We start from the raw sequence: 144,179 nt of genomic DNA on the forward strand, positions 1-144,179 counted from the left end.
GAAATCTAGTTACAGAAATCTAGTTGGATGAGGGGGCAAAATTTACGTTTCATAACCTAAAATGGGGGTAATTAGGCTATGTTGTTTTCCAGTTTTGTTTTTCAATGGAATGCTAAAAATTGAAATCCTTTATGAAAATACCAACAAAATTGGTAGATTTGCAGTTTTCAAAATAATTTAGCTAGGATGAAAGTGAATATATCACCTGATGTCTTTTTTATGCTCCTTATAATTCAATAATTGCCTCTTGGGGAAATTACATTTTAAGCCCTTAATAGAGCCCAAGTTTTAAACCCGTTTTAATCTATTCTATACTAGTAAGCCATTCTGCTTATTTTAGTATTTAAGTGGTTTTTTTAGTCATATATGATTTCTAAATAAGTAATTTTTCAGCTCCATTGCAACTGAGTCCTTCTGTAACTAAACTCTGTGTAACTCAACCACCGTGCAGCTCAACCCTCACGCAACTAAACCCTCGTGCTACTGAACACCTGTTCAATTCAGCCCTATTCGATTGAACCCTTTATGCAACTGAGCTCTCATTTATCTGAACCCTTTGCCCTGAACCCCGTGATTAATTTTTTGAAAGTTTTTTTTTTATATACCATTTCAGTGCAAAACTATTCCCCCCTCTGTAAACAACAATTTATCCTCTAGTCTTATATATTCAAAAATTAGTGAAATGTTTCATGTTCAGGGCCCTAACAAACTTGAAGGTCATGGTTGCAGCAATAGCTGCACTCTAGTACAGAGAAAACCACGGCCAATTGTAGCCAAAACCTTAAAAACACGTTAAAAAACACTGTCTCGAAAAAATTTGCCATTAACAGTGATTCAGGAATGATAGCTATTATTTAGATTCATCTTAGTAGTAAAAGTTTAATGCGGAATCAAACTTGTGGGACTTTTAAAAAAAAGCTGGAAATGCTGATGGGTCTCCCTTTTTCCGTTTTATATCTCCAGTACTAATTGCGCACTAGAACAGCGTAAAAAGCTGCTTAAGACCATTTCAAAGCTAATATTCACATTACGCGCTTTTATAATTTCGTCATGATAACACCATCATAAAATGCCTTATGGTACCAAGAATTGCGATTTTGGTGTCATTTCTGGAGTGTAAAGGCTTGAAACCATAAAAGGTCTACCAGTGAAATTTCCATGATCAAAAAACCCTTCATTTGCTGTTTAAGATCCCTCTTTTGAATGCTCTCCTTCCCAGTCACCTTTGCAAATGAAAAAAAAAAGAGTTTTGAAAAAACTACCGAGTGAAAAAAAATTTATTCAAATACAAAGCTGATTCGTTAATGATAGATTCTATTTGTTTTCACATCAACACTAAAATTAATTACGAGACAAATTCTTGGGAATTCCAAAAAAAGTGCTTGATACCCAGACATGTCTTCTCTTTCTTTCCTTTTTTTTCTCCAGCACTAGCAGGTAACTGAAACATTGTAGAGTCGCTGAAATGGGTAACTATCCGAGGTTTTCAGAATTAGTGTTTCCATTCCCCCACCCAATAAAGGTGTGCATTAAGTGGTCACTGGTTTTGATGTTGCGTGGAATACTTTGCCAGGAAAATCCAAATAAAAAAGATGATTGATTTACTATTCAAACATGCTTCTAAGCATAATAATCCCTATTGTCGCGACCTTCTTTTAGAAGCTTTTTCCTGCAGTAGAAATTTTTGAGTAGAACCAAAGTAAAACTTTTTTTTCCCCAATACCCAATACCAATTCTTTTCTTACTATTGCGTATTACTAGACTAAGGACTACATCGTATTAAGATTTAGGCCTGGCCAGAGCTTTGGGTTGGGTTGAGTCAAACAGGAGTTGATTTAAATAGGAATTGAGCTATATGAGGGTTGAGTTGAACGGGAATTGAGTGAAACTAGGGTTCAGTCGAACAAGGGCTCAGTTAAATGGGTTTGAGTTGCACGGGAGTTGAGTTAAACCGGGGTTCAGTTTTTCACAAGGGTTCAGTTAAATGAGGCTCAGTTAAACGAGGGTTTAGTTAAATGGGGTCGAGTTACATGGGGGTTGAGTTGCATGGGCGTTCAGTTACGCAAGGGTTCGGTTACACGCACACCAATGTTTTATCTCTTGGTTTTGTCTTTGTCTTTTCTTCTATGTGATGAACATATAGCCCCTTTTGATCCTTTTGCCTTAGGTTGTAGCCCCCTTAGCCCTGCTGTAAGGATGTCTTCATCCTGAGTTTTAGTCTGGTACTTATATTTAGGGTAGCGGTTCTTCACCTTTGTATGCCAATCGAATCTTCTATAAAATATTCCGATGCTTTTTAGGGTGATACAATTCTAATTACCTATAGAGTGAATTCACTTTCATCTATTGGGGGTCTTAATTACCATAAACTTGCCCTAAGCTTAACTGACTTGGTCTATACATGCTAATAAAAATAGGCTTATCATTCTAATGTTTTAAACTATGACTTAACTTTTCTAAAATAAAGTTCGAAAGCAAAATATTTTGTGCAAGAAAGTCTGCTGCAAAACTCCAGGTAGCTATTGATATTGGGGTAATTGTTAATATAGAAATGGAATGTTTTGGTGTTTCTTTAGTTTACTGCAGTGTATGATTTCAATGTTGTTGGCTAAAAAAAGACATTTAAAGGTTCAGATCCCTCTTCCTCTCCAAATTCGAGAATTAGATATAAAAGTATATTAATTTGTCTTGAAATAATTAAGTGTATCCTATATATTAAAGATTTTACAAAGTTGCTGATACTATAGTCGTTTTGAAACAAATATTAAAGCCCCAGTAATGTTAGTTGGGATTAGGGTACAGTTGCCCCCCACCTAGACCTTAAAAAACCGTTTCTTCGTTTTTATACAAATATACCTTTGTTTTATATTTTCATTGAAAAATACCTTTTTGATATTTTCTCTGAAAAACATAAAAAAATCAATCAAATTGACCCCTCACATAGATTTTGAAAAATAAATTCTCCCCTACATTTTTGTGAATTGACGCTTCTGCTTTTTACATTTTTGTTTTGTTTTTAGAGTCAATTCGCTTGATTGACTATTAATTGCGTACATTTATGATTGTATTTCCCAGGAATTCATTCGGACAAATGACGACGCATTTTTGCCGTGAATCACTAGATAATTTCTTTGAAAGGAATTCATTCGGACAAATGACGACGCATTTTTGCCGTGAATCACTAGATAATTTCTTTGAAACCAATGGGACCGAGTTTGTGCTTGCGTGTATAACGAGTTGTGCGCATTTTTATACCGCATGATTAAAAAAAGGTTAAAGATGCGGCACCAGATTTTACAGTCTCTATTGGCGGTGCTGATCTCCGTTTTTTGGCCCTTTACTCAGTAATTTTAAGGGTGGGGGGTCTGAGGGTTAGCCGTCCTGTGCTATGACACAATCTTCTTGTTAGCTTTACCTGGATTTCTTCAGGTGTCCATTTGGAGCTTGGTTAATAATGGCTAGAGTTGCACCTCTGACCTTTGTTCCAAACCAAATAACCGGTGAGACCAGGACTTGAACTCGCATAATGAAGGGCATAAGATTACAAGTCTAGCACGCTAACCACTCAATTAGAACGGCTAGAACCACGTGATGAATGGATTAAACGAAAAAATAGCAGTGAATTTTCTTGTCGAAATAACTCTGCTCTTTATTTTATGAGCTTTATCAATCTGGCTTTTAAGCGGTTTAGCTAGTACCACCCCCCCCACACACACACACACAAAATGGGAAGATATTGTTTGCAAAATGAAATCCTTTCTGTTGATCATACTATAAGAACCTTTATTGTATTAATTAAAAAAAAAACTTTCCGAAAAATAAGTTCAAGAAAAGTAAAGGACATTTTAAACTTAAGCTCAGCAGATAAAAATACTTATGAAGATTTAAACTCAAAACGACCAGAAATTACTATTAAGGAATAAATGAAACCCAAAACGAACAGAAATTAAATAAACAATCAAAGGAAAAAACAAACAACAAATAATAACATAAATGAATAAATAGACTTTGAAGTGAATATTGATTAGATTAAACATCAAAATAAAGCTTGAACTGAAAAAAAAATATTTTACTATTGAAGTATACATGAAAGTCAAAAAGAACAGAAATTAAATAAACAATCAATGCAAACAGACATACAATAGATATTAATTTAAATGAATAAATAAATCTTAAAGCGAGTGAAACTTACATTGAATATGCAAATCAAGAGTAGAAAGGGGTCAGGAGGTCCCACGTCCACACCATATTTGGGCATAGAGTCCCTAGGGAGAACACCTGTGCTATCAGTCCCAATCCCACACCAAATATAGGCATAGAGTCCCCAGGGAGAACACGTTTCCGAGAAATGTCTCCGGGCAAAGTTTATTAATGTCTTTGATGTATTTCCAAGGAGAATTGTCCTCGGATGAAGCTTATTAATGTCTTTTAAGTTCTTCCAGGAGAATTGTTTCTAGGCGAATGTTTTGATCTTAGAGATGAAGAGATTAACGCGGGAAAAGGTTTCTTATTAATTTCAAATGTGACAGCGCAGGGATGCCAGAAACAAAAGGAACACGCAGAAATTACGTTTAGGGATTATTTGGGCGAAACCGTTTTAGACATTTTAGGGAATTATTTCGGCGAAACAGTTAGACATTTTAAAAGATGATTTTAGAAGATGTTTTAGAAGAGGATTTGAGGGGGAAACTATGTTGTCGTGATAATACAAAAGTTCGATTTGAACAGTGTCGTGAGGTCCCCTACCCCAAACCCAAACGGCTCCCATACCCCTACTCCAACTACCCCAAGGGGCCCCCTACCCCAAGGGGCCCTTTGGGGGAACTTTGAAAAATCAAGAGAATGTAACTGTGACAAGGTAAACCACAACAAAACACTACTGAAATATTCCAACTCTTGCATTTCAATGGAAGAAATTCAAAATAAACTTTGAAAAGTCAAGATAATGTAACTTTGATGAGGTAAACCATGACAAAACACTACTGAAATATTCCAACTCTTACATTTCAACGAAAGAAATTAAAAATGACCATTGACAAATCAAGAAAATGTAACTGTGACAAGGTGAGCCTAAATAAAACACTACTGAAACGTTCCATCTATTGCATTTCAACGAACGAAATAGTGAATGAACTTTCAACAATCAAGAGAATGTAAGAGTGAAAAGTTAAACTATGACAAAGCACTACTGAAATATTCCAACTCTTTCATTTCAAAAAAAGAAATCCAAATTGAACATAAAAAGATAACGAGAATGTAAGTGTGACTCGGTATATCATGAGAAAGTAATTTTGAAATAGTTCAACTTTTGCATTTTATCTATTGAAATTCAATTTAAACATCGTGAAATTAGGTGAATGTAACTGCGACATGTTAAACCACGGAGAAATACAACTGAAATATTTTAACTCTTGCATTTTAAAAATAGAAATTCAAAATTAATTTTGAAAAACTAGGACAATGTAACTGTGACATGGTAAACCGCAACAAAACACTACTGAAATATTCCAGATCTTTAATTTCAACGAAAGAAATCCGAAATGAACGATAAACCATCAAGAGAATGTATCTATGAAAAGGTAAACAACAACAAAACCCAAGTGAAATATTCCAACTCTTGCATTTAAACGAGATAAATTCAAAATAAAATTTGAAAAATCAATACAATATATATGTGACAAGGTAAACCACGACAAAACACTACTGAAATATTCCAACTCTTGCATTTAAACAAAAGAAATTCAGAATGAAATTTGAAAAATCAAGAAAATGTAAGTGTGAAAAGGTAAACCACAACAAAACACTACTGAAATATTCCAACTCTTGCATTTCAATGATAGAAATTAAAAATGAACTTTGAAAAATTAAGAGAATGTAAGTGTGTTAAGGTAAACACAACAAAACACTAGTGGAATATTCCAACTCGTGCATTTTAACGAAAGAAATTAAAAATGAACTTTGAAAAATCAAGAAACTGCAACTGTGGTAAGGTAAACCATGAGGACACCCTTTTGATATATTTAAACACCTTTATTTAAACGAAAGATATTCAAAGTGATCTTTTAAAAATCAAGCAAATGATCTGAGATGGTAAACAATGAAATAATACTACAGAAATAATCAAAATCATTAATTCCAATGAATGAAATTCAAATGAACTTTGGAAAATCGAGAAAATGAAAGTCTGAAATTTTAAAGCACGAAAAAACACTACTGAATTATTCCAAGTCTTGAATTTCAACGAAAGAAATCCAAAATGAACTTTGAAAAATCAAGAAAATGTAACTGTGACAAGGTAAGCCACAATAAAACACTACTAAAACGTTCTAACTCTTCCATTTCAACGAGCGATATACTGAACGATCAGTGAAAAATCAAGATAATTTAACTCTGAAAAGTTAAACCATGACAGAGCACTATTGAAATATTCCAACTCTTGCATTTAAACAAAAAAAATCCAAAATAAACTTTGAAAAATCACGGGAATATAACTGTGACTCGGTATTTAATGAGACAGCACTTTTAAAATATTCCAACTTTTGCATTTAATCGAATGATATCCAAATTGAACTTCGAGAAATCAAGTGAATTTATCTCTGACAAGTTAAACCTTGAAGGAATACTACAGAAATATATCAGCTCTTGCATTTTAATAATAGAAATTCAAAATTAATTTTGAAAAACTAGGAGACTGTAACTGTGATAAGGTAAACCGCAACAAAAGACTACTGATATATTCCAGATCTTGCATTTCAATGAAAGAAATCCAAAATGAACTATAAAACATCAAGAAAATGTAACTATGACAAGGTAAACAACGACAAAACAGAACTGAAATATTCCAACTCTTGCATTTCAATGAAAGAAATTCAAAATGAACTTTGAAAAATCAGGAGAATGTAACTGTGACAAGGTAAACCATATCAAAACACTACTGAAATGTTCCAACTCTTGCATTTCAACGAAAGAAATTCAAAATGAACTTTGAAAAATCAAGAAAATGTAACTGTGAAAAGGTAAACCACAACAAAACACTACTGAAATATTCCAACTCTTGCATTTCAATGATAGAAATTCAAAATGAACTTTGAAAAATTAACAGAATGTAAGTGTGTTAAGGTAAACACAACAAAACACTACTGAAATATTCCAACTCTTGCATTTCAACGAAAGAAATCCGAAATGAACTTTGAAAAATCAAGAGAATATAACTGTGACATGGTAAACCACGACAAAACACTACTGAAATAATCCAACTCTTGCATTTCAATTAAAGAAATTCAAAATGAATTTTGAAAAATCAAGAGAATGTAACTGTGAGAAGGTAAACCACGACAAAACACTACTGAAATATTCCAATTCTTGCATTTCATTGAAAGAAATTCAAATGAACTTTGAAAAATTAAGAGAATGAAAGTGTGACACTGTAAAGCACTACAAAACACTACTGAAATATTCCAACTCTTGCATTTCAACGAAATAAATACAAAATGAACTTTGAAAAATCAAGAGAATGTATCTGTGACAAGGTAAACCACGATAAAACACTACTTAAATAATCCAACTCTTGCTTTTCAATTAAAGAAATCCAAATTGAACTTTGAAAAATCAAGAGAATGTAACTCTGACAAGGTAAACAACGACAAAACACTACTGAAACAATCAAACTCTTGCATTTCAACGAAAGAAATTCAAAATGAACTTTGAAAAATCAAGAGAATGTAAGTGTTACAAGGTAAACCACGACAAAACACTACTGAAATATTCCAACTAATTCATTTAAACTAAAGTAATTCCAAAGGAACTTTGAAAAATCAAGAGAATGTAACTGTGACAAGGTAAAATACTACAAAACACTACTGAAATATTCCAACTCTTGCATTTCAAGGAACGAAATTCAATATAAACTTTGAAAAATCAAGAAAATGTAAATGTGACAAGGTAAACCATAACAAAACACTACTGAAATATTCCAACTCTTGCATTTCAACGAAAAGAAATTCAAAATGAACTTCAAAATCAAGAGAATGTAACTGCGACAAGGTAAACCATGACAAAGCACTACTGAAATAATCCATCTCTTGCATTTCTATGAAAGACATCCACAATAAACTGTTAAAATCAAGAGAACGTAAGTGTGACAAGGTAAACCACGAAAAAACACTTCTGAAATAATCTAACTCTTGCATTTCAATGAAAGAAATTCAAAATGAACTTTGAAAAATCCAGCAAATGTAACTGTGACAAGGTAAAGCACAACAAAACACTACCGAAATATTCCAACTCTTGCATTTCAACGATAGAAATTCAAAATGAACTTTGAAAAATTAAGAGAATGTAACTGTGACAAGGTAAATCATGACAAAACACTACTGAAATAATCCAACTCTTGCATTTCAATGAAAGAAACCGAAAATGAACTTTGAAAAATCAAGAGAATGTAACTTTGACATGTTATATCATGAAAATAAACAACTGAAATAACTAAAATTTCGCATTTAAATGAAGGAAATTCAAATTAACTTAAAAAAATCAGGAGAATGTACCAGTATCATGCTCAACCATGACAAAATGCTGTTGAGTTAGTCAAACTCTTACTTTGCAACGAAAGAAACTCAAAATGAATTTCGTAACATCAAGAGAATGTAGCTGCGAAAAGATAAACCACGACAATTCACTACTGAAATAATCCAACTCTTGCATTTCAATGAAAGAAATTCAAATGAACTTTGAAAAATCAAGAGAATGAAAGTGTGACAGGGTAAACCACGACAAAACACTACTGAATTATTCCAACTCTTGCATTTCAACGAAAGAAATCCAAAATGAACTTTGAAAAATCAAGAGAATGTAGCTGTGACAAGGTAAACCACGATAAAACGCTATTGAAATAATCCAACTCTTGCATTGCACTGAAAAAAAATCAAAATGAACTTTGAAAAATCAAGAAAATGTAACTGTGACACAATAAACCTCAACAAAACACTACTGAAATATTCCAACTCTTGCATTTCAAAGAAAGAAATTCAAAAAGAACTTTGAAAAACCACGAGAACGTAACAGCGAAATTGTAAAAAATGACCAAAAACTACTGAAATAATCCAACTCTTACATTTCAACGAAAGAAATTCAAAATGAACTTTGAAAAATCAAGAGAATGTAACTGTGAAATGGTAAATCATGACAAAACACTACTGAAATAATCCAACTCTTGCATTTCAATGAAAGAAATTCAAAATGAACTTTGAAAAATCGAGAGAATGTAACTGCGACAAGGTAAACCATGACAAAACACTACTGAAATAATCCATCTATTGCATTTCAATGAAAGAAATCCACAATGAACTTTGAAAATCATGAGAATGTAACTGTGACAATGTAAACCATGACAAAACATTACTGAAATAATCAAACTCTTGCATTTCAATGAAAGAAATTCAAAATGAACTTCGAAAAATCAAGAAAATGTAACTGTGATAAGGTAAACCATAACAAAACACTACTGAAATATTCCAACTCTTGCTTTTCAACGATAGAAATTCAAAATGAACTTTGAAAAATTAAGAGAATGTAACTGTGACAAGGTAAATCATGAAAAAACACTACTGAAATAATCCAACTCGTGCATTTCAACGAAAGAAATCCAAAATTAACTTTGAAAAATCAAGAGAATGGAACTGTGACAATTTAAATCATGACAAAACATCACTGAAATAATCCAACTATTGCATTTAATTTAAGGAAATTCAAAAGAACTATGAAAAATTGAGAGATTGTACCAATAACATAGACAACTCTGAAGCGAAGCAACTGAATTCGTCCAACTCTTGTTTTTCATCGAGGTAAAACCAAAATGAACTACGAAAATTAAGAGACTGTAGTCTCGACATGGTAAATCACGACAATACTATACTAAAATAATCCAACTCTTGCATTTAAATGAGAGAAATTCAACTGAACTTCGAAAAATCTAGAGAATGAAAGTGCGATATGGTAAACCAGGACAAAACACTACTGAATTATTCCAACTGTTACATTTCAACGAAAAAAATCCGAAATGAACTTTGAAAAATCAAGAGAATGAAAATGTGACAAGGTAAACCACGACAAAATACTAATGAATTATTCCACCTCTTGCATTTCAACGAAAGAAACCCAAAATGAACTTTGAAAAATCAAGAGAATGTAACTGTGACAAGGTAAACCACGATAAAACGCTATTGAAATAATCCAACTCTTGCATTGCACTGAAAAAAAATCAAAATGAACTTTGAAAAATCAAGAGAATGTAACTGTGACACGATAAACCACAACAAAACACTACTGAAATATTCCAACTCTTGCATTTCAACGAAAGAAATTCAAAAAATGAACTTTGAAAAATCACGAGAATGTAACTGTGACAAGGTAAACCACGACAAAACACTACTGAAATAGTCCAACTCTTACATTTCAACGAAAAAATTCGAAAATGAACTGATCAAGAGAATTCTCTTGAAAAATCAAGAGAATGTAACTGTGAAATGGTACATCATGACAAAACACTACTTAAATAATCCAACTCTTGCATTTGAATGAAAGAAATTCAAAGAACTTTGAAAAATCGAGAGAATGTAACTGCGACAAGGTAAACCATGACAAAACACTACTGAAATAATCCATCTATTGCTTTCCAATGAAAGAAATCCACAATGAACTTTGAAAATAAAGAGAATGTAACTGTGACAAGGTAAACCACGACAAAACACTACTGAAATAATCAAACTCTTGCATTTCAATGAAAGAAATTCAAAATGAACTTTGAAAAATCAAGAAAATGTAACTGTGACAAGCTAAACTACAACAAAACACTATTGAAATAATCCAACTCTTGCATTTCGATGAAAGAAATTCAAAATAAACTTTGAAAAATAAAGAGAATGTAACTATGACAAGGTAAACCATGACAAAACACTACTGAAATAATCCAACTCTTGCATTTCAACGAAAGAAATCGAAAATTAACTTTGAAAAATCAAGAGAATGTAACTGTGAAATGGTAAACCACGACAAAACACTACTGAAATAACCCAACTCTTGCATTTCAATGAAAGAAATTCAAAAGAACTTTGAAAAATCGAGAGAATGTAACTGTATCATGCTAAACCACGACAAAACACTACTGAAATATTCTAACTCTTATTTTTCAACGAAACAAATTCAAAATGAACATTGAAAATTTAGAAGAATGTAACTGCGACATGGTAAACCACGACAATACACTACTGAAATAATCCAACTCTTGCATTTCAATGAAAGAAATTCAAAATGAACTTTGAAAAATCAAGAGAATGTAACTGTGACAGGGTAAACCACGACAAAACACTAATGAAATATTCCAACTCTTGCATTTCAACGAAAGAAATCCAAAATTAACTTTGAAAAATCAAGAGAATGTAGCTGTGACAACGTAAACCACGATAAAACACTAGTGAAATAATCCAACTCTTGCATTTCAATGAAAAAAAATCAAAATGAACTTTGAAAAATCATGAGAATGTAACTGTGACACGATAAACCACAACAAAACACTACTGAAATATTCCAACTCTTGCATTTCAACAAACGAAATTCAAAATGAACTTTGAAAAATCACGAGAATGTAACTGTGACAAGGTAAACCACGACGAAACACTACTGAATTAATCCAACTCTTACATTTAAACGAAAAAATTCGAAAATGAACTTTGAAAAATCAAGAGAATATAACTGTGAAATGGTAAATCATGACAAAACACTACTAAAATAATCCAACTCTTGCATTTCAATGAAAGAAATTCAAAAGAACTTTGAACAATCGAGAGAATGTAACTGCGACAAGGTAAACTACAACAAAACACTACTGAAATATTCCAACTCTTGTATTTCAATGAAAGAAATTCAAAATGAACTTTGAAAAATTAAGAGAATTTAACTTTATCACGATAAACCACAACAAAACACTACTGAAATATTCCAACTCTTGCATTTCAATGAAAGAAATACAAATGAACTTTGAAAAATCAAGAGAATAAAATTGTGACAGGGTAAACCTTGACAAAACACTACTGAATTATTCCAAATCTTGCATTTCAACGAAAGAAATCCAAAATGAACTTTGACAAATCAAGAAAATGTAGCTGTGACAAGGTAAACCATGATAAAACACTACTGAAATAATCCAACTCTTGCATTTCAATGAAAGAAATTCAAAAGAACTTTGAAAAATCGAGAGAATTTAACTGCGTCAAGGTAAACTACAATAAAACACTACTGAAATATTCCAACTCTTGTATTTCAATGAAAGAAATTCAAAATGAACTTTGAAAAATTAAGAGAATGTAACTTTGACACGATAAACCACAACAAAACACTACTGAAATATTCCAACTCTTGCATTTCAATGAAAGAAATTCAAAATGAACTTTGAAAAATCACGAGAATGTAACTTTGACAAGGTAAACCACGACAAAACACTACTGAAATGTGCCAACTCATGCATTTCAATGAAAGAAATTCAAAATGAACTTTGACAAATCAAGAGAATGTAATTGTGACAAGGTAAACCACCTTGAAATAATCCAACTCTTGCATTGCAATGAAAAAAATCAAAATGAACTTTGAAAAATCAAGAGAATGTAACTGTGACACGATAAACCACAACAAAACACTACTGAATTATTCTAACTCTTGCATTTCAACGTTAGAAATTCAAAATGAACTTTGAAAAATCAAGAAAACGTAACTGCGACATGGTAAACCACGATAAAACACTACTGAAATGTTCCAACTCATGCATTTCAATGAAAGAAATTAAAAATGAACTTAGAAAAATCAACAGAATGAAATTTAGACAGGTTAAACCATGACAACAAACAATTTAGATAATCCTGACCTTGTACTTCAATTAATGATATACAAAAATGAACTTTTAAACATCAAGTGAGTGTTACCGTGACACTATAAAACACAACAAAAAACAAATTTAAATATTCCAACTCTTGCATTTCAATGAAAGAACTCCATAATGAACTTTGAAAAAATCAAGAGAATGTAACTGTGAAAAGGTAAACCATGACAAAACACTACTGAAATAATCCAACTCTTGCATTTCAAGGAAAGAAATCCAAAATGAACTTTGAAAAATCAAGAGAATGTAACTGTGACATGCTAAACCATGACAAAACACTACTGAAATAATCCAACTCTTGCATTTCAATGAAATAAATCCATAATGAACTTTGAAAATCAAGAGAATGTAACTGTGACACGATAAACCACAACAAAACACTACTGAAATATTCCTACTCTTGCATTTCAACGAAAGAAATCCAAAATGAACTTTGAAAAATCAAGAGAATGTAACTGTGACATGGTAAACCATGACAAAACACTAATGTTTTGAGGGGGAGTCAAAATTTGAAGGGTGGGACCCTTTTGTGTCCCAAAATGCACAAATTAAAAAATATTAAACAATGGGGGGCTCTGGGGCCTTTGGGGGGCCGGGGGCCCTTTGGGAGCCCGGGGGCCCTTTGGGAGCCCGGGGGACCTTTGGAGACCGGGGGCTTCCTTCGGCGTTGGGGTAGGGGGATCGGAGCCCTTTGGGGTTGGGGTAGGGGACCTCACGACACTGTTCAAATGGAACTTGTGTATTATAACGACCACAGAGTTTCACCCTCAAATCCTCTTCTAAAACATCTTCTAAAATCATCTTTTAAAATGTCTCTAACTGTTTCGCCGAAATAATTTCCCTAAAATGTCTAAAACGGTTTCGCCCAAATAACCCCTAAACGTAATTTCTACGTGTTCCTTTTGTTTTTGGCATCCCTGCGCTGTCACATTTGAATTTCTGCGTGATCATCTCTCAGACATTAAAAACATTCGCCCAGAAACAATTCTCCTGGAAGAACTCCAAAGACATTAATAAACTTCGCCCGGAGACAATTCTCCTTGGAAATACATCAAAGACATTAATAAACTTTGCCCGGAGACATTTCTCGGAAACCTGTTCTCCCTGGGGATTCCATGCCCATATTTGGTGTGGGATTGGGACTGACAGCACAGGTGTTCTCCCTAGGGACTCTATGCCCAAATATGGTGTGGACGTGGGACCTCCTGACCCCTTTCTACTATCAAGCTTGAAACGAACAAAAATCACTACAAACAAGAGTTTGGGTATCGCCTCCTTCTCTCACTGGAAAAGTCTAAAACCTACTGTATCATTGGCGCTTTACTGAAAACCAATTTTATTACAAGTACTTTCTTCTGTACTTCATATTGAAAATAAACATTAAAATTATAGTAAAATTTTGAACTGATGAGCTTTCAGCGATTAATATCATTATACATCAAATATTCAGTTTAATTTTTTAGTTCTTTCTAAAGTTGTTCAAGACGAATATAGTTTCACTACAAACAAGAGTTTGGATACTGCCCCCTTCCTTAACTGTAAATAAAAACCAAAAGCCTACTGTGTCATTGGCACTTAACTGAAAACGAAATATATTACAAATATTTTATTTTCCAGTTCTTACAGCATTGAAAATAAAATTAAATTAGAGTGAAATAAATTCTTGAACTGATGGATCTTTCAACAACAAATATCGTTATATATCAAATATTCAATTTGATGTTGTTTATACTTTCCAAGACTGTTCAAGACGCATTTAGTTTTCTGTAAAGCGCCAATGGCGCATTAGGTTTTAGACTTTTACAATGAGAGAAGGAGGTGATACCCAAACTTTTGTTTGTAGTGATTTTTGTTCGTTTCAAGCTTGACTAGCATATTCAATTAAAGTTTCCCTTGATTTAAGATTTATTTATTCATTTACATTAATATCTATTGTATGTTTGCTTGCATTGATTGTTTTTTTAATTTCTATTCGTTTTGAGTTTCTTGTATACTTCAATAGCAAAATATTTTTTTTCGTTTTAAGCTTGATTTTCATATTCAATCTAAGCATTACTCGCTTTACGATCTATTTATTCATTTACATTGTACTTGTTGTATGTTTTTTCCTATGATTGTTTATTTAATTTCTGTTCGTTGTGGGTTTCATTTATTCTTTAATAGAAATTAATGGTCATTTTGAGTTTGAATTTTAACAGGTAATTGTATCTGCTGAGCTTAAGTTTGAAATGGCATTTATATTTCTTTGAAAAACTCATTTTTCGAAAAGTTTTTTTTAATGCATTTTTGTTCGTGTTTAATTGAAAAAAATTTCAAATTTTTAAAAATTCCGTATTTTAAAATGAGACTTAAAAAAAAATCAATTGTTCATCGAGGTATCAATATTGGTATCAAAGTTACACTATCAAGTGAAAAAATGTTTGACCCCCCCCCCCCACACACACACAAAATGGGAAGATATTGTTTGCAAAATGAAATCCTTTCTGTTGATCATACTATAAGAACCTTTACTGTATTAATTAAAAAGAAGTTTCTGAAAAATAAGTTTTTTAAAGAAAAATAAAGGCCATTTTAAACTTAAGCTCAGCAGATAAAAATACTTATGAAGATTTAAACTCAAAACGCCCAGAAATTACTATTAAAGAATAAATGAAACCCAAAACGAACAGAAATTAAATAAACAATCATAGGAAAAAACATACAACAAGTAATAATACAAATGAATAAATAGATCTTAAAGCGAGTAATGCTTAGATTGAATATGAAAATCAAGCTTAAAACGAAAAAAAAATATTTTACTATTGAAGTATACATGAAACTCAAAAAGAACAGAAATTAAATAAACAATCAATGCAAACAGACATACAATAGATATTACTTAAATGAATAAATAAATATTAAAGCGAGTGAAACTTAAATTGAATATGCAAATCAAGCTTGAAACGAACAAAAATCACTACAGACAAGAGTTTGGGTATTGCCTCCTTCTCTCACTGGAAAAGCCTAAAACCTACTGCGTCATTGGCGCTTTACTGAAAATCAAATTTATTACAAATATTTTCTTTTGTACTTCATATTGAATATACACATAAAAATTATAGAGAGATTTTGAACTGATTAGCTTTCAGCAATTGGTATCATTATACATCAAATATTCATTTTAATTCATTAGTTCTTTCTAATGTTGCTCAAGACGAAAATAGTTTTACTACAAACAAGAGTTTGGATACTGCCCCCTTCCTTAACTGTAAAAAAAACCAAAAGCCTACTGCGTCACTGGCGGTTCACTGAAAACGAAATATATTACAAATATTTTCTTTTCCAGTTCTTACAGCATTGAAAATAAAAATAAATTTACTTTTCTTTGAACAACTTATTTTTCAGAAAGTTTTTTCAAAAATTAATTTTTGTTTGTTTTTGATTGCAAAAAGTTTCAATTTTTTAAAAATTCCTTATTTCAAAATCAAACTTAAAAAAAATCAAATCTTCATTAAAGTATCAAAACTGGTATCAAAGTAACAATATCAAAGTGAAAAAAGTTTGCCCCCTTTGAAGTTTATGTGACGACCCCTTCTATATGAAGTGCGTCTGAGAAAAAAATGGAGTGTGGGGGGAGGCTAGCTGCCATCCGATCACTTTTTACTATTAAAAAGTGAATTACAACTTTCAATTTCCAATCAAATGAGCGCTCTATCAAGTTTATACGAGCATCCCTTCCATAAAAACAATGTATGTCCTTATTTCAAAATCAAACCTAAAAAAAAAATCAAATCTTCATCAAAGTATCAAAACTGGTATCAAAGTAACAATATCAAAGTGAAAAAAGTTTGCCCCCTTTGAAGTTTATGTGACGACCCCTTCTATATGAAGTGCGTCTGAGAAAAAAATGGAGTGTGGGGGGAGGCTAGCTGCCATCCGATCACTTTTTACTATTAAAAAGTGAATTACAACTTTCAATTTCCAATCAAATGAGCGCTCTATGAAGTTTATGCGAGTATCCGTTCCAAACCAACAATATATGTCCCCAAGGCATAACTTAAAACGCCTACCCTCGGGCCCTGGAGGGATGTGTCAACACCGGAGTTTTTCTTATCTGAACTTTGTTATCAGAACTATATGTAGTGCGTCTGAGGAAAAAATAAATGGAGTGTGGGGGGAGGCTAGTTACCCTCGGATATCTTTTGACTCTTAAAAAGTGAGCTAGAACTTTCAACTTCCAATCAAAGGAGCCCTTTCTGAAGTTTATACGAGCTTCCCTTTCATAAGAATCACATACGCCCGCAGCGCAAAACTTACAATGCCTACCCCCTCGGCCCTGGGGGGTTGTGTTGACACCGGAGTTTTTTTTGTCTAATTTTTGAACAATTTGTAAAAAACTGGCTATCTCAAAATTTGTAGCGGACGGGTTTGCGGAAAAAAGGGCATGGGGGGGGGCTAGTTGCCCTTAAATCCCTTGACTCTTAAACTAGAACTTTCAATTTCCAATCAAATGAGACCTCTATGAAGTTTATACGAGCAACCCTTTCATAAGAACCATACATGCCCTTAGGGCATAACTTAGAAAGCCTTCTCCTGGGCCCTGGGGGGTTGTATTGACACCGGAGTTTTTCTTATCCGACCTTTGAACTATTCTATATTTAACAAAATGTCTATCTCAAAATTTTCATCAGATGGGTTTTGACAAAGAAGGAGTGGGGGGGGGGGCTATTTGTCCGTGCATCTCTTTTGACTATTAAAAGTGAACTCGAACTTTCAATTTCCATTCAAAAGAGCCCTCTCTGAAGTTTATACGAGTATCCATTTCATAAGAACAATATATGCCGCAGGGCATAACTTTCAATGCCTGCCCCCGGGCCATGGGGGTTGTGTTGACTCCTGAGTTTTTGTTATCTGACTTTTGAACTATGACCCCGGAGTTTTCGTTATCTGGTCTTTGAACTATTTCTTAAAAAATGGCTATCTCAAAGTTCTTATCGGGTAGATTTGAGAACAAAGGGCGTAGGGGGGGATAGGTGCCCTCAAATCTCTTCTGACTCTTAAAAAGTGAACTAGAACTTTCAATTTACAATTGAATGAGCTTTCTTTGAAGTTTATACGAGCATCCCTTCCATAAGAACCATATATGCCCCAGGGCATAACTTACAACGCCTGCCCCCGGGTTCTGGGGGTTTGTGTCGACACCGGAAATTTTGTTATATGATTTTTGAACTATTTTTAACAAAATAGCTATCTCAAAATTTCTATCAGATACACTTGGGAAAAAAAGGGAATGGGGGGGGGGACTGGTTACCCTCCAATATCTTTTGACGCTTATAAAGTCAACTAGAACTTTCAATTTACAATCAAATGAGCCCTCTCATAAGTTTATACAAGCATTCCTTCCATAAGAACCATATATGCCCCCAGGGCATAACTATTAACCCTTGCCCTGAAGACCTTGGGAGGGAGTGTCATGCTCAAAGATATAATTTCCAGAACTTTCAACTACGTTGAACAAAATGGCTATCTCAAAATTTTGATTGGATGTGTTTGGGGAAAAGGTGGGCGTGAGAGGGGGGTTAGTTCCCTTCCAATCACTTTCAAGTATGGAAAAGGACACTAGCCCTTTGAATTTCCAATTGAATGAGCCCTTTTTGAAGTTTCTACGACAAAGCCTTCTATAAAAAAGTTATATGCCTCCAGGGCATAACTTACAACCCTTGCCTTGAGGACTGGGGGGAGTGTCCTCCTCAAAAATATAATTTATATCTTGAAATCGACTACGTAGAACAAAATAACTATCACAAAATTTTGATTGGATGTGTTTGGAGAAATGGTGGGCGTGGAATGGGTGTTTGTTGCCTTCCAATCATTTTTGACCCTTAAATAGGGCACTAGAACTCTCAATTTCCATTTGAATGAGCCACCTTTGAAGTTTTTACGACTACCCCTCCCATATGAAGTGCCTTTTTGAAGTTTCTATGACAAAGTTTTCTATAATTAATTTAAAGAAAATTTCCTAAAAATAAGTTTTTCAAATAAAAGCAAAAGCTATTTCAAACTTAAGATCGGCAAATACAGATAACTGTTAAAATTCAAACTCAAAACGACCAGAAATTACTATTAAAGAGTAAATGAAACCCAAAACGAACAGAAATTAAATAAACAATCAAGCAAAAAACATACATCAAGTAATAATATAAATGAATAAATAGATCTTAAAAGCGAGTAATGCTTAGATTGAATATGAAAATTAAGCTTAAAACGAAAACAAATATTTTGCTATTGAGGAATCAACGATACTTATCACGAGCTGAAATTAAATAAACAATCACTGCAAAGATACATATATCATATTTTAGTTTAAATGAATAAACAAATCTTAAAACGAGTGAAAAGTAAAAATAATATTGAAATCCAATTTGGAATGAAAAATAATAAATACAAACAAAAATTTGGGCGTCGCCTCACTGTAGAAGCCTAAAACCTACTGCGTCATTGGCGCTTTACTGAAAACAATTCTTTGAAATGATTTCACTTTTGTAACTTTAAGAAATCAAACATTCATTAAGATTTTAGGGAATAAATATCAGCATATGTATATTAAATTGACAATGGACATTTTTTTTTCAGTAAAGTACAAATTATATTCTGGTTTTTAGAAAGCATAGGGGTTTTGAACCCTACTCACATTAATTTATGCTTGTTTTGAGTTTGACTCTAATATTTATTTCAATTTTTGTTTGTTTTGGGTTTCATTTATTTATTGATACTGATTTGGGGTAGTTGTATGCTTGGTAGACTATACGATAGTCCGGACGCCAGGTGTTGAAAATGTTACCACGACGGAATGGGGCTGCTACGAGAATTAGCCTACCCTCCACCCCCTAAATTGACCATGCGGATTCAAAAATACCAATGGCACTTGCTCGCGGGTGGTGGAACACTCCGAAACTTGACATTTTATTATATTTTGGTGTTTCATGCAAGAAAATGCATGTTCCACAAAGTTTGATGTGCAGTATTACGCTCAAAAACAAATGCCTACAAGCGATAAAATGTTTTTATAACAAACTAACACGATGAGTTACAAAAAATGGTAGAGTTAAAAAAAACTGGCAAAACTATATGAGTCTTGAACAGTCTTGGAAAGTATAAACAAATTCAAATTGAATATTAGATATATAATGATATTAATTGTTGAAAGATCCATCAGTTCAAGATTTTTTTTTCACTGTAATTTTTATTTTCATTTTCAATGCTGTAAGAACTGGAAAATAATAAATTTGTAATATACAAGTAATTCTTTTTCAGTGAAGCACCAATGACACAGAAGGCTTTAGGTTATTACAGTTAAAGAAGGGGGCAGTATCCAAATTTTGTTTGTAGTGAAACTATATTTGTCTTGACTAATCTTGAAAAGAACTAATAAATTAAACTGAATATTTGATGCATAAAGATATTAATTACTGGAAGCACATCAGTTCAAAATTTTACTTTAACTTTAATTTTTATTTTTTATATTAAATACAAAAGAGAACATTTGTAATATAATTCGTTTTCAGTAAAGCACCAATGACGCAGTAGGTTTTAAGCTTCTGTAGTGAGACGATACCCAAACTCTTGCTTGTAGTTATTTTTATTCGGTTCAAACTTGATTTGCATATTCTTTTTAAGTTTCACTCGTTTTAAGATTTATTTATTCATTTACATTAATATATATTGTATGTTTGTTCCCATTGATTGTTTATTTAATTTCTGTTCGTTTTAAGTTTCATTTATACTTTAGTAGCAAAATATTTGTTTTCGTTTTTAGCTTGATTTGCATATTCAATTCAAGCATCACTCATTTTAAGATATATTTATTAATTTATATTATTACTTGTTGTATTTTTTTTTTGCTAAGACTGTTTATTAAATTTATGTTCATTATGGGTTAAATATATTAATTAATAGTAATTTGTGGTCGTTTTTAGTTTGAATTTTAAAAGTTATTTTTACCTGCTGATCTTAAGTTTAAAATGACCTTTACTTTTCTTTGAAAAACTTATTTTCCGGAAAGTTTTTTTTAATTAGTTTTTGTTCGTTTTTGATTGCCAAAAATTTCAAGTTTTTATGGCATGGGGGGGAGGGGTACTTACTGTCCGATTATTCTTGACTTTAAAATACAGATCTTTCAATTTACATCGAATGAGGGTTTTTTGAAAGTCTATACGATTACCTCTTTGATAAAAACCTTATATATGAACAATAGACAGCTTGCATAACTTGTGGACAGCGATTGACAACAATGAATGGGTTGAAAAAAATAGCTCCAATAAGGGGGTTTAGACCATTTCACTTGCTGACACAAAGGGATCACGACTGTTTGGAATTGACCTTAATAGGATTTTGTGCGCCAAAGCAATTTTGCATCTATCACAGAGTATGTATTTTAACCTTATAATTGGATAATTATAATAGATTTCATATTTGTTCTTCCCATACAAAACCCTTCCCATAAATTATAAACCCCCCTTAATAAGTTATGCCCCAGGGCATAACTTAAAACGCCTACCCCCCGGGCCCTGATGGGCTATGTTGACACCGGAGTTTTTTGTTATCAGAACTTTGAGCTATTTTAACAAAATGTCTCTCTCAAAATTTTAACTGATGCATTTAGGGCTTGGAGGAGGGGGGGGGGCTAGTTACCCTCCAATTTCTTTTTACTATTAAAAAGTGAACAAAAACTTTTAGTTTTCAGTCAAATGAGCCCTCTCTAAAGTTTATACGAACATCCCTTCCATAAGAAATAATGGAAAGGATTCGGAAAAACTTTAAATTACAACCCTTGCCCTGAGGGAGGTGGGGGAATTGTCATCCTCTAAGACCTAATTTCCAAAACTAAAAACTACGTTTAATTAACTACGGCTGTCTCAAAATTTTGATTGGATATGCTTGGGGAAATGATGGTCGTGAGAGGGGGGTTAGAAAACCTCCAATCTTTCTTAACTATTTAAAAGATGGCTAGGTATTTGGATTTCAAATTAAATGGGCATTTTATGAAATTTCAATAACAAGACCTTGTATGGAAATCTCATATGCCCCCAGGGTATACTTAAAACCCTTGCCTTGAGGGTTGTGGGGTAGTTTCCCCTCCACAGGATGCGCCACTGCCTTGCGCTCTATGTCTCTTTCATTGTTGGGGAGGAGAGGAGATGCCTGTTAGCTGTGTTTTAATATCAACACATTTTAACGCTCAACGAACCTTTCAGGAATAAACAGAATTAGTTCAAAGGAAGGGGTGGGGAAAAAGGGCGTGTGGGGGGGTTGTTTGCCCTTCGATCAATTTTGACTCTTAAGAGCTGGACTAGAACTTCCAATTTCCAATCAAATAAGCTATCTCTGAAGTTAATACGAGAATCCCTTCCTGCCCTTAGGCCCTGGGGGGTTTTGTCGACGCCAGAGTTTTGTTACTTAACCTTTCAACTATTTTTAACAAAATGTTATTTTTAACCCTTGCATATAAAGCAGCTCTGGGGGGAAAGTAATAAAAAATATTGAAGCTATATAAGATTTATTCATTTATTTATGTTTGCACCGGTTATCTTTACGTTTGTAAGACAGTTAATTTTAATTTCTGTTCGTTCGTTTGGCCCAAATAACATCACTTTCGACTATTAAAAAGGGCACTAGCCCTTTGAATTTCTAATCGAATGAGCATTTTTTAAAGTTTCTACGGCAACACCTTCTGTAAAAACCTTATATGCCCCCAGGGCTTAACTTAAAACCCTTGCCCTGAGGGGTGTGGGGGATTGTCCTACCCAAAAATATATTTTCTATCTGGAAATCAACTATGCTGAACGAAATGGTTATCTCAAAATTTTGATTGGATGTGTTTGGGGGAATGATTAGCGTTGGGAGGGGGCTAGTTGCCCTCCAATCACTTTCGACTATTAAAAAGGGCACTATTCCTTTGAATTTCCAATCGAATGAGCCTTTTTTGAAGTTTTCTATGACAACGCCTTCTATAAAAACTTTATGTGCCCCCAGGGCATAACTTAAAACCCTTGCCCCGAGGGTTGTGGGGGATTGTCCTCCTCAAAAACATGTTTTCTATCTTAAAAACAACAACGCTGAAAAACAGAGCTATCACAAAATTTTGATTGGCTGTTGGGGGAGAAATGATGGGCATGGGGGGGGGGGCTAGTTCCCCTCCAAACAGTTTTGACTCTTAAAAAGGGAACTAGCCCTTTGAATTTCCAATCGAATGAACCTTTTTGAAGTTTCTAAGACAAAGCCTTCTATGAAAACCTTATATGCCCCCAGGGCATGTCTTAAAGCCCTTGCCCTGAAGGTTCTGGGGGAATTTCACTCCTCAAAAACGTATTTTCTATCTGGAAATCAACTACGCTTAACAAAATGGCTATCTCAAAATTTTTATTGGATGCGTTTTGGGAAATGATGGGCGCGGGGTGGGGGGCTAGTTGCACCCCAGTCACTTTCGACTATTAAAAAGAGTACTAGCCCTTTAATTTCCAATCGAATGAGCCTGTTTTGAAGTTTCTATGACAACGCCTTCTATAAAAACCTTATATGCCCATAGAGCATAATTTAAAAACCTTGACCTGAAGCTTGTGGGGGAGTTTCCTCCTCAAAAATATATATTCTATCTGGAAATCAACTACGCTGAACAAAATGGCTATCTCAAAATTTAGATTGGATGTGTTTGGAGGTATGATGGACGTGGGAAGGGGGATAGTTGCCCTTCAATACCTTTTGACTATTAAAAAGGGCACTAACTTTTTGAGTTTCCAATCGAATGAGCCTTTATCGAAGTTTCTACGACAACGCCTTCTATAAAAACCTTATATGCCCCCAGGGCATATCTTAAAACCCTTGTCCTGAGGGTTGTGGGGGATTGTCCTCCTCAAAAATATTTTTTCTATCTGGAAACCAACTACGCTGAACAAAATGGCTCTCTCAAAATTTTAATTGAATGTGTTTGGGGGAATAATGGGCGTGGGGAGGGGGCTAGTTACCCTCCAATCACTTTCGACTATTAAAAAGGACATTAGATTTTTGAATTTCCAATCGAATGAGCCTTTTTTGAAGTTTCTACGACAACGCCTTCTATAAAAACCTTATATGCCCCCAGGGTGTAACTTAAAACCCTTGCCCTGAGGGTTGTGGGGGAGTGTCCTCCTCAAAAATATATTTTGTATCTGGAAATCAACTACGCTGAACAAAATGGCTATCTGAAAATTTCGAATAGATATGTTTTGGGAAATGATGGGCGTTGGGGGGGGGGGGCTAGTTACACTCCAATAACTTTCGACTATTAAAAAGGGCACTAGCCCTTTAATTTCCAATCGAATGAGCCTGTTTTGAAGTTTCTACGACAATGCCTTCTATAAAAACCTTATATGCCCCTAGGGCATAACTTAAAACCCTTGCCCCGAGGGTTGTGGGAGAGTGTCCTCCTCAAAAATATATTTTCATTCTGGAAATCAACTACGCTGAACAAAATGGCTATCTCAAAATTTTGATTGGATGTGTTTGGGAGATTGATGGGCGTGGGGGGGGCTAGTTGCCCTCCAATCATTTTCGACTATTAAAAAGGGCACTAGAACTCTCGATTTCCAATCGAATGAGCCCCCTTTGAAGTTTTTACGACGACCCTTCCGTATGAAGTGCCTCTGGAAAATAAAATAATAATAAATAATAATAATAAAACATTGGAGCCGTATGGCCTTTACTATTGGCAACGCTACAGCGTTGCCTCTGATAACCTTATATGCCCCCCGGGCATAACTTAAAACCCTTGCCCTGAGGGTTGTGGGGGATTTTTCTCCTCAAAAACATGTTTTCTATGTGAAAATCAATTATGCTCAACAAAATGGCTATCTCGAAATTTTGATTGGATGTGCTTGGGGGATTGATGGGCGTGGGGGGGGGCTAGTTGCCCTTCAATTCTTTTCGAATATTAAAAAGAGCACTAGAACTTTGAATTTTCGATTGAATCAGCCCTTTGTGAAGTTTCTACGACGATCCCTTCCATATGAAATGCCTCTGGGGAAACAATAATAATAATAGTAATAAAACATTGGAGCCGTATGGCATTTACTATATGCAACGCTATAGCGTTGCTTCTGATTAAAATAATTCTTGTTACCCATTTGTTTGATTTGCTCTGTTTTAAGGTAGTTCTCTACTCTGTTTTCGTACTGATAACTTTTTTTCTATTTTAGTCGCTCTGTTCGACTGAGTACAGGGAAGTTTGCTAGATTTGCGGATGGAGCGGCTGTAGCGAACTTGGGAGAAACTTCAGTCATGGTAACTGCAGTCAGTAAAGCAAAATCCACCAACACTTCATTTTTGCCATTGGTTGTTGACTACAGGCAGAAAGCAGCAGCTGCTGGAAGAATCCCAACCAACTTTTTAAGAAGAGAATTGGGGGCAACAGAAAAAGAAATTTTGACCAGTAGAATGATTGACAGGTCTCTTCGACCTCTATTTCCCGAAGGGTATTTCTATGAAACACAAGTAAATTTTTGTTTATGTACATTGATATTTAAACACACTTTTATAAGCTTTACTCTGTAGCATAAATGAGCATGGTTTGAAACACAATTGATTGTAAAACAAAAATTGAAGCAGTTTATTGTATTGTGACAACATGCAAGCAAGAAAAAAGGTGAATCTGGTATCAGCGATTCCGCATATTCCTCATGATAATATATCTCCGTGAGTTGTAACTTGAATAGATAGCTACTTCAGTTCAACTGAGAATTAAAAGTAGCACACATAGAAGCTTAATGTTACTAGCCAGAATTTTCGTGGAAAGACCATTAGATTGGACCAACTACCAGGCAATTTTTGCCAACTGTTCTTTTTTTCCGACCAAAAATGAGGCTAATATCACATTATTTTCAGTGCATATAATCTCATTTATTGACATAGATTGAAATTCCGGTTGATGTTATGTTATTGTTGTCAGAAATGATTGACTAATTTAATTTTGTATTACTATTAAGCTATCTGTTTAATCCTAAGATTAGATTCTGTTATCAGCTGATCGAATACGTCGCGGAGAAGCCCTCCTCCCTTCCCGTCTGAGCCTTATATTGCAATCAAGCCCTTTGATTAAAGCTATCTTGTCCTAATCTGTATAGTAACATAAATAAAATCAGAATTCTATGCTGGATTTATTTTGTTACAGCAGCTTGAAGGGTTGCTGCAACCTTTTATCGATTTTGCCTACGAAAGTTTGTAGGAGTAGCACTTTAGTTTTGTTTCTTCGCATTGATGGGAGTTGTCAACCCCTTAAAGCTTAAAAAATGATATGTCTCAAGAAGAATTAGTTCTTCAAAAGAAGAAAAAGGGATGACTTACTCATTAAGAATGGTCTCAAAGTATATCGTGTTCTTAAACCTAACTTTATTTTCAATTTTCTAGATCTCAGTTAATACTGTTAGGCTTAGGAACACTATGTGTACAGGCCAACGCTTTAATATTTTGCTTCGAAACATAAAACCCAATGCAATCTATGCTTTATTCTAAAATTGCAGCATGTAGAAGCCGGGCCACGCTGCTTCGTCTGGAAACATAACGCTTAATAATTGTTTTCTATTTAATTGACGGTAAAAACAACTTGCCTCTAAGTTAATCCCTGAGTTATTGTCAAACAAAATGTTCGCTAATCAATGTAAAGTTACGTATTTGAGTTATATTATTGTTCATTATCCAGGCGTACCCAATTGCGCGAAGACAAATTTCTCAACCCTAAATCTTATCAACAATAAATAAAAGAAGGACCAGTTAGCACAAGTATGTAACCCCACGTCCCCGAGGATGAACAAGCTTTGCGATTCGTCCTGACAAGTTACTCTTTGTGATAGATGTGACTTCCCTCAATAATGAAAATTTCAAGGCTGCCAGCACCTTGATTGTAAAGATCAGAGGTTTATATATTGCGTGACGTCTCTTTGGTGGTTGGTACCCTCCTGCCAAATTTCAAGGGAATACAGGCCGTTTATTTCGGAAGGCTGGTAGGATTAAGAAATGTTGGATGCCTCTGAAAATTGATCCGATATGTTTCCTTTGCCCAAAATTACAAGTCCCATAAGATTCAAAAAGGAGAATATGCCTATGAAAATAATCATTCTTACGTCCTGTTGGCCCAAGGTACTAACCTCATAAATTTTAAGCCCGTCAGTGAAAATTAATGTTCCCTACTGTCTGATTCTTATATGATATCGCTTTAAAGTTGGTACAACATGTTTACCTATCGGTTTTATTGTACTTCAGTGCTATCAAGTTCCACCCAATTCCACTCAGTCCCATATAACTCAAGTCTGGTTCATGTGAACTCCCATTTAACACAACGCTCGTTTAAATTAACCCAGTTTAATCCAATTTCATTCAACTCAACCATATTCAACTCGACCCCGTCCAGTTCAACCTCTATTGGCTCAATCCCTGTGTAACTCGACCCCATTGAGCCAACTAAATCACACTTAACATTATCCTCCATTCAACTTAACCCTCTGCAGCTCAGCCTCCATAACCCAACTTGGCACATTCTGATGTAACTCAACTCCTATTCAAATCCACTCTAATTGACTCAGTAATATAACTGGACAAAATACCTTTAAAGGAGTTGATTAAACTACCAAAATTAAATCAGTATTAATGTAACTTGAATGCAATTGATTTTTATGAAGTCGATTTTTATTTGGTTTAGCTTCATGGGATTAAGTTGAACGGGGGCTGAGTTACATTGAGTTGAATTAAATGAGGGTTGAGTTGAATTTGTGTTGAGCTGAATGACGTTTGAGATAAATGAGATTGAGTTGAAAAGGGTTGGGTTACATTGTCACCCTATCTGTCCGCTAAAAAAGGGGAGAAGGGGGTTGCTGGAGGGGACTGGGGTCAACTTTTTTTTTAATCCTATAGGTAGAAAATCATTGAATACTTTTTGTTTTGACAATTTGAAATAGGCCTAAATCTCAGCTGTAAAGCTGGAGCTAGGAGGGATGGAAAGGTAGGAAGTTCACTGGCTCACTTTGTTGCTTTAGCATACAAGATCCTTGTGAAAGTTTTCGGTCCATACAGGATACAATATGCACGCGTATATGCCGAGAGGCAGGTAATGAGAGGAGTGGGGGAATGCTTGACGGGCCATGGGCCCACTTTATACTTCTGGCTGCAAGTGTTGAAAATCCTTGCATGGTTTAGCTTCTTGCAAGATACAGGGTAGGGAAAAATACAAACAAATTGGCAAAAAGTGTCCCTTTTTTTAAAAGTGGCCTTTTTAGACCCTGAAGTGGGCTGATATCACTGAAGGTGAAAAGTGTCCCTCTGACAACCCTGGTTCTGTAACTAGCTGTGCATTTGAACGTTATCACACAGTTCATAGACCCCGCAAGAATCCAGAAAAAATGACCCCCTTCCCAAAAAAAACAACAAAAAAACATTATAGACTATAATCGGGAATAATTGTACGGTTCCGGTTGACATATATTTAATTTTTTTTCAAATTTAAATTCATTTAAATTCATTAGAAATATATTTAAATTCATTAAAAATTGAATTTTTTTTTGTGGTAAAAATAATTCATTTAAAATACAAATACTTCAACCATTGACTAAAAAAAAAAAAAAATCAGAACTGTAAATTTTCACATGGACTTGCTTTTGTCCCCTTTGAGACCCAGGTGCCACCCAGGCATGGGGTTCTTAACCCCTATCCATCCTGTAATTAGGGTTTCTCCAGATAGACCTAAGGATCTTTTTATTTTTGTGTCTGCATGACTTCGGGTTTTGCACTGAAGCAATTATTTCTGTTTAAGGAATAAATCAAGAATAAACCTCGGACGAAGGATTTGCACAATCTTTGACAAAATTCAAATCCGCCTTGGGAAGGAACCGAAGTACCATAAGGCAGTAGTTACTCCAGGAGTAATGAAATGGGCAATTTCAATAAAAAAAATGTCAACGAAAAGTTTAGCCGACATAATATACATAACAGAAAAATTCCCCAGTCATTTTTCTAAGTTATATATTTAAAAAATTCTTGTATTCTGATTTGTCGTTATTTATTTGTGGAATCTTTTACTCCATGTTCCCCCTTTAACTCTCATATTTGGACTGAATGTAAGTAGTTGATTTTACAAAAGAAAATAATTTTTATTCTTGTGTTTATTTTTAAATGTCAACTTATACTTGCTATTGACACTTCTTAAAGGTTCAACTTATGTCTCTGCTGCCTTGCAGATCCGGATTTGATGCTAAGAATAGGGACTTGTCAATTGTTGTGTCAGTTGTACTCAGGTTTTGTTAGATTGTCTTTGATGATGTAAGCCCAATTGGTTGGAATCATTATCCGTATTATTTTATCTAACTATTTGCTGATTAGTATTAAACCGTCTTAAAATCTTTTTTAATGACTCTGTTCTACCGCATGAACTTGAGTTAACCCTGAATGACTACGCAGAGTTTTCTTGGCCCATATCTTTAGAATATTCATGCTTTCTGTAATTATTTTTGCGATATCAAAGTCCACCCCTACCCCCCAACTCTCTGAAAAAATGCAAATCTCGCATGTATTCCTGCATTTGAGTAATTTTTCGTAATTTGGGAGGTAAATGACGCTAGGAAAGTGGGTGGGAGAGGCAGCAGTTTTTCGTTAATGATGAGATCATTTATCATTTTAACATTTTGTTTTTAAGTATGAAATGTCGCAATTCATAAATTATACCGTTAGTGAAGTAGAAATATGGTTAACTATTTGCAATTATGAATGGAATTTCTCAATTTTAGGTAATGTGTAACTTACTAGCAGTGGACGGTGTTTATGATCCAGAAGTTTTGAGTATAAATGCTGCGTCGGCCGCTTTATCCATATCAGATATACCCTGGAATGGACCAGTAGCTGCTGTCCGTGTTGCATACATTGACAATGAAGTGATAATAAACCCAACAAGACAAGAACTGGCACATAGTGATTTAAATCTAGTAGTTTCTGCATCAAAAGATGACCTAATTGTTATGCTTGAGGCAAGTGGAAATAACCTAGAAAATAGCAAGTTCATCAAATGCATTAAAGACGGTGTTGCTGAATGTCAAATAATTACTAAATCTATAGAAAGGTTGCAAAGTGTTGCTGGAAAAGCTAAAAGGGAAGTGCAGTCTATGGCTGAACCTGATGAAGAAACTAGGACATTTCTAAAGATGCTCTGTGTTAATAAACTTAGAGGTATTTTCAGTGATTTTACTCACGATAAAATATCTAGGGATGTATCAGTGTCTCAAGTGAGGGCTGAGACTTTGGAAAAAGTCAGAATGAATTTCCCAACTGCTGACCCTGCTGTCTCTTCAGAATATTTTAACAAAGTCTTGAAGGGAATATTTAGAAATTTAATTTTTGAAACTGAGCGCAGGTACGTAAGACATTTGTCTACCAAAAACCAAAACACTGTGTTTGCCTCGTCCATGCTAATGAGTCCTGAGCCTTGCTCAGGACATGGATGATGCTTAAAGAACTCCTAGGTATCTCGTTTCTACTTTAGAAAAATAGTCTCTGACAATGTACACCTAAATTACCAACAGCATTGGGAAGCAGTTTTTTGCATAAGAAGGTTTATTTATACATTCAAAGTTACTTTCGTGCTCGATTTATCTTCGGTTTTTCGTCACTCACTGTTTTCCTGTAAAACTGCCTGAAGGCTCATTCGTGCAATTTTGGATTTTCCAAAAAAAACATCAATTGTTTAGAATAGTTGTAGGTTTTATATGCTAAATTCAAAAATTTAGTTAGACTCATGGTTTTTGTGTAATAATTTTTTGTAGTTTTGATTTTTTTTTTCGCTTTTTTCAGACCAAAACAGTTTAAAAGTCACTGTGTAAAACTTTAGGTGGTAGAAAAATTTGGATGAAATTCTTGAATTTTGCATTAAAAGCTAGATTGGAATATTACGTTTTAATTTTGAAGCAAAAAGTTTGGTTTTGTTCCCGAGTAGGGATGGTACATTTTAAATTATTCCTATTTTAAAGAGTAAAGTGAAAAATGTAGGAATGTTTTCTAATGCAGTTTTATACACTATATAAATTTAAAAATATAATTTGAATTTACAGTGGATACTTAGTTTTATTTCTTTCGCTTTTTTTTTTCAAACCAAATAGGTACATATTTTTATAAGTACATTATTTTTTGTACCTATGTACCTATATTTTTATAGGTACATAGTTTTATAGGTACATTATTGTGCAAAACTTTTGGTGGCAGAAAATTATTATTGTATTTATCAAATTCACCATGAAAATCTCTATAGGATCAATTTTTTTATTTTCTGAGCCAAATACAAAGTTCGAGTAAGTTTCCTAATTTAATTAATCATAATCGGTAATAATAATAAAGTGAACCTTCTTGTGCAGCCAAACATATGCTCCTCTCAAAATAGAATACCCCCCCCCCCTCTCCACCCCATTTGTGACTATGAGACCTGTTCTTGCCGACTGAAGTTTGACAGTTTCATCTGCTGACAGTTCAACGCTTAATTTCTTTTGGTTTTAGACGTGTATTTGGTATTTTCTAGTCATTGGCTAATTTTTTTTTTTTTTAATTTGAAAGTTAGGACCACATAGCTCGCAAATTCGTTTTAAGTTGAAAACGTCAAAGGTTTTGTTTGTAACTCATATAGGTCTTAAAATATTCATCAGTTTATACAAAATATCAAAGGGGTGATTGCCAATAAGGCTATAGTATTTAGAGCAGGAAAAAATTTTAATGGAAGCTAAAAAAAAGGAAGAGACATATCAAGGCTACCCAAGCTAAAATGTAATTTTCTTCAATTTTTGAATTGGAGAGAGGAAAACTTCTGGTTAAGGGTTGGAAATTAAATGAAAATTAGGTGCTTACAGTGACTTGCCACTCCGCAAAACCTTGTTAACCCAGTGTTTTCCCCACAATCCAGATGCACTAGCTGCGTCCTGTAGAGATTTGAAACAACACTTCTAATAGCACCTCTACATGTTCTAAATAGCACTTCTACATGTTGGAAGATTACAGTATATCCTTCAAAACTATTTCAAACTGACCCCTCCTGTGAATGAGCTTTTCAGCTCTTTGGGAATGCCTGGTATGTGTGCACTTTCGTAATCAGTTATATCGTGGTACATAAAGTTTGGTTTAACATAGTCACTGTCAGCTATGCAAATAGTTCCAAAGCGGGCAGTAGCAGAACTCGACAAAATTCGAATAGGTGCCGAAAAATTTGGGGATAGTGGAAAGACTGGCATTTTGGTCAAAATCTGCCGACAAATTTCTCTAGGCTATGAAAATTGCCAAGTAGCATGGCTACCATGCTACCCAACTTTTTGCACACCAGGTCACTGTCCAAAAATATTTTACGTCCTATGAACATATATACGGTGGAGTAAATACTGTCTTTAGTTTTTTATCTTCCTTTTTATAATTCTCTTCTTAAATTTATTGCATTCTTTTTTAATTACTTGTTATCAAATTGGAAAGTTGTTTTATGAACGATGCCAGAATAACCTAGTATGTTATTGAAGGTGCGATGGAAGGCTTTTAACTGAAGTGAGACCCATCAGCTGTGAAGTGAATTTACAAAGGCCTCTGCATGGCTCCTCTCTCTTTCAACGAGGCCAAACGCAAGTATTCTCTACAGTTGCCTTTGATTCCCCAGATTCAGCAATAAAAGGCGATGCTCTTTCGGTGCTCCTTGGGTATGTGGTTAATTTTATTTATATTTGATCCTTTTTCCGCCTCTTTTTTCATCTCTTTTAGTTAAGCATAATTGAATTGAATTCAATTTATATATAACCTTTTTTTATAATTTCTTTTACTTTTTTTATAAGAAAAAAAAAGCAAAAGAAAAAGACGGAAAATGACAAATAAAACAAAATTAAAATTCATAGAATAAGCACACAAGCATAGTAATTAACCAAACAATCACACAGTATACATAACAGGCATAAAAAGACATTGCACAACCACAATAAAACAAGCACATAGACAAGCACAAATAAAATAAAGATAAAATTCATAGAATAAGCACATAAGCATAATAGCTAACCAAATAATCACACAGTATACATAACAAACACAAAAACAGTGAACGTGATACATTTATCATTTTAAAAGGGAACACCAAGGGTGTCCATTAATTCCTTTATTGTAAGCTTCAATGCCTCTGCCGATGGCAGCATTAGGGTCAATCATACTATGTCTCCTATTGGCTCAAGAATTACTAGCCCAGGGGGGGGGCGAGAAGATATTCAGTATACCGGTAGTAAATTTGTCGGAGTTGCTTTGATTCCTTTGCGGAAAAGGTACGCCAAAAAAACATGCAAGGTATAAAAAATCTGGGAGCGCATACGAGTTATATAATTAAGCTAGTAGATGGCGATTAAAACGGAGTTTGTTGGATACTACCGTAGGTACTCGTCCTCCGGCGCTGGGAATGGTGAATGAGAAGCTTTTTAGTTGCTTTAAGGAAGTCACCGGTTTGGAGGCCAAGATAATTCATTTCCAATTTAGGAGCAACCAATACTCCCTTAAGATCAACATTAAATCCTTCGGGAACTGGGCCCCAGTTGAATAGTACCGCTTCTGACTTTTCAGCGGTAAACTTAAGTTTTGTTTTTGCACGCTCGCGACTCAGAATAGAAATTTTTTCTCAAACGCCAGTACCGTTCGGCTGGTGTTGAAGACATCATCTGCATAAACATTAAGAGATACATCTATCCCTTCTAAAATACAAGAGGAAACCACTTGGGACTGTCCGTCCAGAATAGAACGCGATTGGGGATGTAAAGGCGTCTTGCCTGAATCCGGTACGAACAGGTACAATTATCTTTGTAATCATTCCGTCAGGCAGATTAACAATGACATTTAAATGATTATACATATCATACAAACCACGAATGATACAGGTACTGACCCCGCGTTTATACAATTCAGTGAGGATATGCGCGTGAATTATCAAATCAAAAGCACGACTGACATCATGGCTCCCTAGAACAAGTGGCTCTCCTGATTTATCAGGACCCTATTCCTTTCTGGAACCCAAATTGGTGTGGGGGCATTTAACATTTATCAAGCAACTCAGGCATTATCAACTTCTCAAAAATTTTACAAAACGTTGTAGCTACGGTACCGTTATTGTCCGATGTGATGAATATTCATTTAAGGGTTTATTATTTTTAGGGACAGGAGTAAGACGGCCAATTGAAAACGAGGAAGGAACTATTCCTTTTTGTAAACATCATTTGAAAAAGTAGAACAAGATGGGGAAAAAGAGAAGGGGTTCCATATAGGAGGTGTATGGCGGAAACGTGATCTGTGCCTCTTGAGAGAGGTTTCTTGATTTTGCGAATTATATTATAAACATCCGAAACTGCTGCAGTAAACATTGATCTGACCCTTATCGAAAATATCTTTCGAGTGTGAATTTGGAGGGATTTTCTATTAGGGGGTCTGATTCTGAAAATTCTCTGGAGAAATGCTGTTCCCATAGTTCGGAAGGGATATTAAATGACTGGTTGGCTTTTGTTTTTGTTTATGTGTTAAATTTTTCCACAAAAGTCCTGGGTTATTAATAATCTTTTCAGAAAAATTGGAACGAATAGTATCTCTATGTTTCTCTAGCTCTTTTAAAAAACGGTGTTTGGTGGATAAACTAATCTGATTTACTACACCAGTTCTGGGACGGCCGAAATCGATCCAGATACTTAGCCAGAATTTGGCCGTATTACAAGCCTCAACAAGCAAAGAATTCTGGGACCAGTCCTCCACTTGGGATCCAACTCGTATTTTAGTGCCAGGGACAAACTGTTTTTCTCTGCTTGTAGTAAGGCGTGTTGTTGGGGTTCCACCCCTGTTTCTTTTCCTTTCAGATAAATGACCTGTTTTCGTTTTCTTAATTACGTTTGCTTATAGTATAATTTCAAAAGACAGGTTAAATTCTCGTTGCTAAGTTAGAGTCGTCGCAATAAGAAGCTTCGAAGTAAGTTCTATTTTTGGACTTCCTGGTTTGGAGCCATTGAAAGGTAAAGCTAAGAGAGTAGAATTGGGTTTGAATGGGGATTGAGAGGATTGGCTGGGCCAAGCGAAGGTCCACCCCTATGAAATGTTATGTACAAAATATTATTTTGATTTAGTCTGCGTTTAGACCCCATTCGGGGAGATATATTTTTGTGGTATTATTGTGACCGTTTGGAAGAATACAAGTAAGATATTTTCTACAAACTGTGTACTAGTTTCTGTAACCCAGGAGGGTAGGAATAGAGTTACGAGATACCGTCATTATTATATTGACAGGGAGGTTTGTTACCTCCAAGGAGAGAGTTAGAGATTTTCTAGCCGTAACCCAAGGCGGGTACACTTGGCTTTAGAAAGTGGCCATTTGACCACTCGATCACGTCATCGTACCCTGGGACAGGGTATACTATAAATAGGGTAGTACCAAACCCGATATTTGCAGAACCGGGGTGGTAGACGCGGCATCACATTATATTTTGGGGCCGGGGCTTTCCCCTCCAATAAGTGGTGATACCCGTATATTACCACTCCAGTGGCGTTGCGGCCTACCGTTATAATACTGGTGGCTAAATACCACGAACACGTGTGAAATAAGTGACACGTATATATTTAGCTTAATACGAGTTTCATTAATTGAACGTGGAACCAAATTCTGGAGAAGCTCAAATGGTATTTTTACCTTTGTGAGAATATTATCAATGCAATGCTGGTACTGGAGTATATCAATCTTTTTCCATTCTACCACAGTACGCCATTTAGATTCTTAGGTTGCCCGTGCACGGTTAAATGGAGCGATAACACTAAAAGACAAAGGCAAATGATCAGATACTACAAAATCATTAAGTAAGGTTACACTTACTGCACGGCTGGCAATACTACCTGAAACAAGCTCGTGATCAAGGTTCGACACTGATCCTGATGGGTGTATATATTTGAAATCAGCAGATTTTGGTAAGAGAACACTTCCATTTGAAATCAGGCTAAGAAAGCTAAAAATCTATCGTCAAAGAGAATGCTTGCCACACTCTAGTATATTTTAAGGTTGCCTTTGATCACCCAGCTTTAGCAATTAAACATTTATTAGGATATAATACATCAAATACAATAAAGAAAGATGGAAAAAAATGGCTGCATAGTAAAAATCCTAGAAGAAATTAGTATTTTTCTTAGAGGGAATAAGAGCTCGAAGGGCTGGGAGAAAATCACCATTGAGCATGAATAAAATCACCCGTTATTAAATACCCTAATAAATGAAGATAATAAAATGAAGGAAACAGAGAGAAATTATGAAGAAAGTAAAAAAATCATAAAAATGAAAGAAAATAAGAGTGCCAGATAGTTGGGTAGATTAAAAAACATTCTTGGAGTAGTATGATGAAAGAAAAATCGATAGTTTAGTTGCAATACCAGTAACAAGACTATGCTTGATAAAATTCTCTTTAGTCCCCTTTTAGAAATAGGATCCAACCCCATGGTGCCACAGTAGGGTCAATCTCTACTTTGTAATATTGGACCCAGAATTCGATCTGTTCAATCTCAGCTACTAGAGGGCCTGGAATTGCATGTAGATTATGCATTAGAGTCTCTAAATAATCAAAGAAAAGAGGTATTATCAACATTTAAATCTTGTCAAGGAAGTTGCTCCCTCAGTGCTTCTTTGGAAGTTTTAATTATATTGAATTTTCTGTTGACTTTCATTTTTTTTTTAATTTTTTTTAGTTAACCATACTGATTAAATGTCTTTGTTGTTCATGGAATTCCTAATTTGTTTAGGAGGATTTTTATGACTACTATGGTAAAGCCTTGGTAAGTCATGAAACTGAACTATGATGAATTCATGAAATGATTCAGGATGAATAAGAAAATTAAAAAATTTTTAAATTACAGAAACTAGTTAAGAGCAATAATAACAAAGGTAAAATAATGCGGAACGATAAGAGAAATAAGGTCAAATGTAGTTAAATAGAAGGAAAGACTAAAGACCAAAAAAAAAAAAAAAAAAAAAAAAAACTGGGAAAGCATACAATTACTAATATTTACATTGGTGGTAATCTACGAATGGCATTAATTTATAAGACTACAATTGAAATTGCAAGTACATATTTTTGACAAGTATATTCTTGGTATTTAGTTTTTTAGTTCTTTGGCTTTTTATACCAGTTTTGTTGTTTCTTTTCTATTGTCTTTATAAGTTTTTGTTGTCATTTTTTCTATTGTCACGTTTTTTGGTTGCCCTTAATCTTATCTTTTTTTCGAGATTTAATGACCTTCCATGTTTCCTATTGTTTAGTTCATACCAGTTGAGCTACCCTTCTGGGGAGGGGCGATTAATCCTTCTTATTTAGTGATACTTTTTCTTATTTTACGTGTGACAGGCACATTTTCAGGAGGTATGAAAAACATTACCCTTTTTTGGTTATTAATTAAAAGAAAAAAATTCCATAAAATAAGTTTTTCAAAGAAAAGTAAAGAACTCCATTAAACAAAAAATGAGCAAAAATAAAATCAAATAATCTACCAAGCGTGAAACTACCACAAATCAGCATCGATAAAAAAATAAAACCCAAAACGAACAGAAATTATAATAAATAACCGAGTCAAACTCAAAAGGAGCAGAAATTAACATAAGTTGGGCTCAAAACCCCTATGCCTTCCCAAGACCAGAACATAATTTGCACTTTTCTGAAAACAATATAAATTTTTTTACTTTCAAAACTTTAATAAATCAAATAATATTAACATTTTGATTACTAAATATCAGTATATATATATAAAACTGACAATGCACATTCATTTGTATTTTTTTCAGTAAAGTGCAAATTATGTTCTGGCCTTGGGAAGGCATAGGGGTTTTGAGCCCAACTTATGTTAATTTCTGCTCGTTGAGGATATATATATATATCCATAAAAAGGTAAAAGGACTAAGAATTATTTTAAGAAAGCGAAACCTTTACTAAATGAATATTTCGGTTCTATATCTAAAAACCATCATTAGCAAAGCACAGATAAATATAAAATAAGACTTACAATAAAACACATGACTCGTTTGTCCCTTATTTTACTTGGTATATATATATATATATATATATATATATATATATATATATATATATTATGTATATCGGCCTTTACGCTTACTGTTGCACCCCTGATAAAAGGATGTATTACACGAAAGAAGACTTGTGTTGCGTAAAAACCGGTATTTTCGGTATTTTTCCAGTCTCATTTAAGATATAATTCATTTAACAGAAGTGTCTATTAACTTTTATCTGATTTTTAGAGGCCTAAAAGAGAAAAATTTCTTCCTGCATTATGAATTCCCCCCATATGCCACAAATGAGACGGGCCGAGCTGGTGCTTATGGAAGACGTGAGATTGGACATGGAGCTCTGGCGGAGAAGGGTCTAAGACCAGTAGTACCTTCTAATTTTCCTTTCACTATTCGCCTTACTAGTGAAGTTTTGGAATCAAACGGTAAGCCTACTTCAAATGATATGTTTTGCAGTAGGCTAAAGCAAATCCTTCTGGCCATTTAACATTGATTTGAAAAAGGTTTTTTTTTATAAAAAAAGAAAGTTTGTCAATAAAATTTAAAGAGCCATATTAAACACTCAAACAAGCAGAAATAAAGTCGTATAATAATTCAAACATAAACGCACAGAAATCACTTTGATTTGGTAAATGAAACCTAAAATGAACACAATTTAAAATGGATCATCAAAGTAGACCATTTTCAAATCGCTGTCTGGAAAAGTTGTCCTTGTGGCGTGGTGATCAAGTTTCAATGAAACCATGCATTAATCGTGTTCATTGACCCGTTATTTCCAAGGGTAATTCGAGTTATAGATCTTATTGACCCGTTAATTTCCAAAGGTAATTCGAGTTCTAGAATTGACGAGAGTTGTTACTGTCCTCCAAGAAAAATGAGTAGAAATATTGTCTGAAACTCACTGGACTGGGCCGAAAATTACTATAAGCGTAAATGTACTGAATTGTTTTTGCTATTTAGCCTCTGTTGTCAAAAGTCATGTCATTTATTTTGAAATTTAAAATATTTCCCACTCGAAGATTTTTTCGAGTGATATATAACTTTGATTAGAAATATAACTTTTTCTTACTTTTGAACCTGAAGCTTTTCTAAATACTCTTCAAAAGACTCTGATTGTAGGATTTGGCTCCGCTGGCCGAGACTGAATTCAGTAAAAAAAAAAAAAAAAAAAAAAAAAAAAAAAAAAATAGAATGCATCTGCTTCTCCTACTGCACCACCCAGTGCCTCCTGGTGCATTGGGTGTACCAAGGGATTGTCCCTCCTGGTCGTCTTTAATGTATTTTTTAGCATACATAACAAGCGAACAGGGGGCGGGGTGTTGTTGGAAACTGTTAACTATTAGGTTTATGGTGATGTTTACAGTTAAAGGTAAAGCATTGCCTCCTGTTTTGTTAGTTTCGTAGTTTTAGATATTAGCATAGGGATGAGGCCCAAGAAATAATCTTTTTGGTATTCGTACCCCCTCTCCTTTAGGCCATAGACACTTCAAACGGTGGTGTTGTTGGAAACTATTCACTATTAGGTTTATGGTGATGTTTACAGTTAAAGGTAAAGCATTGCCTGTTTTGTTAGTTTCGTAGTTTTTAGATATTAGTATAGGGATGAGGCCCAAGAAATAATCTTTTTGGTGTTCGTACCCCCTCTCCTTTAGGCCATAGACACTTCAAACGGTGGTGTTGTTGGAAACTATTCACTATTAGGTTTATGGTGATGTTTACAGTTAAAGGTAAAGCATTGCCTGTTTTGTTAGTTTCGTAGTTTTTAGATATTAGTATAGGGATGAGGCCCAAGAAATAATCTTTTTGGTGTTCGTACCCCCTCTCCTTTAGGCCATAGACTCTTCAAACGTTACAAATAAGTATGTCAGAAGAATTGTAATCTTCTATTTTAGGTCTTTTTTGCTCTTATTCACTCCCCACCTTTGCGCAGGCGCATTTCCTTGTTAGGAGATGAGGTAGACCGACTGTAACGCAAAATATTTCAGTTCTTATACCTTTGAGACTAACGAATATATTTTTCTATACTATATGCCAAAATCTAGCCGTACTGTGATTCTCAGGACTTTTCTTCCTTTGATTCATACAAACCAAACCTGCTCCCATGAAGACCTTAAAAATACTAGTTTTGCTCTCTTGGAAAATGTAAGGCATGCCTCTTTGTTTTTGACACGATAATCTTTAATAATCATGTTATCTTTTTAATTTTTTTGTGCATAGTTTTATTTCCCTAAAATCCATTTTAGGAAAATTTTACAAATCCTTTATGTTTCTCACTTTTTTTTTTCTTTTTTTTTAGGCTCATCTTCAATGGCAACTGTTTGTGGTGGGTCTATGGCCCTCATGGATGCAGGAGTGCAAATAAGTAGTCCAGCGGCTGGCGTTGCTATGGGATTGGTGACAAAATTAGACGAAGAAAAGAATAAAAGCTTTCCTGAATATAAAATTTTAACAGATCTTTTGGTATGTTTTTCTCTTTTTTCGTCACGGTAATTTTGGGACCATAACTGAGTTTTATCACAAGAGCCTTAAATCTATTTGGTTTATATATATAACACTAGTTGTAATGAACGGCAGGAGAGATATTTGTGTGGGTCATGTAGTAGTTTTTAGCTGCCTACAGAGACAGGGCTTTGCTCCTTTATTTAAGGGCCAGGTCTATCCTTGTCTACCCTATATAAATCCCTTGGACGTATAGGCAGAAGGAAGGGTTTTAATTCCCAAGGTTAAAAACGCGGAGGGATTTAAGTTGCTTTATTAGGCAGCTTAGTTATGTCATTGCTGTGGCTTCTGTTAATGCTGTAAGACACAGTATGGGAAATTCATAGGCTGAAATGCTTGTTAATTAAAAATTGGAGGTGGGTGAAACCTCTTTACCTTTACCCCCATTCCCTCTATCGTCTTTTGAGAAACAAGAAAGAACGCAAATTGATTGCAGTTTTTATGGCTAGCCCAGTAAACTAAAAGACGTGTATTTTGTCATAGCAATAGGTGAAAGACCTAAGTAACCTATGGTAGATTTCATTTTAATTAATCCTTTTGACGTTGAGAAACATACTGTGTTTAATATAAAGTATGAGCCCAGTCTGATTATTGCTCTTTGGTTATGAGTCTTAAGTTTGTCTATAGCTTTGTATTGGGCTGCTTGTGGTGACGACATCAGAAGGACTGACAGACTAAATCTTCTGGACCAAAGGGGGCTTCGAATAGCCACCGGAATATTTTGACTCTGAATATTTTTGTATCAAGGAACCTAATTTCTGAAGGGCTTCATAAGAATAAAGTGGCGATTGCCGGTCTCGCAGAAACCCATCTTACCGGCAGCAGAGAAGAGCAAATAGGTAATAGTTCGTCGCTCTGGTCTGGGTAGAGCATGGGAAGGAATGGCCTTGGCCTTGTGCTAAATAGTCTCGCAAGAGAGGCATTACTCTTGCATACCATATCAGACAGACTAATGCTGCTTCGGACACAAGCATGGTAAGATGACCATCATCGCATGCTATGCCCCAACTAAGGATTCTAAAGTCGCAACCAAGGAAGAGTTCTGCTCTGCTTTGACCAGATGTCTCATGACAGTGTCCTCCCGCAATTTTACTGTCCTTCTCGGTTAATTCAACGCGAAAGTGCGCGATGATATGTGTGTTTGGTGCGGCACATTTGGTCCTGTACTCCCCGACCCACCTAACTATAATGTCCTTTGCCTACTTGAACTATGCCGATCCCATGACCTTGTTTTTGCAAGCATCTACTTTCAATGCAAAACTATTCACCAGTACACGTGGTATATTAATGAAGGTTGCACAAGGAAGATGATCGACTACGTCATTATCTCTACACGCTGGAGATAATCGCTGAAGAGCTGCAGAACTTACAGATCAGCAGAGCTTGGAGATGCAGATCATAGGCTTATGTGTAACGAAGTCCAGCTTCGCCTCCAAGCACAACAATCGGAAAGAAGGCCAGTCACTGTAGTTATTGTGAAACTTGAGGAGCCAAATATTCGTCTGAAGTATAGTATTAAGATATCTGTTTGCTTCGAGCTCCTTGACACACTTAACAGCAGCGAAGACGCCTGGGAGTATTTTAAATCGCTGACGAGATCAGGTCAGAGAGCAAAGACGGAGGGCAAGATACTTCGGAGATATGGCCACTTATTGAAGGCTTGATGGAGTGCGGAAGAAACTCATTCACAAGAACCGAACTCAGTTTGCTGCAAGGAAAGCTGATGAAATTGAAATAGCAGCAAAAAAGAAAGATGCGGGTAGTCTGCTCAAGCGTTTCCTAGATCTCACAGAAAATAAAACTTCACATTGGTACAGTCCTATCCAGGAATGGGACATTTCTGATGAAGGCTCTTGTCTTGAGCGGTGGAAGTAAGGATCACTTCTGCTCGCTCCTAAATAATACCAACCCGTCTGTCCCTCCAAACTGTCTCAGCCAATCTAACACTCAAAAATCTAAAGCAGATGCTCCTCCAGATGAGCCTTTCAGCCCCTCAGAAATCAGAAATGCAGATTAAAAGGCACAAAAATATTAAAGCTGCTGGAATTTGTGGCTTAAGCTCTGAGCTGATGTAATATGTAGGTCCTCTAATGCTCCTTTTTCTCCATACCCTGTTCTCCATAATCTGGCATACTGAAATAATTCTCGAAGAATGGCGGGCGGATGTCATTATCCCCTTATAATAATAATAACTCATTTATGCCCTCTATACATACATGATATACACAGAGAAGTATAGGAAATAAATGAAAAGAAAACTGAAAAATACAAAATTACACTTCTAATGAAAAGGACGACAACAAGTAGCTCATAATACTCAATAACTCATGAATATATAATAAATAGCTTATGATAGCTCATTAGTGCATAACACTAAAACACTCATAAAACATAATGCATAAACACTCATAATACATAAGATTATTCCATTAAACGAGACAATTAAGGGGAAAATTTATTCTATTTTCTCTAGATCGTCTAAGAAATCGATCGTATTGTTGATCCATTTTAACAGTAAAATCAAATATTCAGAATTTTCGTATAATATATCTTTTTTTTTATAACCATAGTGGAATTCCAAGAAAATATTTACAAAACCGGAAAAAGTACACGCGGATGCGCTTTTTATCACTTTTACTTAAAAACTCCAAAAATGGAACAATAAAAAATGCACGAGGTGCAAACATTGAATTGTAAATTATAGCAAGTGTTTGTCTATCAAAACGACCTGTCACCCTGACTAGCAGGCCATAAGTTTTCCAACGTTTTCCCAGCACAGACGATAGCACCAACTCCCGCGTAACTTTAATTGTCGGGCCAAAAGGCAATCCAAGGTAATTAATGGAATCATAATGAAAGATATTAAGTGATCCCATCCTAATTGAATGATGCTGGAGATCACTGTTATTATTTGCCACTAGCAATTCTGTTTTCGTTGCTTCAATTTCTAATCCTATCTCCCGTAGATGTGAATGTAATATATTAATTGTCAAATCATTTTCAATTCTTTAATTTCAATATCATTCAACTATTTTCAATATAAAAAATTGCTAAGTTGCCCGACATAAGTTGAATTTTTCCATCTTGATAAATTGCTCGACAAAGCAATTAAAATCGTCGAAATTGGCAATCAAAATGTGGTAAGTGGCAATGGGCGAATTTTGTTCCTGCTACCTCTGTTGTTGAACTTGAATCTTACTTATGACGTAGAATTCACAGTTTGTGATCTGTCACGACCATAAGTATGACTATATAGACTATACAGGCTAGAGAACGGGGGAACCCCAAAATATATCAATATAGAAAACGGTTCTCTTGATTTAAGCCCTGGCCGCATGGAAATTATAGCAGAAATGAGTATTTATGGCTTGCTTGAAGTCAGGTCTGTAGCTGAGGTTGGGATTAGAATTTCCTAAGGGTGAAAAAGTTTCTGGTAGAATCAATTTTGTGTTTAGAGACAATTTTAGGCTTTTTACTAAGAGATCCTTGGTAACATTGACATCAGAAACCAATTTACGTAGATAGTCATAGAACTAAGGGATGATCGAGATTTTTGGGTTGACTCATGACGGATAATGGTCACTGGACTTGTATGTTCGGTTCTATATACAAATAAGGATCCTTAATTGTTCTCAGCCTGTTCATCTCAGAATATAATTGCAAAGATATTTAGAGGGAACCTTTCAACCCCCCCCCCCCTCCCTTTCTGGCTACATAAACTAGCTATCTTTAGTGTCTACGGAATCAATTGAGCTTGGATTGAGACGCCAAAAAATTTATTTACATTAATGTGGATTAGTAGAAATTTAATCTGAGATTTATCTAACCAATCCGATGAAAATTGACCCGAGGGAGTAATTAAATTTAGTAAACGGATAGGGAAATTTATTATTCGCATTTTTTATATAACCCTACTTTTTTTTTAAGTTGATTGCCTTCTGAATTTAATACAAGGTTGTGATCAGAGTATTATTTCACATATGAATCTAAAGATAGTTGTATTGGGACAGGCTGGATGAGCAGCGAACACAGGTACACACAGGCTCGGTGTTTATTTGGGGGTGGAAGGGGGGGGGGGGTAAGAAAATTTGTCATTGGATGGCAATCGAAAGCATGTGAAACAGGTATTCTTTCGCCAGGATTTTAATAGAAGGAGGGAGATATTCAGACCAATTTCGGGTGATGTTCCAGTCTAGAATAGTTTCCCTTAGTATTTGCTCGAGCCACTATAGATATCACAATCATCAACATCGTCATCCTGGGTCTTAACCCACGGAAAGGGACTTAGATGTAATGCCGATTATAATTGGAAAAAAAGGAATAACTGGCGACGAAATGGTCCTATCTCGATGAGATGACTGTTATTTGTCATATAGAGGAAGACTTTGGAGAATTCTTCTCTTTTGAATGTGTCAACTGCTCTTATTTCCAGCGATGCTGGCATAGATCTTGTTATAAAACACTTTCTAGCAAATTTAACACGTTGGAAAGCCCGTGTTTGACCTAGCTTCTTTGCTCGGAAACTGCAAATTTTAATACTTTTTCCGCTATGGAATAGTTAGATAAGGGGTTTTGTTTTCCAGTCAAGTTAGACTAAAATACCCTTGCCCAAGTAATACAAACTTAACAGAAATTACTGCTATGAAGTTTAGAAAGCAGACCTGATAGTGTGACGGTGAAGGGTGATTATGTGTCGACCAGCCAAAAAGGTCCGTTTCACTGACTTTTCGGCTAGAGAAAAAACCAGATTTTTGTCGTTCATCCACTCGCTCGGGTTTTTAACTGTCCTGCCTTTTTTTTCATGAAATCACATATCCTGCGCTTTGGTGATGATCGCATCCTTGTTATTTTCATTCAGCATTATTTTTTGCTTTTAACCTTGTTATGTGGGGTATTTTTTTATTATATACTCTGGGGCTTCCAACCCTTTACTGAGTTTTTGGCCTATATCTCTCTAAAAAAAGAACGTTTAAGCTGTATGAACTATTAAAGTCATAAAAACAAACACTCCTATAAAAACAAATTACTCTTATTATAATTCCAAAAAAAAACTCTGATATTCCAGATATTCATCTCAATCTTATTCCAGCACACTGTATAATCAGACAATCCAAGAATTCCATGGGTGGATGCATTCAGGTACCTGGACGTATGTCATCACACTAAGTTTCCAGGCATAGCCATTTATTTTGTAGTACGTTGCCTATATATGCTTATATCGTAAGGGGCTATTCTGGATTGTCTTTTACCATTATATGTTTTTTTTTGTAGGGTATAGAAGACTACTTAGGAGATATGGATTTCAAAATAGCTGGCACCAGAACGGGTATAACAGCTCTCCAAGCAGATATAAAACTACCAGGAATAACCATGGACGTTGTATCTGAAGCTATTTACAGGGCACATGACGCCAAGAAACATATACTAGACATCATGAAATCAACAATACCTGTAGCAAGGTAAGTTTTTGGTTACATGGTTTTTATAAAAAAAAAACCGGAGGGGGGGGGGTGATAGAGCCCTTTGTATGGAAATTTGGAAAAAAAAATCAGGAAAATACTATTTTAAACCATGAGACTTTTCAAAATAGAATTTTCCACAAATGATAGCGTTCAGAAAGAACTGCAAAGCGTATAGTCATTTTAATTGATTTGAAAAATAGAAAATTGTGCCAAAGAAAACCTGGAGTTAATCAAACTTTAACAAAGAGCTTAAAGTTATGAACAGAAATATTACCACTTTTTGTTGATGCTCTGATGCCTAATTTTGTGTTCTAACTATATGGCATACTTCTCAGGTTGATGATTCAACGAAAAACTAGTTTTATTCATCTAGTAGATTTAGAAATGAAGATATGCAAGTTGATGGTAGTACTTATAGCTAATATTTCATCTAAATTACAACCTTTACAAGGTTGTCAAATACGCCGTTTAAGCTGATACTTATGTACAGGCTATTGCATTTTTTTTTTCAGTCCTACACCTACCCAGCACTACTACGAGTCAGGAACGAAAAACTAATGATAAAATTGACCGAAAATTCCTAGGTAAGACAAAAATCGCTAAAAGAGCAAAACTACTAAAATTGTAAGTTCATTTGTTGTCTTTGTCAAAACTATCGAATTGGTTTCCAGTTTCTTGAAAGGTTTAAGATAGGAAAATTCGATTTTTTCTTTTTTGAAAGAATATTATATGTAATCTCTTTTTTCGAATTTAAAAATACTTGTACTGACAACAATCCCCATTTTTACCTGCTCCAATAACCCTCCCTTCCTCCCGCAAAGGGTTATGCCTCTGTGTAACTATGGTAGCCTATCCTTCACTATGGCATCCTTATTCAGGTCAAATATTTTGCAAAGAGGTAAGAGAAGGGTCGGTGAGGTGTAAACCATGATCTCAAATCATTGCTATGCCATGTTGAATGCCCATTTCTTAGAGTCAAATCATGGCTTACATTATAAGCATAACATGTAAAGGCTGTGGCTCCAATTTAAAGGATCCTGCCAAGGGGAGAGCAATTTAGATGTGCTGATTGACAATGTTTGAGAAAAAGTTTTAAGTATTTCTTATAAAATTGGTCATTTGACATGCCTTATTGATTAATAATGTATTTCTTATAATATTGGTCATTTGACATGCCTTATCGATTAATGATGTAATGAAAAACTGATAGATGTCCCTGTTTCTATATATCCTTGCTCGAAAGACAATATTTAATTTCAGGTTCCATGTAAAATAGAAAATGGAAATTGTAATCACAAGGACCTCTTCTTTTGTTTTTCCTGGGAATATATTCGATTTTAAATTTCTAGAATGCAAAGAAATATAGTAATGGAATTATCCTTGCATGGTTTGTTTCATGCTTCAGTTTGATGATTCAACGAACAACCAGTTTTATTCATCTAGTAGATTTGGAAATGAAGATATGCAAGTTGATGGTAGTACTTATAGCTAATATTTCATCTAAATTACAATTTTTGTGAGGACAGTTCATTATCTGTCTGAAATATTTAAAAATGAATTATAGAATCATTTCCATGAATTGAAAGGTGACTTCTTCGAACAAATCTTTGGGATATGAATGTCCCTAATGGAAACCGAAAAGGGGGCCATCCCCTCCACTCTGAGGAAACAATAAGACAATCAAAAATGTACAATGAAACAAATGAATATTTCCATTTAAATCTTAGTGAAAACAAAGACCCCCCCCCCTGAGAAATGTCTTTGTGTTTCTCATGATGACCCTTTTCCCTCACCACTTTTGCTTCGGTAAGTGCATGAATGCAGTTTTTTTATGTTATAGATAAAAAGTGTCTGCAATTAGAGGAGAGTCATCAACCCACGACACCATTCTACAGGCATAGTTCAAAACTGTTCCTGGGGATGAAGAGGGGTCAGAGATTAATTTTATCTCCCTCCCCCCCCCCACCCTCCAAAACATGCTTTTTTCTAAGATTCGCTGAGAGTTGATTTGAAGATTGAGAATTGAGAGAAAATTTGAGCATGAAAACGTACTTTTTGGGGGTTCAGGCACGTACATCCTCACCTACGCAAAGATCTACTTGCCCTTCTTCATAATAGCTGATGCACAATTATGCTCCACTGTACATAATTCTGTCAAGTCTCAAATGAATCAACTTAGTGAAGTGAAGGTTTAAAGTAAATGTGTATATTAACCATTTGTTTTGTGTATAGGCAACGTGATCTTTTAGGAACGAATGCACTACCCCGCGCTATTACTGCCTCTGAAATTGAGAATCTGAATACATAGTTTGCTGATAATTTTAAATTGGTTGGCTATCTGAGAATTATCACTCGAGAGATTTTTGACATTCTTGGGGCCAAAATTGTTTTTGTAATGGCACAAAATGACACTTTTCTGTGGCACAATCTCTTTTATTACGTAAAAAGGATACTATATCTTTCAATTTTAGTTCAGATGCCCTCTTGATATTCCTAGTTATTTTTGTTCGTTTAAGACTTCAGCTAGTATGTGATTAAGTAAATAAAAAAAACAAGTTTTTCCTACTCAAAGTAAGCAGCAACATTAAAACGTAAAACTAACTGAAATTACACTGTATATGAGGATTTCTTCCCCCTCCTAAACCCCTCGCTCTAGGCTGACGTTTTTAGTACTTTGCAAAAAAGTTTATTCCAGTTAAACGGCCCCTGTGTTTCAGGAATCTCTTAAAGGATTGGGACAAAAGATAACACTTAATAGTAAAGAGCGAAGGATTAGGGAGGGCGCAGCCTCCCTCATATACGGTGTGATTTCTTTTCGTTTTAAGTTTTAATGTTGCTCCTTACTTTCAGTTGACAAAAATTTAATTAGTTTCTGATCGTTTTTCAAAAATACCGGGAAACTGGCCTCCGCCATCCGTGGAAAGTCCTCCCACGTAAAATCTCCCCTATTAGAATATTCTATGCCGGATAATCCCAACCTCACTGAAAGTTCCCCTGGAAAATTCTCCTTGCTCTCAGTTAAAAAAAAATTATTTGAAAACTTTTTATTTATTTTCAGATCGTTTTCCAAATCATGCCGGAAATCCCCCTCACCCTAATGAGAAGTTTCTTTCTTGTGAAATCCCCCCTGGAAAAACGACGCCAGACAATTCCCTTCCCGCAGTAAATTTCCCTCGGACAATGCCCCCGGAACACCTCCAGATGTAAAATTGAGTCCCCAAAGAGAAAGCAAGATGAATACAAAGAAAAATTCATAAATAAATTCTGGCAAATTTCCCCGTGTAAAATTTCCCGCAGAAGTTTCCCCTAGAAAATTTCCTCCCCACCAAAGAATCTCTCCGTGGACCCCCCCCCCCCGCCCCCTAGAAAACTCTCCATCGCAGAAAAATGTGTATATTCCCCATAACAAACACTATCTATAAACAATAGGCAAAACTAATAACTTAGAGCTCTCTCCCCAGGGACGGTGGGAGTTCCTGTCATCCCCAGAGGCATAGTAATTGAAGCTTTCAACTATGCTGAACAAGATGGGAGGATATTGATTGGATGTCCTTGGGGAAAAGGGGGCGTGGGAGGGGGCTAGTTGTCCCCCAATCCTTTTGGTTACTTAAAAAGGGCACCAGAGCTTTAACCTCTGTTTGTATGAGCCCTCTCCCCATCTTCTAGGACAATTTGCTCGATACGGGCACCACCGCTGGGAAAAAAAGAATAAATACGTATCCGTGATCTTTCTTCTGACAAAAAAAAAAATGCAAAATTCCATATTTTTGTAGATAAGCGCTTGAAACCTCTACAGTAGGGTTCTCTGATATGCTGAATCTGATCTTCATTAAGATCTCTTGACTTTTTGGGTGGTTTTCCCCTCTTTTTTTAAATCAGGCAAAGCAGAGTTTCCGGCTGCTATGGGGCCGAGTCGCTCCTTACTTATAGTTTGCTACCACGAACTGTTTGACATTATCTCTGCTGGTCGTATGTTTTAATATAGCTCTTTATTTCTTTTAAAACAGTACTAATTTTTTAACGTAGTAAGGTAGGCCTTTTTTGTGGTAGACATTGCTCTTTTTGTTTACTGTGTGTATGCCAATGTTTATTTCAGGCTTCAGAGGAAAGACAATTGGCCAGTAACAGAGAAATTCGAAGTTCCAGTTCATAAACGAAGTCGTCTATTTGGACTTGGAGGTGGAAACTTAAAAAAACTAACGGCGGTGACTGGTGTCCAGGTAAATTGAAGTCTAATAAAGGGGAAAACTTAAAATCAGTGTAGAGGCCCGAGTCTTTTTTCGAATTAAAATGAAAATCAAAAAGCAGGATAAAATGTTGTTGTTGATAATCGATTTCCTGCGTGGCTAAAAGCTAAAAAAGAAAAAAGGGTACTTCTAGATGTTATATTTTCTAATGTTAAATCTTGCACGTTTGAAACATCTGGCGTAACGGGTATGAGGAGCAGACAGAGGGGGCTTGTTCCCGCTGAAATGTGCACGTTTTTGTCTAGGAAAGATTTAAGCTTTATTGAACCCTTTTTAAAGGGTCTGGCCCCCAATGCTATGTTAACAGCTACGCCGAGAAGGTCATCTGAGGAAAGAAAACATTTTGAATAATTTGTCCATCCTTAATAAGGATTGAACTCAATGGTATCCTATCCTAATACTTTTAAGTTCCAAATCCGAAAGGAAATATTTTCCACAAGTTTCTATTTCTTCTTGTTTTTTTCTGATTTGCTCTTCTTGGAGCTTGTTTCCTTGATATACTTGGATAAAAGGGGGGGTCCAATCGGTGTTTTAGTTGCTGGGTCTAGTTAACAGGAACAGGTAACATGCCTGTCGTCCAAACTTAAAAAGCTGCATGAGTAATTGAAGGAAATGTCATAAAAATAAAACTTGAAAAATACCTGAAATTCTTTAAATTAGTTTGTTTTTGTTTTTTTGTTAGATAAAAGCAGCTCGCTACGTCGAACGCAACCAGTGAACGTAACGAGCTGTATAATGTCAGCAGAAAGGCCTAAAAAGCGAAGAGTTGCAATTATTACAAATGATGGTTCTTTGGAACCACCTGAAATATCAAACGTGATAGGACCGAGAAAACGCCCGAACATATTAAATTTATAATGGTTGAAAATCAACAACCTGGACGATCAATTCGGGCAGCTAAATCAAAAGGGTATTGCTAAATTGTCTGAAGCAATGAAAATCCAAAATAAAGAAGAAAGACAAATGCGGTTAGAAGATAGGAAACAGCGAGTATCAAAGCGCGTCAAAAATGGAAATGAAGAGCAAAGACACGGGCGGTTAGAAGATATGCGAAAACGAGAATGTTAGTGAGCAAAAATGAAAAGGAAGAGCAAATACACACGCGGTTAGAAGACAAGCGACACTGAGAATATGAGCGAGTCAAAAATGAAGAGCAAGGACACGGGCAGTTATCGAAAGCGAGAATTAGAGCGTGTCAAAAATTAAAATGATCCTGAAAATTGGTATACTGGGATATTCTCGCCTAAAAAAACGATCTAGGTAGGTCAGAAGTTTGAGAAAATTCGTTAAGAGCCTTAATTTTGGAAAAAAGATGCATTTCAGTGACGTCATTTTTGTATACATCATTGCAATACCGCAATGACGTTGTCAAACTTATGTGGAAAAATCTAAGATTCTCATGCATGGTAAAGCTAACATTAAGTTGCTTAATCAGCAAAAAACTGGTAATTGGAAAAATAATTCTATGTATTTTCACAATGGATTACAACAATTAAAAACATAAAAAAGAATGCCAAAAGTTTGAGGATTATTTGAAATCGTTGTTAGAAATCGAACTTGCTTGAATAATCAAATATCTTTGAGAATTAAAAGGATGATTCTTTGGAACCACCTGAACTATCAAGCGCCATAAGGCCAAGAGAACACCCCGAACAAATTAAATCCACAACGGGTGAGAATCAGCAACCTGGAATATCAAATGAGACAAGACCCAAAAACGAAAATTTACAAGTTATATAAAGGATTATTCGTTGGAAGAAAAATCGTAATTTTACAAAGACGCCGATTCTTTTTTAGATTAAGTTAAAATGTTTGAGGGGTTGATTCATGGACCCGAAACACGGATAAATATTACTAGAAAACTAGCTAATTGGAAAGTTACAACAGCCAGAGAAAAAGTCAGGGAAAAAATGAGAGTGAGAATCCCATTAAATTTTAAACGAAATTTTGAAAAGTAATCTGTGGTTGGAAACTGGAAAAGACGTCTTTGTTTTCTGTAACGCATTAAGAAATTAAGTGAAATGGTGTATGAATCTAAACTGTTAAAGCAAAAGGTGAGGAAAAAACTTTCTGAGGTAATGATGAACAAAAACGGAAAATGAAATCTACGGTTAAGGGGCAGGGGGTGCTGGCTGGCACATTTGGTCTAGATGGCAATTCTGCAAGCGTTAATTTATGTGGAGTCTTATTTCATAGTGGTTTTATTTTAGAAAATTTTGTATTTTAGTTTCCTAACAGAGACCCAAAAATCATGTTGTCTATGCTTGTCTTCAAATCTAAGCCTTATCTCCTGGTCAACTTTATGGCACTCTGGGTCTCTATTTTAGGCAGTCTACTGGGCCGCATACACGTACATTGTTAGAAGAATTATGCAAAATATCATGTTCAACAAGGAATCTCTCACAGATCTTTAGTAACACGTTAAGAGTATTAAGGCATGTGGCCAATATAACCAGATCATCATCACTCCAATTGCTTATGCAGACTGAGCCAACATGGCAGGCAGAACCACTAGGAGCAAGGTGTAAGGTGCTTATTGAGGTCATCATACTAAGTCGAAAAAACAAAAGCAGACAGTGCACCCCTTCCCCTTGATGAACGTCGTTTCCTTCAGAAAAAGTAGACTCAATCCATAACCACAACGAATCAAAAATCGTTGTCTACTAAATAAATAAAAGGATTCTTAAGTAATTCGACAATTTCAAAACTTTACGGCCTATATTTAGTGGAATAAATATATTCCACTAAATAGACTTGTACTTAGTGATACTACCCTAGAATAGTTTAGAATAGTCACCAGTGATCAACTATTATACGTATTAGGTGTGTATGTAATGAGAGCAAAATGTCCCTTCTTTAGCTCTTACACCTACAAAGCAAAGGATAAAGCAATTGGATGTCTATTTCAGACTAAAGCTTGGTTTTGAAAGAATTCCAATATCACTTCGGTAATACTTACGCTTAATAGTGCAAAACTAAGTCGTGGTGTCTAAAAGAAACTACGATCTTTTGGAATATTAAGCTATTTCAAATTGTTGACGCGGTCAAATGCTTTACGCAAACCTATAAAGAAAATAGCAAATAGTATTCAGTAACAGCACGTAGAGTGAAAGTCGCAGTCTCCACTGAAAGACGTTTCTTATAGGCAAATTGATTGCCACTTGAATGTAGAAAAGACTCCAGTTGAAAAACTACAGATGTTCTAACAGTTTTGATGTTGCTCAGTGTCATTGGTCAAAAATAATCTACACTACCAGAATCACACATGCGGTTTTTCTGAAAAGGAACCAGGGTAACCGCTATTAAAGAATCAGAAAGTATTCCATGGCTTTCAATCTTAGAAAAATTACTCGCAAGATACGCAGAAATAATTACCCGCACCATTTATTAAATGTCTGTAGATATACTATCAAATCCACTAGCTGAATTGGATTTTTATTTTCAAATCACAAGCAAAATGTTTGAAGCGGAAAATTTCGTGCAATCAGGTCGCCCATATCTAGCATCGAAAGTTCAACTCACTGAATCTTCAACATAATTAGAAATGTGCTTAAAATGGTTTCTGCATTACCAACTAATTGACCGAGGTGAGGAATTCCCCTCAACCACCTGGGGGAGGGATCTGCTTTTAAGATTTGAAGGAGAAAATTTCCAACCAAAATTCTTATTAGAAAAATTCGCTGCAAGCTCAATTCTCACGTATCATCGATTCTTGGAACTGCATCCACCAGAGTGCAGTCAGAAACCGTGATCACACTTGTCGCACTTGATACTGAAGAAAGAAAAACGGATGTTTCATTTCAGTGAAACTGTTTAAGGGTAATTTTTTGGAACAAAGCTTACTGATGAGATGCCAAATATAGCTCCTTATAACCGAAGTGGTTTGAGTCCACTTGGCATGTCGGTTATGAAAGAGGGGGGTAGCTGGTTTGAACCTTTCCTCGCGTTGCATTGAAACCCTGGAATGTTTTCGCCGATTAATTATGAGTAAAACTGTATGATGTATAGTCTTTGAGGATTTCATGAGGTGGTCAAAGCAGAAGCTTTAATAAATGAGGCGAAGAAGAAATGTCTGAAAGTCTGCTACCAGCAGGATTAATGTTGTGAGCAGAGGCGTAATTTGCAATGGGACAGGAGGTGGATGGGAACTGCCCCCCCCCCCAGCTGAAATTTAGTTTGTTAAAAAATCTTGTGAAAACTAAGACAAGCTTAAATAATTCAAGAATCCAGAGAAATGGGTCAGTTTTCTTTAGAATATCTTCGCCGTTTTGGTACTATATGGCTCTTTTTCCCTTTTTCACTGTCATTTTCACTTGATTTGGAAAAATTGGCTTCAACTTTACCCCCTCCCAGGGTTTTGACGAAACTACCCCACTGATTGTGAAGAGTTTTTCTCGTAGTAGTGGTTTTTTCCTTTTATTTTCAAATAAAAACTGATTAGTCTAATTGTTTGCTTCTATTGTCAGATATCCTCTCTTGACGAGACTACGTTTATGCTATTTGCTCCAAATCAAACAGCAATGACAGAAGGAAAAGAGCTCATTGACAAATTTTTGGAAGAAGAAAAAGAGCCTGAACTTGTTTTTGGTGCCATCTATAAAGCGAAAATTGTTGAAATCAGAGAAACCGGAGTGATGGTTACATTGTATCCAAATATGGTTCCAGCTTTATTACATAATACCCAACTAGATACAAGAAAGGTAAGCGAAAAAATCGTGATTTTACGGGCACCATTTGAGCACTCTTAGGAAGAATAGTGGGTCCCTTTATCCCTTCCCTTAACCAGTCCGAAGGTGGCCTACTGAAAAACTAATGGGGAAAGCTGCTAGAATATAGAAAATTTGGCTATTCGGGTCTTGAAAATGCGTTCCTTTTAGGATTGAACCCCTTTAAAATACCCGAACCCTTCCCTTCTTGACTGTGGATTTACGGCTTTTGAAGGATTGAGCCTGATCAAAGGCACCTGCGTCCCCTCCCCGAGGTTAGAATTCAAGGTATGCATGGCCCCCTCCCCCAAAAAAACTTCCTGAATATTTTAACATAATCCCCTGAGCCATTTCAAGGATATTGCAAATACGTCAGTTTGATAGTCTAGCAACTCTAGTCCAATAGTGGCTTATAGTGCAAAGATGTTTAGGTTGACCACACACAAAACAATTTTAGCCTCTACCGCCCCACCACAAATTTCGAAGTCCTCTTGCATCCCCCTCCCTCACTATTACCCAAAATTACCTTGTAGTTTTAGCTCGATCTTCCAAGTTATTCCCGAAATATTGTGAATAATTTAAAAAATCAGGGGTAATTGCGAAACTCGAATGATTAGGGGCTGGGAACCCTACTCCTGTTTGTGGTAATCTTTGCTCGTTTTAAGTTTCACTTGATTGTTCATTTTTGGATTCATTTATTCATCTAAAGTAATAGCTCTTATCTTTATGTTTGATTTAATTGTTTACTTTAATTTTTGTTCGTTTTAGTTTTCACTCACTTATTGATATTAATTTCTGTTTGTTTATAGTTTGGATTATAATTTGTCTATATGTCTTCTCGTCTTACATTTTAACATGGCCTTTACTTTTCTTTTGAAACTTCTCTTTCTTGAACCCATGGCTAATTGTAGAAAAAGCCAAGACAGATAGTCCGATTGAGTGAGAGGCGAATCAGGCGTAAGTCCTTTTTAAGATTGTATATAACTGACGTCATTTCATTTGTTGATCATTTGTTATCATGTTCATTTATGGATAGAGTACAAGTCCCACCTGATTTCCGGATTGAAGTGTAAAAAACACTCAAAGAAATAATTTAAGAACAGATGGAACTGTCTTATTCAAGTTCCAAAATATTTTCAAAAATAATCTTTTTTCTTTTCTTGTGGAATCTTTTATGGAAAAATTTCGTGTTTTCAGGTTTTCTGGTCGTTTTCCTCCTTAATCGTAAATCTGTATTTATAATTGCTGATACTATTTACAGGACCGGGGGCGCATTCCGCACACAGTTGTGATTTCTCTCCAATGATTATCAGGTGAAACTATGAAAGTATTTGGCCTTAAAAATTCTGAGGTACCCTCCTCCTCCTAGATGCCAAATTGACGTGCGTCTATGATTGCTGCTAGAAAAAGTCAATACTAAATTTTAAAATTAAACAAAAGTAACTTAACATTTGTTCTGTAAAAAAAAATTCTATAATTGCCTTAATTTCTGTTCAATTGCAATTACTGTTGATTAAAAAAATGCATTGCTTCCGATAATTCATAGTAATGTATTGTATTACACTCCCGTGATTGTTGTCACCGCGGACCGGGCTAATGATTGTCGATGCGTGTGTTGAAAACTTCCGCGTTAAAGAAACTTTAGCTTCAATGACAGATCAGGAAATTAAAAAATCCTAAAATAAGCAATAAGAGATCTATCACAGTGGAGTTTTTGGTGTTTTCATGTCATTAATAGTTTTTGGGCCGAGGAATCTCTTAGTGTCTTCACTCCTTGCACATTCAAAATATGAATCGCCTTATCCAATAGCCTCTTATTGGAATGAATGCCGCATAAAGAAAAGATTATATACTAAAAAGAATAATTTTCTATCAAGCACTGAATTTTAATTTGCTATGATCAACCATATTATGGTAGGATAATTCATTCTGAGAAGATTTCATCACTAATTACTTCAGTTCATACTAACCTTATTTTTCATTTACTTAGATTTCTTATCGGATTTGTGTCTTTTCGGATAATTTCATAAAATGACTTTTGCCCAAATAATAAGCGTGTAATACTTTCATGGTAAATTACTATAATGATCTAAAACTGTTTCTTAACTTCCTGGAAAGTTTTTATTTTGAAGAGAGACTTTTTCAACATCCTTTGTCATAGATTTCGAATACTTCGTGTAGAACCAAGGCTATATCCATGGGGGGGGGGGGGGGGGTTACTGGGTCTGCCCCTCCCCCCCCCGAAATGTTTGTTCGACTCATCAAAAATACATATAAACGGATTTTTAATGCCTTTCGTCAAGTTTTTTTTTTTTGAACCCCCTCCCCCTAGAAGAAATAACTCCCCTCCCTGAATAAAAATCCTGGATATGCCCTTGTGCAGAACATTTCCTTTTTGAATATAGTGCTTGATGAGAAAGTGAAAGTAGGTTTCAACGTGAAAATCGTTGCTTAAGAAAAACTTTTTTTCACAATGACCATCAGGATTTATGCATTAAATGTAACCGAAAGAAAGTGCAAAAAAGAGGTCTACCCTTGCGACATGATTGCGATTAGATGTCAGTAGTTATTTGCTAAGGTTTATTTTTATTTAATTTATTTCCAGGTTCATCATCCAAGTGCTTTGGGTCTTGATGCCGGACAAGAAATAACTGTCAAATATTTTGGACGAGATCCAGTTTCGGGGAAAATGAGACTATCTAGAAAAGTGCTTCTCAGTACAGCTTCACCTGTTGCCAAATCTTTAAATAATGGTGAAAACTCAACAAAGAGCTCTTAGAAATAAATTATTTTGTGTAAAAATTAAATGAATTTGTATGAGAATAAATTTTTACAAATAATACAAATGGTATTGCATGTATACTGCTCTTTCTCTCTCTCTCTCTCTCTCTCTCTCTCTCTCTCTCTCTCTCTCTCTCTCGCTCTCTCTCTCTCTCTCGCTCTCTCTCTCTCTCTCTCTCTCTCTCTCACTCTCTCTCTCTCACTCTCTCTCTCACTCTCTCTCTCTCCCTCTCTCTCTCCCTCTCGCTAATGGCGACTCCTATCACGTAACCATTTAAGAAAAGAAGAATCAAATTAACGAAAAGGAAAAGTGAAGTTACGAAAAAGAGAGGAAGTCTATCTGAAAGGTAATTGGGTGTCTTACAGCTCCCATTTCATTTCCATTATAGGTAGCACAATAGCGTGGCCTAAGTAAAGAGCGAAGTGGGTACAATGTATTTGTTTTCACTAAGGTACTTCGTATGGAAGGAGTTATCATTGAAACTCCTAAAGGAGCTTATTCGATTGGAAATTTAAAGTCTTGGTGATTTTTTAAAAATTCAATCTCACCTGTCGCATGTTTACTGCACGAAATCAGATTTTCTAGGTACTGCATCTGCGAGGAGGAAAGAAATTCATCATTCAAACAGGATTTACTTCTGCAGGTTTGATACTAAGCTCCCTAAGCTGTGTAAAGAGCGTCCACGCGAAATGGACTTCAGATAACAAACATATCCCACTTAGAATACCTGTAAACACTTGATAACCAACATAAAGATCATGTAATTTGGAATGTTCACACAGAACATTGAGTATCCAAAGTAGGGTTAAACTCGTTTCAACTCTAAGGACAACCGATTTTAAGGAATAATCAATGATTCATCAGAAACAACTTAAAACGGAAAGGGGCAGACATATCCATTCTAACGGAGATATCTTATTTCGCAATGCTGACGTATAATTAATATTGTTAGATATGTTAGACTAATAGCATTGTTAGATATGGGATATAAAATATAAGAATAATGAGTATCATGGCAATATACCTTATTACCTCATATCTAGACAATTTCAGTGGATCTTGTGAATAACATAATTCAGGCACACTACGTGTACAATAATTGAAACACATTATTCTTCCCCGTGTTTATATATGACATCTTTTTGTATTGCAAGCAAGGCTTAGATTATCTTCATGAGAGAGCATAAAGAACCCTTACATAGTTTCTGCTAATGAATGCTACGTGTTTCGTACCTGTATTTAGTGGAATCCGTCGCTTTGGAAATAGTTTTTGTGTTTATTGAATATTAATTTGATATTAATTTATATTTGTATTCCCCCGGCCCCTAAGTGTTCCGCTGTCTTTTATCTCTGATCATAACAATTATAATCTTCGTAATATGACAAATCATGTTCAAGCTCCATTTACTCCTTGCATAAGATCAGTTTTAATCCATTAATGGCGTGTCATATTGTTCGGAATAAGTTGCCTGAATCGGCTCGAAGGTGCCACTCATTTGGTTTGTTTAAAAAAATTGTTAAAAATTATTTGGCTTCGCAGAACTTATTTTTATCTGTTTTTTTTTTAATTATTATAATTTTTTTTATTACTATTTTCTTTTTAGTCTATTTAATCTACTTAATTAATTTAGTATATTTATTCTATTTTTTCCTATAGTTTTATTTTTCTATATTTTCCTTTCTTCTTTTGCTCTTATGTCTGTGAGTAAGTGATCATTTTAAATTTTGTTTTGTTTTTCATCTCTCAGTAAGTAACTCATTTGTCTTCCCCCTTCTTTACAGGCCAATGAGCCTTTGGGGGAATAATAACATGTTCCATTGTATGTGTATTTAATGAAGAATAAATCTTATCTTATCTTGAAGATGAGGTTTAAAATATTTTTGTAGTAATAGGCTTATAACTAATTGCGTATGGACTTTCAGGTTTGACGAATGTCACAACCGCTTGTAACAATGCAATGATAGCGATTTATTGGTGGCATATTAGAATGAGAATGGGTAGAAATATCCATCCAAACGGTGGTCCATACTTTTGCAATCTAACAATATAAACTAACAGTGCTGTTAAACATAAATTGAAGAGCAGTTAGAGAACAGTCTTACAGACAAACCGCAGATTATCCTTGCGAAAAAGCATACCGAATCATATTATTTATATTACTTACTGCTTGGTGCGTGCAAAAAAGGTATTTCCCTTGCTGTTTACGCCAGAATACTGTAAATCTCCCTAATTATTGTTATTATATCGAGCCACAAGGAAACTTCTGAACGGTATAACTTACAGTTTATGTATTACGTCGATCAGTAAAGCTACGAGACAGATCAATTGTTTTTTTTCGGAAATGGTGAAGGCATTTTGTATGTATAGATGTTTGGAACTAAATCTCATTATCAGAACATATTAAAAAGAAGGAAACTTTCGAATGGTATAGGAAAAATATTGACGTGTCAAAAAGTTTTCAAATTGAATAGAACCCTGCAAAAACGTCATTATTATTTTCTAAAAACTCATTGCAGCACCATGCCAATCTTGCCATGACAACGGCAGACGCTCCTCTGCGCCAGTCTGTTCAAAAGTTTCACTCTCTGCTCGTTCCCTTGAAGTTAAATTTTTTTTTAAAGCACTAAGAACACTAAAAATAAAATCTGATTCTTTAAATTGGTTAAAGAATCTTGGAAAATTAGAAAACTCAGGAATTGGATCAGGAACAAAGAAGGTTTTCATATGCATTTATGTGGTTTTGGAATTAGCAGGTGCCAAATTAAAAAAGAAGAAACGTCAGAGAAAAATCAGTCAAAAATCAACTAAGAACATATACGCCAAACACCTTAAGAACCAGTAGATTTTCTTTATAGGTATACTTGTCTTTGGGAATCAATAGGCTGAAGAAGCTCCAAAAGTGTACTTTTCGTTTGGATATGATACCATTTTGAGGGCTATTTTTTGGAATTTCCATCAATTTGTTTTCAAATTAACATTTTACCATCAAAACTAATCGAAAAAACAGTTACCATTGCTGAATCAGCTACAAATGGCAATTTTTACTCGCTAGACGGGTTTTTTTAAACGCGTTTTTCAATTTTTGTGACTATGGGCTGGACTTTGTTCTTTAAGATGTTGCAACTGCTGCTCCAACCATGAAAATCTTTCTGTCAGCGTAAATTTATAAGTTGTTCAGCGGTTGAGGGAGTTCTTTACAGGTAGAAGACGGAATGTCAGAATTTAAGAAAAAAAGTAGCTAATTTCTCTATTCTATGACTGAGAGAATGGACAGCGATGCGCTCCATGGAACAGTTCTAATTTCTATTTTCTTCAATTTACTCATCAATTACCATTCATTTGCTGTTTGTCATAAAATCAGCCCAAACGCAGATGAACCAGAAATTATGCACCCTGCTTTGATATCTCAATGAAAGAGATTTTATCAGTTCTGACAATGATAAACCTGGTATTTGGAATAAAATCTGTAAGCTAGTTTTTATTATTTAGGATCACTAATGCACTTGTTTAGGAAGGGAAGTTATCCTAGTAATGCTTTATTTACATAATAAATGATCATTGCCTTAAAATCTGTTTGCGTTGCTGTACATTTGCGAATTTTAGAGGTTGTACTTCTAACACTAGAGTGATTTTTCAGTTGCCACAACGATGCAAATTCTCAGAATCATTAAACGATTATTTCATTATAGACTCCGTGTGCCCTTGAAATAGCCGTGCAAGGATCTTATTATAGCTAAATCGGAACTTTATCACTGCATACAAGTGACCAAAATTTCTTGAGGTTGTCCAAAAGGTCAAAAACAGTTATGGGATGAAATATTCTCTGCTACAATTTCGTCACAGCATGGATCCACCAAAGGTTAAAATTTTTTTCGAAAGCCTCCGTCGGACTCTGTTCAAAGCTTTTGTTTTCGCGACCTTTCAAGACCGTTTCAAATAAGTAAATACATTTTTTGTAGTCAGATCTTCCTCTAATAGGGGGCTTCTATCTTACAAAATTGCAATTTACTTAGTCAAACTATCCTAAGCCTACATATATGGCTCTTCTTCTATCCAAAAGGGACAAGCCCATTCCCCCCCCCTCAACGTTAGGAGCCCTTCGAAACAAAATCTTGAGAAAACTTTTGTTTTGTTATTTAGTAGAAACATCTGATAAAATAAGCAAATACTATTTAAAAAAAAAAGTGAGCAGAATGGTCAGCCATTAAACAAACTTCTAACGTCAAGTTTGCAGAAGTGCTGAAGGGAAATTTGAAACAACTAAACAAGGTCAGGTTTCAAATAGTTTCACAGCAACATAAAATTGAGTTATTCAAGTAACTTTAAGTAGTGATCTTTCATCAAATATTTCTGTTGAGTGGCAAAACGGTGCCCTTTCCTAATCTGCTTAAATATCTCCATTTTCCATAATTAACTACGGTAGTCAATTTAGCCTCAGTGCCTCAGTTACTACAAGCTTAAGCCTTAATCGGATGGCATATGCAAAAATATGTCATATTTGAACGAAAATAGTGTGCAATATTTTTGTACTTTCATAGCAGCATCTGTCCTTAGCAGTCACACTTTTTAAATAAAGAAACCTCTCTAATTTCTTAACAATTTCATCATAGCACCTTACGCAACCTTTCCTGCCCTAAAACATATCCAAATCTTATCTTGAAAAACTAAATATCCGTTTTCTTTCAAGATGAAAATACGTAGCTAATTCATAACAGAAATAATATCAGTGCTTGCAATAACTTTCATTCAAGTTGCAAGTGGTTGAGTCTTGAAACTTATTAAGTCAAAAATTGTCAGTACTGTCCATAAGGACTGTTCCATATTAATTTGAAAAAATGCAGAGATTTTTTGATGGAAGTAAAAAGGCAAAGTTGAAAATTAAAACAAACAAAAGTGGTTTCTTTGTATCAAATGCAATACATCTCTATAAAACAACTGTAAATAAAGCAAGTGATGATATTTCCCTATTTTTTTAGGTTTAAAGAAAACCACAGCTTTACTGAAAACACAAAGTTCGTGCATAAGAAAAGCCGCATTTTCTTAGTGTTGAAACATCTTAAAGTTTTTTTTGTTGTTCCAATTGTGTTAAAACCCTATATTACTATGTGTTTCAGTAAAGCGCTAGTTTTGCATAATCCTACAAACATAGGGGAATATCATCAGTCGGTTTATTTGCATTAGTTTTTATAGATATATGGTGCATAAGCTACTAAGAAATAATTTTTCCTCCTTTTAAATTGCATCTTTTGCGTTCAGAAGAAATTGCTATAGTCTTTTAGTCTAGCCTATCGTTGACGATGTTTGCAAGAAACCAACAAATAAACTGCCCCCTTAACCATCTTTTTACGATCTTTCAATATTCTTCTGGCGCTAGAGAAAAGAGGGACATATTACGATCATCTGCTCGAATTTCACTTGAGTAACATTGACCTGTAGTCAAAAGGCTTATGCTGCTTGTAATATCAACGAGAGCATTTATTTCAATTCCAGTATCTTACTAGCGCTTGCAAAAAAAGATAGACGCATCCCTGCTATCTATTTAAAATGTAACTTTGTTTCTTTTTCAAGATGGAGAAGCTGTAAGCCTACAAGCAAGAATTTTAACAAATAAAGATTCTAATGGTATTTCTTCATTTGGTTAACGTCATTTTTGAGGATTTCACGCTCTTTTCAAAATCCTTAAAGTTGGTTTCCATAATTACGAATCATAATAACAGACCTTATTTTTAAATCGGCATTTACTGGAATATTTTCCTCCAGAAAAAACACTTTCGATTACTATTGACTTTTGTTTCTTCTTTACCTTGTTACAGTTATGTTTGCAATAATTAAAACCATGCCTCTGAAAATGATGTGTAACTTGCCTGTTCATCTCTATCCAGGTCCTAATTGATTTATAATTTTGCTTGCAAATTGTTTTTCAACTAATTGTTTAATTAGTAATTTGGCTGTTTCATTGTTGCCAAGTAGTTCTTAGAGACTAGTTTTTTAAGGTCCGTAAGAATTTAAATTTATTTCTGATTCATGACTTATTCTAGCTCATCAACTAGCTTTTTGCATTCTAACGTTGTGTTCTATTTTACAGATTCAGCATATGAAACAAAAAGGAGTCAAGATAATTTAAGCTTAAAAAATATCCCAAAACAATTAAAAGCTAGTTGTCCGTGCCACTAAAGAGAAATTCTTAAAGTTTTTGTTATTTTTTCTGGTCCTTCTAATTTTTTTACCTCGATCGGATTTATGCTAGATCTAAGGACTAAGATGTCACCAATATTAAATATTCCCATCTATGCTGCTGTAAATGCTTATCTTACTCTTTAGTTAGTACTGGAAGCGAAAAATAGCGTTTTATAGCAAATATTATTGAAAAGTTGACGGATCTCCACTAACCAGTCAAAAACAGTGTATCGGTACTTGTCACCTCAGCTTAGTTTCATCCATTTGTCTTACTATTGTATTTATGGGATTTCTATGCTTGTGTAGTTATTGTTTTCTGCTTCTTTCTTCACGTTTAACTCTACTAATTATCTTTTTAATATCAGAGGGTAATAAAAAAAACATTACAATAGCGCAACATATTTGCTGTCTTCTTGTATTCTTTAATAGATGGTATTCTTTTAATATCATTAATAATCATTTCTTCTCAAAAAATAAAACTTCCTTGATTGAGCCAAACTTTAGCCTTTAAAATATTCTAAAGATTTAAAATGGGATTCAAAACTCTGTACTATTCCCATCCTAGGAAATACGGACAAGGATCAAGATCATGGTTAGTCTTTTTTCAATTAGATTGTTATTACCAATTGTAGAGATATTCCAGATGATTTTCAAATCAAAAGTCCTCCCTATTGACTAGAAACTTGGGTAAATATATACCAAATCATATTATTGAGTTAGGAATAAAGTGAATACACCATTCGGTGCCTTTTTTATGCTGATTACGAATATAATAATCATTTCTTTCAGAAATGAATTTTAGCCCCCCCCCCCCCCCTAGCCTATATGCCAATTCAGGGTAGGCTATATATTTCTACATTAGGCGGGAGGGGGTAAAGTTTAAACTTACCTCCCATTTATATCAGAAACAAAATTTGCCCCCACCCCCCCCCCTAATATAGAAATATATACCCTGAATTGGCAGGTATAAGGGGGGGGGGGAGGGCTGAATGGTCTATTTACTTTATTCCTAACTCAATAATATGATTTGGTATATATTTACCAAAACTTGCCCATAGGCCTATCAAGCCCATTTTTAAGAAGGGATATAAGGACCTAGCTAGCAACTATCAACCCATCAGCCTTACTTCTATACTTTGCAAGGTTCTAGAAGAAATATTAAATGGTGAGTTGGTCAATTAGGTAAAATTCTACTTTAGCTACTTTTGGCTATCTTGGAAAGGGGTTAGAAAAATGAAAGGTAAAATCCTACTTTAGCTACTTTTGGTGGTAAATATTTGCCAAATCATATTATTGAGTTACAACTAAAGTGAGTATACCACCCAATGCCTTTATTATGCTCTTTACAAATATAATAATCATTTTTGTTGGAAATGAACTTTAGCCCCCACCCCTATATAGGGTAAAAGACCTCTTTTTGGGAAAGACCACTTTTCTTTGGCATTTTGGAAAAATAGCAATGGGTTTTTGGACCACCCCTTTTTACTACAAAATGAAGCAATGTGAGGGCAGTAACAAGAACCCTGCCTTCTTGGTCAAATTTTCACCAATGATTTGTCAGCATAAATTGAAAATATGGTCTCTGTTTTGAAAAGCAATTGAAAAGAAAATTTATATTTAAATATGAGGCATGTTTTTTAAGTAAGTACTGTTTTGCGATTCCACCGCCACAGCGCTACAGTTGTCGTTCTGGGTATGCACGCTGGTTACCTACATCTCTTGTCTACGCACTGATGCCATTACAGTCTGATTCTTAATTGTATATGTTGTTTACTGAGTGTTTAAGATGCCTATGACAATCGTGAGTCCTTCCGATTATGAAGTACAGGCGGTTATACAATTTCTTAGTGCTAAAGGTGTAAAACCAATTGATATTCATCTTGAGATCTGTGAAGTTTATGGACCAAACATTATGAGTGATGGAATGGTAAGGAAATGGGTGAGAATCAAAACAACAATCCATGGAATGGCGACATTCATCATTACCCAAAAAAGTGAAATTTAAGCAAACAATTTCTGCCCGGAAAATCATGTGCACAGTTTTTTTTTGACAAAAAAGGAGTATTGCTAGTGGAGTTTCTGCCTCGTAATGAGACAAATCAATGCAGCATCTTATTGTGAGACATTGAACAATCTGCATTTTGCAATCCAGAACAAAAGATGTGACAAGTTGAGTAAGGGCATCATTTTGCTGCATGACAATGCCAGTCCACATGTGGCTAATTGGACCAAAGATCTCATCAAATCTTTTAAATGGGAAACTCTAGATCATCCTACATACAGCCTTGATATGGTGCCCAGGAACTACCATTTGTTCCTGCACTTGAAGAAATACCTGGGTGGTCAGCGTCTTCAAGACGATAACGAAGTCAAAACAATTGTGATACAGTGGTTAACAAGTCAGGCAGAAGAATTTTTTTATTAGGAGGGTATTCAAAAACTTGTGCCATGTTATGACAAGTGCCTCAATATTCAGGGAAATTAATTAGAAAAGTAGATTCAGGTATAGGCTTTCATGTAAAAATAAAATTATTGCAATATCTTTGCACGTCTTTTTTTAATTCCAAAACGGTACTTACTTAAAAAACATGCCTTGTATTTGTGATTTATAGAATAAATATCAAGCAATAAAAGTTACACTTCTAGAATCAGAAGAAAATTAGCTTTCTGTCAATATATGAATAAAACTGAAACACTAATAGGATATATACATCAAAATAGTATAATTGGTATTTCCAAAAAGAGGTCCCTGCAGGTAAGTCAATAAACTAAAAATTTCAAGTCTATGATCTTAAATAATCTGAGTAATAACCATATTGATGCATAGCTTAGACTTTTAGCTATTCATTAATATACCCATTCCTTCTCAATTCCTCTTTGGTAACAAGATGTGAGGGTTTTAGTTTTAGATATTTTTACTCAATTGGATACTGGTTTTTTACCCTATACCAATTCAGGGTATATATTTGAACATTAGGGGGGTGGGGGTAATTTTATTTCTGATGTAAATGAGAGGTAAGTTTAAACTCTCCCCCTCACCCCCCTACTGTGCAAATATATACCCTGAATTGGTGTATATAAGGGTGGGGGCTAAAATTCATTTCCAACAAAAATGATTATTATATTTGTGAAGAGCATAAAAAAGGCATCAAGTGGTATATTCACTTTAGTTGTAGCTCAATAGGCCTAATATGATTTGGTAAATATTTACCCTTTTGACTATCTTGAAAGGGGTTGGGTTGGGAAAATGAAACTTTCAAAGATGGGTCTACATGCTAAAACGTGTCCAGGGAAGGTATTTTGAAATACCTACCTCCACTCCTTCTCCCTCTAGAAGGTCCTGAAATTTGCCCACATGACCTATTGAAATTTTTACAAAACAAAATTTTACCTTAATTTTCAGTTATATGTTTCTTTTTCTCTGGCTTTAGTTCTGAAAATGTAACTCCTGTTATTTGAGTAGGATTTTAACATACATTTATGCCTTTTTTTCAAAGTTTAGGAAATGTTTTTGAATATCTTTAAAACCTTATAAATTGGGATTGAGCAAAGTTGTGAAGCTGAAAACAGTTATGTTGTACTTAATTTAGGCAGAAGATATAATTTGCAAGGTTTCAGTTTTATAACACTCAGATTTTTAAAGGGTAAATTTTTACCAAATCATATTATTGACTTACAAATAAAGTGAATATACCATTTGATGCCTTTTTTATGCTGATTACAAATATAATAATAATTTTTACTATAAATGAATTTTAGCCCCCCCCCCCTATCTACGTCAATTCAGGATATATATTTGCACATTTGGGGGTGGGGGTTAGGTTAGGGGGGCTGAAATTCATTTTCAACAAAAATGATTATTATATTCTTAATCAGCATAAAAAAAGGCATCAAATGGTATATTCACTTTAGTTGTTACTCAATAATATGATTTGGTAAAAATTTACCTTTTAAAGGTCATCAGAGGTCAAGACCCTTTAGAGGAAGAAGGAGTGGAGGTAGGTACTTCAAAATACCTTCACAGGACAAACTTTGGCATGTAGACCCATCTCTGGAAGTTTCATTTTCCTAACCTAAACCTTTTCCAAGATAGCCAAAAATAACTAAAGTAGAATTTTACCTTATCTGAGAAATAATCTCATACTTACAAGAAGTCAGCATGGGTTTTGCAAAGACCACTCCATTCAAACTAACCTCATTGACTATTATGATATTGTTACTAAACTCCTTGACAGTGAGCTTCATGTGGACATCATCCTGCTAGATCAAGCAAAAGCTTTTGACAAGTTGAACCACAACCTCATGTTACTGAAGCTATAGGCTTAGGCTATAGAGTCCATGCTAAACATTTAGGCAGTAAATTTTTACCAAATCATATTATTGACTTACAAATAAAGTGAATATACCACTTGATGCCTTTTTTCATGCTCTTTACAAATATAATAATCACTTCTATCAGAAATTCAAATTTAAGCTCTTTTTGAGCTCTTGAAAATGACAAAATATAAAAATATATAGGGTGTAAAAGGCTTAAAACATCTGTTTTAAACTTACTGTTTCATAATAAATCCTTTTTTTAATCCACAAGCACTGACTTTTCATGATTAAGTTAAATAAAAAAAAAGTTATAAAATAAATTTTGCAATATTATGCTGTTTTCTTCTTAAAAGCAAACTGGGGCCTTGGAGTCATCAAGAGAATGTTCATAGCCAGGAAACTTGATAAGGCATTAGTCTGCTCTCATTAAGATTTTGGTATGATCTTGGCATATCCCAAATATAAAATGGATGTTAAAGCACTTGAGAATGTTCACTTGTGAGCCATTGAGCTTGTACAACACTTGAGAGAAAAAAAAAAATTCTGAGGATTGTCTGAGACCCCTAAAAATCCCTACACAGTTTAAGTTAAGATTTCTTTTCACTCATCAGCTCTACTTGGGGACACAGCCAGAAATTACAGGTCCCCAGAAGCTCAATATGTGTGTCAGAACTTCTCACTCTTTGCTTCATGCTACAATTAAATAGTTTCTAAGATGTCACTATATACTATACCCAGGAAAAATGATAATTATCTTAGTGTGCCTTAAGAATAGGGGCAAATTTGAAGGAAACCTCAAATAATTCTGAAAATGCTTACTTTGGAGGTAAATATTTAGCTGTTAGCCACTTCTTAATGCCAGTAAATTTTCAATTCAAGCCAAGAAGTATACCTGCCTTTAGTATCAGAATTGCAGGTAAAATTCTAGATTAACTGATAATTAAGGTAACATAGCTACGAAATAAACACATATTTAGAATCAGAAACTTGAAACAAGCAAAGATTAACATGAGTAGGGCTGACAATCCCCATACCTTCTCAAAACCAGAATATAATTTGTAGTTTACTGAAAACAAAAAAAAAACATTTTAAACATTTTCTTTTTATTACTTTAATAAGTAAAAAGTTATCAAAATTTTAAGTAATAAATATCAGTATATGTATCTTAAACTGGCCATCCATGGTCATTTGTTTTTCCATCAGTAAAGTGCAAATTATGTTCTGGTCTTGATAATAGGGCCGTTTTTTTCACTCATCAATGTGCTAAGATCTTAAATCTTTTGTCAGAAAACACTAAAAAGTGAAATCTTTGAACAAAGATCTTACATCTTTGGTCGTTTTTGTGCAAACGTCTTTCATCATTCTGCTCTGATCAGCAGTCTGAGAACAATGATGAGTAGATCATCAAAGTTCTCTATATGACAGAACAGTGGCGGTCTTCACACTTTTTGCTAACATCAGTGAGCTGTAAGATCTTAGAACAAAAATGAGTTAAAAAATAATAATCTTTGCAGAAAGATGTAAGATCTTAGTGCTAAAAAACAGGCCTAATGTTTGGGGGTTGTCAACCCTACTCATGTTAATTTTTGCTTGTTTTGAGTTTGACTTGTTTATTTATTATAATTTATGTTTATTTTGGGTTTCATTTACTAATTGGTGGTGGTTTGTGTCAGTTTTATACTTAGAAGATTATTTGACTTCATTTCTGCTCATTTTTGGTTTAATGGAGCTCTTTACTTTTCTTTGAAAACGTTTTTTCTTTTTTTTAATTAATCCCTGTTCATTTTTTATTGCCATAATCTTTTTCATGGAATTTTTTTTACATTTTTATGTTTTTTTTTTATAAGAATCCATTTTTTGGCATGCTATTTGTATACTGGAGAAACTTTTTCACCAATCTTTAATCCTGACACAACTAGTATTGTTTGTAATGTTATACCTCCTCAAGTTGACCTGAAAAATAAAACATAATATCATTACCAAACATTTTTTCTATGCTCTTTGACAACTTGGATACACTTATACTCTTTTGATTTATTTAAGTTATAAGAGCAAAAGTAGTAATAGTAGTAGCCCCAAAAGTTTCAACTTAATACCCTCAGTTGTTCTTGATATATTGCTGAGGTGTCTTTTTGGCAACCATACATAGTGCTTTTTGATTTAGTTTTAATGCATAATGGGCCAACTACATAATTGTGAGGCATTGACATACCCAGTATCCCTAGATAAATAGTTATTGGACTGTTCTACTATGCTGAAAAAATGGCTTGTCTCAAAAATTTTTACTGGATGTGTTTGTAAAATGAATGGGCTTGGTTGGAGGGCTGTTTGCCCCCCCCCCCCCCATCTCTTTTGTCTCTTAAAAAATGACACTAGAATTTTTTATTTAGTTCAACATTTGCCTTAACATTACTTGAAAGCCTCACCTGAATACTTTAGCTTGCACAGTAGCAATAGTGGTAGTAGTATTAGTAGCAGTTTGTGCATAGCACCTTTGGTTTCTTTAATGTCCCCTTCAACACATACTGAAAGTTTAAAGTTAATACCATCAACCATTTCTTATGTCCTCTTAACCTCCTATGTGGGTAAAGTTCCATAAAACCCTTATATGCCCAAACATAATTCACAGCCTTTGCCCCTGGGCTCTTGTGGGTTGTGTCCACCCCAAAGGCATAGTTATATGCTTTGGAATATTGTGAACAAAATGGCTATCTTGCAATTTTGATTGGATGCATTTGAGAAAAAGAGGGTTTCAGGGAGGGGTAGCTACTTTGACTCTTATAAAGGACACTAAAACTTACAATTTCTAATCCAATGAACCCTATGTATCTGGGGCATAACAACCCCTGCCCAGGGGCCTCTGGGGAGGGAGGGGGGGGGGGCTGTAATCTTCAAAGACATAATTTTAGACCTTTCAACTGTGTTGAAATAACGGCTATCTCAAAATTTGGATTGAATGTATTTTGGGAAATGATGGGGATGGGGGTGCTGGTTGCCGTCTAACTTTCAACTATCATAAAGGGTACTAGATGCTGCAATTTCCAATCAAATGAGCCCCTTTCAAAGTTTCCTTGACAATTCCATCTGTAAAAAGTGTCCTGGTCTAACCCCCCCCCCCCAAAAAAAAAAAAAAAAAAAAACTATTGTGCCCACATTGTTCTTTACTTAAGCAGCAAAATTGTACTGCCTATGATAACCCATATATACATATACTTTTAGTGGCTTTCATCTTAATACTCTTAACCTTACCAGTAGTTGTAATTAAAGTAGTAGTTAATGTAGCAACAGTTGTAGTATTACTAGTAGCATTCATATATTGCTTTTAGTCAATTAGATGTGTACACCATGTATTATTCATTTATTTTTTGGTTTTAGACCTTTAAGGGTATTGTCCCCTTTAAACATTGTCTGAAAATTCCAACTTAATACTCGAATCCATTCTTGATATATGCTCTTTTGACAATATGCATGCATATGTCTTTTGATTTAGTTCAAATTTCCCCTTAATATTTTAAATGTATTTCTGTGTTTGTAATAGTAGTTGTGGTGGTCGTGGTAGTAGCAGGGGCGTCCCGAGGGGGGGGGGCAACCTTTTTGGCATTCAGTAAAATTTTTGCCAAAGGCATAAATTTCAGCAGAAATTTTTCAAAATTGGTCAAAATTTAGCAAAATTCTTGATTTCTGCAGAAAATTTGGCATAAATCAAGTAGTAATTCGGTAAAATTTACGAAGATGCCCCCCTCCCTCCAATAAAATAAGCCTCAGGATGCCCCTTCATCACTTGACTCTTAAAAGAGAGTTAGAAATTTCAATTCCCAATCCAATGAGTCCCCTCCAAAGTCCATTTGACCTGTCTCTCCATAGAAACCCAAAATGTGCCCATGTTATAACTCACAACCCTTACCCTGAGGGCTGCAGGAGGGTCGTTATCCTCAAAAACATAATTATTGGGCCTTTTACTTATGCTGAACAAACTGGCTATTTCAAAATTTTGAATGGATGTGTCAGGGGAAAGGATGGATGGGGGGTTGCCCTTCAATCACTTTGACTATCAGAATGGGCACTAGTAGTTTCAATTTCCAATTGAAAGAGCCCCCTTTGAAGTTTCTATTACAACTTCTGTACAGTGTCCTGGTCTAAAACCAAAAAATAAATGAATAATACATGATGTACACATCACTCTTTATTTAGTCAGTGCTATTATGCTGCTTATGATTGATTTAATAATTTATTGAAGAAATGAAAAATTCATTGCATATATACAAGTCAGGGTGTATATGCCACCTAATGTGAATTGCCAGTCAACAAAATAGCTTTTCTTTAAAAGAAAACAAGAAAGTCTAAAGAATTTTCATAACTTGATGAAAAGAATTTGCAATGCTAATGAATGTTATATTGGGATTCACAATGAAATTCTGATTCTAAAGGCATGTCTATTTCTTTAGCTATCTTGATTGTTGGTTAATCTACAAATTAACCAAATTCCATCCTGTTCAAAATATAACATTTAATCAGTAAGCTAAAGAAAAGAAAAAAAAATATACACCAATGTTGGCAGAAGTTTACTTCTGCAATTTTGTATGGAAGAGTCATATTAGAATCTCAAGGATTTTCAGTGATCAGTTTACCACCATTATGGATCTTCCCAGAATCTTGTATTGATTATTAGTTAAAAGAGGTTGCATACATCTATATGTTCAAAGTTATGTGCAGTAGAACTGCTGGAGCAGGAATGGGGTACCTGAAATATTCACTTGACATATTTTGATTTTGGAAATCTATTTAGCCTCAGATTAGCAATCAGAAAGCTTAGAATGCATTGTATTCCATTTTGGTTGAAAAAATTTGAGTGGGGTGGGGGCAAAGGCTCAAGGGCCTCCAAATCAATGTGGCTAAAAATTTGAATTATGTCAGATTCAGGATCTACCACACTGGATGGATTTGATGTGTTTTTTTGTTGTTGCTAATCCATAAATGAGAGACTAATTTGTGTAGTATATCATTAAGCAATGAATATTGCTTAAAAAAAGGAGAAGTCTTTGGTAAATTTGAAATGTGTCTGACAATAAATCAACTAAACCCTGCAGTCTTATTTTGTATTTAATTTCAGTCGGTCTTGCTCTAATCAGCATGGTATCATCAGGAAGTATGGTTTGATGCTCTGCCGTCAATGCTTTAGAGAATATTCCAGTGATATTGGATTTAAAAAGGTTAGTGCATTCTGTGTATTTAAGTAACATACTTTTATATATTAATTGATAAATTAAGTTTTTTTTTGTTATTATTGACAGTAATTTTTATTTAAAAAAACGTAGGTTAGTCAAAGGTAAATCAAACACCAAAGCATGCTCATTTGCATGACATTTTATTTTGGTCCCTGTAATTGATTTGTCTTGTTGCCAGGATATTGTTTGTTTTTGACAATAAAACTTCTTAAAAGCATTGTTTTTCAATTACTCTAAACTACACTTGCTAGCAATAGGATGAATCCTGTATTTGCCAGCTCCAGTGACAATAGTGAGCTGGCTTGTTTGTAGTTTCCCAAATGATGGGTCATTGTTTGTTGAGCCACTCCCTGTCCACTGACAATTTGGACACATCCATACTGTTAGAGATAACTGTATTCTCACTGCAAGAGTTCCATAAGTTGATAACTTTAAATTTGAAGAAATTGTTTGTATAGAAATTCTCTATGTTACTTCTATATCTATAATAGTTCACAATGGATAGGCAACAGAATTTACTTTCTTGTGTATTTTTAGGTCATAGTCTTGTTCAGTTTGCTTTAACTAAAATATGATTTAGATGTTAATAAAACTAAAGAATAGATAGTTGTTTACTAGTCTATCAACGTAAATGCAAACTATTTTATTACTGTTTTCAGCAGGAATAATGGAAATTTCACTTTGTTTGTGATTTTTGTCCAGAAACTGATTGTATCTTCTTGTCCAAGATGAAAGGGCACATCTCAAATTTTCATAATTATAAAGTAGAATACAATGTAAATACATTTAATCTTTTTTTTTATAGGTGAATGAACGTTTCATCTTGGGAAGGGGAGAGGGTATCAGAGAATGCAAGAACCATAACACAAAAATTGCATTTTTAGCCAAGTAATTTTTTTTTGGGGGGGGGGTGGTATTGTGTGGACTGATCTTGGGGTAATTTCCTCCTGCTTTTTGTGTGAAGGTATATCAAAGGAGCACACAGCTCCAAGCTAAATGGGGATTCTGTTGTTTTAGTAAAACTTCATCATTTTTAAATGAGTGCTGATTTTTTTTTTTCATTTGAATTCCTTAAAAAATAAATCTCGCTTTTTTTCCCTGGATTGTGTCTTTTTCTTGCTAGGTCTTAGCTACCACTGCAAGTATGGTGCATCATTGTAGCCTAGAGATGTATATCTTTAGAAATGTTATGCACAAATTTTCAGTAATGTTGATTTGGTGGTTTTAAGTTAAAAATTTCATTGTTTGTTAAAGGGGATGCTGAAAAAAGGTGCTATTTGCATGCTGCTACTACTGCTACTACATCTATTGCTATGCATAATTACCTAACCTTTCAACAAGGTGAAAAAAATTGATGTTTCAAAACTTTGTTTGGATGTTTGTTATGGGAAATGATGGGCGTGTGGGGGGGGGGTCTCTCAAATCACTTTGAATCTTAAAAAGGGCACTATATATCCCTATTTAAAATAAAATGAGACCCATCTGAATTTAATGCAACCACCCATTCCATACAAACCTTCATTGCCTCAAGGGCATAACTTCAAGCCCTCGCCCCAGGGCTCTGGGGGGTTTGTGCCAACCCTGGAGGCATTGTTATAGGCTCTTTGAACTATTTTAAACGAAATTGGCATTGCACAATTTCAATCAGATACATTTGGCAAAAAGAGGGGTAGTTAGTGGGAGGGGGGCTAATTGACCTCCATTACTATTGACTCTTGAAAGAGAACTAGATTTCCAATTTCAAAGAATTGAGCCACTTCCGAAGTTTATCCAACAATCCCTTTAATAAGAACCTTAAATGCCCCAGGTGCATAACCTACAACCCTTGCCCTCAGGCTCTGGTGGTTTGTATCAACCTCAAAAGCCTTGTTATATGATATTTGGACTATTTTGAATAAAAGGACTGTCTCAAAATATCTATTGAATATATCTAGGGAAAAAACGACGTGTTTGTGTGTGTGTGTTGGGAGGGGGGGGGGGTAGCTGCGCTCTGATTACTTTTACTCTTAAAAAGGGCACTAGAACTTCTGATTACCAATCCAATGAGCCCCCTCCGAAGTTTATATGACCACGCTTCCTATAAAAAACCTTATATACCCCCAGGGCATAACTTACAACCCTTGCCCTCAGGGCCAATGGGATTCGTAATCCTCAAAGGCATAATTTCCGGACCTTTCAAATACGTTGAACAAAATGGCTATTTCAAAATTTTGATTGGAAGTGTTTGGGGAAATGGTGAGCCTGGGAGGGGAGTTAGTCACACTCCAATCACTTTGAATATTAAAAAAGGGTATTAGCCCTTTCAATTTCCAATTGAATTAGTCCTTTTTGAAGTTTCTACAACAACGCTTTCTATAAAAACCCTATATTCCCCAATGGCATAACTTACAACCTTTGTCCTTATAGCTGTTGGGGGAGATGCCATCCTCAAAGACATAATTCCAGACCTTTCAACTAAGTTAAACAAATTGGCTAAATCAAAATGTTGATCCTAAGTTTTTGGGGAAATGATGGGCGTGAGGAGAGGGAATTCGTCCCCTAATCATTTTTGACTACTAATAAGGGCACTAGCCCTCTCAATTTCCAATCAAATGAGCCATATTTGAAGTTTCTACGACATCGCTTTCTATAAGAACCTTATATGCTCCAAGGACATAACTTACAACCCCTGTCCTAAGGGCTGAGGGGGGGGGGGGGATATCATCCTCAAAGACATAATTTCCAGACCTTAAAACTACGTTAAACAACGTGGCTATATCAAAAAGTTGATTGGAAGTATTTGGGAAAATGATGGGCGTGGGGAGGGGGGCATTTGTCCTCCAATCACCTTCAACTATTAATAAGGGCACTATCCCTCTCCATTTCTAATCAAATGAGCCCTTTTGAAGTTTCTACGACAGCACTTTCTATAAAAAGCCTTATTTGGCCCCAAGGCACAAATTACGACCTTTGCCCTTGAGGACTGTGGGGGGGGGGGGGTTGTACATCCTCAAAGACATAATTTCCAAACCTTTCAATTATGTTTAACAAAATTTACTATCTTAAAATTTTGATTGGATATTTTAGGGGAAATGGTGGGCGTGGGAGGGGGTTATTTGCCCTCCAACTGTTATTGCCCTCCAACTAGGTTATTTGCCTTTCGACTATTAAAAAGGGCATTAGTCCTCTCAATTTCCAATCGAATGAGCCCTTTCTGAAGTTTCTACAACACCACATTCTAATAAAACCTTATATGGCCCCAAGGCATAACTTACAACCCTTGCCCTGAGGGCTGTGGGGAAGGGGGGGGGGGTGTCATCCTCAAAGACATAGTTTTTGGATCTTTCAACTATGTTGAACAAAATGGCTATCTCAAAATTTTGATTTAATGGGTTTGGGGAAATTGTGGGCGTGGGGCGATTGATTGCCCTCTAATCACTTTTGACTATAAAAAGGGGCACTAGCCTTTTCAATTTCAAATCGAATAAGCCCTTTTTGAAGTTTCTAGGACTACTCCTTCAATACGAAGTGCATGTCTAAACAAAAAAAATAAATAATATATTGTCCCAACATCATTCTTTACTTAGGCAGCGCTATTGCCCTGTCTATGATAGCTTTTCACTGGCCTACGAGCACTAGCCAAAAAAAGATGGGGACACACAACTACAACAATAACAAAGTCAGAATTTCCTTGGTTCTGTTTTGACATTTTCAATGGGGTTCCTGGTTATTTTGAAACTCAAATTTTTGTCTTTTTATCCTACAAAGTAATTTAAATTGAGCAGAAATAATAATTATATTTTGAGTCTGTCAACTGTCTTGTTTTTTATGCTAAACAGTTTCATTGAAAATACAGTTTTTTATTTTCAGGATCTATAATCTGTAACCAAGCTATAATATTAGGTTAGTTTCTGTTATGTGATCTAAATTAAAATATAGTTTATATCTTCTGTAGAAAGTGCCTAGATTAATTTTACTTTCTCTATAGTGAATGTTATTTGTACATTTTTCATAAAGACATAATAATCTCCAGAATGTGTGTGTTGGTAGATGGTAGATCTTGGAACTATTTACTAAACTTGATATTTAACTGTGACAAAATATTGGTTCCTGAGAGTCTGAAGTAGTTCAGTGCATTTTTTCATATTAACTAATGTTTTATTTTATTTTTTAGCTCGACTGAAGAATCTTCGACACTCTAGACAAGGTGTTTACTGCATATTCAATGGTGTTATAATAGTTGTATTTTCAGTAAATGCCCCTGTTTGGATTTCTTCTGTTATTTTAATTATTCGAGTAGCCACCTAGTGATCCACAGGATCTCCATTTCAGATGTTCACTTAAATGAATGACATGAGAAACGCAATGAAATGACAAAGGAAGCCTTCCAGTCAAAGTGTACCCTTTTTCTAATACACTGATAGTCTGTCATACTAAGGATGTATAAATTCATAAAAATTGAGGATACACGTGCGAATTCGATTGGGAAGGGAGGGGAGGGGGGCAAAGATTGCCAAAAACGCAAAAACGTGATAAATATTAGGAAATTATAAGAGATTTCAGGGAAATCCTGAATGAATCTTATTTTCTCCCCTGTGGATGTTCTTGCTTGCACTCATAATTAGTGTAGGCAGAGAAAACATGTTCAATTGAATAAGTTATGTTCTGTAGGCTCATAATTCACTAAGACATTGGGACTCAGAATATGATTTAGATCTGTTATATTATGTCTTTAAAAGTTGGGGGAAAGCTTACGGATCTTTCAAGGTTCTTTATTACAATAGCAATAAAATACAGAATTTTACACATTTTTTCTGTTGATGGGGAACATAGCTCTGAAATGTTGTTCTCAAGAGATGCCAAAAAAACTCAAAAGTTAAGACACTAGTTTGATATTTTTGCATACTGCCACCCTGCCGCATTACTTCCTCTGCAACTGGGAAGTATAAAACATAGTTTTTTTTTTTGGTACTTTTAAATCGATTGGCTTCTCAGAATTTTAAATTTATTGCATATTGCTCCTCTCTGAGGTAAAGTTGCGGCTTGGTGTTATTAAATTACAGAAAACAACTCTTTCTCACGGCACAATCTTTATGGTCACTTAAAAATAAACTTTTAATTTACGTTTGAATAAGCCGTCTCCCAATTTTCTAGCACTTTTGCTTTGATACGATCATCCCTGGAAAAAAAAAATGTAAATATGCATCCACGATCTGTTCTTGAAAAAATTGTAAAATTCCACAATTTGTAGATTGTAGCTTGAAACTTCTGCGGTAGAGTTCATTGATATGATGAATCTAATAAAGTCATTTTCGCTAAGATCGATTCCTATTACGATCAACCTTGGGAACAAAACAAAAAAAATACATCTACCATCTTTTCTTCTGGAAAAAAATTAAAAATTCCACATTTTATTAGAATGCAGCTTGAAACATTTATGGTAAGATTCTCTTACCATACGGTTAATCTAACAAACAATTTCCACTAAGATCGCTTGCTTTTTGGGATGTTTTGTTCTTTTTTCGAAAATTAGACAAATTTTCTCAGATTCGTAGCTTTTGGTTGGTAACAATAAACTGAATGAATTATATATATTTAGAATCAGCATAAAAATACAATTCTGTTGATGTGTCAATTGTCATCAAAATTCCGTTTTCAGTTTTGGTGAATGAAGGCCCGAGTTGCCTCTTACTTGCAGTTTGTTATAACTTACTTACTTACTTATGTCTCCTGCCGGGCGCTGCTTGGCGTAGAGAGTGACGTCTGCCTTCTCCATCCACTTCGGTCCATTGCAAGCGTTTGCACATCGCTCAACCTGATATTTGCCATCGCCAGGAACTCGGACAGGCTGTCAGACCATCGTTTCTTCGGTCGGCCGCGAGGTCGCTTCCAACTGGTTTTGACAGGGTCGAAGTCATGGATCTTTTTCGCAGGTATGTGTGGAGGCATTCGAAGTAGGTGTCCGAACTATCGTAGTGTTCGCTCGGCTGCTTGGGTCGAAAACCGAGACTGCTTGGTGAGCTGCAGCAGCTTCTCATTGCTGACAAAGTCAAACCATCGTAGACCTTTGATCCTCCTCAGGCTCTTCGACTGAAACACATCAATTGCCTTGAGGGTTGCGGCTGAAGCTTGCCACGTCTCAGCTCCATAGAGAATCACAGAGCCGAGGAGGGCGTTGAAAATCCGCAGCTTCGTTGTGCGACTGATGTTCGGTTTTCGCCAGAGGTGACGGTTCAGTCTGCCCATGGCAGAAGACGCTTTGGATATTCTCGCTTGTAGTTCAGAAAGAAGCGAGCCATCTGAAGAAATTATGGAGCCCAGGTAGGTGAACCTTTGGACAACTTCGATGCTAGTGGTGCTATCCAGGCTAACTGAAGGATTGGCAGCAGGGGAGGATGGGTCAATGGCCATAATTTTCGTTTTAGTCCAGTTTATCTGCAGTCCTACTTTTGCAGCCTCTTCTCGTAGGATTTGAAGCGCTTCCAGCAACTGCTCCATGGAGTCCGCCAGAATGGCCAAGTCATCGGCAAAATCAGCATCTGTAATGACACGATCTCCAAACTTGAGTCCAAAGAGCTCTGGGGCAACTGCACATCCTTGGCGCACTCCTGTCGTGATTTGGAAGAACGGGCTGCAGCAGCCGTTCACTTGAACACAGCTCTCCGTCCCATGGTTTAGAGCTTTGAAGAGTCTGCAGTATTTCTCAGGGAGGCCTGTCGATTCTAGAATCCGCCAAAGAGCTTCTCGGTCCACTGAGTCGAACGTAGCACGGAAGTCGACGAAGGTAAAAAAAAAAGCTTTTTGTCAGAACTCCGTGGCTTTTTCTATGATTTGTCGGATCGTAAAAATCTGCTCGATGGTTGAACGGTCCGACATGAAACCAGCTTGCTCCGGTCCTCGGATTTTACGAATGATATTTCGACATCGATCTAGCAGGACCATTGAGAAAAGTTTTCCAGGGACAGACAGTAGGCTGTTATATGTTTGTTATAACAGCCTATTTAAATAGCGACGAAGAGCCTATTTGATAAAATTCTCTTGTGATAGACAATTTTATTGGAAGCTATTCATTTTATTCAGCTGAATTTGAGTGTCGAAAGAAAGGTTGTAAATTTGACACCTGTATTGTAAGTTTAAATTTTGTTTTTCTTTTGCTATTCTGTTTTTTTTTTCAAATGTATGAAGATTTAAGGGATTTTAATTCGAGGGGAAAATTGTCTTCTTATGAAAGAGATATATTTTACATAGCCATTATAAAATCAAGACGGGGTGTCTATGTAGACAGGGTGAGTTTATGTACAGGCCCTTAGAAATGTAAAGATCTTGCCGACTTCCCATTTTAGGGGCTTTTGAGATCTTAGAAATCTGTTGATCAAGAGAAAATTAAATGAACTTCCAGGAATAAAATCAGAGCCTAAGACATCCTCTTGGAAGCCTTTCTAGTTCCTATCTCTACTCTTCCTGTAGCATATTCTAAGGCTTAGGAAATTGCATAAAGCTAGTGTACACTCCTGTTGCATTCTTGGAAAACAATAAATCTTTCCATAATTTCGGTTTGATTCTGATTTTCTTTTACTCTAACGCTTGGATATAATGGATTAAGACTAAATACATAATAATTAAATATATTATAGATAACATGGATTGATTCCTTTGCCAGGAATCTTGACCATTTAAAATTTACTGAATTTTGTTTAATTTTGCATGCAAATTTAGTTACTCTTTTTATTTGAGAATTTTTTTCCAATTATAATTAAAAATAAACTTACTCCTAAGAAAATATATCCTAAAATATATTCCCGTACTTCCCACTACTATTCTGGGGCCTGCCCTTCCCCTCCTACAAAATTTTATGCGGGCCTCTGTGTTATTTTTCCATGACGATAATAATTAATGTTGATAATGTAAACCTGATCTGTAAAGGCTCTATGTATTCTGAGTTTTCTTCAGGTCACTAAATATGGAATAGAAATTTAAACCTACTCAAAATCTGAAGATGAACTAATACATTTTACTGTTAATACTTATAATACTTGTGTATTATGGTATATTGTGTAAAACTTGTGCAAGCAGTTGAATTTAATAAATTAGTTTTAATTACTTAGTTGAACAAAATTGCTTTTTTTAGTTAAACAGTAATTCGAGCCAAATAAACTGAGACTTGGCACATATCTGATGCAGATTTGAAGGATTGGAAAACATTGGAAGATCAAGGGTCATTTCTAGTTTGATTTTTTTTGGGGGGGGGGGGCGTTCGATATTTGGGCGAGGGATGTTTTTATCGTCGAAGTATTTGATCTTGCAATAGTTAAAAAAAAAATATCAAGAATGAACCATCAACTTTTTTTCAATTTAAGTTATCCATCTCACTTCTTTCGAAAAAAGTTACTTTACATTAAAATTTAGCCAATGTATTATTAATTTTGTCATTTTCATCGGCAGTTAGAAAATGACTAATACAATCAATACATTGTGTATGACTAATACAATCACTTTTGAGTCTCAAAAAGACACTAGAATTTTCAATTGAAAGAGCCATCTCTGAAGAGATGCAATCCATTCCATACAAAGTGGCTGGAAAAAAATCATGGAAAATACATCGCTCTTTACTAAGCTTTTATCAAGGGTTGCACACTTTAATACTGTCTTTAGTAACTTATAAAAAGCATTTAGATATAAAAACTAGCTCTCAAAGATATTCCAGGGCTCCACAAGCAGCAACAGAAAAAAGAGACATGTCTGCTTCCCATATAGAAGTGATTTTTCTTGTTGCTTAAGATAGGGCGGGGGTGTTATTCCCCAATGCAATTTCTTCAGCTATGGGAAATCCAATGGTGTATTTTTTATTTGGATACGGCACATTTTTGTCGGGTTTTCCGCTGTTTTTCAAAACTCCAATAAATTTCTTTTCACAATTAACTTTTACTACTAAGATTGATGGAAAAGTATTTAGCATTCTTGAATCAGCTTCAAATCACAACTCTTCCTCACTCGACTGTTTTTTTTTTTATTTTAAGTGTTCCTCCTTTTAATTGTTCTGAATACAAATTCATGATTTGACCGACAATTCTCTTGTTCTATAATTCTGTGCTCGCAGTCTTCACGACTGTTCTTGAATCTTTTTGAATATCACAAATCGGTCCATCCCATTCAGTGAAGAGTTTGCCGATAATGTTTATATTTTCTCTTACTTCTTTGGGGTATTTATGAATTATAGCCTAGCCAGTACCTGATTGAGGAAGTGCTTCCCGATTCACAGAAGAAAATTCACGGATTACTTGTACAATTTCAAACCGAATCTTCATAGCTTGTAGGCTTTGACAGCTTGTTTTGGTAGTATGAAAACATACCCAACTGCGTATTTGATACTCATTTATCACTATGTAAAAAACACCACTTCATATTCTATGAGAACAATCTTGATTGGCATCCTGGCAGTCACATGCATTTTGATGCTGTGATAATAGTTTTGCCGTAATCTAATCAGAAGCAGCATAATAGCGCTGCCTAAGTAAAGAACCATGTTGGCACAATGTATTATTTTTGGTTTCTTTTTGACTAGGGCACTTCGTATCGAAGGAGTTGTCGTAGAAACTTCAACAAGGGCTCATTCGATTGGAAATTAAAAGGGCTTGTGCCCTTTTTAATAGTTGAAATTGATTGGAAGGCAACTAACACCCCTCTTGTGGAAAGTTTTTTTAATTAGTCCCCAAAAGGAACAGATAAGTGCTGCTACATTAAAATGTGACTGTTTTAGGCCACTAATCTTCCGCATTCTAGCTCTCCCTTTACCTGTTTTAACTGCATGTACATCTTGATACCCACCAGCCCTTTTTACATTCTTTCTATCCAACGAATTATCGCTTTCGAGATAATTTGGCTATTTGTCCGAGACTTGGACAAATATTCAATTTTGGTTGAAGAGAAGTAAAGTTGGCAAACATCTGTCCACAAGAACGAAGCATGACGACAGCTTAAAAGTAAATTTTCACATTTACTTTTGAAACTTAATTAACTTTCCGTCTTAACAAGTTTTGAAAGCAGCAGCAGGAGAGCTTCTGCTCAATATTTGAAGCTACTTTTTGTTTCTTGTGGACACACTCGCCCACAAAGCGGGATAGGATTTTATTTTTTTAAAGGCATGATAAAATCATTCCAATGCACTAATTGAATTTGATATCAATTTCCAAGGTTACCAATATCTTTGTCTTGTAACATTAAAAATCAGCATAGAATAAAAGTTTTGACGAGAATGTATGACATAATGGTATTCATAAAGCAATTGGAACGCGGGAATTTTTGGAGCCAATAAACTCACAATCCAGCTGTCAAAATAACCTCTTCATATCGATGTTCAAAATTGAACTGAATAAAAAGGTGTTCAAATAAAATTCTTTATCACGACTTACGAGAGAATCTTATAACATTTGATGAAATGTTATAATCTTCTTAAAATGATGCTTTTACTAACATGGAAGAAAGGTCTGTACTTTAATAATCTATACCTGGCTTCTGATGGGTAGAAATAATTGAGACAAAAATTTGGGGAAGTAGTGAAAAATTTATGTCAAGTAAAGTAAGTGATAAATCACTAGGGGTGGTAATCCGGGGTGAAAGCTGATTTTCTTTCGGGGAGAATTTCAGGAATATCCCCAAAAATTCGGGGATAACTTATAATCGTATCAAAGCAAATTGTATGATCGTATCAAAGCAAAAGTGCTAGAAAATTGGGAGACGGCTTATTCAAACGTAAATTAAAAGTTTATTTTTAAGTGACCATAAAGATTGTGCCGTGAGAAAGAGTTGTTTTCTGTAATTTAATAACACCAAGCCGCAACTTTACCTCAGAGAGGAGCAATATGCAATAAATTTAAAATTCTGAGAAGCCAATCGATTTAAAAGTACCAAAAAAAAAAACTATGTTTTATACTTCCCAGTTGCAGAGGAAGTAATGCGGCAGGGTGGCAGTACTGGATTTAACTAAGCTGATTCACTTTATTTCTTATAAAATTACGTTTAGTAATGTATAATTTCATATCAGCTATTATAAAGTCTTGGTGAGGGTAGGGGCAGCTGACTACAAGATCACATTTTAAGGCCTTAACTACTAGAGAGTCTAGTTCTGATACCCGTTCTGTAAGCATCTGGCGAAAAGATGATGTAAATTGTGTTCGGGTCTGGTGTTAGGGATATACATAGCTATGAAAGGATTTTACTAGTGTTTTTAATAATAGAAAATTTACTAGATAGTCCAACTATTGATGATGCCCTTTTGCAGTTAGGTGTAGAAACTGAAACTAGTATTGGTACTTTAATTAGTACCCTAAAAGAACTCTCAGCAATGTTAAAAAAAAATTACAGGAGGTAGGGACTATACATTTGAATTTTGTGAGCGAGTTCAATTTATACATCATCAGGTATTAGAAAAAAACGCAAATCTCCTGCGCAACGAGAATGATAATGTTCAAAATATAATGAAATTACAACAAAAATCGGAAAATAAAGACACAGTAGCTCCATCCTCCTCTGAAAATCGTAGACCATACTCTAGCGTTTTGAAAGGCCCTGAAACCTTTAATATCATTCTTGAGCCTAGTAGTAATGAAGGTATTGATCATATCAAAAAAAGTGGGACCACCCCACAAAAGTAGTGCAAGATATCAGCAAAATAATCAGAACAGATATCAGCAAATTTTCAGCTAAAAAAATCAGACAAGTCAGAGAAGGTAAAATTATTGTTGAACTTGATCCAAAACAAGATTTGAACAATACTCTTTGTGTTTTCAATGAAAATTCAGCAGGACTAAAATATACTCCGAGGTAAGTGAAAAAACGCCTGCCAGGAATGCTTGTGAATGGTACTCTTAGTCTATATTTAAAAGTAAATCAGAGGGCAAAGAATTTGTACGACAAAGTAATTCAAATCTTATAAACCTTGTTACTGTTGGAGAAACCTTAGAAGTGGTTACCATTGTAGCAAAAGGAAAAAGCTGCAGCGTAATATTGGAAATGAGCCCTAAGATCTGAGCAGAAATTTTAAAAAGAGGAAGCCTCAATTTTGGATTTTTTCGTCTATACTGCGAGGATTATATCAACCTTACATGATGCACCCAATTGTTGCCTTTTCGGCCACAAGAAATCTGAGTGCAGTGGTGATTTAACCTGCTCTTGGTGCATAGGTGACCATGATTATAATGATTGTACTAAATCGTTCATTAGCCGTCCGTGTTGCCGTCCATGCTATAAACGACGGCTCAAATGTGAACCACATCCATTGTACGACTATAAAAACTGTCAAATTGCCCAAGAAATAACTGATCAATTAAAAAAAAATATTATCGATTACACAACATAAATGTAGACCACAGCAAGTTTTACCGTATATTATACCATACCTTACCAGATGTCACACCTTACCAGATTAGAGTCGTATATTAGCAAATTTGGAAAAATTTCTGGTGTCACGAATCAGTTCAAAGTTTTCTCCAAGTTTGACGAAGAAAAAAAAAATTCCTCAGTGCAGCAGTACTTGTAAAAAAGTCGCTGAGAAGTGATTTACATTACGAACAGTCAACGAATGAATATGTTATCGTCTCAGTCTATTTAAAAAACTGGCGTCTAATAGTAGCTTCAGTTTATTACCCCCCTTCTCAAACTTCTTTAAATAAGCAGCTGTCTATTATAGACCGCTTGAAATTTTACCCAAATTGTGTCATCAGTGGTGACTTTAATGCAGAGAGCAAACTTTGGCTATCTAACGCGATTACTGACGTAAAACGTAAAGAACTGGAGGACTCCATCTCAAATAGCTCTTTAATAGTATTAAATGACGTGGATTCCCTCACTTATGAGGGATCGTATTCCAGTCCTGATGTGACTCTAACAAGTGCAAGGCATATCAGATATTGTAAAATTGGCATGCGGTTGAGGATTACCCTTCCATTGGCGCCCATAGGTTGAATTTTAGGGGGGGGGGGGCTTAGCTGGTCTCAGCAGCACTTCCAATGGTGTATAATAGAAATCTCAAACAAAAATATAAAATATAAGGCAGCATCATTCAGCAAGGGGGGGACTGGAGCCCCCCTCTTCCCTCCATATGGGCGCCCATTTACCCTTCCCTATCAGATCATAATTATATTACGCTTAAGTTGTCGCTTAGTCCTAGTGAACATGTCGCTATCGCTGATTCTTGATTTAATTTTAACAAAACCAACTGGAGTGCTTTCAGTGCTATTTTGTTGGATGACGTTGATGATATTTATGCTATGCCCCTGTCATATTTCAGCCAGAAATAGACCGAGTTACAAAATATTTGACAAATTTAATCTTTAAAGCTATGTCTGAATCTACCCCTGTTTACTCTCCTATTGCCACGAGGTACGTTAGGGGTTGGACTCAGGAGCTAAGTCTTCTTAGAATAGAACGCCGCCATCTTCAACGATTAAGTAGACAGTATCCGTTGAATGACAGTATAAATAATGTTAAAGCACTAATGAAAAAAAAAAAATACAAATCTGCAATCCTAAGAGCCAAATCATGAGACTGGATTTTTTTTTATCAAATAAAGGCAGCTCTGATTCCTGGCACACAATACATAAAATATGCAAGTCCAATTATTAAACAGCCAACCCGCATCAAGCAAGATGACAGAACATACACTACCTCAGTGAATGAAGCAGGAAATCCTGTGACAGGGATTATCATCGTAATCTTAGACAAGAAGTTTCAATCGTGTTAAATAGTAGTGAAAACGGTGTAAACAAAGTTAGTCTACAAGACTACAAGAAACTATAAGGAAAACAAGCTCAATGAAAGTAGCTGGCCCGGACGGGATCCTTAATTTAGTTTTGAAAAATATATCAATGTGTTATCACCTATTATGTTGAAAATTATTAATGCTTGTCTGTAGCTGTCATTTTTCCAGTGGCGCCATTTCAAAAAACCTCAGGGGGGCCAAAGATCAATTTTGGGCCCTCGTCCAGAAACAAAATGTAATTACTCTGGTTTGGTATACTACTGTTCAGATTAGTCTTTGAATACACATGAAAGCAACATAATTTATTTAGATTTTGCCTTTTGCAACCTGGTTAGGGACCAAATTTTAAGATGGGACATTTACCAAACAAACTAAAATCTGAAAGTTACGTGGAGCTACTTAAGCAATGGATATCTCTTTGGCTTCATTTTTGCAAAGTCGTCCACAAGCTTTTCAAAATTGAGCTCCTTCACTGCAGCCTTTTCAGAGAACATAAGGAGCAAATGCGAAAGCCGCTCGTTGTCCATTGTTGTCTGAAGGTAATCCTTCACAAGTGTCAACACAGAGAAAAATCGTTCTTTTGAGCATGTTGTGAGCGGGAGTGCGAGGAATACCCTCACGACCTCAAGAACCTCAGAATACGCTTCTTTCAATCCGTTTGCTAGTTTCTGTGGAAGCTGCAACACATATGCACGAGCTGTCAAAGCTTGACTCTTCAGCTCTATAACATCAATGACAGCCTTATCAAAGTATGTCGCGATCTCGAGAAGTAAATCTGTGTTCATGAAGTTTTCGGATTTGGGGTTAAAGCATCGTGTGGCTTCTAGCACTGGCATCTGGACAGAAAAACGCTCTTCAAACTCATTTACCACTCTGTCCAAAACCTTGTAGAACTCTCTTCGCATTTTCTTCTCTGTTCTTTTGCCCTAAGATTCAGTGCTGTGCTTTCCAAGTGTTGAAGCTGTAAAATAGTCCCTGAGTTTTCCGAATATCTTCTGAACTTGTTTTGATTTTGCTGGTATGGTGTAAGCAAGAGCGCTTGTTTCCGACAAATGAGCTCCGACATTAAAAGTCATCTCTTTAGACTTGCTGTATAGGACTCTAAAATACACGACATCACATTTTGTCTTCAGTTGTTTTTTGTTTTGGTAATTAAAGTGCAGGCGTCTGAAATGATCAGATCTGGGGCCGGCAGTTGTTCAGAAAGAGGGTTGATCACTACAAGAGCTTCGTGAATGACATGCAAACTGAATATAAATGGAAACGACTTTAGTTGATTCTTAAGACCTGTAGCTTCTTCTGCTTCCTCCCTGTCAGAAGATTCTTGGACTGCATACTCACAGAACTGCGAGTATGTAGTCCAAGTTTGCTAATATACCTGTCAGGCCGTATGTCATACCTTGCCAGAATTTTAGCCACTGATCTATACCAGTAAGACCAACGTGACACAACTGTCCTTTCAAGCCTTAGCACGGACACGTTGACAGTTTCCTGGGCTTTGATAAACAAGTGGTATTGAGTGTTGCTGTTGGAGACAAAACCATAAACTGTTTGCAAAACTGAAAATACTGACGAAATTCTTTGTGTTTTCAAAAAAATAATTTAGCAGGGTGGCAGTACTGGATTTAACTGAGCTGATTCTTTATTTCTTATAACATTACGTTTAATAATATATGATTTCGTATCAGCTATCATAATGGGGGAGGGAGTGAGCCATTGTCTTTGTGGGGGTAGGGGCAGATCACTACAAGGGCACATTTTAATGCCTAACTGCTAACTCTCCATGAACCTTCAGATAAAGGTAGAAATAGCAAGGGGTGGGGGGGACTATGTAGCATAAAATATTACATTCCCATGCTTACCGGAAGAGCGGTGGAAAAGTCAAAGCGGGCCAGGAGCCCCACTTGGAAAATACTACTAGGAACTTTGTTTTTAGCAATTTTAATATTTTATCATTTTCTATTTATATACACTATTTCAATATATTAAAACATATGTATATAACGTATTTATTGATTGATGTCCAAAATTTAAATTTTAGACAAAATTTGAATATGCGGTCAAAATTTGCAATGAATAGTATTTTTATTCAGTAAATCCTTATTAATGTGTCTGCTGCATAATTTTTTGTGGACAAAGAAGGGTATTATTGTTCATATGAATGGGAATTCTATGCGACTTTTGATCTTCTGTATAGCTGAAGCCATTAAAACTTTTATAGGATTCTCTGATTAATAAATACATTATATACATTTATTTTAATGCGTTGAAATATTATTTAAACAGAAAAAGAGAAAAATTACAATTAAAAATTGCTGAAAACAAAGTTCTGAATAGTATCTCCCAAAGAAATATGAAGGTGGGGCTCCAGGCCCCTCTCGCCTTTTCCATCTCTCCGCCGGTAAGCGTGGAAATGTAATACTTTATGTTGCATAGAGAAATACTTAATTAAGGTCAAACTCCGCCTTCCTGCCTCTTTCTACATTTAGATGAAGGCTCATGGAGAATTAGGAGTTTACGTATTAAAATATAGTCTATTAGGTATCTACCCCCACCCCTGCCTAAGCAATGAGTCACTCGTCCCTCTCCATGATAACCCATAAGCAATTGCTCATCACTAAACTTAGATTCGTAAAAAATAAAATAAATCAGCTTAGTTAAATCCAATAAACCTAAATTCACGATCTTTCTACTGCGAAAAAATTGCAAAACTCCACATTTTGTAGGTTGTAGCCAGAAACCTCTGTGGTAGTGTTTCTGATAGGATCGTGCTCGACGCTTATAATTCAAGCCTGCTGTATATTTTCGGCTTGTTTTAAGGGCCCGATTTGTTTTTGTCTACTTACAGGGCTGGAAAAAGGACCCAATCGGTCCCAATCCAAGCAACGAAGGCAAAAGTCACTGGAAAGATATCTGAAGCAATGATAAATGAAAATAAAGAGAAAAAGAGATATGTGGTTTAAATATTGGCAAAACCGACAATTAGAACAAGTCAAGAACGAAATTCATGAACATAGAACTATACAGTTAAAAGATAAGTTGCAGTGAAAATCACAAAGACTCAAAAACCAAAGTGAAGAACAAAAAAATATACTGTTACAAGACATGCGACAATGAGGATCAGAATGAATCAAAATGAAAATTAAGAAGAGTGAAATGTGTGGTTAGAAGATATATGACCGCGAGATCAAAGAAGTATGCAGTAAGAAGGCAATCAGTACCGAGAATTATAAGAAACAGCAGGAATCAGAACTTGCCAAAGGTGAAAGTGAAGAACAAAGAATTGTAGGGTTAGCAGACACGCTAAACACACGAGAACAAACCGGCTTTATCTGTCTATATTAAGCACAGTTTATATAATTAGCAGTATGATCATTCTCTATCTCACCCATTATAAAAACCCGGACCGGGGTGCGAGTGCTCCGGAGAACGTTTTTGCAGATATAAACATAGGCGAAGTCAGATTAGCGGGAATGCAGGTTAGTCTGTTTCCGTATGTTTCCATCAAAGTGCATTGAAACTAAAATACAAACGGAAACAGACTAACCCGCATTCTCGCTAATGCAGAAATAAGTGGGAGGAGCTTTTTGTTCACGAAGACCAGAAATGATCTGCGATAAGCTTACTGGGTATATTCTGTCTACTGTGATATTAAGAGACAATTAGCTAAAGCTCTGCGGAAAACAAGTGGCTGGTGACAGAATAAACTGGACTTACTTTTGGGCTATATATTTGCACACCCAGAGGGTGGCCTGGGGGTAAAGTATTTGGACAGGGTGAAGTTAAAAAACAGCTCTTACTTCATAATATGCAGAATATATGTAGCTAATACATTTTTCATGCAGACCCGCTATGCTTTACCCCCCCCCTCCCCCCCGTAATTTATAAAAATATAGCCCAAATTCGTTTCTAAAGTATTATGTTTTCATTATATTTTGGTATATTCCATTAGGATTGACCTAACTTCACTTCTCGAGTGTGTACCACTGTGTACACAAGTACCGAAAATAAAACATTATGCTAGAAGAACAGCACAACAGAATTTATGGTAACAAAGATACCATAAATACGCAAGTGTTATTTGCAAGTCATTGGGACTCTTGAACTCTGTATGTATTCACTGTGCAGTCCTCCATTATCTGATTAGATTACGGCAAAACTATTATCACAGCATCAAAATGCATGTGACTGCCAGGATGCCAATCAAGATTGTTCTCATAGAACATGAAGTGGTGTTTTTTAATAGTGATCAATGAGTATCAAATACGCAGTTGGGTATGTTTTCATACTACCAAAACAAGCTGTCAAACCCTACAAGCTATGAAGATTCGATTTGAAATTCTACAAGTGATCCATGAATTTTCTTCTGTGAATCGGGAAGCACTTCCACAATCAGGTACTGTCAATGCTATAATACATCAATACCCCAAAGAAGTAAGAGACAATATAAACATTATCGGCAAACTCTTCACTGAATGGGATGGACCGATTTTGATATTCAAACAGATTCAAGAACACTCGTGAAGACTGCGAGCACAGAGTTCTAGAACAAGAGAATTGTCGGTCAAATCATGAATTTGTATTCAGAACACTTAAAAGGAGATCCTAATAAAAAAAAACCTACATAGCAACAAAAATTTAAAAAAAAACAGGCGAGTGAGGAAGAGTTGTGATTTGAAGCTGATTCAAGAATGCTAAATACTTTTCAATCAATCTTAGTAGTAAAAGTTAATTGTGAAAAGAAATTTATTGGAGTTTTGAAAAACAGCGGAAAACCCGACAAAAATGTGCCGTATCCAAATAAAAAAACACCATTGAATTTCCCATAGCTGAAGAAATTGCATTGGGGAATGACAACAGCCCCACTTGGAAAATACTGCTAGGAACTTTGTTTTTAGCAATTTTAAATGTTAATACTTTATCATTTTCTATTTATATACACTATTTCAATATATTAAAACATATGTATATAATGTATTTATTGATTGACGTCCAAAATTTAAATTTTGGACAAAATTAGAATATGTGGTCAAAATGTGGAAAAAATAGTATTTTTATTCAGTAAGTCCTTATTAATGTTTCTGCTGCATAATTTTTTGTGGACAAAGAAGGGTATTATTGTTCATATGAATGGGAATTCTGTGTGACTTTTGATCTTCTGTATAGCTGAAGCCACTACAACTTTTAATATAGGATTCTCTGATTAATAAATACATTACTTTTTAATACAAATACATTTTAATGCGTTGAAATATTATTTAAACAGAAAAAGAAAATTGCTGAAAACAAAGTTCTCAATAGTATCTCCCAAAGAAATATGAAGGTGGGGCTCCAGGCCCCTCTCGCCTTTTCCATCTCTCCGCCGGTAAGCGTGGGAATGTAATACTTTATGTTGCATAGAGAAATATTTCATTAAAGTCAAACTCCCCCTTCCTGCCTCTTTCTACATTTAGATGAAGGCTCATGGAGAATTAGAAGTTTACGTATTAAAATATAGTCTATTAGGTATCTGCCCTCACCCCTGCCTAAGCAATGAGTCACTCGTCCCTCTCCATGATAACCCATACGCAATTGCTCATCACTAAACTTAGATTCGTAAAATACAAAATGAATCAGCTTAGTTAAATCCAGTACTGCTACCGTGCACCATTACTTCCTATTCAATTGGGAAACGTAAAATATAGTTTGTTGATACTTTTAAATTGATTAGCTCCTCTGAATTTTAAATTGACTATAAATTGGTCTTCTTTGAGGCGAAGTCGTAGTTTGGTGCCATAGTTTAGCAAAGTCGTAGTTGTAGTTTTGTGTAGCTTGGTGCCATAAAGAGGAAACAACACTTTCCCGTGGCATAATCTTTATAGCTACTTAAAAAGGAACTTTTAATTAATGTTTGAATCAGCTCTCATGCAATTTTCAAGTGCCTTCGATTTAATATGGTCATCCCGGGGGGGAGGGGGTAAACAATAAACATAAATTCATGATCTTTCTACTGCGAAAAAATTGCAAAATTCCACATTTTGTAGGTTGTAGCCTGAAACTTCTGTGGTAGTGTTTCTGATAGGCTCGTGCTCGCACTTATAATTCAAGACTGCTGTTATTTTTGGCTTGTTTTAAGGGCCCGGTTGGTTTTTGTCTACTTACAGGGCTGGAAAAAAGGCAACTGGAACGATTGGACCCAAACGGTCCCAATCCAAGCAACGAAGGCAAAAGTCACTGGAAAGATATTTGAAGCAATGATAAATGAAAATAAAGAGAAAAGAGATATGTGGTTTAAATATTGGCAAAACCGACAATTAGAACAAGTCAAGAACGAAATTGATGAACATAGAACTATACAGTTAAAAGATAAGTTGCAGTGAAAATCACAAAGACTCAAAAACCAAAGTGAAGAACAAAAAAATATACTGTAACAAGACATGCGACAACGAAGATCAGAACGAATCAAAATGAAAATGAAGAACAGAGAAATGTGTGGTTAGAAGATATATGACCGCGAGAACAAAGAAGTATGCAGTTAGAAGGCAATCAGTACCGAGAATTACAAGAAACAGCAGGAATCAGAACTTGCCAAAGGTGAAAGTGAAGAACAAAGAATTGTAGGGTTAGCAGACACACTAAACACTCGAGAACAAACCGGTTTTATCTGTCTATATTAAGAGACAATTAGCTAAAGCTCTGCGGAAAACAAGTGGCTGGTGACAGAATAAACTGGACTTAGTTAATTTGGGCTATATATTTGCACATCCAGAGGGTGGCCTGGGGGTAAAGTATTTGGACAGTGTGAAGTTAAAAATCAGCTCTTACTTCATAATATGCAGAATATATGTAGCTAATACATTTTTCATGCAGACCCGCTAAGCTTTACCCCCCCCCCCCTCCACCCCGTAATTTATAAAAATATAGTCCAAATTCGTTTCTAAAGTATTATATTTTCATTATATTTTGGTATTTTTCATTAGCATTGACCTAACTTCACTTCTCGAGTGTGTACCACTGTGTACACAAGTACCGAAAATAAAACATTATGCTAGAAGAACAGCACCATCACAATCTTCGATGCCAACAAATTATGACATAAAAACCAATAAAAATCTACAAAGATACCATAAACTACGCAAGTGTTATCTTTAAGTCATTGGGACTCTTGAACTCTGTATGTATTCACTGTGCAGTCTTCCATTATCCCACAGGAAAAGTAGCTAACAAAGACGATTTACTTGGGGGCTGCTGCCTGCTTTGTCGGATCGCATTCCAGCATCAATAATTTCCAAATGAATTTGTTTGGTTTGTTATAGGAAATTACCTGCTATCTAAAGAGTTCCATAAACAAATAAGAAACTGGAACTCACGTTTTATTTTAGCTTCAACGTAAGCCACGATCAAACCAAAAATAGTCGAAATATTTCAGCTTCAAAATAGCTGGATAAATTTATCACACATTCAGTTTAGCGGTAAACCCATCAAAGACCCCTGAAAGTGATTTTGAACCACATTCATATAGCCAAATGTTCTTTTTAGACCCCATAGGAGATTTTAAAGAAACATATATATATTCATTTATATATATATATATATATATATATATATATATATATATATATATATATATATATATATATATATATATATATATATATATATATATATATATATATATATATATATATATATATATATATATATATATATATATATATATATATATATTATATACTGGATTTGTATTTTGCTTAAAAATGTAATATATAGAGGGCACCACACAAAAAGATTCTAATCGGGCCCCGCACCTAGTCGATCTGGCCCTGTCTACTTCGCACAGAAGAAGCAGTCAAATTTGTCATCTTTGCCCGACAGAAGTCTTTTATGAAATAGTATTGGACTGATAAAACATTAAGTTCTGTGGGGCTCCGCCGTCATTTTCTAGGCACCGATTGGTTTTGTTGACTTCACGGAGACGAAGCAGTAAAATTCGTTGTCCTTCACCCAACAGATGTTTTTTTTATGACATTAAGTTGAACCAACAAAATACCAAGTTTTGTTGGCTTTGCTTGACGAATCGTTTTCTAGGAGGACAATTGGTTTCTGTTGATTTCACGAACATGAAGTGGTAAGCTTCGTCAGGCTTCACCTGACGAAATGCCTTCCAGAGCTTCGCACTGAGGCCCGGTATATACATCTTGTCCATTTTGTGAAGGATCCTGGAATCATGGTAAGATGTTCGTGGAATTTTTGTTTAGATGGCGTGAGAAATATTTTATATCTTGAACATATGCTCACGTGCTTAATAGTAGCCTGCCAAAAAAAGCAAACCTAAAATGTCTGTATTTAAGCCTTTGTCGTATGATGACGAGGAACTGGATACCACTGAGATTTCTAGCTTATGTGTGAACTGCGGTGACAATGTAAGTGTCAAGGCTATCAACTGATTTGTATCATCCAGTTCTTATTATCAAAGTAACTTATTGAGACTGTAAGCAAGGCAGTAATTTGTTAGGCCTATGCTTAGATTTGACTAATTTGATAGCTAAAGGGGGCTAATCCTACAGGGAAAATTGGTAAATATGGAGCAATTGAAGTTACTAACCTAGGGTAAAAAAAACAGTATCAAATTGAGCAAAATTATGTAAAACTCAGATGGTGACATTGTGTTACCAAATAGGAATTGAGAAGAATTGTATGTATCAATGAATGGCTAGAAATCTAAGCTTCTACGAAATCATATTATTGAGTTAGGAATAAAGTGAATACACCATTCAATGCCTTTTTTTATGCTGATTAAGAATATAATAAGCATTTCTATGGGAAATGAATTTCAGCCCCCCCCCCCCCTCTAAATCGGCGATAACTAAACAAACCCTGACTTTGCAGTTATAGGGGGGGGGGAGCTAAAACTCATTTCCAATAGAAATGCTTATTATATTTGTAATCAGCATAAAAAAAGGCATCAAATGGTGTATTCACTTTTTTCCTTACTCAATAATATGATTTTGTAGATATTGACCTATAGGTAGTTATTGTTAAGGTTATTTAAGATCAAACTCTTGAAATTATTAGCCTAGTTTATTGACTTGCCTAGAAGGACCTCTTTTTAGAAATAAGCCTATCAATTATTCTATTTTGACATGTATATCATTTCAGTGTTTCAATTTGATTCACATAGGCTATTAACGTAAAGTTGATTGTCTTCTGATTCTAAATATTTAACTTTCAATGCCTAATATTTTTCTGTAAATCACAAATATTAATTATAATTTTTTTTGCAACTGCTTGTCAAAGAAGAGACTGCATTTAGAATTTGTGCTGGCAAATTACTCCCACTAGGATGGCTCCAGTGAGAGATGATTGAGTCTACACTTGCATTGTGTCATGCTATGGTAAAACAGGGGCAGTCCAAAAATCCATCTCTATTTTCCTGAAATGCCAAAGAAGAGTAGTTTTTCCCAAAGTGGTCTTTTACCATAGGAATAAGGTGAACATTTCACTCAATGTGTTTTGTGCTCTTTCTGAATATAGTAGTCACTTTACTTTCAAATTCAATTTTAAGCCCTTTACAGCCCCTCAAAGATGATAATTTCTCCTCTTATTTTACATAGGCTACTGCTTATTCACCTTTGTTGCTAAATTTAAAGCAGTATATATTTCTGCTCACAAGTAAAGTGAACATACCACTCAACACCTTTTTTATGCTCTCTCCAAATATAATGATTTTTGCACAAATTCAATTTTAACCTAACTTAATCTAAACTTTTCTAACCTTTCCCAAATATGTAGCCCATATTGTGTATTTCCCTTGCATTGATTGATTCTCAATTTTGTCACCATTGGTTCAATTTACAGGTAAATCAGCTTTAACAGGAATAAAACTAACAGAGGTATAGGCTATAAGCTGTGTCAAAAATATGAAAAAACGTATCATCTTTGAGGGTCCATAAAGGGCTTAAAATTGAATTTGTACCAAAAGTAACCACTATATTTGGAATGAGGATAAAAAAGGCATCAAGTGAGATGTTCACTTCATTTGTAGGTCAGAAATATGGACTGCTCCATATTACCCTCTGTTAGCATTGCTCTTGTTTAAACTGGCTTACTTATAAATTGAATTGACTATAATGAAATCAAGAACCAGAAAGCAGATGGGAAATATATAATTTGGGCTATATATTTGCACATAAGGGGGGTCGAGGTAAAGTATAGTGGAGCTGCAATGGGAATGTGTTAATTACAATTATTCTGAATATGATGAAGTAAGAATTGTTGTTTCTAATGCTTTTGTATAGCAAAATAAGAGTAAAAGGTTTCATCTTTAAGGGCCCATAAAGGGCTAAATTTTTTAATTTGCAATCAAATTGTTGTGTTCAGAAAGAGCATAAGAAAGGCATTGAGTGGTATGTTCACCTTATTCCTATATCAGTAGTTCAAATTGGTCCATATTTACCAGAATATTTAGGTAGCATAATCATGCACCAAGATTCCTTGATAAATTTGCAGTTTACAAAAATATTTAGCTATCATGAAAGTGAATATTTCACTTGCTACTTTTTCTTCTGCTCTTTCATAATTCAGTAATCACTTATGGGGAAAATTATATTTTCAGCCCTTAAAGGGCCAAAAGGCCTTAAAACAGCCCATAGTAACTAAATGTTTAAAAACCTATTTCTAGAAAAAACTGTATTGCAAGAAATAATGTCATCCCAGCTGATTCAGGAACAGTAATTATTATTTCCCTTAGTCTTAATAGTAAAATTTTATTTTGAAATCAGTTTTGTAGGAGTTTTTAAAGAGAGCCTAAAACTCCTTGAAAACAATGTCTCAGCAGAACTGATATTATTTCTTTAAAAATATGTAATATGTAGCCCATATTGTGTATTTCCCTTGCATTTATTGATTCTCAATTTTGTCACCATTGGTTCAATTTACAGGTAAACCAGCTTTAACAGGAGTAAAACTAACAGAGGTGTAGGTTATAAGCTGCATCTAAAATATGAAAAAAGGTATCATCTTTGAGGGCTCATAAAGGGCTTAATATTGCATTTGTACCAAAAGCAACCACTATATTTGGAATTAGGATAAAAAAGGCATCAAGTGATATGTTCACTTCATTTGTAGATCAGAAATATGGACTGCTCCATATTACCCTCTGTTAGCATTGCTCTTGTTTAAACTGGCTTACCTATAAATTGAATTGACTATAATGAAATCAAGAACCAGAAAGCAGATGGGAACTATATAATTTGGGCTATATGTTTGCGCATACGGGGGGGGGGGGCAAAGTATAGTGGAGCTGCAATGGGAATTACAATTATTCTGAACATGATGAAGTAAGAATTGTTGTTTCTGATGCTTTTGTATAGAAAATAAGAGCAAAAGGTTTCATCTTTAAGGGTCCTTAAAGGGCTTCAATTTTTAATTTGCAATCAAATTGTTGCATTCAGAAAGAGCATAAGAAAGGCATTGAGTGGTATGTTCACCTTATTCCTAGATCAGTAGTTTAAACTGGTCCATATTTACCAGAAAATTTAGGTAGCTTAATTATGCACCAAGATTCCTTGATAAATCTGCAATTTACAACAATATTTAGCTATCATGAAAGTGAATATTTCACTTGTTACTTTTTCTTCTGCTCTTTCATAACTCAATAATCACTTATGGAGAAAATTACATTTTTAGCCCTTAAAGGGCCAAAAGGCCTTAAAACAGCCCATAGTAACTAAAACATTAAAAACCTATTTGTAGAAAAAACTGGATTGCAAGAAATATTGCCATCCCAGCTAATTCAGGGACAGTAATTATTATTTCCCTTAGTCTTCATAGTGAAATGTTATTTTGAAATCAGTTTTCTAGAAGTTTTGAAAGAGAGCCTAAAACTCCTTGAAAACAATGTCTCAGCAAAACTGATATTATTTCTTTAAAAATTTCTTTGAATTTGTTTTTCAAAATAACATGTTACTAGTAAGACTAAAAGAAATAATAGTTACTATTGCTGAAGCAGCTGCAAATGGTAATCATTTCCCCCTAGCCAGTTTTCTTGGAGATTTCTCTTTAAATTTTTGGTTACTATGGGCTTTTATTGACTTTTAGGGCCCCATTAAGGGCTCAAAATGGAACTTCCTTTGAAATGTTTATTGAACTAAGAGTTACTGCTAGTTTATATAACCCCACATAATAGTTACTATTGCTGAGCCAGCTGCAAATGGTAATTGTTTCCCACTAGCCAGTTTCCTTGGAAGTATTTCTTTAAGTTTTTGGTTACTATAGGCTATTTTACCTTTTGGGGTCCCAATAAGGGAACTTCCTTTTGAAATGTTTATTGAACTATGAAACAGCATAAATAAGGCATCAAGCATTGTATTTACTTTCACCCTAGTTATACTATGTTTAAAACTGCAAATTTACTAATTCCTCCTGTGAAGGAAGCACTACAATAACAAAAGAGTAGTACCATTACATTTTCATTAAACACAATTTCTAAATGTAATAGCCATGCTGTGATGATTATGCCCACCTCCCTAATGATGTCAGATATAGCCCAATTTTAGATATGTTTATTATAATGAATTCATCCAATTGTTCTTGTCAAACAGTTTATGGTAACAAACAATAAATAAGGAACAACCTGGGCCAATAGTAGTAACTGAAATTCTACAAAAAGGAGTTTTGGGGCAAAGGTTAAGAATAGCTGCTCTTTAGAAGAGATTTGCTAGAACAAAAAGATTGACATTTTTTATTGATAATTTTATGCTCATTTATATAGTTTGGTTTATATTTTTGACAGTTCATTGCTGCCCCCACTAATGGTCTCACATAGCCCTTGGCTCAGAGCTAAATCTAGTTTTTTTCTTGGGGGGGGGGTAAATGTAAATTTTGCCACATCATCAATACTGTTAGTATCATTATTTTTGTTTTGAGTGAAAGTTGAACATATTTTATGGGAAAGTACTGGTACTGAAATGCACTTGTTACACATGTGGTGTTTATCAAAAGTGCTGGTTTTAACCACTTTCAGTTTATTTCCATTAGTTTTGAGAGATGCATAATATTATTGATTTACAAAAAAATTTACTCTTGAAAATATAGCCTGAGCCTAATAAAATGGTTATGGGTTAGGTTAATCAAATGCATAGCATAACATCCATGAAATATATATATTTCCCCAAATATAATTATCAGACAGCTTGTGGTAACAAGCTGTAGGCTAAATGAAGGGCAACTCAGCCCAATATTAACTGCAAGTATAAAATTGGAATTTTAACAGCAATATACACATCAAAATAATTGTATTTTTTATGCTGACTCCAAATATATAAAATTAAATGAGTTTAATTTTACCTATCAAAAGCTATGGGCATGAGAGAATTGGACTGAAACCACAGTCCTTTTTGTGTGTTTTGACAGCTTTGCTTTGAGCAAAAAGTATTTTTACACATAAAATTTGCAGAAAAGTAACAAATATAACTTGGTATAGCTTGGAGTTAGAAATATCAATAGTTTCCTGAATCAAAATTAACAATGCTATTTAATTCAGTGGAAAGCCACGTACTAGCCATTAACATAATACCCCATAATTTTGTATTTACCATTTATCAAAAGTATTGTATCACATTTACTCTAATACTGAGAGTTTTTTTTTAATTTATTTCTGTTCTTTTTACATTGACATAGTCTTTTCAGGGAAAAATAAAATAATACTTTGAATCTTTTTGTATTTTAAGAGTTTATAGTTTGACCTGCTATTTGTATGCTGGAGAAAAATTTTTAGAATTTTTTAACAACATACTCCCTTTTAAAAATCTGGACACAAATAGTAGTATTTAATTTCGTTTCATACCTCCCCTAGTTGACCTGAAATGGAAAACTTGATACCATTCACAAAAAAAATTTGCTTACTTTCTTTGATAGCTTGGATACACTTACATTATTTTGACTTGGTTAAATTTTAAGAGCAGAAGTAGCCCCGAAAGTTTGAACATAATACCCTCAGTTGTTCTTGGGATGCTGCTGAGATGCTTTATTGGGAATTAGCATTAACACAGTGCATTTCGATTTAATCTTAGGGCAACATTTAGTTTTTAAATATAAAGGTAAATGGGAGGGTGGACGTGGGAGGGGGACTAGTTGCCCTCCAATCACTTTCGACTATTAAAAAGGGCATCATTTTCAATCAAATGAGCCCTTTTCAAAGTTCCTACAACAACTCACACAACAATATCTAGCTATCATGAAGTAAATTTTTCACTTACTACTCTTTCTTCTGCTCTTTCATAACTCAATAATCACCTTTGGGGAAAATTATATTTTCAGCTCTTAAAGGGCCAAAAGGCCTTAAAACAGTTCATAGTTCATATAACCCCACATAATAGTTACTATTGCTGAGCCAGCTGCAAATGGTAATTGTTTCCCACTAGCCAGTTTCCTTGGAAATATCTCTTTAAGTTTTTGGTTACTATGGGCTATTTTACCTTTTGGGGCCCCAATAATGGCTCAAAATGGAACTTCCTTTTGAAATGTTTATTGAACTATGAAACAGCATAAATAAGGTATCAAGCATTGTATTTACTTTTACCCTAGTTAAACTATGTTTAAAACTGCAAATTTACTAATTCCTCCTATGAAGGAAACTCTACAATAACAAAAGAGTAGTACCATTACATTTCCATTAAACACAATTTCTAATTGTAATAGCCATACTGTGATGATTGTGCCCACCTCCCTAATGAGGTCAGATATAGCCCAATTTTAGATATATTTATTATAATGAATTCATTGAATTGTTCTTGTCAAACAGTTTATGGTAACAAACAATAAATAAGAAACAACCTTGGCCAATAACAGTAACTGAAACTCTACAAAAAGGAGGTTTGGGGCAAAGGTTAAGAATAGCTGCTCTTTAGAAGGAGACTGGCTAGAACAAAAAGATTTACATTTTTTATTGCTAATTTTATGCCCATTTTTATAGTTTGGTTTATATTTTTGGCAGTTTGTTGCTGCCCCCACTAATGGTCTCATATATCCCTTGGCTCAGAGCTAAATCTAGGTTTTTTCTTGGGCGGGGGGGGGCAAATGTAAATTTTGCCACATCATCAATACTGTAAGTATTATTATTTTTGTTTTGTGTGAAAGTTGAACATATTATTATTGATCTAAAAAAAAACAACTTTACCCTCGAAAGTTTAACCTGAGCCTAATAAAATGGTTATTTATTTATTTATTTATTGAAAAACCCATCAAATCAACAGACAACAAGACAGAGCACTTGAAAGAAAAAAAGAAAAAAAAAGAAGACACAAACTATAACAAACTGAACCAACAAAGAAAAGAAATCACTGATTCACTGAATGAGCAGATGGGACCATTCATTTAGATTTTGGCATATTTTTCTATTATGCTTCGCTATTCGTCTAGCGACGGCGACGTCAGGGTCTGCGACTTTAAAATTTTCAATTACATGCGAATTCCTATACCACGAAGCAAATACTTCGCAAAACGAAAATACATTGCTCTGATTATATTCTGGTCAGTTTTAGTGAGAAGTTTCCAGAAGGGTGTGGCATATAAAATGTGAGGAAGAGCAATACAAGCTTGCTAGAAGCAGCCGGTTGAATCGGAGTTTGCACGATACAACTGAAGCGTAAGACGCTGAAATTCGTCGTTTAAGCTGTTCGAGGAGAAGTTTTCGGGTGTGACGGATAGACGAACCTATGGGTAAACCTAGATAAATGAGGTGATCCACTGGCCGGGAAGAGCTAGAACCAAGGGCAATGGTAGGAACACAAAAATCAGTTTTACAATTGAATAGGACGATTTCCGATTTTGAAGAGTTGAAGTGAAGTCCAACTTTAAGATATTCGGCTTCAAGAATTTCGAAGATATCAATTGCCCGCTGAAGAGCTCGGCTAAGATTCAGGATGTCGTTTGCGTAACAGACCAAAGACAAGTTAGCAGATGACAGAATCAGCAAAGATGGACATTGATCATGTGCATCAAGGACATAGTTATTGAAAAGGTCGGGAGAGGTGACTGCTCCTTGACGCGCTCCTTTCTTGACTGGAACTAGTCGGGTGTGCGGAATGGGGGTCAAACCCTTGTCAGGAGGCAGTTTCAGTCAGATCCGTAATCTAGAATACAGATTCCTGAAAGAACGAATGACAGCTAGATTCAACCCACGTTTAGCGGCCTTCAAAAGCATCGCAGCATGGATTAGAGAGTCGAATGCACGTCTAATGTCGTGTCCTGCCAAAGAAAGGCTCTCTCCAGAAGACTCGGCTTCTATCAAGACATTAGCAACGACTGTTAATACATCAGCACATCCAGTTCCTCGCTTGAAGCCGAACTGATGCGGAGGAGTGCAGCATACTTTTTTGAGTTCCTGTATAAACAGTAACTCAAAGAGCTTGCACAGTGACGTAGCTACAGTTACCGGACGGAATGCTGTACATAGAGTTTCGGATTTTCCCTTTTTAGAAATGGGAGTCAGATCTCCGATGCAGAAAGAGGCAGGAACAATCCCTTGAGAGAAAATCATCTGCATAAGCAGAGAGAGATGCGCCGCGAGAAGTTTACCTCCGTGTTCCAAGTGGATCGCACTGACTTCGTCAATGCCCGATGAGCCTTTCCATTTGAGTCTACAGATGGCATCTTCAACAGAGCGGGTACTGACGATAAAATCTTCATCGGGGTGAGAAGATAGAAACTGATCTAAGGCAGCCTCGTAAGATTGTTCGATGGAGGGGTCAGGAGCTGAGAACTCCGATTCGTAATGGGGATGCCATTCATCTTCAGGGATTTCGGCTGGAGATGGTGAAGAAGAATTTTTTGCAGAACAAGAGACAAACTTGAAGACCATATTTCTATCTTGTTTGGCACGGGCAGAATAATGATTGACTGGATTTTTCCGAGGCCGAGCCAGGGCCTTAAAAAACTTTCGCTTCGTGAAAATCCATATGCTGTTCACAAGACCCATATTCGGACGTCCACACTCTTTCCATACTGAAACCAAAATTTTGCTTGACTACATGAAATGACGAGATCTGGATTTGACGACCACCCGGGAATGATTCCTTTACGAATTCGTTGCAAAGGAACAGCTTGTTTTTCTGCGAAGCAGAGCATGGCAGATTTCTGCACAATACGTATCTAGATAAATCGAAACCTCTTTTTGAGGTAACTGGAGTGACTTCTGAAGGAGATGAAATGGGCCGCTGATTTTATTCAGGACTGAATCTACCGACTCGATGTATTAGGCTTGATCAATTTTCGACTAGTTACGATGGTGTCGAGGTGCTGAAGGAGCAAGAGGTGTGGTTTGGTCACCAGAAGATGGCATACCGACAGAGTAAGTTATCGGAAGATGATCAGACAACTGATAATCAAAAACAACCTTTACTATATCCGCCCGTAAATCTTACGATACTACAACGTGGTCCAGGTTGGAAGCTCGCGAGGACGTGTGAACATGTAAAATCGGACGATTTATCTAAAACACAAGAAATTTCTAAATAAGCCCTAAACTAGTGTTGTAAGCGGTTATGGTTAGGTTAATCAAATGCAAAGCATAACATCCATGAAATATATATATTTGCCCAAATATAATTATCAGACAGCTTGTGGTAACAAGCTGTAGGCTAAATGAAAGGCAAATCAGCCCAATATTAACTGCAATTATAAAATTAGAATTTTAACAGCAACATACACATCAAAAGAATTGGATTATTTATGCTGACTCCAAATATATAAAATTAAATGAATTTAATTTTACCTATCGAAAGCTATGGGCATGAGAGAATTGGACTGAAACCACAGTCCTTTCCATTATTTTGCACTTTTAAAATCATTTATAATAGTATATTGGCACAATGTGGACACAATCACACATGGAGTTAAACTGCAAACTTTGAAAATAACTGGTTTAATAGGTTATAGGGTGGTCCAGGTGTGCAAAACTTTCCAAAGCTGCTGACACTTTAGCGGCACAACTTGTGTTTTGACAGCTTTGCTTTGAGCATAAAATTTGCAGAAAAGTAACAAATATAACTTAGTATAGCTTGGAGTTAGAAATATCAATAGTTTCCTGAATCAAAATTAACAAGGCTATTTAATTCAGAGGAAAGCCACGTACTAGCCATAAACATAATACCCCATAATTTTGTATTTACCATTTATCAAAAGTATTGTATCGCACTTCCTCTAATGCTGCGAGTTTTTTTTTTACTTAATTTCTGTTCATTTTACATTGACATAGTCTTTTCAGGGAAAAGAAAATAATACTTTGAATCTTTTCGTTTTTTTTAAGACTTTATAATATGGCCAGCTATTTGTATGCTGGAGAAAATTTTTTAGAAATTTTTAACAACATACACCCTTTTAAAAATCTGGACACAAATAGTAGTGTTTAATTTCGTTTCATACCTCCTCTAGTTGACCTGAAATGGAAAACTTGATACCATTCGCAAAAAAATCCGCTTACTTTCTTTGATAGCTTGGATACACTTACGCTATTTTGACTTGGTTAAATTTTAAGAGCAGAAGTAGCCCCGAAAGTTTGAACATAATACCCTCAGTCGTTCTTGGGATACTGCTGAGATGCCTTATTGGGTATTAGCATTAACACAGTTCATTTTGATTTAATCGTAGGGCAGCATTTAGTTTTTAAACATAAAGGTAAATGGGAGGGTGGACGAGGGAGAGGGATTGGTTGCCCTCCAATCACTTTTGACTATTAAAAAGGGCATCAGCCCTTTCTATTTTCAATCAAATGAGCCCCTTTCAAAGTTCCTACAACAACTCCTTTGATACAAAGTGCCCTGGTCTAACCAACAACAACAACAAAAAATCATACATTATACCCACATCAATCTTTACTATAAAAATTTCAAGCCTTCCAATCACTTTTGACTATTAAAAAGGGCACTAGGTCTTTTGATTTCCAATCGAATTAGCCCTTTTTGAGTTTCTACATCAACGTTTTCTATAATTACCTTTTATGCTCCCAGGGCACAAATTACAACTCTTACCTAAAGGGCTGTGAGGCTGATTGTCATCCTCTAAGACATAATTTCCTGAACTTTCAACTACGTTAAACAAAATGGCTTTCTCAAGATTTTGGTTGGATGCGTTTTGGAAAATGGTGGGCTTGAGAGGGGCATTAGTTGCTCTCCAATCACTTTCAACTATTAAAAAAGGCAGTAGCCCTTTCAATTTGCAATCATATGAGCCCTTTCAAAGTTTCTATGACAATGCTTTCAATAAAAACCTTGTATGCCCCCAGGGCATAACTTAAAACCCTTGCCCTGAGGACTGGGGGGGGGGGTGTCATCCTCAAGGACCTTATTTTCAGAACTTTCTACTATGTTGAACAAAATTACTATCTGAAAATTTTGATTGGATGTGTTTGGGGGAATGGTGGATGTGAGAGGGTGGTTAGTTACCCTCCAATCACTTTTGACTATTAAAAAGGGCACTAGCCCTCTCAATTTCCAATTAAATCAGCCCCTTTTGAAGTTTTTACGACAACTCTATTTATAAAAACCTTGTATGCCCCCAGGGCATAACTTATAACCTTTACTCTGGGGGCTCTGGTCTGGAGGGTTTGTCATCCTTAAATACATAATTTCCAGATTTTTTTAACTACATTGGACAAAATGGCTATCTCTAAACTTTGGTTGAATGTGTTTCGGAAATGGTGGGCGAGAGGGGGGGGGTCAATTGCTCTCCACTCACTTTTGACTATTAAAAAGTGCAATTTCAATTTCCAAACAAATGAGCCCTTTTTGAAATTTTTACAACAACTTTCTTTATATAGCTTATATGCCCTCAGGGCATAACTTACAACCCTTGCACTGAGGGGGCTATCATCCTAAAAGACCTAATTTCCAGAACTTTCGACTACGTTGAACAAAATGGATATCTCAAAATTTTGATTGGATGTGTTTGAAGAAACGGTAGGTGTGAGAGGGAGGTTAGTTGCCTTCCATTCACTTTCGACTATTAAAAGGGCACTAGCCCTTTCAATTTCCAATTGAATGAGTCCTTTTTGATATTTTACAACATTGCTTTCTATAAAAACTTTAACATGCCCCCAGGGCATAACTTACAAACATTGCCCTCAGAGCTGTGGGGGGGGGGGAGGGGTTATCATCCTTAAAGACCTAATTTCCAAAACTTTCAACTACATGTAATAAAATGGCTATCTAAAAATTCTGATTGGATGTGTTTGGGTAAAGTTGGGCTTGAGAGGGGAGTTAGGTGCCCTCAAATCACTTTTGACTTTTTAAAAGGATACTAGCCCTTTGAATTTCCAATCGAATGTGCTCTTTTTCTAGTTTCTACGACACATATTTCAATATTAACTTACATGCTCCCAGGGCATAACTTATAACCCTTGCCCTGAAGACTGTGGGGGAGTGTCCTGCTCATGGGTATGATTTCCTGAACTTTAAACTGCATGAAACAAAATGGCTATCTCAAAATTTTGATTGGACGTGTTTGGGGAAATGGTGGGTATGGAAGGGTTGTTAGTTGCCTTCCAATCAGTTTCAACTATTAAAAAGGGCACTAGCCATTTCAATTTCCAATCAAATGAGCCTTTTTTGAAATTTTTACAACAACTTTCTTTATATAGCTTATATGCCCACAGGGCATAACTTACAACCCTTGCACTGATGGCTCTGAGGGGGCTATCATCCTAAAAGACCTAATTTCCAGAACACAACATCGCTTTCTATAAAAACTTAAACATGCCCCCAGGGCATAACTTACAAACCTTGCCCTGAGAGCTGTGGGGGGAGGGGTTATCATCCTTAAAGACCTAATTTCCAAAACTTTCAACTACATTGAATAAAATGGCTATCTAAAAATTCTGATTGGATGTGTTTGGGGAAAAGGTGGGCGTGAGAGGGGGTTAGTTGCCTTCCAATCACTTTCGGCTATTAAAAAGGGCACTAGCCCTTTGAATTTCCAATCGAAAGAGCTATTTTTCAAGTTTCTACGAAAAAAATTTCAATATTAACGTATATGCCCCCAGGGCATAACTTAGAACCCTTGCCCCGAAGACTGGGGGGAATGTCCTGCTCATGGGTATGATTTCCTGAACTTTAAACTGCATGAAACAACATGGCTATCTCAAAATTTTGATTGGATGAGTTTGGGGAAATGGTGGGTGTGGAAGAGGTGTTAGTTGCCTTCCAATCACTTTAAACTATTAAAAAGGGCACTAGCCATTTCAATTTCCAATCGAATGAGCCCTTTTTGAAGATTCTACGACAACGCGTTCTATAAAAACCTTATATGCCCCCAGGTCATAAATTACAACCCTTGCCCTGTGGGCTTTGGGGGGGGGGGTGTAATCCTCAAAGACATAAGTTCCAGAAATGTTAACTCCTCTAAAAACATTGCTGTCTTACAGTTTTGATTGGATGTCTTTGGAGAAATGATGGGCGTGAGAGGGGGGTTAGTTGCCCTCCAGACACTTTCGACTATTAAAAAGGGCACTTTCCTTTGAATTTCCAATCGAATGAGCCTTTTTTGAAGTTTCGACGACAACGCTTTCTGTAAAACCTTTAACTTACAACCCTTGCCCTGGGGGCTGTGGGGGAGTGTCCTGCTCAAAGGTATAATTTCCTGATCTTTAAACTGCATGGAACAAAATGGCTATCTTAAAGTTTTGATTGGATTTGTTTGGGGAAATGATGGGCGTGGAAGGGGTGTTAGTTGCATTCCAATCACTTTCGACTATTAAAGAGGGCACAAGCCTCTCCAATTGAATGAGCCCTTTTCGAAGTTTCTGCGAAAACTTCTTCGATACGAAGTGCCCTGGTCTAAAGGAAAAAAATAATAAATAATGCATTGTGCCAACATTGTTCTTATGTGCCCCCAGGGCATAACTTAAAAACTCTTGCCCTGAGGGTTGTGGGGGAGTGTCCTCCTCAAAAACATATTATTTCTATCTGTAAATCAACTATGCTGAACAAAATGGTTATCTCAAAACTTTGATTGGATGTCTTTGGGGAAATGGTGGGCGTGGAAGGGGTGTTAGCTGCCTTCCAATCTCTTTTATCAAAAAGGGCACTAGCCGTTCCATTTTCCAATCGAATGTGCCCTTTTCGAAGTTTCTACGACAACTCCTTCGATACGAAGGGCCCTGGTATGGGAAAAAAATAATACCTTGTGCCAACATCGTTCTTTACTTAGGCAGCGCGATTGCGCTGCCTATGATTAACGGCTTTTGCGATTAAGGGGTCATTTTCAAAGAATTGGAAAAAAAATTCGAACCTTATCGTAAAGAGCGAGGTATTGACAAGGGGGTGAACCCCCTAATATACGTATTAAAAATATTTGAATATAGAAGTTTGTTACGTAAGTTAATTCGTAAGTTACGTATATTTATTACTAATAAAAACGTTCGTAAATAAAATTAAATAACTTTCGAGAAAGCTATTTAACCAAATAAAAGTAAAATTAAAATGCAAATTTTGTTTTAATTATTCGTGTACGTTGAGCCAAAATCAAAACCTGCATTAATTTAAAAACGTTCAAAAATTAAATAAAAAAAAAAAAAAACAATTTTTTAACTGAAAGTAAGGAGCGACATTAAAACTTGGAACAAACTGAAAATATTCCGTATATGAAAGGGGCTGTCCCCTCCTCGACGCCTCGCTCTTTACGCTAAAGTTAGACTCTCTCTCACAACGCTGTTTTTTAAAATAATAAAAAACTTTAGCTTTAAGAGCAAGGCGTTGAGGACAGCCCCTTTCATATACAGAATAATTTCTGTTCGTTTTAAGTTTTAATGTTGTTCCTTACTCTCAGTTAAAAAAAACTTGTTTTTTGTATTTAATGCTTTAAGGGTTCATTTGTGCATTGAAATGATTGAGTGATGTAATTGGCATGGGTGATACTTGACAGGGGTCTGTTGCCCAGCTAGGTATGCCCCCTTGTAAATAATTTTTAAGAGTTCACCAGAGTACCAATTCACGAAAATCATGGAAGGCAATATAGCATATGTGTCTAATGATACAGAGACACTTTTATTTTATTTGATCTGTTGCAATAAAAACCATGCTTACATCATCATTTCATGTTGAAACAGTTTTGAAGTTAAAGTGGTAAGCTTTAAGGTACAGAACCTAACATTAATTGCTTCTAAGCAAACTTAGCATAGTCATAACCATGCCTGCATTTTTTTTTTTTTTACTTTTAACACTTAAGCGACTCAGTGCCAGTCAAAGAAGGGAATGAACGTTTTTTTACCGAATTAAAGCCCCCTATTGTGGCTTGTCTTAATTCATAGATAATGACTGTCTTGCAAAGAAAGGCGAGACAATTAATTATGCCAAGAAGAGGTGGGTATGACTATAAACTGTTCTAATCATCTTATATATTAATAGACAAGGCAGGATCTGTTCTCCATAATTTTTGCATATGCTTCTTAAGGTATATATGCCTTATGACTCTTGCTGCACTATACATGGCGTGGACTCTTAAATTTGTACATTGAAAGTAAGATCAAAAGGCAAATTGGTGAATCTGTAAAACTGGCAACATTAAATGTAGCACTAATAGAAATATCCTATATATAAGCATGTGCTCATTTAAACCCTTCATTAATCAGTTGAATCTACATCTCTTGTACTCATATTACAAAATTCTGTGTTTTTTTAGCCCTATCCTTTTTCTTTCAGGGTATAACAAGACTCTTGTTGACGCAGATTCCCTTTTATAAATCTGTTATTTTGATGTCATTTGAATGTGAGCACTGTGGCTACAAAAATAATGAACTACAGTCTGCAGAGAAAATACAAGAAAAGGGTATCAAATATGAAGTAAAAATTAAAGAAGAAAGAGATTTAAATCGACAAGTTGTGAAATCTGATAGTGCAGTTGTCTGCATACCTGAATTGGATTTTGAAATTCCCGCACAGTCACAAAAAGGAGGTAATATTCATTGCCCATTTCTGCACCTTTTCCCCTTCACAATTGACTGTTGTTCAAGACTGTCTTTTGTTCAAATCAAATTGGAATTTTATTATATTTGAGCATTAGGTAAGAATAGTCTTGTCTATAAAGCACAGGGTTTATTTTGTAAAATAATCAAAATATTCCATACAACTGGCCACCAATGTTGGACCTTTAGGTTTTGTCTAACTAGGCAGGTACCTCTAACCATTGAGGTATGACGACTCACCATCAGATTCTACATTGTATGTTGCAGGCTACTTGCACCTTTATTGCTGAGTAAAATAAATTTTCTACTGCTTACAAAACTTGGCTTTGGTGGTACAGTAGTCGAACTTACTGCTTCCACCTAAATAGGCTGGTAGTTTTAACCACTGGCACAATGACCCAGACAAATTTTACACAGAAAATAACACCTTTAGTGTAGCATTGCTATTCATATTAATAAATTATAATAAACTTAATACATAAAACACTGTTTGTAATAAAGAGAAAACTATGTCCAATATACAGTGAAAGCCTGTGTTACAAATCTGTTTAGCATAATTTGGCTCAGTGCACATGAAATGTACAACTTGGCCAGCAACCTTCATGATAATAAAATGACAATTTTCTGTAAAAATTTGCTGTCATCAGCAGCTAAAGCCTTAGCCTTCTGCTACCCTGGCAGGCAGATCTAGCCTCTAGACTATTATGATGCATCAGTAACTTCCATGTAGCAAATTATAGTCTTAATGGAATGTTGCTGCTCATAACAATAAATCTAAATAAATTCACTTCACAGGGAATTGCTTGAAACAAAGGGTGCTGTATGTGAGTTTACTACACAGATTACATTTTTTGAAGTAGCTCTTTATTTGTTGTAAAAAATTTCCTGTGTGTTGAATTTATGTCAGTTTATTGTTAATATTCATTTCTTAGCAAAATATGGCTTTTTTCAAGGGTAATCTTTTTCCAAAAATTGAAATCAATCCTTTGGGCTTAGTGTGGCATGAATATAGCTAATGTTGATTCGCAGCATTTTTCTAGGAAAAAAATTTGCCAACTACATGTTAACTACATGGGTAATATTTCTCTTTTTAGCTCATATCCTTTTCTTTCAAACTTAGGGACAAAGTTAACTTTAATCTTTCTATTATTTTTTTTTCAACTTAGAAATTATATTCGTTTCTCGTCATTAAAATCTAAAGAGCTAGTGTTTAAGGGATGAATGTCTAGTTTGAATGCATTGCTGGTCTCCAGTAAGGCTCTTATTCCAGGTAGTAAATGCGTAACATGACTTTCTTTGAAAAGTAGCAGGTGTTCTCTATAAAATTGTTGGTTTTGTGGACGTGCAAATAACCACATTTTTTTCACGCGTTCTATAGAGTTTGTTAAATTATAAGAGCCACCAGATGTGGCAAATTCTTTAAAATGAGCCATTAAACAGCTCTCTACGATGTCCCATTATCCTGCTATCTGAAGGGAATAGACAGGGGAAAAAAGATGCCTTTTATGCAGATATTGTAGTTCAAGTAACTTATCTTTGTTTTTCAAGCCAATATATTTCCCTTGTTGTTCAAGCCAAGGGATGGTAAGTTTCCTAAATAGGGGTTTTGGACAAGGCAGTTTTAATAGTGTACTTCTTGTTTTGATCTTACCCTATTTTTAGGAGTTATGCGCTGTCGTATTTTTTAGTATTGGATGTGATCGTCTCTTACTAGGTTGCTAGCTACTGCTGCAACCTGGATAATGTAGGGCTCCTCTTATTCTTAGCCAATTGTGTTTTTTCTTTGTTGTGTCATGATGTATTCCTGCCCCTGCTTTTTTTTCTGCATCAAGCAAATCGGAGCTTTCAAGGTTCATAGATAAATGTTACACTAAAAGTTATAATCTGATAAATTATCTACTTTCCTATTGTGAGAAACACTAAAATAGATCTGTAGGAACTTACTTGACAGTTTCCTGAATCCTAATTAATTTTTATGTGCTCAGTTTGATTCTGTGTTATCAATGATGTCTACATTTTGATATCCAATTTATGGTATTTTTTCTTACATAACCCTTGGGGTAGCAAGTTAGGCACCCACAAAACAGTTTACTTTGGGACGTTGGCTTCTGCTATAACTGCCACTAGAAACGAACGTATTCATAATTATTTCTTGAGTAGGAAGCTGACTGTTGAATTTTTCTAAAAGATATTTTTCGTGTTGTCTATGCAAACAGAAAAAGAAACCCCCTAAAAATGTCGTTATTAAATTGTACAAATTCTTGAGAAACTAAATTTTTTAGACATAGACTCTCAAAGTTAAGTGACTGAAATCAATTCCCTTATTTTCCGGTCATTATTGAATAAATCCAGTAAATGTTTCGTAGAATTTGTTATGATAAGTATGATATATATCTGGCTAAATCAATGAAGCACAATTTAGTAGGTTTGACTCACAGTTGCTATAAAAAAAAACTAAAATTCTAAGCCTCCATGCAGCTGCTAAAATATTTCTATCAATGCAAGAATTAGAACTTAGTTCATTCATGCATTGGTCAGTGTCATGTTCCATCTATATTGTGTTATAGCAGTGAAAATGCTGCAAAATAGATTTAATCTCTTTTAATACTAATGTCTATAGGAATTTCTTTTGTATGCTTATTTGCAGTATACTTGCTATTGTGTTTTATAAATTTTAAGCTTTGGCTCGAAAACCTTTACTTCGTATTTTTTGCTCTTACTAATGCACAAATTTTGCAGAAATTACAACTGTAGAGAGTATATTGGCAAGAGCTGTTGCAGGGTTAGAGCAAGACCAACCGGCTCGACGAGTGCTTGACCCTGAATCTGCAACAGCGATTGACGCTTTCATTGAAAGACTAAAACAGTGTAAAAGTTTGGAGAATTCATTTACAATCGTAAGAATTCTTTTATTTTTCATATTTTCTACCTTTAGCTACGTATGACATCAATAGGTAAATTATGGGGGAATCAGGAGCAGATAACTTGCCTCAAAATTAAAAATTATATTTGATTCATTAGGTATTATTGACAAAAAAAAGAAGAAAAACTGACAAATTCTTGTAAAAGCATACTTTTTAGCAATGGTTTTAGTCTTATAGTGAATTCTTGGACGGTTGAATTATTGGATACCTTACTGGACGGTTTTGTCATCAGACAGACTTTTGTTCTATTTTCTTTAATTATGATAATTCAAACACGCTGGCAACACTATCCCTGGTTTGCAAAGAAAAAAGGTTATAATAAACGATGTTAAAGTGGTGTGTAATTGAAATTAAAGTGGGATAAGTGATAGAAGCAGGTACATTTTGCATCATAGATATAAATTCTAATACTATTTCAAGGTTAACACCTTCCCATTGCTTTTTTTCTGTTTTGTTACTTTGATTTATCAAACAGTTCGTGGTAACGAAGTGGTTACGTTGGAGGATCTTTTCATGGGGGAAGAGAATTCTCCATGAAGGGGCGCCGGATTTCCCAGCATTATTCAAAGAACGATCAGAAATTAAGTAAAAACACAAGTTTTTTCAACTGAAAGTAAGGAGCAACATTAAATCTTAAAACGAACAGAAATTGTTACGTATATGAGGGGGTTCGCCCCCTCGTCAATACCTCACTCTTTGCGAAAAAGTATTTTTAGTACTTTTAAAAGAGCTATTTATTCTAATTAAATGGCCTTTGTGAATCAGGAAGCATTCTCAAAGAATTGGGACAAAATTCAAACTTTATCGCAAAGAGCGAGTTATTGACGAGGGGTGAACCCCCTCATATACGTAATAACTTCTGTTCGTATTATGTTCTAATGCTGCTCCTTAGTTTCAGTTGAGCGAACTAATTTTCTTTAAAAGGAAAGAGCAGTCAGCAGTCGATGCTAAAAAACAATTTTTTTTTATGACTGAGTAGAGGAAAGGAGTGTTGATATTTCTTTCTTTTTTTTTATCTGTTAAGTTGTGATTATTTTTAAAGCAAACGATTGCTCTATTAGTTGAAAGATTTTGGCTTTTAATTATGCAAATGGATAGAATGTTTATTGGAGTCTTTTAAACAGTCCCTCATATCTTAGGGTTATATGACTATTGAAACGAAAGAATTGCCAATGGAACAAAGAATCAGAATGCAGCTAAAAAAAATTCAATGACTGTGAAACGAAATAAAAGAATAAAAGAAATACTTAAGAATATTTCGAGCGCGCCTTTGCGTTCCTAAAGCAAACCATTGTATAATTAAATAAAACTTTTTTTTTTATCCATAATCTCGAAAAATTTAGGTTTAAAGGTTGATTTTGGCTTTGATTTTTTGGCTTTACAATAGAAAAAGACTTTGCGGTGTTCGTATTCATTTGAGCAAGAGCGGAAGCCCTTTAAAGACCTGTGACAAGGCAATATTTTTCAAGCATTGATGCATAAGTTTAAGGGGACAGATGGACCGGAATGATGTATTTGTATCAAACTTTAGCAATCGGCATACTATGGGCCTTTTTAAAGTGGACAATATCTACGTGACTTGGCCCCTGTTCTTTTAAAATTTATTTGGGACTATTGCAAAGAAGTAACAAAAAGTAATTGAAGATGTGTATTTATTTTTCGTTTCTTTTGCTCCAGCCAAGTTTTTTTCTTTTGCTCCAGCCAGTACCTGCAAGTTTTTTTCATAAAGAGTATGGAAACTTACAAGACTGAAAAATTGCTCTATTATCGACAAAAAAAACTCCACACCATCTAGCTTTTGTCTACAGTTGGTATTGTTTTTAGTGTAATAATAAGAATAATTGATTTTGTTTGTGTAGTCGGTAAAATTAGTTTAGTAATATGTGTCTAATCTCAGTTCCTGACAGAAAAACAATAACAAAGCTCGAAAAATGTTAAGTTTCCCCAAATGCTTGATGGTGTTGATGGTTTTTTTGCCGACCCTAGTCACAGTTTCCACTCTTATAAGCAAGGCCGTACCAAGAGGGGGAGGGTGGGGGTTAGGAAGGTTTGAACCCCCGCCCCCTCCCCCCCAATGTTTGTCTGACTCGTAAAAACGTAACAAAAATGAATATAAACAAATTTTGTATGCGTTTTTTGAGGTTTTTTGTGTAAACCCCCCCACCGATTTTTTTTTTAGTAAAACCCCCTCCGAAAAAAAAATCCTGGGTATGGCCTTGCTTATAAGTTATGTATAATCTCTGCCTGTTTACATTAGGCATAAGGCAGGATTTTGTCATGGAAAAAGCTAAGTAAAAGGATTGCCACACATTTTTTTTTGTCTTGAGCACTTGATGAAAGTCATGATACTACCGCCAAGAATCGGTGCAGTTATTTATTTATGGAAAGAATATTGTTTGGCCAATTATCTAGTAGACAAAATGTTCAGAATCTTTGGTCCTTCCTAAGGCTATTGAGTGTGTAGATTATGCTTAGCTAAATTACGCTTGGCTTCTAAATTTTGACATTATAGATGACAATGGAAATTGGAATTTCTTACCCTTTTCCAGCAATTTTGACTTGTTTTTTGTTGTTGATTTTTTTTTTTCAGGTGATTGATGATCCGTCTGGAAACAGTTTCTTTGAGAATCCACATGCACCCCAAAAGGATCCAAATATGAACACGTGTTACTATACAAGAACAAAAGATCAAGATCATTCCTTAGGGATCTATGATCAATCTGAAATTACTAACGACCCAGTCCCAGAAGAAGAAGAAACAAGTGCTGAAAATCTTAGTGAAGAAGTTCTCACTTTTCAGACAAATTGTCCCACTTGTAATGCTCCATGTCAAACAAACATGAAAGTTACAAACATTCCCTTTTTTAAAGAAGTTACAATTATGGCTACTAACTGTGATAACTGTGGCCATAGAACTAATGAAGTTAAACCAGGTGGTGGAGTAGCTGAGAAAGGAACGAGAATAAGCTTACGAATCACAGATGTCTCTGATTTCAGTCGGGACGTTCTCAAGTCTGATGATTGTTCTTTTTCTATTCCTGAGTTGGAGTTTGAAGTCGGCTCTGGAATTTTGTGTGGTCGTTTTACAACCCTTGAAGGCTTACTAGTTTCCATCAAAGAGTTAATAATTACCAATGATCCCCTAATAAGTGGTGATAGTGCAAAGAATGATATCAAATTGAAGGTGGAAGAATTTTCAAGAAAATTGGATGATGTTTTAGCATGTAAAATTTCAGTACATATTGTACTAGATGATCCTTCTGGAAATAGCTACATTCAGAATTATTATGCTCCTGAACCTGATCCAGAGATGAAAATTGACCATTATGAACGGTCTTTTGAGCAGAATGAAGAATTAGGTTTGAATGACATGAAAGTTGAGGGCTATGAAGAATTTTAAATTAGGAAAGCTGTTTATTTTTGTCATTTTAGACTCATTAAACATGAAGATATCTAAAAGAAATTGATTTTGTTATATATTTAGTAAATGTTGAGACTGTCAATACTCTGTAGTGGCCATATAGAATGGCCGTTGCATATTCTAAAGCCTCTCTTTTGCTCGTTTTTTTTTTACATTAACAGTCTTTTCGTTATTATCGTTTTTTTCGAAAAAGTTCAGGTTCCAATTTATATTTTTAGCATTCACCAATAAATAAATAAAGAACAGCATTTTCGTGGTGGATAAAAACCTATGAAGGTGTGCGGTCGCGCAAAAATTCATGTAACTACTTGCCTGTGAAATCAAATCTGTAAATGATTCTATTATAAATAAGTCAAAACAAATAACCTGTAAAATAAATGATAGAAATTAAAATAGAACTGAATAAAAATATACTGAATTAAAAATAATAACGGATAAATACAAATGCAAAAGAAAAATAATAACATATATATTTGCCATCATTCATCAATATTCAATTCCCTCCTGCCCGACCTTGCCCTTCCACACTAAACCTTGCCCCCTCCCCCCTCTGCGCGTCCTTACCTACCTGGTTAGGGCAGTTTTGCTCAACTTATAAACACATAAGAAAGAAAAAGCGTCAGATAAAGGTCAAATCTTGGGGTGTTCCAGGGAACGGGGATGAGCAAAAGCAAAGGAATCATTCTCCTCAACCAATAAAGAGATTGAGGAAATTATTGGGTGTCCCATTATTTGGGTTTTAAATGCTCTTTTCCAAGGTCAGGGATCCTTTAAAAGACTTCTGGGATGGGTTGAGTATATCTTTAGTTGTAAACATAGAATAATCTAAGAGAATGCAAACCTATAAGTCAGAAAATGAGCAAGTATATCAATATTTTAACAAATAACAACCTCCTAAGCTTCTTCTTTGATGATTGCAAACAATATAGATTGACTCTCAACCATTCCAAATCGAATATCCTGCTAAAGCGTGACCTCCCTCCTCCATGAGATTTTGCCTGCTAAAGTATGACCTTCAGCTCCCCCCAGTATCATTTCCAGTTTTTTCGTCATAAAAAATCCTTAGAGTTATGCATTCGTCTGATTGTACGTTTACCGAGCATTTTGTTAAGCTAGTAAAAGGTGACTACATCCAAACTATTACTGTAATGTGCAGATTTGGGTGTCAGCGACAGTGTTGAAACTGCATATCTAGCTTATGTAAGACCTTAACTCGACTAAGAAGTGCCTGTTTGGGGTCCATTCGCTTGGTTTTCAGTTACCTATACGACGAAATTATATGTATTCAGAAATGAACAGTGGCAATCATAACTGGAAGTAGGGTTCTAGATTATGCGCAAAATCTGGAAAATCTGAGGCTTGAATCATCACTAGATAGGCGTGACAACATAATAATGTCTTTTGGGAAAACGTTGTTTCCCTCACCTCAGCACCGCCACATCTTACCACAAGATGCTGCAGTGAATGCCCGAATCAGTACAAAACTGAGTTTAGACCACGTGAAAGTCAAGACAAATCGGTGTCAAAACTCATTCGTTCACTATTTTGTGGATGTTTACAACAAGTCTTTGTGATTTAATATATATATATATATATGTGCGTGTGTGTGTGTATCTGTTTTTATTTTTCTTAATTTTCTAAGTAAATTAGCCTTGCGGTAGAGTGTATTTCTAAATAAAATTGAATCTCAGTCTCGTCCCTGGGCACCAAGCAATATGCTTGGCTTGGTTGACGTTAAATTTGTATTTAAATAGCCGTAATCGGTATCTTTTCGTGTTTCAGTAGAGGGTGATCTGCAACAGCGTATGATTCAAGTAAACGTTGTTAAAATGACTTAGAAGACAATGTATTGAAAATGGTGTTTCTGAAACAGTCCAAAATCTTGGTCCTTTTGAATGATTTTTGAAAAAGGAAAACACGACAGAAAACAGTTCATGGTACTTGTATGAAATACCCCCTACCTAATATTCTTCATATTTGTTTCTCTGACGCTCAATCATATTGAAATATACCAAAGTAAGATTAGAATATAATACTTTAGAAACAAATTCGAGCTATAAATTTGCACATTAGGGGTGTGGGGGTAAAGTATAGCGGGTTTGTGTCTCTGACGCTCAATCCCAATGAAATAAAAAAAAAATATGATGAAAATATAATACTTTGTTAACGAAATTATGAAAGCTAAAGAGGTACTTCACCCCCCCCCCCCCATAATGTGGAAATATATAGCTCAGATTTGTTTGGCAAAAAAATATCGACAAAAAAACTCGGTTATTCTTAGGTTCTACTTAGATGAAGAGTATTAGGTAGGAGGTATTTCAGACAAGTATCCTTTTCATTCTAAGAAAATTAGTATTCTCTTTTTTAAAAATGAAGTTTGAACTTCAGAGTCCAAAAGTCCAAACGATCTATTTCGTGTCATTCCTTCATCAGGTGCGTCCCTTAAGTCTATGAAAGAAAAAATAAATAACGTTATAGGTAGAATATGTGAAAACTCGTAATTCGGGAAAAAAAAAGTTTCGGCTCCAGGTTTTAAGATTTTATCTGAAAAAATTTTGTTTTGAAAGATTTTACGATCAATCGAGTGAAATCTTTGCTATTTCCTTTTTCTGTGTTTCTAAGATTATTTTAATGAAAGTGCTTATTTAATACAAATGAGGCTTCTTTTTTTTCGCTTATGGACCAATAGTTGTTATATTTCATCCTTAAATAAAGCCAGAATAATAAATTTGAATATCCACCAAAAGCACATAAAACAAGAGTGAATTATGCTTGCGAAATTCTAAAGAATAAAGGTGAATTTGAAGTTTTGTCTTTTCTATAAAAGAAAGTGTTTTCCAATTGCCCATTGCCTTTCTCTCTTTTAATTTCACAGGGATAATGACCTTTTTATCTGCTAACAATCGTTCTTCGAGTCCACTCCGGATAAAGACACGAACCTCCTATAATCTTAAACCTCTTTCCAGTAGTAATTTTGAATATGTGCATATATAAGTTACATAGAAGGGGAGCCCCAGAAGAAAGTTGCAATGGGAAATTCACCATTCCTCTTTGAATCTTTAATACCTTGCATAGAGCAAATTTATGGAGGAATGCAAGTGTTGTTTTAAAACTTAAATCTCCTTTTCTTATGATCTCATGCACATTTGGTGTTTATGTTACCGTTAGCATTTGAGGACCTGAAGGGGCTCATTTAAGACTTTCAACTTTATCATTTAACTTGGATCATGTGACGTAGACCTAAAATTACAGTACTCAAATTTATGGACAAATTCAAATACTGTTTTAAAACTTAAATCTCCTTTTCTTATGATCTCATGCACATTTGGTGTTTTATGTTACCGTTAGCATTTGAGGACCTGAAGGGGCTCATTTAAGACTTTCATTTTAGACCTAAAATTACAGTACTGAAATTTACGGACAAATTCAAATACTGTTTTAAAACTTAAATTTCCTTTTCTTATGATCTTATGCACATTTGGTGTTTTATGTTACCGTTAGCATTTGAGGACCTGAAGGGGCTCATTTAAGACTTTCATTTTAGACCTAAAATTACAGTACTCAAATTTATGGACAAATTCAAATGCTGTTTTAAAACTTAAATCTCACTAAATCTCCATATTTGGTGTTTTATATTAGCATTTTAAGATTTAAAAGGGCTCATTTAAGACTTTCAACTTTATAATTTTAGCGTGAATCATATGACACAGAGCTAAAATTACAGTACTAAGATTTATGGACAAATTCAAACATTGTTTTAAAACGTAAATATCCTCATCTGGTGTTTAATGTTACCGTTAGCATTTGGAGACCTAAAAGGGCTCCTTGTATGCAGAAAAATTCGCTTCTATTCTGCCGGTAAATAAAAGTCAAGCAAGCTGCTGTCAACTTTGTAGAACCAGCAGCTCACAAGGATGGCCCAGAAAAAAAAGACCAGGAAAGCAAAAAAATACTGCTTTAATTTTGTTACCTGGATTAAAAAATACAGAAGCTCGCGCTGATAACCTATATCAGGAGACTTGATGGTCGGGAAATTTATCGTCACTTATTCCTGCAGTCAAATGCCACTCACAAAGATGTTCAAAAAGGCAATCTAATTTTACTAAGATTAGATTTAAACTGTTCACATAGTCAAAAATACAAGTTGTTCAAAGTAATTAGCTTCGGTTTTGCTGACGTTGGAGTCTTGCGAGACGCGAATTTCAGCTAACTGTTACAAACATATAGTCAAAGAAAAATAGAATGAAACACACACATATATATATATATATATATATATATATATATATATATATATATATATATATATATATATATATATATATATATATATATATATATAAGTTAAAACATGTATACGTCTCACTTCTACACAATTTTCTAAATCTAAAGAATAGGGAAACAGCAGAAATTGGTCCTTGAAAACATCTTCTCATGATATAATTTAGGCTCTGATTCCAACCCTGAAAGTTTCCTTCTCCTAACCAAACTACTGTCTAAGATAGCAAAAAAAAAGCTCGCCTAGAATTGGTACCATACTGTAAAATCCTAAAGTATGTTTTGGAGCACACCCTACCCAAACCCGTTTGGAAAATTCATTTTGTACTCACTCCACCTTTAGTCGTTTGGAGCTGCGAGATGTTTTGTAGTTCAAATTACCTCAATCAGGGCCATCTTTATTGAACTACGAACTCTTGGTAAAGAACTACATTGGAGCCTTGAAAGTCCGCTCAAGTGTACTGACAATACGAGGACCCCAATGCTTGTTGGGCCATCGACAAATGCCCATTGGGTTGCATATAAGACGGCCATGTTTATGCATTGATAATTATTTCTGTACTTTATTTTTGGTATTAATCCGTTCTATTTTCTTATACCAAAGGGGGTTGGAGACGGAATGGGAACATTGTGGACCAGGGAGGGAGGGGCTGTATATGGAGTGGTTTCATTAGTAACTAAAAGAAACCTGAGACGGAGCGTAAGCATTGTTGATCAAATTGGGTCGGAGACGAAATGTACACACAGTTGGTCGTCATCAGTTGTATCTTAATGTACACGCAAAGGAACAAAAAGATTCAAGACGGAGCGTTTCAAGACGGATTCAAGACGGTGATCAAAGGGGTCCAGGGGCGAATCACACCTATTAGTAACCAAACTTGATCGAAGAATGGGGCCTACACATTGATGACCAGAAGGTTTGGAGATGGAGTGCAAGTAAGATTGACCACAGGGTCGGAGACTGGGCTTACGCGGATCTAGAGCCTCTCTCTGGCCCTCTAGTCATATGGATGGTTAATACACTATTAGCCAAAGGAGGCTGGAGAAAGAATATACGCACTGTCGACCAAAGGGGGTTCAAAGACAGAGCGTACGTATTACTTACCAAAGAGCTTGGAAGTCAGAGTGTATACACTGATTATCGAATATGATTATAGACAGGGGCCTAAATGATATGGTTAGGGGAGAGGGGCAATTGTCTCCTGCCCCTTAGATTTTGAAAAATACAAGTCTCTGGTATTTTGATTAAAAATATTGAATAAAACAAAAATTACCACTTCTCTTTTTTCTAGAAATACTTTTCTTTAGTATCCTCGTTTTTTTTTTAATCTGAACATCCTTTCCGCCTCTACTTTTCAAGAATTGGTGCCATTGGTCTGACAGAGAAAGATCATATCGAAATGTATCTACGAAAGCTATGGCTCTGCTGAAAATTTGGTCCTTTTAAAATTTGGGGCACTAGCCATGCAAAACATTCTCATGCTAATAACTTCTTATAGGTTTATTTAAGCACTGTTTAATAGAATTGATAAGCATTGGAACTCATGGTCGCCAAAGTTAAAATTGGTCCAAGATACAGTAGAAGGAAGTTAACACAAAAACACGAGGTTCGATTGAAAAAAGGGAAAGGATTTCAGAAACAAATTTAGAAAAAGAAGAAATAAATGAGAGCTGTTATCCCCCCATAGGAATACAGTACTTTTGTGAGGATGTGTATGTTTTTAACTATTATTGTGTTATTTAATTCGTATTTCCTACAGTGTTATTAGAACCAAAAATGTATATTGAATTGTGTTTTATTAATAACCTGTCTTACAATCAACAAAATTGACAAAAATCTTACAAAATTGAGCATAAACAAGAAAAAGAAAAACGATTTTAGATTTCTTTTTCCTAATGTGTTTTTATATATAATCATACAATAAATATGATATACGCATACTTATACTCAGTAGCGTAGGAAGGGGGTTGCGGGGAGGGGAGACCGCCTCGGGTGCCAGCTCTGGAGGGTTGAAAAAAATTGGACTAAAGGGACTTATGATTGATTAGGGCCCGCCGTGCAAAAAGTTGGGTAGCAAAGTAGCAATTCTACTTGGCAAAATCTCCCATTTCACGGACACAGGGAAAAGGTGCTATCAGAAAACAAGGGGCATTTCTTAGAGCCTTTTGAACTGTTATCAAAGTATAACCCTGTACTCAGAGAGCACTTGGCCAAACTAGAACTTTCAAAGCAGTCAAACACACGAAATTTATGACAAGCTATTTGTCCCCAACTACTCAAAATGAGTTCATCATACTTCTTGGTGGTATGGTAAAGGAAAATATTTTAACTGATATTAAAAAGGCAAAGTAGTTTGGTATAATATTTGATAGTCTACCCGATACTTCATATATTTATCAAATGAGTGAAGTAATTCGTTACATGCACATTTACAACAAGAAAGTTGAAGTAAAGGAGTCATTTTTAGGCTATTATCAGCTTACAGGAAAAAGGAGCCGTGGGCATTACACATTATATTTTAAATGCAATTGAAGAAGATGGTCTGAATATAGCAATGTGCCAAGGGCAGGGCTACGAACACGCTCCAACAATGGCTGGAGTAGATTCAGGAGTGCAAGCTAGGATTCGTGAGCTTAATCCTAAAGCATTGCTTGTACCTTGTGCCACCAATTAACTAAATCTTTGCGGAGTGCACTCTTTTGCTACAGTTCCTTGCTGTTTGACGTTTTTTGGTACTGTGGAAAGGTTGTATGTTCCTTCCTAATGCTCAACACAGAGATAGAATGTCCTCTTGGCAAATGCCGAAGTTACGGTCAAAAGACGTGCAGAAACAAGATAGAATTCTGACTATGAAGCTGTTAAGCCAGTGTTTAAACGCTTTAAGAAGATTTTCGATACCATTGAGAAACTTTGTGACTCTTCCGAAACTCTCGATACTACTCCTTGAAGAAACTCTCGTCCTTGGAGAAGTCAACCCCATCCAAAAACACCTGCAAATTGTTGAAATAAGTTTCGAAAAGTGCCTCATCAAAATGAGGAGTTTAAAGGCCTTTTTGAATGATAATAGAGACGGTCTTGTAGAAAAGCAGTGGAATTTGCAAAAGCTATTTGTGATGAGATGGAAATTTCCTTAGCCAAACGAAGAAATATTAGAAGAAAGAAACTGATGCCCGGAGAAAAACCTGCAGACATGCCTCTAACTTTGGAAGAAAAACTAAAAATATCGATGTTAGAGTGCATTGACACGTTTCAACAAGAAATCAACACGCGTTGCCAAGGCATGGAAGGAATATCACTTCGGTTTGCTATCTTGGAGACCAGGAACTTGCTAAAGAGTTTAGAAATTGAAGTGCTAAAATTAGTAGGCTGTTTAGTTGAGAATTACAAAGAAATATCTCCAGCAGACATGTTAAATGAAATCCCACGTCTGAGGGGGTTTTTACAAGCGGCAAACGTTCCTGAAGAAGTGGATCTGAAGGAAGTTCTTTGAGATTACTGCAGTTTATAGTTAAATATGAGCTTCCAGACTCTATTCTTAATCTAAATTTAGCATTAAGGTTTTACCTGACATTATGTGTCACTGCTGCTTCTTGCGAGACCAGTTTCTCTAAACTCAAGCTTATTAAAAGGTATTTCAGTTCTACTGTTAGCCAAGCTCGACTATCGAGCTTAGCCATGCTATCTATTGAAAACAGTGAAGCAAAAAAGATAGATTTTGATGAAGCTATTTCTAAGTTTGCTTAGAAAGAAACTGATGCCCGGAGAAAGAGCTGCAGACGAGCCTCTAACTTTGGAAGAAGAACTATGTCGATGTTAGAGTGCATTGACACGTTTCAACAAGAAATCAACACGTGTTGCCATGGCATGGGAGGAATATCACTTCGATCTGCTATCTTGGAGACCAGGAACTTGCTAAAGAGTTCAGAAACTGAAGTGCTAAAATTAGTTGGCTGTTTAGTTGAGAATTACAAAGAAATGTCTTCAGGGGACATGTTAAATGAAATTTCTAAATGAAAGTCTAAGTGGGGTTTTTACAAGCGGCAAACGTTCCTGAAGAAGTGGATCTGAGGTGGAGTTCTTTGAGATTACTGCAGTTCATAGTTGAATATGAGCTTCTAGACTTTATTCCTAATCTTTTAGCATTAAGGTTTTACCTGACATTATGTGTCTCTGTTGCTTCTTGCGAGAGTAGTCAAACAGTTCGACCCGGCTCAATAGTAATCAAAACTCTAAAAAACGGAATATTGATACCAATAGATACATCAAAAGAATGAGATTTTTCTGCTGATTTCCAATATATGAGTTTCATGATGTTTAGTCATACCCATCCAAACTGACGTGCCTGATAAGATTTGCCTTATTTTCGAAAAAAGGGAGAAACAACCCCTAAAAGTCATAGAACTTTAATGAAAATCACACCATCAGATTCAGCGTATCCAAGAACCATACTATAGAAGTTTTAAAGCTTCTATCTGCAAAAATGTTGAATTTTGTATTTTTTTTTTTGCCAAAAGAACGCTAAACGCGCTCTTTACGCTAAAGTTTGACTCTGTCTTACAACTTTATTCTTTAAAACAATAAAAAAAAACTTTAGCGTAAAGAGCGAGGCGTCGAGGAGGGGACAACCCCTTTCATATACGGGATAATTTCTGTTCGTTTTAAGTTTTAATGTCGCTCCTTACTTTCAGTTAAAAAAACCTTGTTTTTTTTATTTAATTTCTCTAAAATGAAGCTTATTAGAAGTTATTTCAATTCTCAAACAACAAAAGTACGAAGAACAAAAGGGAAATCTTTTTGTAAGACAGTGGAGATAATTTGAATGAATATTTCGGCCCTATGTCCAAGGGCCGTCCTCAGCAAGACAAAAATATATAAAAGAAAAAAGACTCACAACAACATGCGACCAATAAAAACCAAAAAAGTGTAAATTCTTTCAAAACAATCCTAGCATCATTACTTCAGCGAAGTTCAACCAGGACTGATAAAAAGTAAGGTAAAACAAGACGATTCAATGAAATGAAAGAAAATAACTTAAAAACATGTTCTAATTGCTAATCCAGCCTTTTTGGCAGCTAACCTCAAAGGCCTTTTTGTGACCGGTTCTGTGTTAATGTCTATCAGTTTTTTATATTTTGTAAGATCATTTTTTATTAAATTTGTATATAGAGCATTTAGTGAATATTTCCTCAATTCCCTATTTTAGGAAATATCATTATTAATCTTAATCTTGATTTCAATTGCTTCTCGAACTACCTGCTTTATGCCTAGGTCATCGCTAATAAGGGCAGATTCATCAAAAAGTATATTGTGGTTAGGATTTTCAAAAATATGGCTGCCTAATGCAGAAACAGATGAAACAGTGGAAATATTAGAATTTAAAGCTTTGACAATATCATCTTTATGCTGTTGTATGCGCTTTTCTAAATTCTGGTGTGTTCTACCTATATAATATTTGCCACAATCGCATGGTATTTGATAGACCCCTCTTTGGCGAGTAACTGGGGTTTTATCTTTACCAGAATTTAGAAAATTTATGATTCTAAAATTATTTGTGAATACTACATGCAGATTATTTTTTGTGCAAACTTTTTTAAGATTTGTAGTGATTTTTGGGATATAGGGGAGGTAGATTATATTTAAGGGCTTGTCAGACATCTCACTTGGTAAGCTATCATTAATTTTACGGGAATGTCTTTTCAGTCTACAGTTAATTACATTATTAATAAATATCATAGGATACCCATTTCCAAAAAGTATGTCCTTGATAAAGTTTAATTCTGCTGTGATGTGGGACTCAGAACAAATATTTAGGGCGCGGTCGACGAGGGATATTACGACTGCTCTTTTAACTTGAGGGGGGTGGTTTGATGTAAAATGCACCCCCCTCAAGTTAAAAGAGCAGTCGTAATATCCCTCGTCGATCGCGCCCTAAATATTTGTTCTGATTCCCACATCACAGCAGAATTAAACTTTATCAAGGACATACTTTTTGGAAATGGGTATCCTATGATATTTATTAATAATGTAATTAACTGTAGACTGAAAAGACATTCCCGTAAAATTAATGATAGCTTACCAAGTGAGATGTCTGACAAGCCCTTAAATATAATTTACCTCCCCTATATCCCAAAAATCACTACAAATCTTAAAAAAGTTTGCACAAAAAAATAATCTGCATGTAGTATTCACAAATAATTTTAGAATCATAAATTTTCTAAATTCTGGTAAAGATAAAACCCCAGTTACTCGCCAAAGAGGGGTCTATCAAATACCATGCGATTGTGGCAAATATTATATAGGTAGAACACACCAGAATTTAGAAAAGCGCATACAACAGCATAAAGATGATATTGTCAAAGCTTTAAATTCTAATATTTCCACTGTTTCATCTGATTCTGCATTAGGCAGCCATATTTTTGAAAATCCTAACCACAATATACTTTTTGATGAATCTGCCCTTATTAGCAATGACCTAGGCATAAAGCAGGTAGTACGAGAATCAATTGAAATCAGACTTAAGATTAATAATAATATTTCCTTAAATAGGGACTTGGGTTAATATAAACTAAATGCTCTATACACAAATTTAATAAAAAATGATCTTACGAAATATTTTAAAAAAATGAGAGACATTAACACAGACCTGGTTACAACAAGGCCTTAGAGGTTAGCTGCCAAAAAAGCTGGATTAGCAATAAGAACATGTTTTTAATTTATTTTCTTTCATTTCATTGAATCGTCTTGTTTTACCTTACTTTTTATCAGTCCTGGTTGAACTTCGCTGAAGTAATGATGCTAGGATTGTTTTGAAAGAATTTCCACTTTTTGGTTTTATTGGTCGCATGTTGTTGTGAGTCTTTTTTCTTTTATATATTTTTGTCTTGCTGAGGACGGCCCTTGGACATAGGGCCGAAATATTCATTCAAATTATATCCACTGTCTTACAAAAAGATTTACCGTTTTTTATTCGTACTTTTGTTGTTTGTGATGGAAAGGCAGTGTGGTCTTCGTCGCTATTTTATTTCAATTCTACTATGAGCCAAGCTCGACTATCGAGCTTGGCCATGCTATCTATTGAAAACAATATAGCAAAAAGATTGATTTTGATGGAGCTATTTCTAAGCTTGCAGAAAACGAAGTTAGAAAGAAGAGGTTCTGAATAAAAACATGGGTTTTAAATACAGTACATTTTGTTAGATTCGTGCAGATAAAAAAATATATATAGATACCATTCATTCACCTGGGTATTTGAAGTCAAAGTACAAAAAACATGGATAGGTCTATAGCAAAATACGAAAGCTAGAGCTATTCTTTTCTTTCCTCTTAAAACGTTTATAATAAAAGCCCCTGCCCATTTTAGCCTTACTTAATGTAAGCCGCGAATTTAATGGTGTTGTTTGATATTGTAAAAATAATGTTAATATGTTTAAAAATGTTTTGTTTTGCTTAAATTTATGTAAGCAATTTACCTTAAAATGTTTACATACCAATGTTATACAGCACACAATTTACTTTTCCTTTCACTCCTTAATTCAAACATTTCAAATAGCTTTTTTTAATTGCATGTTTCCACCATAAACAAATATGACTCAGAAATGTTTAAACGTTTGATGGGGGGGGGGGGGGGTGACAAGTTGAATTTCCACCCCGGATGTCACAAGATCTTGCTACGCCACTGGTTATACTACAGTAAATTATAATAAACACTTCGAATACTTTATTACAGACTGCGTTACTGTCTCCTGAAAAGTATTTAATTTGTGCGCCTCTTTCCCAATTCTGAATGCTAAAAAAACTAGAAAAAAATTGTTTTACCAGAACAGCTGTTTTTGGTAATTTCTAAATAGAAAACAAAACCATGGGCGCGCATAAGGGGGGCATGGGGGGGGGGGGGCCCCCTCCTGGCTGAATGATGCTGCCTTATTTTTATATTTTTGTTCTGAGATTTCTATTATATAGCATAAAAAGTGCCCATTAGACGAGGCTTGCCCCCCCCCTGGAATTCAGCTTATGGGCGCCCATGAACAAAACCAGGCTATCAGAGGATGGGCTGGTACTTACTTTTCATTTTTTTTTTTTAACGAAGTATATGTTTTATTTTGTCCAAATAAGGTGAAGGCAATGACCCAATTGGCTTTGTAGAGACGAAGTCCCTATTTCAGTTTTCGTTATACCTTTGATTAACCCTATATTAGATCTTATCAGAGATGCAGTTTAATCAAGGAGATGGCATTTCTAGCGCATTCTCTGAACTACTCGGTGGAATCAATGCCGAGAATCGATTTTCAAAACAGTCATTCGTTGCTTCCTGACGTGCTAGGATGAGGGAGTTGTTGGTCAAAATGTCAGGAATAGAGTTACGTGTTGAAGCTCCTCTTGCTATGTCTGAAAGTGAAGAATTTGAGGATCTAAATATGGCTAATAATAATGGTGGCTGGTCTAGAACTGATAATGATGTTAATGTACATACAAGTGAGTCGGATAACAATTTCGGTGAAACTTTTTCGGGATCCTTAGAAGATTTAGTGAGCACATTTGACGAAAAGGTTACAAATTGCTTAAAGGATTTTCAAGAAACAACAGAAAATATTGCACCTGTTCAAAGAAGGCTAGAGGATGAAACAATTGCTGAATGTCATCAGTAAGTAGCCCAAAACTGTATGATAGGTAAAACCTACCCTTTAAGGTAAAATTCTTGAAGGGTTATTTTTGCTGTCTTGGAAAGGGGTTAGGTTAGCAAAACGAGACTTGCAGGGCTAGATGTACAGACTAAAGTCCTGAGAAGGTATTTTTAAGTACCTACCTCCGCTCCTTCTCCCTCTAGAGGGCACTGATCTTTGATGGCCTTTTAAAATCTAGTACAAGAAAAAGTATTTCCAGGTTAAAAACTTTGCTCGATCCCAACTTATTAGGTTTCAAAGATCTGCAAATAGGCCTACATTTCCTAAATTTGGAAAAAACTGTTGATATGGCTTAAAATTTGGTAAAATTCTACTTTAGCAACTTCTGACTATCTTGGAAAGGGGTTATGTTAGGAAATTGAAACTTTCAGGGCTGGGTCTACAAGCTAAAGTATGTCCCGGGAAGGTTTTGTAAACCTCTGTTTAGTTCTTTATTTGTATGCCCTTGTATATTGGCAGATGTAACGGTTTACGTAAATTCGAAGATAGTCAGTAAACGTTGGTACATGGTCTTTATTGAATAACGTGAGAATACATACAGAGAAAATAAGGTAGCACAAGAACAACTAACTACGACGAAGGCGAAAAATGGACTGCCTTTAGAAGTGTACCAAGAGCATAACTTTTCCTGGAACGGAAGTTCCAGCTATTGGTTGTTCGACCATGCCTGTGAACGAGCCCTTTCCCACGACTAGGTTTAGTCCCAAGAGCCCCCCTGGACCACTCTCGTTGACACATAAATGACCAAATAACTAAGAAATGAGACACCCGAAAAGCTTCTCGAATTGATGTTCTAAATACTTTACAGATTCCCCCCTGTTTTAAGTTAAATTTCCAAAATTTGGCTTATCCTCTTCTCATTAAACCCTCAAACTTTGATCGAATTCAAAACATTCCCTTCCCAAACTAATCACTTCTCACCTACTAACATTCTACAGCATGAACTAGTAAACAATTACATAATATAAACACTACACAATACTTGCATAAGTTAACACTTACATAGTATAAGCGAATTTGGTGTATAAAATTCCGTGTTCTTGTGGGAAGTTCTATATTGGTAGGACTCACCAACAATTTGTTGAAAGGTTTATTGAACACTGAAATTCAATAGAAAAAACCCTACAATTAAGCAAGCCTCCAGAAACTTTTGTTTCAGCTTTAGCAGAACATATTTGGTTTCAACCAGATCACTTTATAAAATTTGATGAGGCCTTAGCTATTTCAAATTATAAGGGGTATACACAAAGGGTGAAAGAAGCCATTGAAATTAAAAAACCTATGTTTGCTAACCTTTTAATAAATAGGGACATAGGTAGTTTCAATATTGACACAATTTATGATGATCTTCTAAATCAGTCAATAAGGGAATTAAGATTATAAATAATCACCAAGGGACTGTTTTACCTGCTAGACCAAAACGAATTGCTTCAATAATAGCCAAAAAAAAGTTTACTTCGAAACATACTAGTAACATTAATTTCCATTTTTTTTTATTTTTCCGCAGATGCTCGGATGTTCTCACTGAAGTAATTCTGCATTAATATAGCGAACCACATTGGATAAGTTTTTAATACGTGTTTATTTTTTGTTTCTTTGGCTGGGTTAATTGATTTTTTAGTTTTAACTTTTTTTTTTATCCTGGTCTTCTTCTGTCTTTCGAGCTGAAGAAACCTTGTTTTTGATACAGGCGAAATGTCCGCGTTGTTTTGCATTTGTCTTATCTCTCCACTGGCCGCAGTCTCGTTTGTTGTTTTTTTTTATTGAGACTTTTCTCTTTGTTGGTTTTAGTATAAGCGAACCACACTAACAACAGTAGTCGGAAACTGGATATTTTAACGCTTCATTTTTCTCGGTATACTTTAAAATAGACTTGTTCCCCATACCCCTGAATTTGATGAGGACAAGGAAAGTTGGGATTATGTATAAACTTCGGATTAGGGCAAAAGGAATGACCGAGAAAGGGTAATTAATCCTGAAAATACCAGCGACAAATAATTGAAATTTGCATAAACTTGTAAATAATGGAATAGAAATGTCAACCATTGCATTTTGATTGGCCTACCATGCTGCAATGACGTCAAGATATTATTATCAATAACATGTTTGGAGTTTCATTGCTGCGGAACGCCTCGGTTTTGACCTATTTGGTTTTGCTATACTAAATTGTGGTTCGACAAATGGCAGTACTAGGCTACTGTTGATATTTCTACATGACTATTAGCGCTACGCATTAAAACCATCCCGTGAGGCATCAACCTCATCCCACTGGACCTCAAAACCAGCCCCCTTTCCATGGGTAGCCAAACCACCCTGCGAGGCATCAAATCATCTCGCAGTGCAACAAAACCATCCCGTGAGGCATCAACCTCATCCCACGGGACCTCAAAACCAGCTCCCTTTTCCTGGGTAGCCAAACCACCCTGCGAGGCATCAGTACCATCTCGCAGTGCAACAAAACCATCCCGTGAGGCATCAGTACCATCCCACGGGACCTCAAAAGCAGCTCCCTTTTCCTGGGTAGCCAAACCGCCCTGCGAGGCATCAGTACCATCTCGCAGTGCAACAAAACCATCCCGCGAGGCATCAGTACCATCCCACGGGACCTCAAAACCAGCTCCCTTTCCATGGGTAGCCAAACCGCCCTGCGAGGCATCAACTCATCTGGCAGTGCATTAAAACCTTTATCATTGAGTCCGAATTTCACCCTCGTCAGCGTAGAATGAAATTCATCAGAAAAAGAAGACGTGTCTCCTTCCCCCACTATCTTTTCTGTCTATTCATATTGTTTTGCAACCTTGTACGCATCACCTAAACAAAAAAAATTCTGCACTATGCTCTAACAAATACCGTTTGTAGGACGGTATAATCCTCTCCTTGAATAAATTAAGAGCACATCTTCCAAGGACTACACCATCATCCCTGGCTTCTAAGGACACCCTACACGACCTTCCTAATTTTTGCATCCTTCTATAGAATAGATATAGCCTTTCATCCTTAAATTGAGCCACGTCTACAAACTCTGCAACCATTTTGCCTACTATTTTGCCTGGGGCATATGCAACAAGTAATCCACGTTTTAAACTTGACAAATTTTTAATCGAGGGGAGTCAAATAAAAGAGGTGGAAATATGCCATTTATCCTCCACTGTTTTACAAAATCAAATACAACCTTTTTGTTATATCTAGTTTCCGCCGGATCAAATATAGGAATAATAACTGACATATTGAGATCAAAATTTGAAAAAGCAATTACTCTAAAAATTTAAATATTGGTTTTAAACACCATTCTTTAATTACGGACGCTAGATTTTGGGCAATAAACTTCACTTCTAACGACAAGGGTCTAATAAAATGTACTGGGTTGTTTCGCCGTGTTAAATCACTTCCAAAAGATAGTCTGTCCAAAATTCAATTGCAGTTGGTTTCAATTAATTCACTAGCATCAAATGGAGTCACAATTGAGAGTTAATTTTCGATTATCGAATTAAAAATGTTAAACTTTGGTTGGAAACTGTCAAATGTAGATCACACATCGACTGTATGAAATCAGGTAAAAAAAAATGCCAAATGTAAAATGGCTAAGTGAAGGTAGAAATCAACCGGAGTCTCTCAGTTGTAGAAATTTGAATTAGTAGGTAGAATCTATCGCGAGGAAATCCATATTAGGCATTGTGTAACAGCCTATTTCAAAATGTTCATTTAAACTAAAGTGTTTCTCAAGAAGGCGCTTTGAATAGAAGAGAGGTCAATAGCTCGTAACATTTCAATGTTTTATTAATCACTCATTTGCAGTATTTACACTTCAATATCACAGAAATTTTGATAACGGGAGAAATAACTCTTCAATATGATGCCAGTATTTAGCGTAAAATGTCGTAAGTACTTATAACGGTCACTCAAATGTCACTTGGAGGTTTTCCCCTAGTGATATATGCTCCACTAGTTTTAACCGCTTGCCACCACTCTGTAAATCTCTGTTTAGTTCTTTATTTGTATGCCCTTTTATATTGGCTGATGTTACGGTTTACGTAAATTCGAAGATAGTCAGTAAACGTTGGTACATGGTCTTTATTTAGTAATGTGAGAATGCACACAGAGAAAATAAGGCAGCACAAGAACAACTAACTACGGCGAAGGCGAAAGATGGACTGCCTTTAGAAGTGAACCAAGAGTATAACTTTTCCTGGAACGGAAGTTCCAGCTAATGGTTGTTCGACCACGTCTGTGAACGAGCCCTTTTCCACGACTAGCTTTAGTCCCAAGAGCCCCCCCCCTGGACCACTCTCGTTGACACATAAATGGCCAAAAATAACTAAGAAATGAGACACCCGGAAAAGATTCTCGAATTGATGTTCTAAATACTTTACAGAATTTTGAAGTACCTACCTCTAATCCTTCTCCCTCTAGAGACTCCTGACCTTTGATGACCTTTAGAAATCTGTGAGTTATAGAAGTGAAACCTTGCAAAATAGATCTTCTGCTTAAATGAAGTACAACAAAATTGTTTTCAGCTTCACAACTTTGCTCAGTCCCGATTTATGAGGTTTTCAAGATGTTTACCGAAGGAAACATCATTGGCAGAAGGAAACAAAAACTAATGTGGTTTTGGCTCTATAGCTCCAATCCAGTGTTGCCAGTTGCGCAACCTAGAAGTGAAAATGCGCCTAAAGCTCCATTTTCTAGTGGATATGCGCCGAATGTACGATTTTCCCATCAAAAACGCGCCGATTCGAAAAATTCAATGCGCAACCGTTTAAACAAAGTGCCAAAATAGTCCAAGTGTACCCCATCTGGCCACTCTGCACCCATCCGGCCTGAGCGCCAAATCTCCTAGCCTGTGTCTAGTATAAGTACCCTTGGCATTGGTAACAGTGGTTAAGGTACAGCCTATCCCCTCTTCTGAAATAAACACGGTAGCCTATAAGCCTACTATTGGGGCAATTGAGAAAGGAATATGTTAAGAGAATAATATTCACTTCATATCATGCAGAAAAATTGTAGTTAATTTATTTTGATGGCACCTCCACTATATTTTGCCCCTACTCCCCTCTAATATGCAGATATATAGCTAAAATTTTATATTTCCCATGCATTTTGCCATGCGGCACTCTTGTTTCAATCCATGTACCTGTAAATTGGATCAAGAAACGGAAAAACATGGGAAATATACGACTCGGGCTACATAAACAAAGAAATGAATGTAAAGACGACAAACGTGTTTATGGCTAGTAAATGAAAGCGAAGAGAAACAACAAAAATCCAGCGAATATTTCGCTCGTATATAACAAGGACGTATTTATTTACGTCTTCAGCGTAAAAAAAAAAAAAAAATAGAAAGTGAAACTAAAAAATATATATAAGCCTAAAACTAAAATAGACTAACATAAAATATGTAATATACAATTACTTACATTTACAATTTGCAGCTACTTTCAGCAAACCATGAAAATAACTGGAGTAACTTTGTCACGGCTGGCCTGTTCAGCTTTAGATCTTTCATTTGGGCTACATATTTGCATATTACGGGGCAGGGGCGTCGTTTGAGGGGGGCAAGGGATGCAGTTACCCCGCCCCCCCCAATTATTTGAAGAGAAACAATATTATGTAGCTTATGCCCCTTGACTATCCGGGTATGGACCCATCTTGCCCCCCCCTGAATAAGAATGCTAGAGTTACGCCCCTGTTACGGGGGTTGGCATAAAGTGTAGTGGAAGCGCCTTCGAAATCTGTAAACTACAATTCTTCTACATATTATGAAGTGAAAATCGTTTCTCAATGTTTCCTTCTCAGTAGCCCCAATAATTGGCTTATACCCACGACCTCATGTAAAGGAAATATGCTAATAAAAGTAGGCCTAGCTTGGTACCATCCCAGTCCTCCTAATGCCTGGATATAGGCTGTGTGAAAGAGTTGCAGGAGCTTGGCAGTAGCTACACAGTTATATTTTAGGCCCTCGGTTCATTTCTGAAAATTATATTCAACTACGTCCCAAGATAGCTAGAAGCCCTTTGATAGAACTTTACTGTATCTCATCAAAGGTCGGTTAATAACACTGTATATATAATAGGTGGTTAATTTAGGTGGCTAATTATATATACAGTGGTCAATAATGTCATAGACGACTAATTAAAAAACAACAACGGAATCAGTGAACTATTGAATATAGCTTAGGACTAAATTCAGGCATTACGTGAAAACAGGTGCTGGTAAGCAAATTAATCTGGCAATACCTTTGAAAATCCAATTTAATGAATTATTTTTGAAGGTAATTAAGTAAAAAATGTTTCAAAAATGACTTGGTTTGTAGTATTACACTCTCAAAAGAGGGTAAACTGAAGGGCATGTATTATATAAAACCTGTTATGTTGCTTTGGGCCAATATTTTATAAATAATAAAAAAAATTTCATCAGCAACTTCTCGAAGACTCCTGTGACAATTTACCCCTTGGGACTCTATTTATGTCACAGAGTTGCACATATTTCATGAGAAAGTTTAAGAGAGGTAGGAAGTGAAACCTATACTTAATTCCCAAGGAAGACTCACGTTGACTTTTTTAGTTTCATGGGCTTAGTTAGATGAAAATCTTCATGAAATTTTTATTCCATAGGTTGATTTGGAGTTTATTCATGACTTAGCTAGGGTTGCGTGAACCCATCAATCAATGCGTCTTTTGGGAGTCTGCTTACTTGTTATCCAGACCACACTCAAATTCTTGATCTGAGTAAAACCCGTTTCTCTGTCTGCATTTGGATATAATTAACTTAGCCTGAGTTAGATAAATTGATATGCAGGTATATTTTAATTAAATATTTAATATATAGAGTTGGTTAGGTTAGGTATTTAATATAATGCGTTCTGAGCGGCCTTCCTTCCATATTTCTCTGTTTCCATAATTTTGTTACTAAAGTATTATATTTTCATCAGATTTTGGTATATTTCATTGTGATTAACCTAACTTTCTTTCTTGAGTGTTGTCAGGATCAGGAGCATCCCGAGGCTCATTTCATTGGGGGGGGGGGCGATCGTCGTAAATTTTACCGAAACCCTACCTGATTTATGTCGAATTTTCTACAGAAATCAGGATTTTCGCTAAATTTCGGCCAATTTTGCAAAATTTTTGCCGAAATTTTTGCCTTCGGCGAAAATTTTACAGAATGCCAAATAACGCTTTATGCTAAGCTTTGACTTAGCCTCCAAGAAAAACTCCCCTCAAACTGCTTGGGGGTGGGGGGTGCGACCCTCCCCGATTCCCCTCGGAATGCCCCTGGTCAGAATAACACGTAAGTACCCGTCTTTTTATCCTTTTTTCCAAAAATACTAATTGCATATTGTACGATACTGTACATTTATCTATCAAGAGCAGGCGAGGTAAAGTTTAGCAACACAATTTTAGGAATGAAATAAATATTTCTGGTTGTTTTAAGGTATTCTTCAGAAGTTTTGGCACCCATCTTCTAATAAGGATCAAGGTATCATTTTAAAGATTTTTTGGTATTTATGTATTAAACGTACTCTTTTATATACTGCTAAAGAAGTCAAGTTTGGTTAATGCTAATGAAATAAAATAAAATAGGATGAATATGTAATAGTTTAGAAACAAGTTTGGGCTATATATTTGCACATTAGGGGGTGTGGGGTAAAGCATAGCATATATTAAAAACGTAACCTAACCTAGGTACCTTCCCCCCTAAACCCCAAGAAACAACAGTTTAAATATCGTTAACGCAATGAAAACCACGCCTTGCATTGCATTACTCTTTAGCGGTCTCTTGAATGGGTGGGTTTTTCGTGATTGGTTTCCAAATGAGTACGTTTAATGCATAAGTACCGATTTTTTCAAGGGCTCAAAGTAAAATTTGCAAAGGAAGCGATTAGTTCCCTATATTTCGACGGAGTATAAAAAGACGCATTTAGCGGTGTTCACCTTCTGCCTAGCTAAGAAAGGGGAAAAAAAAACTATATTTACCATTTTCTATATTTATTTAAGGAAGTTTTCTGACAGAAGTAAAGAGCACAGCTGAAATTTAAAACAAACAAAGACTATTGTTTCGCAGTTTATTTAACGTATGTCTATAAAAATAGCTAAAAAACTGGCTCATGGTATTCCTTTATATTTGGAGAATTTGGAAAAAACTGACGCTTTGCTGAAAATTGAGCTAGTAGCACTGCGGCATAGTCTCTCTTTAGAAGGAAATACGATAATAACTAAAGAGCAATACCATTCAATTATCTAATCGCCACTAATTCCAAATATAATGATCACTTTCGCGCTGATGTGCCCCATATTCCCCAAGTGGGGCCAGGTGTGCATGAAATCTCTACTAATCCAATTTTCGTGTTTCCTACCCTTTTAATCAAGGTTTTAAATCATTTTTAATGCTATCAGAGGCAACGCTGTAGCGTTGCCTATAGTAAAGGCCATACGGCTCCAATGTTTTATTATTTACTTTTTTCCCAGGGGCACTTCATATGGAAGGGGTCGTCGTAGAAGCTTCAAAGGGGGCTCATTCGATTGGAAATCGAGGGTTCTAGTGCCCTTTCTAATAGTCGAAAATTATTGGTGGGCAACTAGCCCCCCCCCCCCCCCGCCACGTCCATCACTCCCCCAAACACATCCAATCAAAATTTTGAGATAGCCATTTTGCTCAGCGTAGTTGATTTCCAGATAGAAAATATGTATTGAGGAGGACACTCCCCCAGAACCTTCAAGGCAAGGGTTTTAAGATATGCCCTGGGGGCATATAAGGTTTTTATAGAAGGCGCTGTCGTAGAAACTTCAAAAAAGGTTCATTCGATTGGAAATTCAAAGGGATAATGCCCTTTTTAATAGTCGAAAGTGATTGGAGGGCAACTAGCCCTCCCCCCCCCCCTACGCCAATCATTCCCCCAAACACATCCAATCAAAATTTTGAGATAGCCATTTTTGTTCAGCGTAGTTGATTTCCAGATTGAAAATATATTTTTGAGGTGGACACTCCCCCACAAACCTCAGGGTAAGGGATTTAAGTTATGCCCTGGGGGCATATAAGGTTTTTATAGAAGGCGTTGTCGTAGAAACTTCAAAACAGGCTCATTCGATTGGAAATTAAAGTCCTAGTGCCCTTTTTAATAGTCAAAAGTGATTGGAGGGCAACTAGCCCCCCCACGCCCATCATTTCCCCAAACACATCCAATTAAATTTTTGAGATAGCCATTTTGTTCAGTGTAGTTTATTTCCAGATAGAAAATATGTTTTTGAGGCGGACACTCCCCCACAACCCTCAGGGCAAGAGTTTTAAGTTATGCCCTGGGGACATATAAGGTTTTTACAGAAGGCGTTGTCGTAGAAACTTCAAAACAGGCACATTCGATTGGAAATTCAAAGGGATAGTGCCCTTTTTAATAGTTGAAAGTGATTGGAGGGCAGCTAGCCCCCCCCCCATGCGCCGCACCTCCCGTCCAAATTTAGTAATATTCGTTTTGTTGAGCGTAGTTGATTTCCACATAGAAAATATGTTTTTTAGGAGGACACTCCCCCTCAACCCTCAGAGCAAGGGTTTTAAGTTATGCCATGGGGGCATATAAGGTTTTTATAGAAGGCGGTGTCGAAGAAACTTCAAAAAAGGCTCATTCGATTGGAAATTCCGAAGGCTAGTGCCATTTGTAATAGTCAAAGGTGATTTGAGGGCAACTAACCCCCCTTTCAGACCCACGTTGTCCCCGAATATATCCAACCTAAATTTTAAGACAACAATGTTATTTAACGTAGTTTTATGTTCTGGAAATTAGGTCTCTGAGGCTTACAAATCCCCCAAAGCCCTCAGGACAAGGGTTGTAATTTAAGGATTCACCGAATGCTTCATATTATTCCTTATGGGAGGGATGCTCGTATAAACTTTAGAGAGGACTTATTTGATTGAAAATTGAAAGTTCTTGTTCACTTTTTAAGAGTCAAAAGAGATTGAAGGGCAACTAGCCCCTCTCCCTCCTCCACGCCCTAAATGCATCAGATAAAAATTTTGAGATAGGCATTTTGTTAAAATAGTTCAAAGTTCTGATAACAAAAAATTCCGGTGTCGACACAGCCCACCATGGCCCAGGGGTAGGCGTTGTAAGTTATGCCCTGGGGCATAACTTATTAAGGGGGGTTTATAACTAATGGGAAGGGGTTTTGGATGGGAAGAACACAGGAAATCTATCATAATTATCCAATTATAAGGTTAAAATACATACTCTGTGATAGATGCAAAATTTATTTGGCACACAAATTCCTATTAAGGTCAATTCCAAACAGTCGTGTTCTGTTTGTGTCAGCAAGTGAAATGGTCTAAACCCCCTTATTGGAGCTATTTTTTCAATCCATTCATTGTTGTCAATCGTTGTCCACAAGTTATGCAAGCTGTCAATTGTTCATATATAAGGTTTTTATCAAAGCGGTAATCGTATAGACCTTGAAAAAAGCCTCATTCGATTTAAATTGAAAGTTCTAGATCTGTTTTTTAAAGTCAAGAATGATCGGACAGTAAGCACCCCCCCATGCCATAAAAACTTGAAACTTTTTGCAATCAAAATTGTTTTCAGTAAAGCGCCAATGACGCAGTAGGTTTTACGCTTCTGTAATGATACGATACACAAACTCTTGTTTGTAGTTATTTTTATTTGATTCAAACTTGATTTGCATATTCAACTTAAGTTTCACTCGTTTTAAGATTTATTTATTCATTTACATTAATATATATTGTATGTTTGTTCGCATTGATTGTTTATTTAATTTCTGTTCGTTTTAAGTTTCATTTATACTTTAATAGAAAACTATTTTTTTTCGTTTTAAGCTTGATTTTCATATTCAATCGAATATGAAATTATTATCGAATATGAAAGCATTTTTCGCTTTAAGATCTATTTATTCATTTATATTATTACTTGTTGTATGTTTTTTGCTATGATTGTTTATTTAATTTCTGTTAGTTTTGGGTTTCATTTATTCTTTAATAGTAATTTCTGGTCGTTTTGAGTTTGAATTTTAACAGGTATTTGTATCTACTTAGCTTAAGTTTAAAATTGCCATTAATTTTATTTGAAAAAATTATTTTTCGGAAAGTTTTTTTTTAATTAATAAATATAATTATCCAACTGTTCTCAATTCTTTCGCAATGACATGCTGCTGTTCACAAATTAAGAATGCAAACGTCTTACCCGTTAAAGAAGAAATGCAACGGCTGAACGAATGAAAAGGAACGAACAAATAAATTATCTAGGGCCACATCTAGCACCAGAGGGGGGAGGAATTTTTCGTGATAATGACCATTATATTTGGAAAAAATTTTGATTTGTTAATGGAATGGTAAGATTCTTTGGTTTTTGTATATTTTTTTTCAGAAGAGGGGCTGCTGGCTGTAGTCATCCCACTGAGGTGGCAGAGGGGTTTTAGAAAATCCAATTTGTGTACTATCAATTATCGATTTCATAGTTTGAGAAATACTATAAATTAGTCTTTTATTTTCTACAGGCTACTTGAAGATTTTTTTGTTCCTAATTTTTTCTTTCAGTTTTGTGCCGTCAGTAAAGTGCTAGTTTTTCAGATTTCTAAAATATAGGCAAATTATAGTATTTATGAGTAACGTTTATCTTGGAATTGCTTGACACTAAACTTAACATTATTTGCTATGCTTTAGAAATATTTTTTGCTTATGTTCTATTATTTCAAGTTTTGTGCATTAGCCACAGAAAATATAACTGTTTAAAAATCTAACTTTGGAAACTATTGTTCTACCAGCTAAATTCTATGCTCAAAATTGGCACGGATAGGCTAAACTTCGGCTTATTTTGCTTGATGGTATTTCTAAAAAAAAGTCCGAGTTTTTAGATTTTCTTGTTCATGGCAGTATGGGTGCTTGAACTTGCTCCAACATTCTTAGTATTTATTTTTCCTTGCTCGTCAAGACGTGTCTTGATTCGAAATGTGTTTTTTTTTTTACTTCTGAGAAAAACTTGCGAATTATAATGCATATCATCATGTATCACTGAAAATAAGTCTACAGAGATATGTCACATTTTTATGGAAATTTGGTGCCATTTTCAGTCCACTGCTAGCTAATCTACTATGTTGCCAACTTGAACTAAGAAATAAACAGTTATTTTGTGTTTGTGAATGTTTAACCTATTTCTGATTATGTGAATTGACTCTTTGTTTTTGTTTGGCGGAAATTATATTGGGGAAGCCAGGTATGACGTTACGGTAAAAATAGGACGGGTCCCATTCGTTCCTGATAAACCGTGATGAAAAATGTTGGTGCCTGTGATGCAAGATTTCTCAATCGTCCGAAAATTTTGGTTTTCTAATTTACCTTTTGAGTTAACTTCTATTATTTAAACAGTAAGTTACATCATTGTTTATTCGTCGTGAAATTTTTTGCTTTCAGTTTTCAATTTGGTAAGCTACTCTTAACCTGTTTTTGTACCTTAATGCCATATCATCATGTTTACACACTTGAATACTGGTGGATGGAGGCAAATCTCACTGTTTAATTCTTACCCCCCCCCCCCCCCCTATTGTTTTACTGTAGAACTTTACATTTATAGTTCTATATCACATCGCGTTTGCTTTTTGTGGTATTTCCATGATTTGGTTCTGGAAGTATAATTGTGTTTCTTTTTTTTTACTGATTTCTGTTTTTTACTGATAATATAATTTGTATTGGAAAACCTGGGGGCTATGCCCAAAAGTCGTGGTTGCATACATCTAACTGCAAATGCCTTAAAATCAAAACCAAACATTATGTACTTCTATTTGGGACGTTTGTGCCTCACCTCCTTCGCCTTTAACAAAAATTTTCCCAGCATAACAATCGTTTGCGAAGTCGTTGATGTAAGAATGCCAAGAAGCAGCTCATCAAAATTTCCCTCCAGCCAATTGACCCTAATTTAAGATAGCTAGTGGCACTCCTCTTCATCGGAGAGTGGGTAATTTTCCATTACTTCAGTACTTCGCCTAAATTTCCAAAATTTACCCCCCCCCCCCACTGGCAGGCAGTGAGTGGGTCCTTTTTGGACAGAGGGGAGGGGTCGTTTACGTTCACTACCACCGATTTGCCACGTTTTAAAATAGGATTATTAAGAAAGTAATTGTTTTCAAAATGAAATTTGATTGATGAGCCGTCTTCTATTTTTTTCCTTTTCTTTTTTTAAGGTGACTAAATATTTAGTATGTGGCAAGAGAAATGCCGAGTTTCCAAAATTAGACTACGTTTATATCTTTAAATATGACCCAATATCTTTGGCGGTGTCATAGGAGATTGCCAAACCAGATCCTTTAAACAGTGGAGGGAGGAGGAGGGTACCTAACTCAGGCGGCTTAACTAGCCTATCTGACAAATATGCAGCTTTGTAGTTGTAGGTCAAGCTCTGCTCGTCAGGTAAATTTCAGCATCTAAAACACTCATTAGCTACCTATAACACGAGTTTCACGAAAATTCAGTAGATTTTTACCCAGATTTCATCTATTTTCTTGCAATTTCATGTAGCTTTAGCGGCAAACTAAAGCAAATGGTAAATACAATTTTTAATGGTTGGTTTCGAAGAATCTTTTTTTCTCAAATTGTTTTACAGATCGTATCTAAATAGCAAGTCTAAAATTAATAAACTTGTTTAAGAATATATTTCCACAAGCAAAATAATGATTAGGTCTTTTCTGGAAATAACACTAAAAATCCTTTTTCCTTAATTTATAATTTCTAAGTCAACCCAAGAAAAGCATTTCTATTATATTTTCAGAGCTTGATTAATTTTAATTTTTCTTTTAT

At 35.4% G+C, this 144,179-nt stretch overlaps 5 protein-coding genes across 6 annotated transcripts in view; 4 read left to right on the plus strand and 1 right to left on the minus strand.

Annotated features, from left to right (window-relative positions):
- Positions 1-12,883: 12,883 nt before the first annotated feature.
- On the plus strand, positions 12,884-57,751 carry PNPase (polyribonucleotide nucleotidyltransferase 1). Its single transcript, XM_089091864.1, has 10 exons — positions 12,884-12,960; positions 25,138-25,432; positions 29,710-30,329; positions 32,464-32,637; positions 38,235-38,428; positions 40,300-40,463; positions 45,774-45,961; positions 50,061-50,184; positions 54,678-54,911; positions 57,523-57,751. The coding sequence occupies exons 1-10, from the start codon at positions 12,884-12,886 to the stop codon at positions 57,694-57,696; spliced, it is 2,244 nt and encodes a 747-aa protein (XP_088947990.1). The 3' UTR covers positions 57,697-57,751.
- Positions 57,752-64,310: 6,559 nt separating this feature from the next.
- On the plus strand, positions 64,311-77,670 carry RpS29 (ribosomal protein S29). Its single transcript, XM_089091601.1, has 3 exons — positions 64,311-64,469; positions 73,305-73,404; positions 77,573-77,670. Exons 1-3 carry the CDS (start codon positions 64,408-64,410, stop codon positions 77,579-77,581), a joined length of 171 nt encoding a protein of 56 aa, XP_088947727.1. The 5' UTR covers positions 64,311-64,407; the 3' UTR covers positions 77,582-77,670.
- Positions 77,671-87,549: 9,879 nt separating this feature from the next.
- LOC148950428 (uncharacterized) lies at positions 87,550-88,059 on the minus strand. The gene has a single exon (XM_089091865.1). It carries the CDS (start codon positions 88,057-88,059, stop codon positions 87,550-87,552), a length of 510 nt encoding a protein of 169 aa, XP_088947991.1.
- Positions 88,060-95,054: 6,995 nt separating this feature from the next.
- Zpr1 (zinc finger protein Zpr1) lies at positions 95,055-117,470 on the plus strand. Of its 2 annotated transcripts, none has more exons than XM_089091603.1 (4): positions 95,055-95,363; positions 110,827-111,079; positions 113,829-113,986; positions 116,604-117,470. In XM_089091603.1, exons 1-4 carry the CDS (start codon positions 95,361-95,363, stop codon positions 117,411-117,413), a joined length of 1,224 nt encoding a protein of 407 aa, XP_088947729.1. In that variant the 5' UTR covers positions 95,055-95,360; the 3' UTR covers positions 117,414-117,470. The 2 variants fall into 2 exon arrangements, with proteins under 2 accessions (XP_088947729.1, XP_088947728.1); XM_089091602.1 differs by lacking the exon at positions 95,055-95,363 and adding an exon at positions 95,434-95,556.
- A 12,564-nt stretch (positions 117,471-130,034) lies between these two features.
- Unc-76 (fasciculation and elongation protein Unc-76) overlaps positions 130,035-144,179 on the plus strand; it is a 181,210-nt gene continuing 167,065 nt past the window's right edge. Inside the window, exon 1 of the mRNA XM_089092398.1 lies at positions 130,035-130,354. Within this exon, the coding sequence (XP_088948524.1) occupies positions 130,035-130,354 (320 nt within the window). The remainder of the gene's footprint in view (positions 130,355-144,179) is intronic.

Source organism: Artemia sp. Qi Xiang Cuo, chromosome 7 (assembly GCF_049724085.1).
Source record: "Artemia sp. Qi Xiang Cuo chromosome 7, ASM4972408v1, whole genome shotgun sequence".
Classification (NCBI taxonomy): domain Eukaryota; kingdom Metazoa; phylum Arthropoda; class Branchiopoda; order Anostraca; family Artemiidae; genus Artemia; species Artemia sp. Qi Xiang Cuo.

Coding starts and splice junctions, on each gene's coding strand:
- RpS29 (XM_089091601.1), top strand. CDS start 64,408: ATGGGATTCAAAACTCTGTACTATTCCCATCCTAGGAAATACGGACAA. Junction 64,470..73,304: donor GGACAAGGATCAAGATCATG/GTTAGTCTTTTT, acceptor ATTTAATTTCAG/TCGGTCTTGCTCTAATCAGC.
- LOC148950428 (XM_089091865.1), bottom strand. CDS start 88,059: ATGCGAAGAGAGTTCTACAAGGTTTTGGACAGAGTGGTAAATGAGTTT.
- PNPase (XM_089091864.1), top strand. CDS start 12,884: ATGACAACAAACAATTTAGATAATCCTGACCTTGTACTTCAATTAATG. Junction 30,330..32,463: donor ATTTTTGAAACTGAGCGCAG/GTACGTAAGACA, acceptor ATGTTATTGAAG/GTGCGATGGAAGGCTTTTAA. Junction 32,638..38,234: donor GCTCTTTCGGTGCTCCTTGG/GTATGTGGTTAA, acceptor TCTGATTTTTAG/AGGCCTAAAAGAGAAAAATT.
- Zpr1 (XM_089091602.1), top strand. CDS start 95,470: ATGTCTGTATTTAAGCCTTTGTCGTATGATGACGAGGAACTGGATACC. Junction 111,080..113,828: donor CGCACAGTCACAAAAAGGAG/GTAATATTCATT, acceptor CAAATTTTGCAG/AAATTACAACTGTAGAGAGT. Junction 113,987..116,603: donor TGGAGAATTCATTTACAATC/GTAAGAATTCTT, acceptor TTTTTTTTTCAG/GTGATTGATGATCCGTCTGG.